At 34.2% G+C, this 144,179-nt stretch overlaps 1 protein-coding gene across 1 annotated transcript; it reads left to right on the top strand.

Annotated features, from left to right (window-relative positions):
• Positions 1 to 49,682: 49,682 nt before the first annotated feature.
• On the top strand, positions 49,683 to 134,727 carry LOC118272771 (collagen alpha-1(XVIII) chain). Its single transcript, XM_035589439.2, has 23 exons — positions 49,683 to 49,915; positions 79,839 to 80,154; positions 102,501 to 102,549; positions 103,648 to 103,682; positions 104,991 to 105,128; positions 107,177 to 107,371; positions 110,828 to 110,977; positions 112,374 to 112,491; positions 112,963 to 113,046; positions 119,444 to 119,496; positions 120,043 to 120,249; positions 121,350 to 121,493; positions 122,266 to 122,355; positions 123,232 to 123,466; positions 123,706 to 123,777; positions 123,973 to 124,085; positions 124,162 to 124,254; positions 125,595 to 125,717; positions 126,265 to 126,395; positions 126,808 to 126,987; positions 131,084 to 131,227; positions 131,685 to 131,765; positions 132,153 to 134,727. The coding sequence occupies exons 2-23, from the start codon at positions 79,966 to 79,968 to the stop codon at positions 132,226 to 132,228; spliced, it is 2,700 nt and encodes an 899-aa protein (XP_035445332.1). The 5' UTR covers positions 49,683 to 49,915; positions 79,839 to 79,965; the 3' UTR covers positions 132,229 to 134,727.
• The last annotated feature ends 9,452 nt before the right edge of the window (positions 134,728 to 144,179 follow it).

Genomic DNA, 144,179 nt, shown 5'->3' with positions numbered 1-144,179 from the left:
GAAATAAAATTAAAACAACGTTCATTATCTGAATATTATTTTCCGTTCCATACACTATCGTTAAGTTAGCTTTAATCTTTGCACAATATTTAATGCATGCATGCAACCAACGGAAAACGTACGATCCGTTTTAATGTTATTCCTACCATTAAATTAAGATTTTTATTACTCCATAAATTATCAAAGTTCGTATCCATTCGAACGTAAAAATAACGGAGCTTATTTTTTCCGCAAGTTTTTTTCCTTTTTTATATAAATATTTTTTTCTTCTTCGCTCATGAGACTGTATTTTTTGTAATTAGAAAAGTACGAGCAATTAAAACTTTTATAATTGTCGGGGATGGGGGGGAATTGTAAAATTTACTTGGTCGTGAACAATGGCCGACCGGCAATAGACAATAAAAAAGGCGAGGATATTAAAAACTTTCCTAATTAGAAGTGGAAATAGAGTGACGTGAGTTCAATGCATCGTTTTGAACTCGCTTTTGATGTATGGGTCAATTAGAGGGGAGTTGTCGTTTGTGATTTTTAATTTGTTTCACTGAAAATTGAACCCTATGACTGAACTCATGTCGTGCATTTTCTACAGTTCTACTAACAACTGATGAAATGTTAAATCAACAATTATGTTTTTCGGCTTGCTCACGTAATAATTTTACGAGGAACTAGACTAGTTTCAAGCCATGCTAAAGGCTCATATTCATAAGCAGCATTTTGCGACACATGACAAGTCGATGTCTTCGTGAAATAATTACGTACAAAACATTAGACATCTACTACAAAAACACCAAGATATTCACAGATATAAAATCCTTAAACACAATCAACACAAAGTTAATACTAATTGTATATAACTCCCAGAAGAGCCGAAAAAGTTCCTTAAAAAATATTACCATAATAATTATTAAAAATTTTGTTCAAAGGCCGTAATTCGCGACGTCATTATTTTTACCCTCCATACGCGGGTATCAGATGGCTTCATTAACTTTTCTTACCCACATTTTTTTACCTTAATCTCAATGAGAGAACGTTTCTCGGAAATCGTAAAATTGAGTGATATCGTGTATAAATCAAACAGGTAAATGAGAATGGAGGTGAAAAAATCAGCCATTAGGCCAGTCAGTTGGAAGATCAAGACAGTCGGTTGATGCATGGGATTCATTTGTTCTTTTTTTTTTGCAATAGATTCAATTAGTTTGTGTTTGAGATATTAAAAAAAGTTTTGTTTGTTGTAAAATATAAAATGTGCGAACTTTTAAAGATACTTAAGGGTTAATTTCATTCTCCACTTCACGGCTTCGCTCCAGTCGTCTCAGCTCAACTCCGCTCGTCTCAGCACCACTCAACTCCGCTCGGTTCCACCCAGCAGCTTCATAGGTCAGCCCTGCATCAGCCAGCTGCTCTGCTGAAACATCTGCCTATTTACACGACTCTGCTCGCTGAACTCTGCGCAGCTTATTTTCTATAGAAAACTCAGCCTAATATTGTAGCAAACTTTCAATATTCACTTGAGTAAAACTGTAATCATTATGTTGCTAATTGCATAATTTAATATTCCCACTTCAGTATTTTTAGTGATTTGTTTGGTTGTTTACGGAAAAAGGCAAACTGACAGAAATAAAAAAAGTAAAGAACAGATGTAACATACAATATTTCAGTGTTGGTTTTTTGCTAAAATATCTCCCAGTTACAAAACATAGTTCCTTTTTTCATTGAATCAAAATCCACACAGGCTCCTATATGAATTTTATTAAATAAACACGTACTTATGTAAATTATACACATTATAAGCTAACAAACCATCTAATTTCAAAGCTAAGCCATTGGAATTTCTTATTAAATCCTAAAAAAATGAGGCACTCAAGCTGCCACCGCTCTCCTTTCACTTACGGTAACCTTTTGATAATACGAATTTCCTACACAATTTCCTTTCCCTTAAATTTACATAATTGTTTAAATAACACATTTAATTACTTTGTTCTCAGTACAAGGAGACAAATCCTTGTGTTTACCTGTTTCAAAGGTAAATACAAAATTAGAAATTGTTGAATGAAAATTCATTGTTGTGAATGGATTTGTAAGAGGAAATTTAAGGTACGTATACGCCAACTTTCTAGTAGCGTGGGGTATTATTTTAGGAACTAAATGGACTGGAGTTGTTTCTTATTTTAGACTAAAGGTTTCTAAAATAAATACAAAGGTGCAAAAGACCCTTGTCAACAACACAAACTGAGACCAGATAGAATTCTATTATGTAACAACTAGCTATTATTGTGACAAATATATTTGTAGATTCTCATTATTGCTTAATATTCCTTAATTATTTATAGTCATCGTTGCCCTGAGGTTTAAGACGGCCGTTTCTGATGCATGAGAGGGCTTCGAAACCTACCAACGACGGCAAGTACCAATGTGACTTTTCCCGAGTTATAATATAACTTTCTAAGGTTATGTTATTTTCTAAGATTATCTAGGCGCCACTGGCAAACGGCGAAGGAAAACATAGTGAGGAAACCTGGGCTTATAATTTCTGGTTATAAGTTTGAAATCGCCGACCAGACCGACAGACCTTTAGTAGAAAAACAGTCGTGATACCATTACTCCAGATACGGAACTGTAAATAATTCCGCGGCACAATTACAAACCGCAATAAAGCCTATAGGGCAGTAGAAACATCGTTCATCTTGTTTCTTTTCAACTGAGAAAAACCTAGAATAAAAAACGACTTCTTTCGGTCGACCCCAAAACAAAGAATTTCTTTCATTTGCAGCCCACTTCTTACACGGTAGGACAATGCCGCTTTGTTCGCCTCGTGATTATTAACATGAAAATACTACGATATTACGCCCAGTTCCGCTTGTGTGATTATTAATGCGATACATTTTGCTTTTATTCTTTACTTTTGTCTTAGTTTTTGTTAGAAAATATTTTTAAAATATTGGTGTTGATTTTTTTTCTGACGACATGATCATGTATGTGAGGCTGCAATCTTTATTGAGGACAAGGACTATCTTTTTGATTGCAATAGTAATATTACGACTGTTTTAGTGAAAAACTATTACTATTTTGAAATTATATGAAGAATTATTTTATGTTTAACGGATAACATGCAGCTATTTCTACATTAAACTGATATATACTTATTCATTTCCTTAAAAATAACAATTATATCGTCACGCCTTTTATGTCAGAAAAGGTAGGCAAAGGTGCACATTACGACACTAATGCCATTGTACAATGTAGACCTCCTTTTCACCATTTATGTTATAAGCCCCCATATAATACGGGACATCAGTACCCTTTGGCCGGCTCGAATGAACCAACTAATCAGAGCGCCGAACGCGCACTCTTATCAATTACTTTAAATTTAAAGCAAACTCGTATTAAGGGTACAGCTTTACCTTTTTAATGTAATTTTATTCTATAAATAATTTAATAGGTCTTTAAACGATAAAGAAGTGCAGGTATTGTATGCAAATATCTATCCACACAAGGAAAACGCTTCTTTGCACGTAACTATAAAGGTAGGATAATATTATGTAGCAATTTTCAATTTCTTTCCATTTTCTAGACAAACCTACTCCTCTGTAGTATAAAGATAAGCATGCAGCAAATTACGCGTGAGCCTTACAGCGTATTGTTTCGAACAATAGTTGATGGCTAAACCAACGTTACTTGGATAATAAACTTTATTTATTTGCGTTTAAAGTTAAATTTTCAAATACACTAGTCTATGTTTTGAGTGCATACAAAGAGTACAGAACAATTCTTTCTCTAGTCTTTAATGAACATTATCTCTTCTATAAGCATAGATTTATACGATACTTAAACAAACAGAAGTAATGTTAGGAGAAGAAGAATGGCACCCACAGTATAATGAAAACTTTAGGAAATAAAACGATGCATTAAAATAATATGTTTTTTAAGGGGGGAAAATCATCCAATGACTTGAGTGAGGCGACAGGGAGTTTCAGACTCTTATTGACTAAAAAGCACCCCGTTCCTACGTTTTTCCTGCTATTCGAGCTGGAGCCCCGGTAACCTGCTAGGCAGACTACAGCTCCAGAAAGCAGTCCGCAGCTCGGGGAAAAGAATAATTGTACTAGCGTCTAATAATAATATATTTTATATTATTTTATACAACTAACAGTAACAGCCTTCTCAGACTTTTTCTAATAGTCAACCATGATGATGCCAGAAGGTGCCTCTAGTTTTTTAATACCTTGAGTTCATTGACCAGTGGAGATTAGGTTTAATAGTTGGTATTTTCTCTTTTTAAACACTAAATAAACCAGAAAAAAGAAACAGTTATCATAGTTTTCTTTATATAATATAGAACTGTGTTATGAAAAGATGTCTGGATTTATGGATAACTGGAAGTTTCACGTCTGCTGAACAAGGAAAATCAGGCATGAAATACCGTGAAAGAAAACCACATCAACAACAACATATCGTAATGATATTATAAGGCTTTTCCCGTTAAAGCGATGGCTTTTTTGGGAGTTGTATGTCTATAAAAATAGCATTCATAATAATAATGGTGAACTTCGACCATGCTAGTGTGGGAAAGCCATGCTTTGGCATGACTGGGCCGGTTCGACCAGAGTAATACTATGGCCTCACAGAAAACCGACGTGAAACAACGCTAGCGTTATATTTCGTTGCCCCCTTCCCCATTTTCGTTTCCCAACAACGACAACGCAATTGTAACGCCTCTGGTGGTGGTGTTTTAGGTGTCTATGGGTGGCGGCAATTGCTTAGCATCAGGTGATGTACCGTCTGCTTGTTTACCATAAAAAAGCTAAATTATAATGCATGTATTTATAGTCTTATTATCGTTAGAAATCTGATAACAATTTATATGTACCTTTAACCAGCATGGATGCTGGTCGCTTCCAACCAGCCCATTTATTTTAAGGTTCATGATGGTGACCTTTTTACCAAACACATAACAATTTTTTAAAATCAATAGTGCAATAATTCTTCAACCGTTCGCTTATGACTGCTCGACAGACGAATCAATAAAGAAATAAAATACATAATAATTATGATGATTGAGCAATGATTTTAAATGAAAATTATATTTTAAACATACAGTAAAATGAAAAGGTTCACACAGCGTACGTACAGCAAACATATCGATTCATTACCATCGATAAACAACAATGTAAAACCGCGGGTCGCTTCCTTCCCAACATCAATATTAAAACGAACCGGTTCGCTCCGGAAATCAGTGCAGTTTACATTGATTGTTGTGTGAATGGAGTGCTAAGTTAAACTTCTATTAAGTTTATTGCTATATATTTGAAACGTGACTGTGATCTCATCTGATGATAAGTGATGATGCAATGGAAAATGAAACAGCGTATTCAATCATTACATCCAAGCTATAATTTACATTTAGTTTTAATGAAAAGTAATTCATAATATACAGTCCAATTCATTTATATGCAGAATAATCATAAGATACTGGACGACTGTATATATTTTTTGCTTTTTTAGAAGTACTGTACTGTATTTCAGATCCAGAAATAAAATAACTTATAGCTAGCCTCATAGGAAATTAATTTTCGATGGAAAACAAAATTATAAGCTTTAAATTAAGACTCCATTTTTTCATTACTCTATAACATTTATAAAATTACAAACAATATTCATACAGGCTTCGTTCTAGGAATTACCAAAAACTATCATATTGGTATATCTAGTTTATTTTGTTAAAATCTCATTTGAATTTTTATTATTATTAATTCTACTAAAAATAGTGTCTACTAAAAACGACCTACCCATTTTTTTATTTTAAAAGTATATAACTCTTTCATCAATATTTTATTTCTAAAAATAAATACCTATCAGAAACGCATACCAATATTAAAATTTTAAACCACAATCAACAAAGTAACCCATATTTAATTCACCCAATCAAATAAAAGTCCCCAAAAACCCCGAATTCAATTGAATTACACTGAAATACGCTATCAGACAAGATAAAACTGCGCGCAACCAATAATCCACCAACACGCCATCAAAATGAGCAATCCAAGAGGATTTACAAATTGCCGAATATCGAATTTTTAATCGTTGTACCCATACAATTCAGTTGAAAAGGGGACTCGTTTAATCATGAAAAAATGATTTCGTAAAAGAGTGCGAGGGATCACCCACACAATAAATGCTTAATGGAAGAGGATTATGGACTTTCATCACTTTATTCCCCAAAAATGTCACTTGAATAATATAGGGATGTGCCCCAATACGTCCATTTAGATTGTCGTCTGATAAAATGGACTGCAATGCATGCGACTGATGCATTTGGTTTCATTTATCGGAAATTCTTTTTGTAACTTTGTTTTGGATGAAATATGTCTGATTTTATGGACATTTTGAAGATTTTATTCGTGCAATGAATCGAAGGTACCTAAGTTTTTGGCAGATCTAACTCTAATTTCTATTCATGAAAACCTGGAGAGGGTTTTGCTAACCATTTGCTGAACTGTCTTCTCCCGTCTTGAGTGAAGCTAGAGGTAGTGTCAGACTCTTACTTACTAAAACCATCCCGTTCCTTCTCCTGCTTCTGCTGCTGAGCCGAAGTTCCTGTTACGCGCGCTGTTCCTGAGCGCATTCACTTGGATCTGGTTCTGGTCAGGTGGCAAGCTACCCTTTCCTCGCCGTCTGTAGACCCGCACGAATCTTAAAACCTACGAAGTAGTTTTTAAAAGAGTTAACCTAGAAAAGTACTGAGATATCTTATTATCTCAATACCCACGATACATGTCTAAACTCTGTAACCACTTAGCAACTAAAAAGACTTATCCAATAAACCGGTCTTCAGACAATCAATACTTAAACCGTATTACAAATTAGTAGCTCCCGTTCAGTAACTAGGGAACTGGCTACTTTATGCTTTGCGCTGACAATGCTATTTTGCAATTCAATGGGGTGATAGCTGGTGCTCGTATTTATTAGATCCTTTTGCTATTTCTTTGCGTCTAAGAAGATTAGTTCTAGTTTTACATACTTAATCTAAGCAGTACCTAAGTTTAGTGAGAGGTTAAACATAAAAAACTAAAGGTATAGTTTCAAATAAAATCGCTTTTAGTGTGATAACATATCTGTAGTTTCTTAATGTGTGAAAATTCACATTCTTTTGCCATTGTAGTTGAGATTGTGAATTGGCATATGTACAGATTTTTTTTTCTGAAAAGAGATTTTCTCATACCCTGACCTTTGATAAAGAGAGAGGGAAAAGAAACACGTCTACACCTAAAAAAGTTGTTATAAATACCGATTTTATCCTTAAAATTCTCATTGAACACAGGTAATAAAAGCCAATACTACGACGCTAGGCTCATTTCCTCAATTCAAATGGAAAAAAATTACGAAGGTAAAGTGCTTAAGCGTAATCGTAAAAGTGTTCTAGCCATAAAATTCCCGTCAGTTAATTTGTACCATCGAAGTAACAACTCGAGATACCTTCGTTTTGTCAGCAGTGTGGTCTAAGTTATAAGTGCAAGACGTATGATTAATTACTTTATAATATTGTCAAAATAATATAATAATTTTGATATTAAATGTTGATTATCTATTTAAAAAAAAGAATCCAGTATGATATATATAACTACAAAGCCTACAGGATTGTAATGATGATCCGCCCGGAGGATACGGTGGCGGTGTGCCCTGCATGGGCTGAACACCGTCGTCTCCTAAGGTATGTGGCGACTTTTTGCGTCCGGCATTGGTTCAGACCATGGTGTGGAGTAAGCGGGACTGGGATGCCGTCTCCTCCTTCTGCGAAGCACTCATGCAAGCTAAGGTGGAAGCGGGGCGCGTAAGGGAACGAACCTCCTTACGCCCCAGCCGTCTTGCGAGACACTTCACGTTGGGGATCTGCAAGGCGAGCAAGGATAGACCTGACCAGAACCAATGGATGTTTTTACCCAGAACTCAAAAAACGAACTGTAATTATTTTAGCAATTTTGTTGATAATCAATGTTTTGTATACTTATATTTCAGAAGTAAGCCAAAAAAGTTGCTTTAAAAAATTATATGAGTAATACTTATCGAAGATACTTCTCAGTAGATCTTAGCTAAGTAACAGCGTTCCTAGAAATAAGTAAATAGGTACCGTACATATATACCTAACGATTACTAAACCAAAAAATACTTTATAACTAAATGCGACACATTTTCCAGATAATGGATATACCATTTGTATAGGTAACCTCCATGATAAACATGAAATACGTATTTGTATTTTATATATATTTTACATATTTTTTATTACTTGGAAATAACAAATACGTGTATTTTTTTTAATCTAGTATTTATTTATATATTTTTTTAAAACGTCGCATACGTGCGTTTATACACATACAAGTTCACATGACACTCAGACCCGAAACAACAATTTGTGGATCACACAATGAGTTGCTCCGTGCGGGAATCGAACCCGCTACACGTTGCACGGCAGCCGGTTGCCCAGCCACCTCGCTAACCATGCAGTCAAAAACCTAGTGTAGTCAAGTGTTACAATAGAATTGGGCTCACTGTCATTTGGGCTCGCTGTCATTGCAGCGGTAAGTCCCCTCTTTGAGGAGTGGCTAGAGAGGCGCCACGGCGTCCTCACCTACCGCCTGACGCAGGTGCTTACCGGACATGGGAGTTTCGGTAGGTTCCTGTTCCTTATTGGGCGGGAGGAAACGCCCGGGTGTCATCACTGTGAGGACCGCCCGGAGGACACTAGCTAGAACATACAGTGGCGGTGTGCCCTGCGTGGGCTGAGCACCGCCAAGTCCTCAGGGATGTGGTCGGCGACGGCGACCTACTCGCGCCCGGCACTGGTTCAAGCCATGGTGCGGAGCAAGAGGGATTGGGATGCCGTCTCCTCCTTTGCGAAGCAGTCATGCTAGCTAAGGAGGAGGCGGGGCGCGTGAGGTCCTCACGCCCCAGCCGTCGCGAGAGACACTCTGGGCGTCGGGGATCGCGGGACGATCTCCGGCCACCGTAAGTGCGGGCCTGTACGGCGAGCAAGGGTAGCTCATCGCCCGAACAGAACCAGTCCCGTGCGTGCGGCGCGTCGCGTTCCGCAAGGGCCTCAAAGAGCCATCAGACCACCACAGATGGGGCCCAGTAGGGCTGATGCCTGATCCGGAGCTGCAAACTACCTAGCGGGTTTACCGGGGCTCCGGCTCGAAAAGCAGGAGTAGGAACGGGGTGGTTTTAAGTCAGTAAGAGTCTGACACTCCTACTCGCCTCGCCCAAGGCGGAAGAAGTCATTGGATGATTTTTCCCCCTTAAAAAAAAAAAAATACCTGTGTTACAATAGAAATAATAATAACGAATACGTGTAAAATGCTCACTTAAAGCGCTAATCGTTTTTCACTTGCACCCTCCCTCTATGGAGGAGGAAAACAACCGTCACTCCCGTTTCCTATCCCGAAACGAGATGACACCTTGAGTAATAGTCCCAGTATTCGTGTCACATCAGACCTCTACATAATTTTTCTTTTAAAAATATTATTTATACGACGGCTGCGCAATTTTCGCTGTATTTTATCCAATTCGACTCATATTTCCCGTGTCTATCACTTTAATTCGATTTTTGATTGGTACTCGTTTTTTTTTTAATCTTGTTTATTTGATATTGGTAACTAGCTTTTGAAATAAACTTTAGAATTCTAATTTAAATTTTCTTAACTACTTAGTACCTACAGTGAATTGGAAAAGGGGAAAAGGTGCCCAGTAATGTGGTGCTAGAAGAAGTTGCTTGGCGTATCGTGGACTGAGTTCCGCACCAACGTATCGGCATCTTCGAGAATTCGGCATCACAAAGCGTCTACCAGCCATAGTACAGACACGCATACTACGCTCCTTTGGTCATGTCTCCAGGCGTAATAGCAACTCCATCAAGGGGTTGGTTGTGTAGGGGAAAATAGAGGAAACCAGATTACAAGGCAGATCACCTATGTGCTAGACTGATAAAATCAAATCAACTACGGGAAACCCTGTGTCAGACTGCACCAGATAGTCTACAAACAGGGAGAAATGACGGGAGATTGTAAGGAAAGTAACATCCACCTCCAATACAAATACCCACATGCTAAGAGCGAAAAAACTGAGAAGAATACCTAGTATAATATACTTATGAACATAATGTATAAAAAAGAAGGAAAAATACTTAACCGACTTTCTCACAGGTCACTAGACTTTGAATTCCAGACCTAATTTAAAATTATTGGAAATTCAAAAAGCCAACGAAGTTTACATTTCATACGGTTAGAGGTTCTGAACTAAAGCTGTGGTTTCACTTGCGCAAAAAAATTGTTCTAAGTAATTTGTGTAGGATTTAAGAATATTAATTTTTACAGCATCATCAGCCTATCAGTGAGTGGTCTATGCTGACCAAATGCCTCTGGCGGGTTGGCGATTTCAAACTTATAAGCCCAGGTTTCCTCACGATTTTTTCCTTGATTGTTTGTCAGTGGTGTCTAAATAATCTTAGAAAGTACATATAACTCGGAAAAAGTCACATTAGTACTTACCGTTGGAAGGTTCCAAACCCACCCATTCATGCATAAGAGGCGGGCGTATTCAACCATCGGGCCAAGTACGCATTCATTTTTCTATTTAAAAACATTGCTGATTAGCTAAGTCCATTTTCATCCATGTTAAGCTATGTGTACCAATAAATATGATTGGTGGATACCAAACGTATCCACAGCAACGTAATCACCAGCACGATGTTTAGGAGAGCACCCTTATCATGAGGTGACTTTCGCTAAATCAATTCCTAGTTCCTAAGTCTTAAGACATTTATTGTACTCATACTAATAGTAGTTAGTACGGTGCATTGTCTGCCACTAAATCAATTTGAGGTAAACAATAGGATTAACTGTTTCTATAGGAACACAATTGAGAATATTGTATTATGATATACGTTTAGCCGCTTTATTAGGTACCTAAGGGTCATTTAAGGGTGTCTGTGTATGATAGTTTTACGTTTTCTTTTACTTAAGATTAAAGATGGGTATCTAAAATTATTCTGGAGCTGCGGACAACGATGATTTTCCCCCTCAAAAAAAGGTATCTACAATTATAAAACGTTTTCGAACCGCCCTCAATTTCTGTTACTGCATCATTTTTTTTGAGTCGGGTAATATCCCTTCAACCTTTTCCTAAGTCTGAAAAAATATTATACTGAAAACAGCATCAAAATCACTTTAGCTAAACACGCGCACATACATACATACACGCAGGTCAAACTGAGAACTTCCTTTATAACCTTAGGTTTTCTCACGATTTTATTTTTAACCGTTTGTCAGTTCTGTCTAAATAACCTTAAATAGTACATATAACTTGGAAAATGTCACTTTAGTACTTGTTGTTGGTCTACCAACGAAATCTATTTCGAACCCTTACCCTCGTGCATGACATGGGGGCGTCTTAAACCTATGAGCCACCAAGACCCCATTGATATCTTCTTCCAATCAAAAGACTGATATGAAAAAGGACTTCACACTAAGAACGAATACATTCGCTCGTGGCAACGCGGCTTATGAAAACTCTGAACTAATTTTACGGTCCACTGGTGCTATTTGCGCGCATCTAACTTCATTGCAAAGTGATTTTATGTTTTCCTACACACGATGGCGCTGGTACCGAATACGTGACGACACGGTGTTCGGAAATTAAAAACTTATTGTTTCGTCCTCATAGAATGTGTACGTGTGTGCACTGTGTTATGTAGTTGGAAAATGCAGGCAGAATAGCAGCAATTCTGTAGTATTGTGTTGCTTCTATGTGTGTTCTGATAAGTGGGAAATAGAAAAAGGAGTTTTAATGGTTTTGTAGTTGGCCTCAATCTTGACTGACATGACATTGAGGGAGTGTCAGACTCTTACTGACTAAAAACTACCCCGTTTTCTCTCCTGCATTGAGCCGGAGCCCCGGTAACCTGTTACGTTGTCCGCAGCCCGGTCATTCTTTGGGTTGCATGGTTGATTTTATTGGGTCTTGTAGGTTTTTACGAAATATTTAACAATATCTCAAAGTAAGTACTTTAGGTGACGACTTAGCAGTAGAAATTCTAGTCCAGAAAATATAACTTACACCGTGTTATAGATGTACTAGTAGTCCGAGCTGACTTTTCGTCTACTTTTATTTTTCAGAAAAATAAAATAAAGCTGTGACTCTGTCTTTTGCTTCCTACCTCAAACATTTATATAGAAATATGACTGAAGAAATCAACGAAGAAAGGGGAAAAGAAATATAAACTAAGCTTATCTCCCATAGCAGTCGTAAGCATGGACTTGAGGAAATAATCTTCATACATTAGTGGACGGGCTCCTGACACGTTGCAGTACGAAGATTGCAACACTGCTATTTTATTTATTTCACGCTACGGAGTCCACTAGAAAATGCAGTAGGGGATAGAATGTCGTAGATAGAATATGAGTAAGCGAAAAAGAATGAGTGATTCAAGTTATAAAATTAAATGTATGTATTATCGAAATTAAAGGTTTAACTGTATACAGGAAAAAATATAATTCGACATATTCCTCTAGGGAGGTGATAATAGAACAAATTTCCTACAAAATGAGCCGTAAACACCTTGGTCTGAAAGTGGCTAATATCTCAGATATTTAACATTTCTGGTTTTAATTAAAAATTAAAATCCCGAACCGACCACAAAAGCAACAATAAAAGAAATACTGGTTTGATTTAAGTCATTTTAGTTTTCATCAGTTGCCAATACATAAATAAACATTTATTAATAGCTCCCGAGAGGAATATTTCGAATTACAAGTCACACTGTATATTGTAATGAGAACTGACGAGATTATAAACCCTATCTATTGAACCGACGATTGGATGCATTAAATACAAACTATTTTGTACTGTAGAGTAACTAGAGTAGAGTATATAATTAAGTACCTACATATGTATGTGTGTGTACATATTTTAGTAAGAAGTTTACCAACAAAACTAGACTTTCGACTTACTTACAAAATCGTGGAATAAACAGTTCGAAGTTAAGGAGAAATTATAGACGGGGAAAGTTTAAACTATAATTATGGGCGCTTATACGGAATTTTCAAACAGCCAATTTGCCGCTATTTAGAACATCATAATAGCATAAAATGCCTTAATAAAACGCCATAGTTTGGTTTGTTTGCGTTTGTTAACTAGTGTACTGTTGACAAGGGATTTAATTTGGGGCCTACGAACTTTTGGCAAATCAAGTTTGTATTTTAATGTGCTAGAAATAGCCGAGTGCCTACTTAAGTTTGTAAAATGTACCACTGGGTATTACATTGTTTTGTTTTCAATACAAGTAATGTAAATAACGTGTTCTACTTAGCTTTATATATTTTTAGGTCGAATGAAACAGGCTGAACTGGTCTATTATAGGGTATCTTAGGCTCAGTTACCCTCCATCTCAATCTTCCTAATCCATGGCAACAACTCTTAAATTCCTAACTCCCAAAAGGCCAACAATGAACTTGTAATTTACTTTTGGTGTTTTGGGGGTCCATAGGCGGCGGCGATTGCTTACCATCAGGTGAGCCGTCTGTTCATTACCGTCGCTCGAAAGTCAGATTTCCATAAAGAGTTTTAGGAACTTTTCTGACCCACTTTGTACCACCTCACAACCAATTACAAAGAATTTAAATTTAATCAAAATGTGTTAGTGTTACAGATATCGTTCCCTTTTTCCCCTTAACTAGACAACATACAAATAATTACGTATAAAAATGGCCAGGAAAGTAATTAAAACCAGCCTGCTTTATATTCAAGTCGGGTAGAGCGCTTTTTGTCCGCAAATTGCAAAGATCTCTTGGTTTATTCAGAATGTGCCATGCGCTCCCTGGCCCGGTTCGCTAGTCTAATTTATAATTTCCACGATTAGACTTTAAGGTTTTTTTTATTAATTTTTTCCACTCACATGACACCGTTTTTAATAGAAACGAGACGTTACACTGACAAATTTAATGAAAAACGTTTTTATTAAAAATCTTGATATTTTTTATTAGGAATGAATTTACGATTTTTAATATTTCGTCTTAGATTTTAATTATTTCAGTTCTATTTTTTGGTAATATAATGTTGAAATGTATTCGTATAGGTTTATTTCAAATTTGTAGTGAGATATTTAAAAAAATAGTTCGCCTATTATACTTATTAATATATTAATATTTCACTAGAAACTATATTTTGTAAAGCTAGGAATATATCCTTGTTTTATTACAAAAAAATGATGTAGTGTCATCTACTGAAACAGTTCTTAAAGTTTTAAATCTCAACAAAACCTATATTTATTTATTTATTTCTTCATCACAAATGCAGTGAATGGCGGACTTAATGCCTTAAGGCATTCTCTTACAGTCAACCATAGGGTAGTGCAGAGAAATGAAGCGGATCGATGCGAAGCCAAAACACAGGCACAAAAGAATAAATATAAAAATACAATGTACAATACATAATAATATAAGAATACAATACAATATATAATACATATATATACATATATAATACATACAATACATGTAATACACATTACATACATATACATACACATAATGGAGAAATAAGTTTCCTCAATTTCCTCAATTGTCTTGAGTCTGCCAATCTTTCATTATATGCTCGCGGACTTTAAATTTAAAGGAACTGCGATTTTTTGCCGATTTTCTGCTATATAGAGTTATAAGTTAACAAAACCAAAGATATTAAAGAGAGGGATTTCAAAAACCAAAAAAAAACGAAATGTTACAGTATTTAAACAGCATCCTCATAAACACGTTATAAAACGAAACAATACAAACAAACATAAACAAAAATCGGTTTTTAGATAATTTCTCAGTAGTGGCATGAAATTGTGCCTAGTAAATGGCAATAGGCTCACCCTCTATTACATTGGACCTATTATGAAAAGTGGGTGTACATTGTATAATGGCATTACGTGTCGTAATGTACACCTCTGCCTACCCCTTCAGGAATAAAAGGCGTGACGCTACTACAAACATACACTCGAAAAAATTTCAAACGCAACACACAACATTGCGAAAAATGTCGGAAATCTTAAGAACTTTGATGTTCGCCAAATCAAAAGGCCGAAACTAAATTGGTTCGCTGATGACTCTTTTGCTCACATCTTTGTTAAACCTTTTCCGACTGTTGACACACATTCACTCCACAGTAATCGTTTCTCAGTTTCAACTCTGTTTATAAGGCTGAGGTTGCATTAGTTGCGTTGCAATGGTATTAAAATGTACATACTCTCTTTTTTAGAGGAGAGAAAATCATCCATTACTCTCTCCTGCTTTGACCGAGGTGAGAGGGGTTGTCAGACTCGTACCGGGTAAAACCCACAGCAAGACCACAGCACTCAAATATGACTGAAATAGGGACAGGTAGCATCATTATTTGAATTTTCCAAGACGACATGTCTTCGTGGGGTACTATGGTGAACTACCTTTTTACAGGCTGTATTTAAGTAATGGCCAATTTCGGAATCAGACTGATCAAGTAATCAATGTATAAGCGTCCACGACACAGGAGAATATCCTATTATAAAAATATATCTTCTCAGTATTCTAAATACTATCTTTTACATATGATATTCTTTTTTATGCCAATTTATTTCCAAGTCTCCTTATTAAATAGTAACACAGTTACTCACATGCATATTTCATCTTTTCATCCTCATCTCCTACCATTCATGTGAACGCACTCTGAGAGGAAATTGACCCAAGTTCCAAGCTCCGTGACAGTACGTGCTCTCCATTTTGATATAACTAGAATAGATTCACGAGTATAATGGCCACGTCGAATAATTTGTGCTGTGATTGACTGGACTATGAATGCTGTATTTTTAGAGCTGCCATTTTGGGAAAGTCTACGTGTTGTTTACTTGTTGGTTCGAATCGATATCGGTATCGGTTCGTATTATTTGGCTTATGTTTATTTTGGTTTAGTCGATTTTTTGCCGATTACGTCATTGATAGACGTGAAATGTTGAGTTAGGCTTAAATTAAGCTAATATCAGTTGATAGAAATTATACTGATGCAAATGGTTGCAATTATATTGAAGCCATGCAAATGTTTTGGTAAAAAAATTAAGGAATATCTTAAGTTTAAGTAAAATAACCTTACATATTTTTTTAATGAATAATATCTACACGTGGTGTGAGATCAAAACGCTTTATAATCGATTTGTAACCCACAGTAAAAAAAATAACACCCTATAAGCAATAGAGACTGACAGCAGCCGCATGAGATTTCACGGAGCTTGATCTTAACGTACACGAGGTAGGAAACACGTGTAGCTATTACGCAAGAATATAATCAGAAAAGTTAGAATAACTACTACAATGTAGAACTGTATCAACCTAAGCGAATTTGAAGCTTTGTCTTTTAATGTAGCTGAAAATTGTTAAGTCACTTTTAATGAGGTCCTTTTTGTATCATATAAAACTGTAAGTTAGTCTAGTCTGAGAAATCACCCAAGGTGGGAGAAATCATAGGAATGACCAAAGCTCATAAAAAGTGTGAGAAATAAATTAAAAGCAAAACTCGAGTATAAGAATAACAGAAGAGTAAACCAATATTTCATATCAATTCTAGGGGTGATAACTCTAATATTTTTGGTGGAAATTCATAGTCTCTAATATTTTTGGTAGTCCGCAGGTTCGGAATTTTAATGCTTACAAGTTGTCCATACAATCATCCTATAAAGATAATCTTAAAAATTAGACACAGCTATTGAATACTGAATATTTGCTACCACCAAGAATACGACCCACTTAACCAAAATAATATATACGAGTAAAAATCGAAATACAAAACAGCCAAACATATGTATGTATAACTTAAAAAACAAAGTCAAAAGAAACGGAACGCATACGTAGACGAAAAAATATACTTCCTTTTACTAAGTTATATTGGAAGAAACTCGAAAACTTATAAAATATGGGAGAAGTTGGTGATACGACGGGTGAAGGTGTAATGTATTGCGGAAACCAGAAATGGCAAAGAAAGTTGAATATATTATAATCTGTTGGGATATGGTAGGATGATTTTAAATATATTCGACAGTATTCTTGAAGGGTTATTGCAAAATAAAAACTACCTACTCTTTGGAAAATATCATAAAGTGTTGTGATGTGGCACGTATTTTTTTATTATAATGGTGCCTTAAGGACTAATAAATTAGCTTTACTGACGGACAGACTGACAGACTATTATTTATTTATTTATTGACATTTCAAAAGTACCTATTTATAGTTTAATTGGAATAAATGACTTGACTTTGATTTTGATCGTTTTCGACAATTAAAGGACTAAATGAATCCATAGTTATTGGCAATGGAAAAAATAATAGGATAATTAAATCAAAAACAAGAACATAACCTTACTTAAGAAAATTATCTTTTTGTGTTTTCAAAAGTATTTTGAAACCAAGTAATGGACACAATAGTTGAAGGCCAACAATCCAAACAGTATATTACAGCGAAGGAAACCGCTACATCCCCTAAAGAGATTTACCGCCAATATAATCATAAGACCTCTTATTTTTCCCAATAATTGTTGCATCAGCGTTCCGTCCTTCATTAACCAATCCGCCGACTAAACATCTTCCCTACCTTAAAAGAACAAAGGAAATACCATGTGATATGGTCCATTTGTGTTTCGGCTATCATCGTCACAGATCGGCAATTGTCCCGAAAGACCCAGGGGACTGGTTGGCTGAATCGCGGCAAATGCAAGAATTGCTTCGATAATGGTCCCTATAAATTGTGACCTCTATCAGCGGTGTTTTGTTCAATGTCATTTTTAGAATGTTTAACATGTGGTGGTAATGGTTTCGGGTGTAATTGAATGGAATTGAGTATGCGGGGAACGATCAGTGATTTTTTTCCGGTGCGGCGATGATGTACTGTCTGATTTTATCTGTTACTATTAAAAAATTGTTAAGCATAGTTGGTGAAGGTATGGAAACAGTATTTTTTTATTATTATGTTGTTGACTTACTCAGGTAACTTTTTGACGAGGAAATAGACTAGTTTCAAGCCTTGCTAGAGACTCATATTCATGAGCAGCATTCCGTGACACACGACGTGGCGATTGTCGCGCTGCTACTGGCTAGGCTACTCACCTTGAATATGAGCCTCTGACAGGTTGAGTTCCTCGTCAAACAGTTAAGTGAGTAAGCCGATAACATAATAGTTAATTTAGTATGTCTCACGAATGTTACAATATATTTTTTTAAATAAATATATGACTGCATCCACTCATTGATGAAATCCTTTTAGAATCCAATAAAGCAGTCATCAATCTTCAATCTTTCTTTACTAACTTCTTAAAGTTATCCTAAAATCTGTTCTGACATAACACCAAAGGATAAGTACAGTACGCAGCTCAAAATACGTATAATTACTTGCGAAGAAGCTTCTAGCAGATGGTGCGCCAACTTTCTTATGCAGCTCGTGGCTTCCAAACGAAAAACTTCGGTGTTCAGATGAGAGTCATAGAATAATGAGTTCAAATCTTCCGGGCTTTTGACTTTGTGTCTAAAATTTTGAATGGATTTATGACGTTGTGTCCAAATTTTCAGGATAATAATATTAATTGGAGGATAATAATATATTTATTCCGTTACAAGATATTGCGGTGTGACGCGGTGGTTGGGCAACTGGTTGCCGTATGACGGGTAGCGGATTCGATTCCCACATGGAGCAACTCAAATTGTTACTTCGAGTCTAGGTGTGATGTGTATGTGAATTTGTATGTTTGTAAACGCACCCACGACGGAGGAAACAAACCTAGTGTGGGGCAACGATTAAAAAAATAGTGTATAATAAATAGTTGAATAGATTGTAATGAACACATGGAGATGGGTATAATCTAAAAACTTAACCCAAAATCGAAGGATATTAATTAGCAATGATGCAAAAAAAATTATCAGTGATTATGGTTTACTTATCAAAGAGCCTACAATACAGTAACACACACACATACACAAATAAGATTTAGATTTCAGCCATGATCGGTCTCACTGCAGGACAAAGGCCTCTACAAATAAGCCTCAATTAAAAAAAAAAACAGTAATACATTGGAGGCTCTCTTTTCACCATTTATAATGGTCATGTCAGGTACGCATTCGCTGCCACGCTTTTGTTTTTTTAAACGAACCGGCGGCGACAGTCAGTATGTATCGCGGATGCAACGGGTGTTGGTGTTGGTCTCAACTGTTTTTGTTACGGTTTTATCTGTCGTATGTCAGTGACAGAAGGACTATTTTTGAATGCTGAAGTAATTGTAATGGATGTGGCTTTTTTCGAGACGTGAATTTGCTTAATTGTGGAAAGGTTGATGAGAAAGTGTTGGAAAAAGTTGATATTTGATGATGACTCGGCTAAAGATTTCGTTTTTATCTGTTGAATTAACTCATGATTAAAATAAAAAATTTACTAAGAAAAATGTAATAATTAAAAAGAAAAACTAAATGTGTATAAACAATTTTCAATATAGTAGTGGTGGCCCGGAGGTTTAAGACTCCGCTCCTCATGTATGAAGATGCGGGTTCGAAACATGCCAACGGCAAGTATCGGAGTGACTTTTTCCGAGTTATACGTACTTTCTAAGATTATTTAGACACCACTAACAAAACGGTCAAAGAAAACATCGTGAGGAAACTTGAGATAATAATTTCTAATTTTATAAGTTCGCCAACCCGCATTGAGCAAGCGTGGTGATTAATGCTCAAACCTCCATGAGAGAAGAGGCCTCTGGTCAGCAGTGGTCATATAATATAGGCTGTTGATGTGATGAAGTGAAACAATTTTACTTACCAATTTCCTAGTAGACGAAGAAATTTTTATATAAACGTTTTTAGTTCTATTTGACTAACGTGAATATAATTATGTATGTTGATATAAGCTACTTTGAAACTCGTACACGTGTTCGAATTTACTACAACATACAAATATGAAACTAATAATTTTTCCTACAATATTATTCAAAAACGAAAATTTAATGTACCCACAAACTTGCTTGGCGCCAACTTTCCTTATAAACTCGGTAACAATAAAGCTTCGTAACCGGGTATTATATCAAAAATACAACGTGGTTTAGTCGGAAATACTACAACATTACCGGGTTGTATGAAACACGGATTTATTCAAAATTGCTTCATTACCTCGCTACAGGATTATAAGCTTTCAAAACTAAGCATTAAGACCACAATCGGTATGCGAATAAAATGTTTCACAACAAGAATACGAGTTATGAAATAATAATTCATAACTTATCCATTGCTTGTAAAATTTGTTAGGAACTAAAGAGGTTTTATTGAAAATCCGCAATGGAAGGAGAAAATTAAATTTGAAATTTTCGAACGCTCGTCTCGGGGTACGAGAGCAAACACTCGTTCCTAGACTGTTTATTTTTAAGCTATTACATAAGATTTATAACCAGTAGTACCTACTATTATCTCCGTTGAAACAACCAAGTTTGGTTGTGTAAAAGAATGTACGAGTAACAAAAGCACTGGCCATTTGTACGCTGAGATCCTTTCTCAGTAAATACTACTTGAATGCTGACTGGATTTTTCACTGTGAAATAAATAAACTTTTAAGTTTTAAAAGTTCTGCTTGAAGTCTGGTGTTGACTTTAATACGTTATTTTTACTCTTGATGGTTGCTCGTGTTAGTTCCTTGAAACCTTGTGGAGTATGTACTAAAGTTTCCTTTGTGAACTATAGATGGCGTTAGTGGTAGCTCAGTAGCTAGCTTAGGTACTTAGGTACAGGGTGTAAGCTTTTCATTAAGTCTCTACAGGAATGTGTGTGATGCAATTGATGGAATTGAACATAACATTATGCCAAAATGACTTCTAGGTATGTTCATGCAGCACTCATAGGTGGCCCTAGGTTCAACAATTCGAGGCTTTGTAATACTTTTAAGATTTTGGAAACGATTGTTTCCTACCTCAAAGAGGAACAGCCAGGTATCTGTGTGTATATCTAAGAATTTCAAACTAAAACAAAATCATAAAAACCGCTACCAAGCTAAATCAGTTTCCTTTACGTGAGCTATACATACAGCTCCATAGAAGTACATACCGGAACATGACACAGCAACACCACATAACTAACACATTAACAGTATCGTGATGTACACTCGACAAAGGATTTAATTCACAACCCTCTTTCCTAGGCACACTGTCTAATTACGAGTCTGTCGCCCGCACACGGCTTCCACCCTAAACTTTTGCTTTTGCTCTAACACTCTGCCCAGTTGTGGTACATACACACAAGAACCTATACAAAACCATTATAAACTGATCTCTGAATACACACAAAAATCATTCAAAGCGAGACCAAAATAAACCGGTCCTGTATAGTTCGACATGTACCCGTGTTTACTATACAGACCAAATTTACTTGAAATTCAAACCCAAAAGCATATACCTCTCCTTCTCTTTTACATACAGGTGGAAAAGGACAGGTGGTTTAAGAATCGGTACGAAGTGCAGGGAAACAGTTTAAATTGAAAATGCTCCCCACTGCACCGGTCGACATGATTGGTTTGTTACGCAAATTGTTTTTGTTTATACGTTCTTTAGTAATTGTGCGCAATTTACCTTGCTTCCATTTTCTTGGTGTTCATTGAAATTGAGAGTGCTTTTCTGAAATTGGTTTCGTGATTTTGAGCTCTACTGTTATACTTTAGAAACTGTTTTGTGAAAGTTTTTGAATGAAATTTACAATTTAAGTAAAGAGAAGGCTAGTTTTATGTTAACCTGCATAGAAGTCCTCACTAATAAGTACTTTTTTTGCAGGGGGGAAATCATTCAATTACTTCTTGGGTGAGGTGAGAGAGAGTGTCAGACTTTTACTGACTAGAAACCACCCACTTCGTTCCTACTCCTGCTTTTCAAGCCGGAGCCCCCGTAACTCGCTAGGCAGTTCGCAGCACCGTGCACTAATAAGTGTTTGGAAAACACGAAACTACCAGTTAAGTTGAACCAGTAAAGCGACTGTTGTTAACTAAAACCTGTTGAAATCGGTTGATATAATTATCATCTCCATATACAAATATATTATGTCAAAGGATATCCATCCAGCCTTAAAGCACTAAATCAGCAATCCGAAATTATACTGTTTCTATAAATCACACACATTTCAAATACACCAAAGCAACAAACAACTGCAAAAAATAATCTTCAAAGAAAACACAAATTCCAAGCACTTTCAAGTGAGCGAAGTAACACAGTAATTTTTAAGTTGCATAAGTAAAAACGGGCAACTTGTTAACATTGGAGAGGCTGAAGTTCCATACATGCTGGCTACCAGTACTAATTAGCAAACTTACTATCTAGGTCGTAGTGGACAAAGCGAATGAGTTTTAAGGAGTAACTTTTTAATTTTTTTTTTTTCGCTTCACTAGTGACGAGACTTTGCAACAGAATCGTATATTCGCATTATGAATTATTACATATTATGGAGTCGTACTTGTGTGCGGCAGTTAGGAATTGTTGAAGGTTTTTTTTTTTGTATACAGCCAGTTTTGTTTTGAAAATAGAATGTCGTGATTTTTATTTCTTAAAGGAACTAACTCATTTCTGTTCGGAATCGTCAATTTTATTTAGAACTTTAACGAACTGTTTTTATGATTTATTTTTCTTAATCATTTGTGAATATCTTCTTACGCACTAAGGCAATAAGCACTAATCATGCTTGAGGCGGATGGACAATTTTAAACCAATAATTTAAAATTAAAACTTCAGATTTCCTCACGATGTTTTTCTTCACCGCAAGATATAAGAAGTCCCAGCACTTTAAAATTACTTTTAAAATGGTTTATAGGATCGTAAAACTAGTGAAAGCCATTTTCTGCTAAGTGACTCTGAACACCTTACTGCTCTATCTCTAAGGAAAGTAAATATAACATTAAAGTTACTATCATTACTTACCATCGTTTATATGTAGGTCACATAGTTGGTATTATTTAAGGACAGTGTGTTACAATTCTTAATAATAATTATGTTTCATTTCCACTACAATACAACCCGAATAACTTTGCCTAAACACGAATAAATCTTGAAAACTTATTTTAATTGACTGCCTCAACTTGCCCAAAACAGTAGTCTGAGGAATGCAAAGCAAGTTTTCGGATCAGACACGATTAACATTGGAAAAATGCATTCGCACGACCCGTGCACCGAGTCATGGATCCCTTGCTTAGTGGTCCTACTTGCGACGCCTCGATCACTCAATCATGCCACAAAACAAATTAACGATATTTAAATAAATACATATTAATATAAAAAACTGAGCCGCGGATCACCTGTTAGTAAAAAATTGCTGCCGCTTATGGACATCCGAAACACCAGAGGCACAAGTTGCGTTGCGTGCGTTGCCAGCATTTTGGGAATTAGGAATTTAAGAGTTTTTGGGGAATCAGGGTTTGGGAAAAATTGGAAGGGGGGTAATTGGGCCTCCAGTAACCTCACACAATGCAAGCGTTGTTTCACGTCGGTTTTCTGTGAGGCCGTGGTATCACCTCGGTCGAACCGGCTCACACTGAATCCCATTTGTTACTCACTCCATGCTATAAGCATATCTCTTCAACATTTCTATAAAACATAGGAACATATTATGAAATGTGTGACCTTTGTAAAACCTTTGGGAAATCAACTTTGCGCAGTATAATGTTGCGTCAACGCTGACATCTGACGTTCGTGATGAAGATCTGCTTGGTACGTTGGAAAGTACGTGTGTGTACTAGGTAATTATTGTAATTGATATTTCTTGTATTTGTGACATCTAAGGTTAATATTTAATTATAGATACCTAGATTAAATAGGTGTAACTATATGCGCGCTTATGAGCTATTACCTTCATCATCAATATATTCAGTTAGTGACAGTCCACTGCTGGTTTTGCCTCCTCTAAATAAGGACAAGAAGGAGGGGTTTCCACAATGTCCGCTATAAATAGGCCGGTTGAAAGACGCAGCTATAAAAGTTATTTTAAATTGTATAATACCCTATTATGACACTTTTTTATGGGGGCAAATCACCAATGACTTTTTCTATCTTGGGTGAGGTGAGAGGGATTGTCAGACTCTTACTGACTTACTTACCGTTCCTACTGCTGCCCCTCCTCTTCCTCCTGCTTTTCGAACCGGAGCCCCGGTAACCCGCTATGACACTTGCAAATGTTTTGTTTTATCAATTAATAAATAATTTAAAAGTAATAGATATGGAACCCATTTGGGACCCGTGGTGTGCACACTCAACACTCTACTACATTACTTAAAAATCAATTTACAAGTCGACTTGTACTCATAAACAGTACGTTACGAAAAACAGTTTTTCAAATTTCATAAATACTAGTGGTCGCCTAGTGGTTGAAATTCAACCATATACGATTTAATTTACAATACCACTTAACATACGTTCAAGGATAATTTTTATTTAACTCAAACTTAAACAAACTCTTTTATAAAACTCTAATTATGAGACGTCAATATCATCGCAATGTCTATCGATTTTGACGTTTTGTCAAATACGATCAGATGTGAGCATGTGTGTGTAATGTTTTATTTATTGATTTAATGTACTTTAAAAGCATTATTTTTGAAAAATATTAGCGTTCTTCACTTCTCCTACACATAAACTATAAGTGTACCAAATTTTATGCTCCTACGTCCGCGCAATTTTCGTAAATAGCGGTCCAAAGTTTTTGCATCACGTATTAATATATAGATGCATTATGTATGCCCCTACAATAAAAGTATAATTCCGTTCTAAAACACAGACACGCTTCAACGTCGTACACCTTAAAACTTCCCCTTTTTATGTTTGTGTAGAAAGACAAATCCAGTTCAGCTCATAAAATGAAGTGAAATATAAAATGTACAGTTTTAGGGCCAGCACTTAAAGCTGGTCATGATTTACTTTTATGACACCGAAACGAAGAATTTAAAATAGTCTTTTCATTTATTTTTAAGTATAGATAAAATGGGAAACAAATTAAAAACGAGGACTTTTTTGTGTCAGATTCAATATCATTCCTACAACGATGACGCTACTTTACGACTATGACTTTCTAGCCACAAAATATAAGTTATACATAGCCACGTTATACACGTAATTAGTACTAATTAAGTTTTCATTTCACTTAAAATCGTGATATTGAACAACATGACTGAAATCAATAAAAACATTGATAAATTATTTTATACATAATTATACCTTTGCCTACAAGCATAAATTACTCCAAAAAAACGATCGATACAAATACTCCCTTAAAACACAATCCGAAATCACTAAACACAACTCCATTACAACAGCCAACTAAATAATAAATAAGCCAACCATAAAACACTTAAACAGCGACTGAAACAACGAAACTATTTCAAATTCACTAAAACTTGTGCATAATTGAATAAAATGGAATTACAAACGCATGTATTACTTCAAATAATTAGTAACGTATTAGAATATTCAATAAACCCCACAATGGCACCGTTCCAATGCTTCTGATAACTCAGCTGGTCCTAATCTGTAAACCAGAACACGATTTTCTCATCACAACTATAGATAAACCTTGGGATAGAATAATCTGGCTGTGGTGGAAGCTTATAGTTAGTTCCTGTTTGAATAGTATGCTCCACTTTGATCTCGGTATAAGCCCTCTATTTTTTATTCAGTTGTTTGCAATAGTAGGTTTTGTATGAATGTAAAAGGTGACAGAGAAATTGACGTCGACCGTAGGGAGTTTTTTGTATATCTGGTACTGTGAACTACCTAGCGAGTTTACCGAGCCTTCTCCTCGAAGATCAGGATTAGGAACCGGGTGGTTTTTAGTCAGTAAGAGTCAGACACTCCCTCTCACCTCGCCTAAGGCGAGAAAAGTCATTGGATGATTTTCCCCCCATAAAAAAGGAACTATTTGTATGCATGTCTCTCCGCACCGACTTTTATTTCTTTCTTTTGATCTGGGAGACCTAAGTTCTGTTGTGGACGTCTTTTGGTTGATTAGATGATGTATGTATATTATAGCGAGTGAAGACAATCAATGTCTTTTATTTCTGCAAGTTACTTTCGTCATACACAAAAAAGTTTTATTCTGAAAGGGTCTCTCAAAAAAACAAAAGTTAAATATTCAACATTAAAAAAGTTGAAGAATTCTCGCATTGCAAACATTTTTTGTATATGTTAAAAGGTTTCTTTTTCACAATATTTTTACTCTGCACAATATTCATGAAGCAGTAGTTACTATTTCTAGTTCTACTCCATTAAGTAGGTACTGAGGTGAGAATGTATCATCAATAAAACGGGATTACAATAAATTACTAACAAAAATGTGATGGATAACCTTTCTTATAGTTCGTAAGTCAGAAGGGTAAAGCGCTAACATAGAGTGCCTTTACACTCAGCGGTATCGGTAGCGTAAAGAAAACTATCCGGTGCCGGGATGAATAAAAATTTGCTTGAGCAATAGTAGTTAGATATATTAATATTTAGAAATAAATGCTGTGATATCACACTAATATTATTAATGTGAAAGTTTGTTTGGATGTTTGTCCGTCAATCACGCTGAAACTACTGAACGGATTTTGGTGAAATTTGGTATACAGACAGGGTATAAGCTGACTTGGGTGATAGGATTTGGTGATAGTTTTTATCCCATTGGAACGCAGGCGAACCCGTTGGCAGAAGCTAGTAATATGTTTATCTCGGTTTTTAATTATTCTTTATATTATTATGTTTTCTTTTCTAACCTCAAGTTAGATACAATCTTAGAACCGAATTCTAAACAGCAAATCGATAGAACAACGAAGTCAGACAGTGAGTTGCTTACCAAGCTAGAATGTAACTAATAACACAATGTAACAAACAAAAAGTGAGTGTACTTTATGTTTCACCTTCCAACTCCTTCGGGACTTAAAGACGTGATGATGTTATGTAACCGTACCGAATCGTCTCGTTGACGTGTCGTTACTGACTAGTGTAAAAACATCCACTTGAAAGTGTTAGACCCCTTAGGGATCCTTAGTTCAAAAAAAGGGAAAAAACAGTACCTCGCGGAGCTATTATTCTTTTAGACTGTCAGTCGCCTTTCGTTTTATATTCCCGAAGGTAAAAAGGTAAAGTTTTCAAATAAAAGTACGTAGTACAACTTAAGAAACGTGTATACTCGACATGTACTTGAAAACTTAATGTTTCTTGTTAGAAAACGATAAGTTTACTGCTTTGTGGGACTTTAATATTACTATACTTTGTTCTGCTTTGTTTTGAGCGCTGCATTTTGTTTTGAAGTTTTTAGCGTTCTTTACAAAAATGATTATAAAATTTTCGTAGCAAACAATTTTTTTTCCTTAGCAAATTCTTGAGCAATTTATAAGTTTTTAAACTGAAATGGTCGCTAGTAATATCATTAGAACTTAAAACCACTTTTTCACCACTTGTGTTATAAGCCCCATGTTATAGGGGAAGAGCCCATTGTCATATACTGGCCACAATTTCAGACTCCGAGCTACCACTGAGAAATTTTCGAAAAACTGAAAAAACAATATTAATTAATAAGCCATAGAAGGAACACACCATCTGAATTCGTATCGCAAGTAAACAGTTTGACAGTTGAACGTAAACGTTGAACAGTTAGAAACTGTACAGTTTTGAACAAAAACGTAACTGGATGTAACTGGATTCTGATTCTGTTAATAGGCGATTCGTTAGATAATTTTCTGACCTATTTTTATTGAGATATGATTTAGTATTGGCTGACTGCATTGGTTTATTGATCGCTTAAGACTGAAAAGGTTTTATTTTAGGAACAATTTGTTTTTTTTATTTGATCAATAAAACATACTCCACTTTAGGATGTCTTCTTCATAAGTCATCTTTGTCATAATCGCCAGGCTTATTGCTGGTATGTCACTCAAAAAGTTTTAGTTTATTAGAGGGCGCTGCGGCCCGATTTTTGTCATTAAATTTTTTTATTCGATTCCCGCTCGAAGAGTAAAGTTTTAGGGTGGTGACGAGTTAAAAACTACTTTTTTATGGTATAAGACCGTAAACGAGCATACGTATTACCTGATGGTAAACAATCGCCGCCGATGGACACCCGAAATACTAAACTCATTACAAGTGTGTTGCTAGCCTTTTGAGGGTTAGGAATCAAATGGTTGTTATGGAATCGGGGTTTGGGAAGATTCGGAAGTGGGTTAATTGGACCTCTCTGTACTGTAGAATAAAGATGCACATCTTAACTTCCCTGCACCTAAACACAACCATCTAATGTAATGTCAAACGACTCCTTTTAAATTCTTATTACCTTCTGTAGTGGACTGTGTGACACAGTAATAAAGTTGTTCACAGCGTTGTGTTAGTAACGCGGTAGGTAAACACTAAAGTATGCTACTCCGACATTCTAGACGTCCTGTCGCGTGACAATGCAGCTGTTTAGTAAGACAATTTGGTATATTGCAGTTTGCTGCTAAAATTGTACCTTTTTTAAAGTTTGCAATGTTAGAGTCTTATTAGCACTTGGTGTAGATTGTCACTAAATTACTCATGCATGAGATAGAAAGGTTCAATTCAAAATATCCTTTATTGTTGCAATTTATTACCAGGTACATTGAGTGATAGAGTTTCAGGACTTCTTTTAAAATTCAAAAGGTGTTAGGAGACCCCCGATGTAGTTGGTTAATACGTTGACAAAATTGTACCCGTAATAGTAAAGCCACTTTTTTGCTAGTCCTGCCGTGAACTGCGAGTCTATGTTTCCCCTTTTGTAATTTGATGCAATGGTAAACCAATATATTGATCGCAAGACTGTATACAGAACAAATGGCTTACATATATGTAGCTACTTAATTGTATGACAACAATATTTGACTACGCGGTTTGGTGCGGTAACTGGGCAACCGGCTGCCGCGCAACGTATATCAGATTCAATTTCCGCATGGAGCAACTCATAGTGTGCTTCACAGATTCTTTTTTCCAGGTATGGGTGTGATGTATGTGAAATTGTATGTTTATAATGCACAGGAGAAAATTCTAGTGTAGGGCAACGTTTTATTTAAAACATTTCTAACTTAAAATATTTTGGGAATTAGATGCAGTAAGGGTTCATCGACCCTTGATTCTTGTAGTATAGTATGTTTTCGATAGATTTTAAATTACTTAAAATGTTTAAAGAATTTAACAAATTTAGAAACATAATATGGTTTACATTCAGCTACACAACAACTAGACAACCAACCCCTACAACAGAACTTAGAACGGTAAAAGGTAAGGCAAACGCTAAGAGCAGTTAGCTGTAAGACACGTAACTCAAGCTACAATGTATATTGAAGTCACATACTTAAACAACAGTAGTTAGTGAGGCTTAAACCGAGATTAACAGTTCCTTGGATTGCAAACAAACTGCCTTGCAGTTCACCAGTTTAATTTACAACTTCATACATGTGTTGCTTTGTATGGAGTTGCTTGTTTGAATGTTATATTAATGGCGCAATGTACTTGTTTACTTGCGATTGTAACGTGGTTGTGTAGTTGATTTTTCTTTTGTTTTTGGGTTATGTTTTTTTAACTGTGATAGATCGTTTCTTTTTTAATACAAAAATGAAAATCGATTTCGAAAGAAAATGATTCGAAAGAATTTCATCAAACAAGCAATTGTACATACAGAGATACGCCTGTTTCCTATAGGGGTAGGCAGAGAATATGGATCGCCAATAGCTACAATAGATTTATACAGATTTATACGTACCACTTTTGATTCATCTTCGATCATCAGTATTGTCTTGCATGCTCGTCGGTTTAGGGTATAAAGTAATTGTATAATCTTTTTTTATAAATGACAGTTCACTGATCAATGACTTAAATAAATTGTATCGACTCATTCACTACCATATGAATATCTGTCAGTATTTTCTCCATGCAATTTTCCTTCACACATTCACTTTCATTCTCAACAAAACATCTCCTCATACTTCAAATCTCGGTACGCACTTTCATATTTCTCCTAAACCTGAGCACACTGCAAGCGAGAACGAGACAAAACATCACATATAAACAAAATACCATAGGAAAGAAAAGGATAGCCTATACTTATGACTACCGTGATTGATGCTATCATTTTTATAGAGCACATAAAATGTATCAGGTGCTTCCATGGGTATGTATAGGGCGTTTGAAAAAGATACGTGAGGTCGGAAACACATCAAAAAATGCTTACCGGGCCGGTATTGTAGGTATTCTATCCATTTCATTTATAAACTAACCGGGCCTCTGTTTATCTTTTTTGATATGTAGTCTCGGATAAGTTATATCAACTCCAATATGTATTAGAAGAGATTGGTTTGTCTTAAATTGAAGATTTGTTTTCAGATCAAATATGAGCTATTTTTCAAAGTAAGAGCAGTATTGATAGTACCTACATGTGTACCTATATGGATAATTTGCCAGCCAAAATACAAGATTCAATACCCTTTATAACTATATGTAGAGCACTAGAATGGTTTATAATACCAAATACATACATAACGACTGTCTCCCAATTTTTGAAGGGAGAAAATATTAAATGTCTTCTCCCACCTTGGCTGAGAAAGAGAGAGAGAGAGTATCAGACGCTTACTGACCAAATACCACCCCGTTTCTACTCATGCTTTTCGAACCGGATCCGCGGTAAATCCGCTAGATAGGCCGCAGCTCTGGATCAGACATCAGTCCTACTGGGCCCCATTTATATCTGATAGGACTTTGAAGCGAATGGAACGGAACGCGGAACGCGATGTGCCGTACGCAGGGTTTGGTCAGGCGGCGAGCTACTCTTGCTCGCCGTCCGTACTTACGTTGGCCGGAGATAGAGTCTATACCTATACGTCCCGCGATCCCATAGGCATAGAGACATAATAACATAAAGGTACAACCGCGTTTAAATAGCAAAATAAAACTAAAATATTCAAATTGCTAATCACAAAACACAGAAAAAAACAAGATAATCACTTTTGCATTTCTTATTCAGTCGTCTTTTGTCTTCGCTCTCGAGCCGCCATCTTTGTATGTGTTAACACATGATCATAACCCCATATCTGACATGTTCCCTTTCTTTACGATTACAACGAGTGTTAAACTCAATCGTAGGTGTTACCGTGTTATGATTTTGTTTAGACGACATCAACGTTTTTTGTAACGGTTGTTTTTAAGTGTAAGTACGATTTGAAAAGGAATTTATTTTATTGGTTAGGGAATTTCTACGACTTTTGCTATTGGTGTATAAATGTTTTGTTGTTATTATGCTACGTGGAATATTGTTTGCGCAGGGTATACATAAATGCAATGCAATAGCCACATTATACCACATATGTTATGAGTAGCATATTTCAATTAAGGAAAGTAACCTATTAAAGTATTTTTTAGGCTATCCTGTTACTAAAAATTTAGAAACGAAACTTCAATAAAATTGATTTGTTTTCGGTGATTCTAAATAGGTATATAAATATATATCACAAAAAATTGTCGCTTATATCACTTTGCCTTTCAACTATCGATATGAAATTCATGTGTTTACGATAAAATAGAAATAAAAAAAGTAATTTAAAAAACTAAAAAACCCGACTGCGTTTCTTTATAATATTAAAATGAAAAAACCGCTAAAACAAGAAAGTAATCGTATGTTTAAGCAGTCGGGACCCATTCTAAATATAAAGACTTTGTGAGGGCACATACGGCTTGCTTTCTAGAATGGGTCCCGACTGCTTATGATTTTACGATTACGTTTTTTTTAACGGTTTTTTCATTTTAATATTATTTGAAACGCAGTTTTTTTAGTTTTTAAATTACTTTTTTTATTTATTTATTTTTAGATTTATTATTTTTTCATTTTGATATATCTAGTGTCACTCTGACAGTAAATACGAATCAAACGACCCCTATAAAGCGGAAATCCATCGAGTCGTTCAGGCTAGAGAGTGAGCAATATTCGAATTTGGCGCCAAAAATCCGAAATTTTGTTTTTATATTATTTTTATATATCCAGTGTCACTCTCACAGTAAATACGAATCTAACGACACCTCTCAAGTCAAAATCCGTCAAGCCGTTTAGGCTAGAGAGTGAGAAATATTCGAATTTGGCGCCAAAAATCCGCCATTTTGTTTTTATTTTAATTTTGATATATCCAGTGTCACTCTCACAGTAAATACGAATCTAACGACACCTCTCAAGTCAAAATCCATCAAGCCGTTTAGGCTGCAGAGCGTGCCAAACAATTATACATACATACATACATACATACATACATACATACACTCGAAAAACATAACCCTCCTTCTGGCGCAGTCGGGTAAAAACCCTTTGATACGCATAACACAATCAATTTTGGTAGTCAAGTGTATAATCTATACATAACTAATTAACTGTATACTCAAATATTTCTACATAGAAAACTAGTTAACTACTTCCGCGCGGTTTCACCCGCTCTGCTCGGTTCCTATTAATCGTGATGAGATGTTTTATACTCTACAACCTTTCAATTGGAATCGGACCAATAACTCCAGAGTTTAGCGCGTTCAATTAAACAAACTCCTCAGTTTTATATCAAAAAAATATTATAAGATAAAATAAACAATTAAATACATACAAAATTCAATCCATTCAAAGAAGACAATCAACCAACAACGAAAACACCCAAACTGCATAACCAACAAACATATTTACAACACAAACCAAATATAAATGTAAATCAAATTACACAGGAACCTATAAATTATAATTAACACCTGTCACAGCACAATGGAGAATTGACAGCTCGCTACAATATTGTCTGCCTATGAAGCAATCCGTCCTTTGAGACACGCGGTTATGTCCCTTGCTGTTTGAGATGAGAATTGTTAGTTACTAAGATAATTTCAATAATGGAAGTGCAATAGATACAAGTATATAAGGGCTATTTTTCTTTGAATACACAAAAAAATTTGTGAATGTGTTGGTTTTTGTAATAGGTTCTATCACACTTTACTATTAGTCAGTGAGAGTCTGATACTATATCTCGATTCGCCCAAGGCAAGAAGGCATTGGATGAGTTTCTCTTTCAAAAAAATTCTAATAGCAGCACAATTCCGACTGTACAGTTAAGAACTGCACAGATTAAATCTGAAAGTTGTGTAGCGTCGTGCCAAAAAAAACAAAGGCATATAATATTTACTTATATATAAATAGAAACTGGTACATAACAACGCATACACTAATATATGAACATATATACCGAGAATTTTGGAATGCCAATACTGAAAGACAATAGAAAAAAAAAAACAAAAGCATATTTACTTATCTATAAATAGAAACTAATACATAACAACGCATACACTATCTATATATATCTGAATATGTTATCTACCATTTATAATTTAGGCTATATACGAAGGAAGACACACATACATACAAATTTCGAGTAATTAGAGATCGACCCAGCTAACGACGTCACCGCTTATTTGATTGCGTTGCTAAATATTATCTTGTCTTAGTTATGTTTCTCCCCTTTGAGACTTCGCGTACCATCCTTATCAACTCTCGTTTAATTGATATACGTATATTATTGGTATGAAGAGAAATTTCTCGTTGAATCAAAGATTGAATTTTAGTCTATAATTTCTAGTGCATAGAGTGCAAAATGTTCTTGATGTATGGCAATTAGTTTGTTATGTAACATGTTTTTTTATTTATATTTCATGTGTCGACGGTGACATGTATTGGAAAAATGCTATGCATATAAGTTTTTAAACTGACATGGTCACTAACACTATTATTAGAACTTATAACGGGATTTTTACCATGTTTATTCATTTTAGCGAGTTTCCGATATTTCGGCAATGTTGCAAGCGCCATGATCACGGATTAACTGATGCTATGCATACTTTCATACACCAGGGGTTTTACTCTGGTATTCAATTCCGATAGATCCTAGAGTGAAATTTCGTACTCTTCAGTTGCTACACTAGCGCTTATTGCATCCGTATTGCGTGGCTATTTAATGAAGTAAATGGTATTGAGTTTAGTTCTATATTTCGTACTCTGAAATTCTGAATGCTATTTTAATAAATAGCAACGATTGGGCTTATATATTTTTGACATTGAATAATTATTGAGATTTTATTGGATTGAAATTGCACCGACGTTGAGATTAGTTTCAAGAGTAAGCACCCAGCTTTATCAATAAGACTTAATTGCATTAGATAGCGAGTAACATATGCTAATGAATTTTGTAAAAACTATATATAAATAAGTAATTAAAATAATCGTTTCACTTTATTATGTATAAAGCACCTTACACAAAATGATGTCATTATCAACGACTCGTTCATTCATGTTTCTAGTCAAGAAGTAAATAAAAAAAGAGTTACAAAAATCAACCTTACAGCTAAAGAAATAAAAACCTCCATAGTCCAACACGAGTTTTAATTACACCAAAAGAAAACTCGTCCAATAGAAAATCAAGGGAATCCAACGCCTAATTACATCAACCGTCATTACACACAATTAGACGACCTAATCATGGACTTTGATAAATTACCAAAAAATAATTTAGACGTTAATTTCACACCTATGTCAGACATCCATCTCAATTTTGTATCCCTCGTAACGCGACATGAATACAACATAATTATATGAACAAAACCGGGTTATCTTTACTAGCTTTCGGCCCCGGAGATGGTCGGGTTGGCTATTTTGTTTTGTGTTTTATGTCGACCCAAAATTTGAATATGCTTCGTAAAAGGTAGCTCTTGTTATGAGAATGTTTGGTCACGTCCCCTGGTTTGGAGAGGAACAGAACAGTAAAGTAATAAATAAAAAAGTAAAAAAATCTGCAAACAAACGTCATACAAGATTTTGAGAAAAATAAATTGTAATTGATATCAAAAATTTATACCTCATTAAATACTTTCACAACTGTCAAGTCTCACTAATATTATAAATGCGAAAGTTTGTGAGTGTATGTGTGTACATTTATTACTCAATCACGACAAAACGGCCAGTTTGGAAAAGGGGTCGACTATGGTCTGGAATAACACATAGGATATTTTTCATCCCAGGGGAACGCGGGCGAAGGCGCTGGCAGAAGCTAGTTCTGATATATATTAATGCTACATAGTAATGCTTTTTTGGATTCAGGTGATTTGCGATTACGTGTAAATAAAACTCCTGTTAACTTAACCCTAAAGAAAACCGGAGCTGCGGACTACCTAGCGGGTTTACCGGGGTTCCGGTTCAAAAAGCAGGAGTAGGAAGGCGAAAAAAGTCATTGGATGATTTTCCTCCGTCAAAAAAAAACCCTAAAGAAAAATACTATCATCAAACGAAACCCTGTATAACCTGTACCATAATTATTGTTTTCTTTACATAAAACAAACAGACGGACATACAAACAACTCTACCATATGCAAAGGTTAATTTATCCCGGGGCATCCCTTCACCGTGGCCCGGACGTTAATTTTAATATATACGTCTTGTACGATGGTACCATTTCCGTCATTATATCGTTATTGCGCGATAAATTTTGAATGTAGTAATTGCGCATGTGAAATATGCTTTGGTGTACGTTACATGTTTCCGTTAGGCTGTTAACAAATTATTGGGTAGTGATGTGGAATTTACAGTTGCTATTTTAAAGTTGATGAAGTTACTCATGATTAAGAGTCCCCATGTGACTCAAAACTAGTAGAGCTTTACTCGAAATATATACGTGAGTAAACCGTTGTTTTTAGTTAATATAATGTGTATATCTCATTATGGTTATTATATTTTTATGTATTTATTTCGGGATACTTACGAAAAATACATGTTGTCCACTATAAAGCAATTATTCGTTATGATAATGATGACTGGCACTGATACTTAACGCATTTTATCAATCGCCTATGTACATCTTAAAGTAGCGATACAAAGTGATGATAAAACATTGCAGGGCAATAGTTCTAAAACAATCCAAAATTATTTAAAAAGGAAACAATCCTGAATTTTATTTCTTTAGTTGCCGAAAACTTACATACAGACTTAGTGCTTTCCTGTTGGTTGACCACTTTTTCCAATGATAAATAATTTAATAAATCAGTAAAAATTTGGAAAATTATTATTCAAAGTCAAAGTCAAATCATTTATTCCAATTAATCCAGAAAAAGGGACCTCTGAAATGTCGACATATAAAGAAATAAATATTAGTCAGTCAGTCTGTCCGTCAGTGAAGACAGGTGCTCATACCGTTAAAGTTTTAGAGAAAAATATGACCGATATATCTGCCAGATATGTAAAATAATATACATACATGTTTTATAATATAAGTTACATTGCATTCAAAAACAGATTTGCGACTCCTTGCCCGATAAAAAATTCATAGCGTACACCCGTTTTATGGACCTTAATATATTTTTTATTTTATCTCACTATACATTCATCGTTTTCTAGTCAGGTTCTGTTTTAATGTCAAAGTTTTGGTTTAAGAATATAAATTGTTAATCATATCTATTTGTAAGTCTTAAAAAATAAGCGATTCTCATTATGCAACGTCACGCCTTTTATCCCCGAAGGGGTAGGCAGAGGTTCACATTATGGCGCTTAATGCCGCTCTACAATGTACACCCACTTTTCACCATTTATTTTATAACTCCCATGTAATAGTGTTTGTGTGGTGAGTCTATTGCCATATACTGGATACATTTCCAGACTCCGTGCCACTACTGAGATATTTTCGAGAAGCCGAAAAAAGCCCAGCAATACTTTGCTCGACCTGGGAATCGAACCCGAGGCCTCCTGTTCAGCAGTCGCACTTGCGACCACTTGACCAACGAAGCAATAAGAAGGCAATAATAATAATAGTAATTAATCTCTAATTCATGGATAAGTCTCATTCAAAAACAGATTACAAAGACTTATCAAGTCAAAAAACGAAGACCTTAAAGAACATCCACACGGCAACAATCTCTTCCATCATTTACAATACAAGTGACATTTTCAATTCAATCGAAACATTAATCATTGTTTCAAGAGACAAGTCCTTTAAATATATGGAAAACGTTCACCTATTTGTCAATGATTTTTCCTTCAATCATACAACCGGCTCTTTTGATTGATATACTTCCAAAAGTTTCTTTGAGAGTATAAATTGATAAAACATTTAGACTTGTTTTGTATCATGGTTCTGAGATGATGATGATCGGAACGAAATCATAAAAAAATCCATCAGATTTTATCTAAAGAGATGAATTAGGTATAATATAGGTATATTGTGTGTAGGTATAATATTCATCTGAATTGTTTGTAAATGCAAAATGCAAGGATAACAGAGGGTTTATTGCCAGTTTATTTTACGTTTTCGTAGAGTGCATTTAGTTCTCTGATTGGCCCAATCCAATGACCTAACCGACCAACCAATCACAGCACCGAATGCGCTCTCGTTTTGATCTCGTTAAACGTAAAGCAAACTTTGTACTAATGCTCCTGAGTATAAAACACAACGCAAAATTCTTGGACTGAATCAGTTAAGGATGGTAAAAAAAGTCGTATTGTGTTTGTCATCTCAGTAAGCGGTAGTGTCTTGCTTGTTGGACTAACCACGTTATTTTCTTTATATCAAAAATACAGTGAAAAAACCAGATAAAATAATTCAAGAGATAAAAGATAATTACCAGAAAATTTCAAAGTATTCCCAAAACCCTTTCATCGAAACCAAAACAGAGAATTTAACAAAAAATCTGGACGAATATTTAACGAAAAAAATCAGAATGATGGATACAGAAATAATTCGCGAAATTAGGCAGTTACTTATACTGCTTAAAATTCATTTGTAGCTGAAAAAAGTTCAGTACGAACGAGGAAAAAGATGTACAAGTTCACGGGTTTCGAGAACTCGAAATGCTTATAACAAATTTAATAAGACGGCTCTTAAAGAGGATTTTCTTTAAATATTTCAGTCAAATATGCAAATGACTAAAAGGAAGTTATAATCTTTTTCTAGAATAATGAAATTTTAATTAATTCGCCGTTCAATAAGGAGAAAGAATGTGGTTTGTGGGGAGCATCGATGTTGCCCTAACGAATTGGTTTCGGAGCGTCTTGATTGAAAAAATATTTTTGTAAATAAGATGTTTCATTTTTTGGAATATTTTTTGTTACATTTGCATTATGGATTGTCTTTTGTTATGCACGCTACACACCTTCAGTTTTACTGAACTGTACATTTCAACTTCAAACTTCGCAGTTGAACGGTACGGTTAAATCATAGGTCCATGCAGCCTACTCACTATAATTTTGAGTTATTGAATTTTGTTCATCGTACATACATGCAGTAATGTATTTTGTCTATTTCATTAATTATAAGATAGAATTTAAGTCATTAATTCTTATTGATTCTTAATCCAGTTTTTGTCCCCAGTCATCCTTAAATTACAAGTGTAACAAAAAGTAGACAGAATTCCACGTAATAGACCTACATAGTAAGACTAACAGTAATCTAGATATCTCGTTAAGTAACGTTTGTCATTTCAGAATCACACGCTCTTTTAATTACATTTACTTTGGGATTAATACATTTCTTAGATTAAGTACCTTTAGACTGTGTGGCGTAGCTTGTATCGTGAAAACTGTGTGTTTAAAATATGATCTTGAAAGTTGATGAACAAAATTGTATTAATCATCAGCATCATCATGTTTAACTCAAAACGTCCACTGCTAAACAGAGACATTTTCCAACGACTTAGAAATAGCTTATTTGAAAGTGATCAATAGATGCTTTGATAGATTCTGAGCTACTTTTAACTCGTATTAATTACACAAAAAATCATATTGTAATTACTATGATAAAGGGTTTTTTTAGGAAATATAAGAGGATCGGAATGCATAAAATCGGAGAGCCAAAAAGTCCACCCCTCACCATTTTGAGGGGGGGATATTCATCCAATGACTACTCCCGCCATCAGTAAGGCGAGATATCTTATTTGTTAAAAACTATCTCTGTTTCTACTCCTGATTCGAGCCGAAGCACCGATAACCCGTTACATTGTCAGCCTAAAAATAAAACAATATCAGCCAACTTCAAATAATTTCCTAAACAATACCCGTTCATTTCACTCATTTAATCTCCATACAAACATCTTAACTATTCAGTAGGCTTCTTATTTGTCGTTAATTATAAAGGGGACCGCCACCAGATTAACCGAAGGAGCATCGCAGCCAAGATAAACGAAATTATTAAAATTAACAGCTGTTCCTTAGCCGCCTGTTAAGCCGAAATATTGTTTAAAGTCTTCGAAATTGTAATTTGTTTTGGATATTGTAATTTAATGGGTATTTGATCTGAGGATTTAAAATTTTGGAATGTTTATGGTGTTTTTTTTTTTCTTCGCAATTAATAAATCAGATTATTCGCAAAGTATATATTTTTTTTTAACTTCACGAGCTCTACATTTATACGTCTTCTAACAAAATATTACTTATGTTCTCTTAGGCATTTACTTAGAACAAGACGTCTATACTTTCTTTAAAGGTTGATAGCCGAAGAAAACAAACCATACACTAGTTTAACACCTAGTCCAAAACCTATTCATAGTACATAGTACCGTACCTATTAATGTTCCAACCATATTTAGTACATAGTACCTATTCTACCTATTCATGTTTCCACCAGATTCACAAGGATTGACTTGCAACACCCTCACCGCGTTAACTGCCTTGCATCCAGAACTTTCCCAGCGAAGTTACTAATAAACAGACGCACTTGGAAACCTAGCAATGGTTTCTAACTAATTACATAATACTTGTAGGAGTGAGTACGTAAGTGGGGCTTATTTACTGAAGTTTTGCTTTCATTTCGCTTTACGCCAACTACTTTAGGGGTGAGGGTGTAAGGGTGTAAAGTGCGTTCTTGGCTCAGCTTGACGCAAGATTTCAAGGATTTTCTGACACTTTATTGTGTGCTGTTAGCTTTGGTTGTGTTGTTTATTGTGTTCCTGCTTTATTTTTTGTGTGGTGTTGGTTTAAGAGAGGATCCTTTTTGTTGAAACGAAATAAGAAGATTTTTATTAGTGATTAGATTATATGTTATCGATATAATGATTTTTAGGGATATGATAGCGCGTGTTTTAATACCTATACACATTTACGCAATAATACATATTAAATTCTAGTTATTCACGCACGGTTTAACCTGCTGCTCGGCCGCTATTTATAAAAGTGTGATATTTTATAGCCTTCTATTCCTCGATAAATGGACTATCTAACACAAAAATAATTACTTATTCAAGTAAAATTAGTACCGTAAAACATGGCAACTTTACCATATTTTGGAACAAAAATCGAAATATATTTTTAACCATAAGACGCATAGAAACCAAAACTATATATTTAGAATTGTAGTCTATCTGGCTCACTTTACCGTAATCGTCATTATATACAAACGCTTACTTTAGCCGTAGTAAAGAAAAAACAACATGGGTAAAGATACCAAATTTTTGGCAACTTTACCTACGCGCCGTATTCATCGTGTATTGCATATTAAAGAGTTGTTGAGGTACAGAGGGCTTCATCTAGGACCTCTTCGTATTATAATGCAAACAATATGAGGAAATCTATAAAGATAACGGCTACACAGACAGTAGGTAAAGTTACCACGGGTTTCATCGTAATTTACATACAAATAATTTGTTACGCTCGGAGTTGTCAAAAAATGAGAAATTTTTTTTTGACATGTATATTTAAAAAAAAATAATAAACCTTAAACCTAAAGTAAAAAAAAACATAAATTTCTGACATAAATATTGTTCCCTTTTAAACTAAATTAAGTTCTAAAATTTTAAGTATTTATGTTTAAAATTGTAAAAAAAGGCTACAAAATAATGTTTAATCTTTTGACTTTTAAATTTTTTGACTTCACTATCTCCATAGCTAATTTTAACATTACTTTCGTATACTTTTTATATTGTCTAGCTCCGAGTTTTCTGCGGTTTTGTTTCATGTGAGCCATTTTGGCTCTAAAACAAAAGGTATTATTAAATACATTATAACTTATCATCCAGGATATTCACTATTATGCTGGGAAATTTAGGTATTCGAAAATGGTTACAGACACACAAACAAGAAAAAAACATTTATTGCCAACCCTAACTGTAGGTAAAGTTGCCACGAAGCAGGCCGTGGCAACTTTACCTAACCTGTGTCAACATTACCGAAGCGATTATTTATCAATAAATTAAAGAAAAAGCAATTGCTGACATTACAACAGTAATCCCAACTATATTATACATACAAGATCAAAATTTCACTCACCTGTGACAAATAATTAAGGCTCTGTGAGCACAATTTAGGAACTACTAACTTTTAGCACATTTTCACGCACTACACTGTGACGGCCATTACTGGCATAATAGCAGTCTTGCGTCTACGCAAAATATAGTAAATATTTCCTTTTAATGTCTAAAAAATACTACTATTACAAAACAGAATTCTAGTGCGTAGATTTTTAGATAAATGAGTTTATACCGAATACCTATAGTATGGTAAAGTTGCCAAGGGTCTGGTAAAGTTGCCATAGTTTACCGGTAGGTCTGGAGAATAACGCATACAACCTTTTTTTATTAGATAAAATTTATTTTTAGTTATATTAAAAGGAAATCCTCCCACAACATACTTCGCAAATGATTGCTAGTATTCTTCAATTTAAAAACCAGTAAAAACAGTACCACACTCATAAAACCCCTGAACCCTGGTGTTGGGAGCAAACGCGGGAAATTCCAGTTGTACAATACGTCGAACTGATTCAATTATGCAGAAGATCAAAGCCGGAACTTAATTGGTGGCGGTCTGTGGTCTCGTTAAGTCTTCATTAACAGCTTGAATCCGCCGGCTGTCACCGTAAAAGATACTGCTACGGTTTTTATTGAAGATCTTGCTGCTGATTATGCTGTTGTTGCTGCTTTGAGAGTGACAGAGATATCTAAGTTGAATTGTTGTATGATGGTTGAGGGTATCGTTAAAGGGCTTAGCCGATATTAATTTTCAAACAACAGTGACTTATAGTTTTCGTGACTTATTTACTATGTTAATACATTATTACACGAAAATTTCTCAGTAGCAGCACGGAGTTTGGAATCGTGACTAGAATATGGCAATAGGTTCACCCCTTATTACATGAGACTTATATCACAAATGGTGAAATGTGGGTGTACATTGTATATCGGCATTAGGTGCTGTAATGTGCACCTCTGCCTACCCCTTCGGGGATAAAAGGCGTGACGTTACACGTTACATTATCACACACACAAACTTTACTGCAATATGACATCGGTAATATACTATGACGACTTGTGGACGTCTAGGCGTTAGGCTGAATAAAATGTATATAGTTGTAAAGTATTCATAAGCACACGTTATCCCAATGCACAGTCAACGCCTGCCATGCGAACCCGCCATGTATAAGAAAAGTAAAATAGTAAAGAACTAAAAGTTTCTTTCAAAACTTTATTAATAGGTCCTATATAAAAATTATTACAATGATTTAATAATGCATGCATGAGCTAATATAATTCATTGAAATCTAAACGTTCACAAACATTTACAGCTCGATTTAACCGAATCTAAACAAACCCTACACACTGCCCCAGTTTATTCTTATCTTTTACAAATATTACAGAAAGCCTCTCTCAATATTATTCTAAAGTTGCAAGACCGCTATGAAAATAGAACTGACTTCAAAACGCGAATGTAAACGACGAAGCGGAGCCCACAGATATTGTTTTTATTCAATACATCATTCCCTTGTACAAGTTATTAAAGCTCAAATATATTATTTGTCGAGAAAAGACTTTCTGTTATTTTGGAATAATGTTTATGATATTAAATTCTGTCCCTCGGGAGGAAAGGCAATTCGCTACTCGGTCTAACCCTCTCCCTCTAATGCATGTGGATGTAAATATGTTTGTCCTTATCACACGTGTTTGTTGGAAGTGATTTCATGGACCAAGAGGAACAATTTATCGAAGACTTATATAGTATTGAAATAAAAATATCGTTCTGTGTAAGTATGTTAGGAGTGGGAGTTCATTATGCAGGTTATTTTTACTTGACTTTTATAATTATTGTACTGATCTCGAGTAGGGACTGTTCCAATCCATTAGTTCAATATTGAATACGAGTACGTGAGATTTAAAACATACAAAATACCATGCATTTACGTTTTCGTAAACAATGCCCCAATGTTGTCTTGCTGATTATTTTAAAACATTAGCCACGTGTTTTTCATTTTCTAACAGAAACAAACACAAAAACAGACGTCACTTCTAGGTATACGAAGAAATAGCGTATTTTCTCCCACTCTTAAACTTTGATTCATTTTTTTATCTTAGTATTGTTATCTTACATAACAAAATATAATAAAACATGTGTCTAATAATTTTTCGTTACCTAAGTGACGGACTGTATAGATTTTCAGTTTTCATACCCCGTCATCATCCCAATTCCGATATTACCAAATTCCAGTTAAAATAAAACACAATAGATCAACGTTTTCATTTACAAACTGTTCCTAAACAACCAGCACTAGACCAACACCAATCACCCAGCTAACCATCTTCACAAACACGTATCGATCTACTTACATTAGCAACTCAAATGCATTACATTATCAGTGCAATCATTATCATTAATTTACCTATGCACTCTGTCCCGGTATGTTTACTTCGCTGTCGTGTGTCCATGCATCAATGTGTCAGCAAGACTGCTCTGTCAACATGCTGCTTGAATTGTAATTGAATGACATTCAATGCGATTGGGAGACTTGGCTTTTGTGTGTTGTAGCAACAATCTGTTAAGGTGAGTAGGTAATAGAGTTCGGTTTTGTGTGAAATTGAATTTTACATGATTTTAATTACATGGTTTAATTACAAAAATTGCATGTGTAAAAACATTATTTTGTATTATGTGAGAAATTCTGTTTTGAAAAGAATAACGGTGTGCTGTCCAACTCTTACCGCGTCAATTGTCGTATACTATGTTGCCCATGATTAAGGGTTCCTGTCGTGGCTTGTTACTAGTCGAGTGAGTTAAGGTAGTAAATCATGAAATCGAATTAGTTTAAAATAAAATCTAGTGTTCATTATAAACACTTTCTAGGGAATGTGAACTTTTCAAAATATATCCATTGGTTTTTAAACAAATTGCCTATATCTCTCCACCACTGTTACTCCCCAGCACTGCCTAATAACTCGTAATTAAAGATTACTTCCAAAATCTTATTTAACAATTATGTTATTGCTCCCAACCAACACTTGTACTATCAGATGAAATCTTTCTCATCTCCTAATTCCCAGTTACAATCATTACCGAAGCGGTTACGTTTATTAAACTTCCAGTTGGGAAACTTGAAGATCACGTTTTATTACGTAGGTACATATTATTCTTTCGAAACATTTACCTTTATAAGCATTATTGTATGACAGTTTCGTAATTTTACTCTTATTTTAAAAAATAAAATATTAGCAAACTTATTATAACCATAAAAATCTGAACTATGCGATTTAGGATTCTAATTAATCAATAATATATCACTTCTATTTGAATAACAAGTAACGTCACGCCTTTTATCTCCGAAGGGGTAAGTAGAAGTGCACATTACGGCTTGTAGTACCACAGTACAATGTTCACTTTTTATCATTTGTTTTATAAAGTCCCTTGTAATGGGAGGTGAACTTATTCCGGTATACTGGTCACAATTGCAGACTCCGTGCTGCTACTAAGAAATTTTCGAAAAATGTACTAGCGTTCTTGCTTCTATTGGAATACCAACATTATAAAATGTACCATAATCCCCAACCCTTCAACCAGTCACGAAGGTAACAAAAGAACACCTTAATCCTTTCAGCCTAGCGAGATACAAAGTCCGTAACTATGTCTAGATAGGGACGAACCATTAGCCAATCTGCTACAAGTGCCTGATAAACTTTTACGCTCAAGCGAATTTAACGATACGCCTCCAGATAAGACATTGATATGTTCCGTATTTTTCTTACAAAGAAACTGAGATGGATTACCTAGTTTATCTATAAAACTAAAAATCAATTGCCCTGTGTACCGGAGGTCAGCTTGAGAAAAATTGTTGGCGTACGTTTGGGAATGTACTAGAGTTAGGGTTTCAGAATTTTTGGGTCTGCAAAATATGTATATTGGTATGGTCGGCACGTAAAATAAAATTGTGTGCCTACAAACTGCTGGGCGATTACTCTTGATACTAATTTCAATGTCAATACTATTTCAATCTAATAAAAAATCTATAATTATTCAATGTCAAAACTATACAACCCCATGCGGAGTTGCTAAAATGACACTCAGAGTACGGAATATAAAGGCAAACTCAATACCATTTAGTTCATTGAATATCATCACAAGACGGTTGCAGTGGGCGTTTAGTGTTGCAATTCAAGAGTACGAAATTTTACATTATCAATGTCGATGGATCACATTTCGATTCAAAAGTCTACGTCATACTTTTTCTTACACTGGAAGAAATTTTGAAAGATAAATACAAATAGTACAATAATAAACTTGAGCCACCGCAAGCAAGACAATGTATTTTATTGTGTCTCATATAGCAAGAATCAAGAGGTTAAGTGCAAATTCAGTAGTTGCAATTCGTATTACTTGACCAAACAAACCAACATATGACACGTGAAGATATAAAGTTCTTACTTTCAAATTGAGCTTCATTCGAAAGTCTATCTTTATGCTTTAGAATAAAGACAGATTCAGACTGGATGATAATGCCAATGGACAGCCATAAGTCCGCCAAATATACGATTGTGCATGAAGCTTAAATAAACAAAAAATATAAGTTTTGTTTTTCTATGCAAATTCTATTTTTCTCCAACTATCTATTACTTTATGTTAAGTGGGTGTTCAAACAAAATACAGACTAGAAAGTAGAGACTGTAAGTTTATTTTAAATTCTCTGAACCAACTATAGATAATGTTTTTTTTGAAGACACTTCTAAAAGGTTACATTTGAATTGAATAAACATAAATTACTCAAACTTTACTGTTCACCAGACTGAATTGTGAGTTAGTTTCTATTAAGAATCGTTTGCTTTTGTGGAGTTTCTGTTTTGTTTTACTGAAGCTGACCAAGACGTTCCGAGAACGAACCGAGCCACTGACTACATTTGCTAACTTCATGTTGCTACACGGTATTGTTTAACTACGGTACAATGGACGTTGAACTTATAGTATTGATGAGAAAGCCAACAGCAATAAATAATCTCATCTCATAAGAAACGCTCATCATAAACTTCAAAATATAACAAGGAAAAAAGTTCCAAACAATCTCGACCAACTCGTTAAAATTTACGTTTAAAATCTTACCATTAAACAATGAATATAATTCTTAAGCGTTGCAAAACTTTACTGAAACGGATTTCGCTTAAATAGCCACCGAAACCTATTTTGAATCGTCGGTACCAAAACTTGGGACCGTTTTAAAGTTTGATGCAGTCGCTTCGCATTTAGCGGCAAAGCTCTAATTGTTTTTGGGAGCCGATTTTACTGTACAACTTCCATCTAGAAGTTTATCCTGGTATTATTATGTTATAGGTAGCTGCTTTGGATATCACTGATGCTGTTGGGCTCCAAGTGGTAGGATAAAAACTTCATTAACTGACTACTTGTGCAACGTGCAGCCAGCAATATAATACCTACTTTTTTCCAGCTACGTTTAAAGTTGTCACTGGTTAAATCTAGTAAAAGTGTTTACTACACACGTAACGAGCTTTTTTTTTGAGGAGGGAAAATCATCCTGTTTCTTCTCCTGCCTTAGGTGAGGTAAGAGGCAGAGTCAGACTCTTACTGATTAAAAACTACCCCGTTATTTCTTCTGCTTTTAGCCGGTGCCCTTGGGACGTGTTACGTAGCTCCAGGTTTTGGTTTTAATAAAAAAAAAACATAATTATATAATATTGAACTTTATTTACATAGCTTACAGAATTTTATTTACTCACATTAACTGTCAACTATCATTTAATGTAACGTTTTTTTATTAGAGTATGAGTATGTAGAGACATACTCATACTCTAATAAAAACAATAAGAGTATTGTTAGATTTTCCAGCGTACTGGCGTAGCAACAGTCGTAAATGTTTTGTATGACAACCGAGGTCAAGGGATTCATGTGTTCTCCGAAGTATGTTATTAGGCTTATTGTAATAAAATACACATGAATCTGTATTCTGATACTCTGTATATACCTCACTGTCCATACTTACTTACTAATATTATAAATGGAAAAGTGTGTTTGTTTGTTTGTCTTTTCTTCCGTCGCATCGGAACTAATTTATGACATGATTTTTTTGTGTGAACTTAGTTGGGGCTGGATAATGATATAGGCTACTGTTTGTCTCTTTCTAACCCCCTACTTACCTAAAATGGAGGTGAAATTTATGTGAAAGATTCCGTAATTTTCAAGATAGAAAGCTAAAAATAGGTATGTGGACTGTTTGTGACTAACGAGAAAGTCGTGTATTATGTTTTCTTGGAAATCTGTCCCAATCCCTTAAAAAATCTTAAAAAAGCCGCGGGTGGAAAGATAGTCTCTAATATAAGCTTTACTTTGCCAGGTCTGGTCTGTGCAATGAAGCAGTTTCATAATAATTATTTAACGGAGGAAACTGGACAAAGAAACCTTTATCAAAAAGTATAAAATAAACTATTTTATATTTAACATTCAGTAAAACCTAAACCACAAAATGGAAAAGCCGTGCATCAACGAAAAAAATAAATCTTCAGTCGAGTCAACTCGCAAATTGGAGGTGAAAAAAAATGGGTTTAAAAAAATAATTTTACAGGAAACGCGAGGCGGAACGGTCAACCGTAGCAAATTGTTTGCCAATAGGTATACCAGAAATTGGCAGAAACCGCCAGTAACTGGTAGGAATCGAATTCTTCTAATTGTTTTTTTTTTTTATAAAATTCCTTTTTGTTACCCTTTCAGTATGAAAGTAAAACATCATATATTTATAATTTTACTTCAAGTAAAGGTGAAAGTGTATACAAATATTTTATTTATATAAAAAACAGCTCTCAGAATAAAGATCGCTAGGCGAGACGAATATTTATTCCGCGGGGTGATTGAACTTTGTATACTACTCCGTTATTCAGTTGCTATAGGTACCAGGTACCGTATATTGAAATATGAAAAAGAAGTTTGATATTCTTAAATAAAACATAACAACTTTTGATATTGATACACAGCAACTTATATAAAAGAATACCAATCGAATATATTTTATTAAATAAATTCTTGATTACCGTTTCAAGACCTGAATATGTTATAGTATTTTTTATTATGGTACAATAAGTTAGTCTCTACACTCTTCTCCCAATTGTTAAGGTGATACACATTTCATACAAATAGTGAACAGCAGCGATCTCTAAATAACCCAAATCTTATGATATGTGATCACCCATCTACCAAGTGAAAATACTATGGCAAACCTATTTTATGTGGAGAATACCAGTACCAGTAGTCAACCATCATGAGCGTATTGATAGTACGTTTTAAATATGGAATAAAGGGTTTTTTTACACGTTGCTCCACAGTAGGTTTTACTCCTGTGTCGTTAGTGCATTTCGAAACATAAAATTAAACAAACATACATCTAGATACAGACAATTTGTGGATCATACAAGAGTTGCATCGTACGGGAATTGAAAACACTACCCGTTGCAAGGCAGCCGGTTGCCCAGACACTGCGTCAACCATGCAGTCATTATTTTTTAACAACCCTTAAATACCTAATCCCTAAATGGCAATGCAAAGCAATGCACTTGTAACGCCTCTGGTGTTTCGAGTGTCTATAGGTGGCGGCAATCATCTGAATATCAATGTATGTCAGTCAATCTGCTAGATGTCTGAAAATGTACGTAGAAGATAGTTTACAATTGGAATTTCTAAAAATAATTTATAGGAACCTTATTCAAAGAGTTAATAAGATAATTAGTTAGAGGGTGCAAAAAATACAACTTGTTTTGATTGTTTTTATATAATTATTTTTTTGTGACCTAAGGATATTTTTACTTTCTTCTGTATATTGCTTCCAGCAAAAACATGAAGCAATTATAAACCCAAGAGATCTTAAACACTTTTAATGAATTTTCTACAATTTTATTTTTTGTTTTAGACTTGAGAAGAGCTGCCTTGAGAGGTCATTCACAGACCATTCAAAGATTTCACAAAGAAATTTTAAATTCATTTATAACTAACTAACTAACTTCATTTATTTTACAAAACTTATTCCATTGAAAGTTACACAAAAGTATAATACAAAAAAAAGTAACTTAATTGCTACCCATTCTGTATTCCTCCACTTCATAAATGATTTAGTAAACCCTTAAAAGCGTCAATAGCCAATTAACACTCATTCAATTACCAACAAAAAATATCATCTATTTGAATAAAATCAAGCATTCATTCGCATTTTACCTTATGAAAGCGATATTAGTGAACAAGCCAACAAAATGCAAAATATAATAAAAATTCAGAGCTGGATTCCAAAGAATTTTGTTGAAAATTAATATACACTATTTTATCTAAAGCTATTGATTGTAGAATCTGTGCTACGAACGATAATCCGAACTGTAACTCGAGGATTGTAGCGCGCCCGCGTAGCCGCGTAGCCAGTGCCGCCGCGACGTCGTACAGCGTCAGACGTGTAGCGCTACGCCGCTACGCCGCTACTACGAGCCAGCCATACATTCGGGCCAAGTCGGAACCGGCTCGCTCCGACTTAGTGTTGTGACTAAACTGTGACCGTGTCTGTGTTTTATTCTCGTGTTCCGTTAATGTTTTCCCAATAATTGATTTGTTTTACAGGTAAAATCTTTTACGTGATAATAAAATAGGTTTAAGTTGTACCACTTTTCGTAGTAGATTTTATTATTTTCAGAGGAACGTTAAACGTTAAGCGTCGGTAACTAATGGACCGTTGAGATAAGAAAGCTTTGTGGAAGTACAGTTATTAGCCGTTTTAAAGAGCCGGTCATTGATAACAGTTGTAAGGGCTTTTCCCCTTTTAGCCGTTACTTATTATCTTGGAAATGAGTATCGTTATTACTAAAATGATATTGTATAATATTCATTCGTTTATGCCATTTCTTTTTTGATAAAAACGTGTTTCTATTTTAGAACTGATATTTTATAAATATGGTTTGTAAATACGTGGACATTTTGTTCTAGTTTTTTGAGCCATATTTTTATGCAAAGTTCTTTTATTTGTTATTTACGGTTTTTAGTTTGGGAAAAATGTTAGTAATTTTTTTCGCAGTTTGAAATTATGTATGCAGTTATGATGAAATTCACTCGCGTTTAAAAAATGTATGAATAAAAGGATTTGTTATGTGCAAATATTTTCAAATCATCGTTTTCTGTTGTATTTCCAGTTATAAAATGTACCGTATTTTCAATTAAAAAAATCATCCGATGATTATAAAAAACAGATTATTATATTATCATCATTTTTAAATGAAATTCAACATCATTCTAGTCCTTAGTTTTTACATTTTTAGATGCAACGTGTTTGTATGCATTTACCAAATGTCAAAGTCGATGCCAGAAAAATATTCAATAAAGTAAGGGAAATTCGGTCCAAAATAATAATGCACGAAATATAATAATATATACTTAGATTTAGATATTTTTCTCTCGACTGTTATATTTAAAATTACGATATATGTATCACAAAAAATGTCCTCTACAATACATATTTTCAGTAGACCTGTTCTTACTTAGTAAGAAACGCGTTTGGCAATTCTTATTCATCACAACTGGGTTACGAAGTTAACAGCATTGAATAGAATTATTTCCTCAGTTCATATTTTTTTCAAACATAATACCCAAAAAATCTTTTAAAAATGTATAGCTGTCGCATTCGTGTCTCATATTGACCTAGTCTGTCTAAGTAAATTTTTGAGGGATCTACGCCCTTTGGCATTAGAATACTAAATAAGCAACATTAGAATGGAATTACCTACCCTATTATTAGAGCTAGACGAATCTAATTTGATTATCAACATGATTATTGGTTACTTCAGTAGCTTAAACGAAATGACCTTGGTTTTGAATTCTTTAGAACCAGAGACTTTAGGTACACATATACTGAAAACTAAGCTGTTATATTATTTAAAGAAGAGATTGGAAGGTGTGTCTTATTTTTCTTACCTCTCAACATGTAATGGTTCTTAACCCAGTCCTTAACAATAGTTTTCGAAACAAAATCATTTCTAAAGAATAGTTTAAGTAATCATTAATGTCTCTGAGTGTGGCAGAAAAAAAAAATATCATATAATTATAATACACTGACTTGTAAAGGATGAAGCGACATACTGAAATATTGGACTAGTCCTATTTTTCTACATTTTCTACATGTTACAATTGAATACGCATCAAAAATCGACTGCACAGTTGACGCGGTGGCTGGGCCACAAACAGTTTTTTCGAGTCTAGGTGTCTTGTACATGTGATCTTGTATATTTGTAAACGCACACACGACACAGGTGAAAATCTAAGTGAGAGATAACGATTAAAAAAAAACATTACCTTTATCTATAAGAACCGTCAGAATACACATAGTTTTACGTGAGATCCTAGACTAGAACGCGACCAAGTTCTAGATTTCCTACTTACTTATTGCAAGGAAAATCCTGTAGCAATTTTTTACTCTTGACTCAGTAATCGACCGTCGTGATTTGATACCAAACAGCTAGATCAATAAAGTCGTTATTTGAGGTGACGATATCGTCGTGATTAATCTCAAATTTGCTGAGCTTAGGATTTTGGTTTAAATTAAACTGAGAAGCGATCCGATTTATTAATAAGACTATTACATATATAGTAGTGTATCTACATGTTTAATATTCTCTAAAGGGATAAGCAAAAGTGTACTGAAAGTGTTACCGTTCCAACCAATATCTTTTACCCGTGCCTTAAATTTTTATGAGTGACACTTATTTTATTGTAAAGTTCTTTAAGTCTTTGACTACCAGAAAACTGTTGAAGATAAATCCTCCGCTTATGTCGGTCACCGGTGACCAACACGGCGTTCAATGTGTTAAACCATTTTTTGACTGTACACCATGCACTTAACATTTAAGTTACATGGGACTTACAGCACAAATGGTGAAAAAATTAGTGTATATTATATAGCGGCATTGCGTGCCGTAATGTGCACCTCTGCCTACCTTTTCGGAGACGTTGCATTTAAGTAGTACAATTGAATATATTTTGTCTAAAAACGTTTCTTTTTACTTAATCAGTCTTCGAACTATAACTGAAATTACGCTTGAAAACCACTATTTACCAAAGAAATACAGACTAGTTAGCGAATATTATCTAGAAATCGAAACAGTTAACTCAAAAATTTAATTAATATACCTAGGTGAATTTAAGGGTACGTACTAAAAATAATCCTTATTATTTTGCTTAAAGCTACTGGACATAAACAGTAATGTGTAAAATAGGTTTATTACATTGTTTACTATACAATGACGTCACGACACAGTAAGTGGGTTAATAGAATTATATTGTCAGGCTATTTTAAACGTAATTTATTCCTAGTAAAGTGTCGAAAGTTGTTATTACACGTAATAAGTAGATTCATAGTCATTTAGATTACTTTTTTATGAGATTTTTTTATTGTAGGGTTTTGAGGTCGTCCAATGTGAAGTTTGTAGAGGAAATGCCGTTGTTTGCCCGTTGCTATCGCTTAGGTGTTACAATAGGCTGTTTCAAACTTTCAACTAGATAATAATACCAACATAAGGTAACATAGTGGACGTAATGTGGCATTAAGCCCGTTGGTGGACCTAGGTTAAGTTGTACATATTTTTTCATAAAGTTACAATAAATAGATAAAGATAAAAATGTAACATCTACTTTATGCATATAACGTTATAAGTTTCACCATTCAGAATAACAAATTAATTTTATAACCAGAAATTGAGAGCATCGGCTTTATCTGTGTATATGTATATGCACATAAAAAGTAAATTGAATATGGCAAAAGGCTCACCCCCTATTACATGGGATTTATATCACTAATGGTGAAAACTGGGTGTACATTGTACAATGGCATCACGTGCCGGAAAGTGTACCTCTGTTTACCGTGTTTGGGCTAAAACGTGTGATAATATAGCAAAATTGTCATTTATCATATTTAATTTGAATGAAAATACACAGATATGTTCATCACTTTTTATTACAAGTTCATAACATAAGACAGTAATATTTTCCCGAACACGCATCCGTCATAATATTTTTACCGAACGTGAAAAATAGAGGAATAAAAAAAAGTTACACAATTGCCCAGTGATTTACGCACTGAGCTTACAAAGTTATTTTTATGGCTGAAAAATTCACTCGCTGAAGCTTATTTTAATTTGGGTAACTGCTATCTTGGGTATAATGTCGGCCTATAGAAAGCATACATTAAAAATTCGTGTTTTCAGCTTACATCTTTACAGTTTTATGTTCGTATTTTTTCAGTGTCATTGCGGATTTGTTTCATGAGACTGATATTTATACTTCGATGGACATTTTATTTTGTGCATTAATATTAAAAATGTTTATTCATTTTTTTTGTTATATTACGTGAGATAACTTCGTATTTTATATTCTTTAACGGATTAGTATGTGGTGTTATTATTATATGACTAGTAAAAGGTCCACTACACTCAATTTCTGGTCCCTAATTTTGAAATTGAATTTAAATAAATTATTTTCTCCCAAGGGATTTGATTAAAAAACTAATCGCTAACTTTAGCTAATAAGATAATGACTAATATTTCTTATATTTCTGTCCTATATAGAAAATATTAATATATATCTCTATAATATACATTTTAATATGTAGGTATTTTAATATCAGAATTAATCACCAACCAAGAATAAACCAACAACAATGAAGACATTTTTCCATTAACAAACGATCAATATTCGAGCAACTAACTCGAAACAAACCAAAATTCAATCACTTACAATCAATAAAATTGATAATATGTATACGCACACAGAGTTCACAAAACAGAACCGAAACAAACATTCCCTTTATTTACCTTCTGTCAATTAAATATACTGAGATCTGGTTATACAAAGCAAATACCACGATGTTTCTTCAAGTTAACAACTTGTGTTTGATATGTCAAAAGCATTGTTATTGTATTATATTTTCCCTTTCCTCTGTGGGGATTCGATTATGTAGGCACAATTAATATTTATTGGGTACGCTTGCTCTTTGGTTGTTGGCGTATTCGTATTCGTAATTTAAATGGTAAAAATTGTTTGCGTTGAATAATCGAAATCATGTCCCATTTTGGATATAAAGTTCAGTGATATATAAAAGAAAAAATAACATAACAATTGATTCTCCTTTTATAAGAATCATATAGGTAGAAGAACGAAGGGACGGGTTCTAAGAAATAGGGTCCATTCTCTTATATTTATACCTGTCATTCATTTCTCGAGTTCTCATTCATTTGTTGGGTTACGTATCATCTCGTAATCCTATTATTTTAAAGGAATATGAATACCACATATCGATGCCTTCCAGCGAAAAAAGGGTAAGCCATAATTTTTCACGATTTTGAGTTAGGTATATACATATTTTGATACAGGATTTTTTTTATCGAATGTTGTGTATAACTCAATATCACAAAAAAGCTTGTTACCCTCTTTTGGATGGTCTGATGGCTCGACCTCCACAGATGGGGCCCAGTAGGACTGATGTCTGATCCGGAGCTGCGGACTACCTAGCGGGTTTACCGGGGCTCCGGCTCGATAAGCAGGAGTAGGAACGGGGTGGTTTTATTCAGTAAGAGTCTGACACTCCCTCTCGCCTCGCCCAAGGTGGGAGAAGTCATTGGATCTTGAGACGGGATATTTACCATGTTTATTTGTCGATGAGTTTCCGATATTTCGGCAATGATGTGTAGTGACCATGTCAGTTTAAAAACTTATAAGTTCATGGATGATTTACCCCCTCAAAAAAAAAAACTCTGTTTTGGATGGAACGCAACGATATGCTTTTATTAATTCAAGCAGACGTTAGATTTACCACACTTACCTACCACCTCGCTTTCGGGGTTACTGGTGAAAGAAATAAAACCTAGTTTTGATTCTAAATCTAGGACCGAGGTCAGTGCTCCAAACGACATGTATGAGTGACGCGGCATGCATAATGTTTGGATTTCACCCAACCGACTGTTTGCGAAGAGACTGAAAATACAGGTTTTAATTTATACCTACCAGTGTCTGTGAGGTTTCCGAGAAATCATTTCAACTATGATATTATTTGAAAATTTAGTATTCGCATTGGTATGATTTCCAAAATGCATAAAACATAGTGTAAAATTATAAGAATTACTTTGGTTTATTGGGTTTTGGCGAAATTATTTTTTGATATCAGTTAAAAAGTTCCGTATTTCCTTTGCGTATTAGCGCTTAGCTTAGCGTTCTTTTCTTCGGACGTAAAAAAACCAATGATATTTAAATAAAGAAAATGGTCTGCAATTGACCGTAATGTCTGAATTTGAAAAACAATTAAGTTGAACCTTAAAGGATAAAGAGTCAAGTTTTGTCTGGATATTAAATCGAATTTAAATCAAAACATTTATATTATTTATGTGTAAGGAGAAAACACAGGTTCAACCACACTTTAGAGTTCAAATTGCATTGGGCAGTCTTAGATGGAGCGTGACCTTTCTAGAGAGAATATCGAGTTGAGTTTTAAACAAGAATATTTTTTTCATTACAGTTATGGATAAGTCAAATCTAATCTAATAATTTTATTAAATAGATTAAGTAAAAAATAAATCAATAGCATTTGATTTTAGAACAGCAAAATTATTTATTTAAATTGAGTTGTGAACTGTAAAATTCGATTTTAGAATTTAGACAAGATAAAATACGGTCTATTTTTGCTTTAATCTTGTCTGATTGATAGGTCATCCACATGTGGCTTTCAAAAAAGAACCTAATACCAAACACGTTAAAGGTTTTTCAACTATTTGAAAGAAATATTTGAATAAGTTTGGATCAAAGGACTAAAAGGCCTTTGGGAGAAATTGAGATAATAGTGTAAGGCCATTGATATAAAGCTTTATACTAAGAAGAGTCTAGTTTGTCTGCGGTATAAACTACGATAAGCTTAGTAGAAGTCTTTTTGAAGTAGGTAAATCCAAGGATGATGTGGTTTGATACTAATATTAGGTTTTACACGAATTTAGAACTTGATTCTAATATATTAAGAGCTAGAATATTAAACACAGTTTTGTAGAACTTAGTAAACCTTTTTAAGTAACTTCAAAGAATCGAATTTTTTATTTGGAATATTTCGTGACATCATTTCTAGGTACATTTCATACGCAGAAATGTCGTATTTGCTCCTATTCCTAAACTCGGTTATTTTAAGTATTGTTTGAAAAAATAAAAAAATACGTGGCTAAAATTTTTCAATACTAAACTGACAGACTAAATAGAATTTTATCTTCATACCCCGTCATCATCCCTATTTTGCTATTTATAATTACACTCACTTATGTCACAGAATAAGTAAAACTGACGACAAAAAACACAAACATACATTCCCTACTCTAAAAGCTATGATCAGCATTCACAACAGCAAGATCAACGACGTACTAACAGACAAAAAAACCACCAGATATTTTACACCATTTTAGTTCGAAGCAACATTTCTTACCCTCCAAGTACCAACCTACTTAGTCTATCTCCCCAATTTAAGTACTAGCAATTTATCCTGAACAAAAATGGTTACAAGAAACAGCTTCGACGAAATAGTGCTGACATTTGAGGACAGAATTTTATTGGCCTGCTTGGGGCCTTAGCATTTGAAATACGAGTCCAAAGCTAACAATGTCTGTTTAGCTAGAACGAGCATGCGGTACTTTTGGTCTAAGTAGAATTAAAGCGCTGAAGTGCTGTCCCATTTGTAAAGTAGTTCGCTGCGTTGTTCGTTTGAATATTTTCTTGTGTTTTAGTTGTAGAGTTAAATGGTATATGTTTATGGTAGCAACACTCTTGATGGCCTAGTGGTTTGGGACGCCCGTTTCTCATGCACAAGAGTGCGGGTTCGAAACCTACCAACGGCAAGTTCACTGTGACATTTTTCAGAGTTATGTACTTTCTAAAATAATTTAGACACCACTGATAAACGGTGAAAGAAATCATCGTGAGGAAACCTTTTTTGAAGGGGGAATCGTAAGGAAACCTTATAATTTCTAATTATAAGTTTGAAATCGATGACCCGCATTGAGCAAGCGTAGTGATTAATGCTCAAACATTTTCTATATGAGAAGAGGCTTTTGGTCAGCAGTGGCCACTTATAGGATGATGATGAATACAAACAAAACATTTTTGAATCATGTGGATCCATATTGTCCAGTTCTCTCGATTAAAGTTAAATATTTAATTTATAAAATATCACTCTCTATCAAATATAATCAAACACCACGCCCTAAGTCTCCCAAGGTGACACATTACTTATCGCTATTAGCCTCGTTCAGTTTAGTCTAACTACCTTACAAGGTGAGTGACAGAATATTCAATAAACCCAAAATAGTAACTTTCTATTCTACGTTAAAAGAAACGGCAAAGATTTCAGTTCTTTATAAAAAATACTGATTCTATTCAGATGTATCAGAAATTTGGAGTCCTTAAAATAACGGCTTTCTAACGTAAATATAACAACTGAATCAAAATGAGACCGCGTTCAGCGCTTTTACATCACCATATCTAGTCACAGTACTAGCTGCGCGATGTCATGATGAAGAGTTCTTCTGTGACTTGAAATTTTATTAGTAGAGCTTTTCTCAGTGTATGTACCGTACATAAGTAAACCGTCATAATTAGTTAATTTAGTATGTCTCACGGTAATTATTATAAAAAACAGTCTAAATTTAACCAATACCAAAATCATACTTACTCAACACGAGAGGTCTTGCCTCTTGCTCATAATTAGTCATCAAATGATATCAAAAGAGTTAATCCAACACTTAATACCTTCTAAATAATAAGTACCATTGCAACAATGTAACCTTTTATACCACTCTTCTAAATTTCCAAATGTGGACAAGACCAGTCCAACAGTGATAGTTATCGAACTAAATTATGCCACCTGTAAAATTAGGAGTACTGTACCGCGGTACATTGTACACAGTTTAGTTGCCAAGAACTTAGCATGTCCACCGGCACTTGATTTAGGGTGTATGTTACTTTGTATCGGATGTTCTGTACATACAAATTGTTTAATATAAGGAAATCAAAGGAAACAGTTGCAATGCTGGTTGGCGATATATTAGAAAATTTGGTAATGATATTTTGAGTGTTGTATTCCCATTTGCTTGGTAAAGAATTGCAACTATGCAACTTCACGCCTTTTATTACCGAAGGAATAGGCAGAGTGGCACATTACGGCACGTAAAGGATAGGCAGAGTTGCACATTACGGCTTGTTTAAGAATTGTAGAACTTAAAGTGAAGTATATAGTGAATAATTTAGAGACACAGTCGGCAAGAGATCTATTTAAAGACACTGAAACAAGAGATTGCTTCCTATTCTAAAAATGGTACTGAAATACTAATAATAGCATACTCAACTTCTTCCGTTCAACATAATTGCAAATTCTGGCCTAACGATCTAATTGCACGACTACTGCGTCTATTAACAAAGCTATTACTAACCGACAATGTAAACTAATTGCTAAAGCATAAACATTTATGGAAGCCTCTAGAAGCAAAATTCAGTATTTTAAAGTAAAACAAAACTCTCGTTCTTGCGTAACCGATTCAAAACAATGTTCTTTCGAATCTTGGGTATAAATGAGGAGTAAATCGATGCTGGATAAAGAATTTAGAATCAGTTTGTTACTTTTCACCTTTTGCGCATTGTAATAAGGTCGATATTGGAAAGTCTTTGCACATGCTTTCCATAATCTAGAGGCTTCCTTGATGAGAAATTATGAGAAGATTTTAGAACTAAATGGTCATAGATTAAAAAAACAGTAATGGTTTTGAAACCTTAAGTTTTTAACTGCCAATAGAAAACTTTTGAAAGCAAATCCCCCGCTAACGTCGGTGACCAATCACCACCACGGCCTTCAAAGTGTTAAACATTTTAGATCCCACAGATCCATCACAAACTAAGACGCCTTTTCACCATCTCATCCAAAATACGACCAAAATATTTGCATTAACCGATCCCTTTCCGAATCTTATATCTAGAAATGGTGCTATATCCTCGATGCAGGATAGCAGAACACGATAGGATTTGACTCAGCGGATCGGGCATTCGATAAGAAACTAAATTATTGCCCAATGTTGACCGTAACGATAGCTGACGACAATCGATTTGTGCCCGTATGTTGTAAATCGGACTTACGAATGCAAGATTTCGTGTAGTCAGACTCGCATTTGTTTGAAAGGCTCGGGAATGTTGCTGGGATTGTAGTGCGCGGTATTGTTAGCTTTAACTTTCTAATGCATCGCTATATAGCGATTGCAGCTAATTTTTCAATCTGAAATGACGTTCCAAGATGACATATACAAGGCGGATATGAACGGTGCTGTTGGGCGCCATAGATGTACATATAGCGACCAGATTGACGATATATTAAAAAAGCCAAATTAAAAATATATTTAAACGACAAGCATGTGTGAAAATACTGATGACTGTTTATGAAGCGAAAGAGGTGTGTAAGAATCGTAGCAATTGGCGTTCCATTGACACTGCCTATCCCCACGGGATACAGGCGTATGTATGTATGTAATGACGTTTCGTGGACTATTTTAGCTACCGTAATTTCTAATATTTTAAGGTTTTCGGGAAATAATTCTTTGACAATGACTGGCAGAAGTCTTATCACATAATCTGATGAAAGTCTCATGAGAAAAACAACGGAATTTCTCAATAAACGAACAAGAAGAAAATAAGGAAATAATGCTATGTTGATTCCTTTTAACTTAATGTCGGAAAGAATCAACAAAACGTATGTAGAAACGTGCGTTCAATTCGAACACTCGTTTATCCGTAAAATAGCTGCAAGAGAATTCAGCCAGAATATTCGGATAAATTCTTGTGTTTAATGATAAATAAATGGATAGATTCCACTATCCTGTGTTCATTATAATGTATTGGGATATTACGTCCTATATTGTCACTAATTTAAATTCGCATCATTATTATAAATACATGTAAATGGCAACGTCGCATTAGTAGCAGTTAATCGTAAAACCAACAATGTCAAATTAGGTCAACAATTTCGAACGTTGTTGCCGTTTTGTGTAATACTTGTTGAGTATTAAAAGCAATTTATTGAAATGTCCTGTGTATCCTATGTATGTTGTAGGCTTGTTTTGGTTTTATCTTTATGATTTCACAACGTCACGCCTTTTGTCCTCGAAGGGATAGGCAGAGGTGCACAGTACAGGCACGTAATGCCACTATACAATGTACACCCATTTTTTACCATTTGTGTTATAAGTCCCATGTAATAGCGGGTGAGCCTATTGCCATATGTCTACATATTTCCTTATTTTCTCCCTGTTCGTTTATTATCTTGATGATGTGATGGCATTAACTATCAGAATCATAAGAGCCAGTCGTGTTATGTATCTATTCATCCTCTAAAAGTCCTTGCTAAAATTCGTATATATTTGCATCACAATTTCTAAAAATACCTAAGTAAAATATCAAGCAGAGAATTGTTAGTAGTCTATTTTTGTGAAGTCTAAAGAAAAATACTCTTAAAAGAATCTATTTATAAGAATGCTAGTCAATTACGTTTAACTAAAAATAGTAAACAAGAAAGCTTGTAAAAAGAACTGAATATTAGTTAAGTACCTAACGTTCTTCTAAGTTGCATCTAAGTAACTTATGTTATTTCAATTCAAGATACTCAACAGAGTACATTTTCTCTTCGAAGAAAACAACATCACATTTTGGGGCAATTAACCGTTTTCTTGAACAGACAATTGCGGAGAAACGCATCGCAATTAGGTTTTTCAAGCTGCCTCAGTGAAAGAAAGCCTATTAGGGCTGTCACTCTGTCTGTCACAGTGTACATTTTGAGAAAATAGGAGAACCGAGAACGTTTTCCCTGAGAAATGTTTTCGTTAAAAGGAATCGTAATTAAAAATGTAAAGAGGATTACATTAGAAACGGTTGTTGGAGTACACTTATGTGTGTAGTGTGTCTTTCGGGTATAAATTGCGATGAAATTTTAATCAGTTTACTTAGTAGTTTGGTTTCGATTTCTATCGTGATTTTAGCGTGTTTTGCGCTAATACAAGGTAGAAAATTTTATTAGAGGTTCATACATGCCAGTACAATTTTTGTAATAACTGAGAAAAGGTACTTATTTAGTAACTACTACTCTACTACTTATTCATTTATAACAAACGAAAGGTAAGTTTACCTTTCGTTTGTTATAAATAAATAAAATTATATCGAAACGGAAGATTTTTTTCTACAATTAATTCCCACCTTAATTAATTTAAGTCGTAGAATGGAGATGGAGATGGTAATATCCTCATCCCCTATTACATAGGATTTATAAGACAAATAATGGTGAAAACCGTAATGTAAAATTACACTTCTGCGTACCCCTTCTGGGAAAAAATAGTTTACGAGAAAAAATTACAGCACCGGTAAATAAATGTTGTATATAATGAGCAATAAAATCTGATAAAATGTTATATTCTTAATTTAGTAAATAAAAAATACCGGTACATACATACATACATACACGTAAAATACATATTTACTAACTGACTACGGATGTTAAACAAATAGAGAATCGGCAAATACATCCAAACTGTTGGGATAAAACAAAAAGGGTTTTTCCAACCCCAGCCTTATTGGGAACGTGTCGAACCGTCGGAAAAAATCGCTACACTCTCTAACTTTGACAAATCGGTCCATACTCTTTGTTTGCCATTCTGAAAGATATTTTAGTGAGCAAATAATAGATATCAAAATTAGTTTTTCGTAGTTGGTAATAAATGTCCCGGCTCGGTTATTAATGAATGCTTTATGGAAAATTTGATGTCACTTTGTTGATTATTATTTGGTCTACATGGGCAGACTACAGTTTGGTATTAATTCTATAAACCAGTAGTAGGGTGCTTTTTCACCAGAAATGTGCTATGCTACGTTGCTGTGGATGCTTTTAGCTTTCACCAAACATATTCATTGGTACACGTAGCTTAGCACTGGTAGAAACGGACTTAGCTAAGCTATGTTTTTTTTTTATATGGAAAATGGATGGCGACGAAGAACGACACTGCCTTAAAAAAATTCATCACAATTTACGTCTACGGCGATTAATCAACTAATAAAAATTGTTACCAACTACCTATAAAGAGAATACTGATCAAAACTGAATCACAATTATTTTGATATTTATTAAATTTCACTTGCATTAACCGTATATCTTACTATACAACCGCAATTACCATACAAATACCTCCTACCTAACCTTTAAGCAAAGAACTAACAACACATTACCACAGAACAAAAAACAAAATGGCCGCCTCATCACTTCCAGTAGTTAGCTACAAATAAACCGTGTCAGCTGTTTATGATCCGGGGTAGCAAGTCAGTGATGAAACAAGGGTTGCATCGCCCGCAATGGAGGGTACATATTGTTTTCACTTTGAGTATCGCTTGCAGCTTAGTGGCGAAGCGAAGTAGGTTGTTTATACGAGTAAATGGATGAGATCATTCTCATTTTGTATGTATTTTTTTGTCGGTGTTACCGTTTTTTTTTTGGAAGATTTGTGTAATTTCAAGGTTTTTCAGGACTTAAGGTAGGTGTTAAATTATTGTAGTGATTATAAAACTGACTTCAATTTAATTCACTTCATAAATTTTATTTGTAATGAAAACAGTAGTTTTTTTCGTATTTGTTCTTGTAATTCTTTTATATTGGTTTAATAAAAAGAATGTATTCCAGTCACATTCCTTTCAGGGATCTAAAGAAAAAGTCGATCGACATAACATGAGATAAACCGGAAAAGTTTTAACATCGTACAAAGCCAGAAACGAAAAATTCGCAACCTTTTTCTATATCCTAATAAACACTTACGATATCAAAGTTATGGAACATAAAAATTGAATCGTACCATCCCACTTTCAGTTTAAAATCCTTCCCAACAAAGAGCAAACAAGAAATATATGTGAGAGAAATAAAAAAAAGGGAGTCGACAAAACACACAGTCGTTGTATACGCTATAAAAGAACAAAGTTCCGTAAGTGGGTTCCGTAAAAAGAAAGCAAACGGTTCTCTCGCCCCTTCAAATATTGCCATCGCCAGCAATCGGAATCTTCGAGGGCTATACTTGGCTATATTTGAGCTTTCACACAACATAGTCCCTTCCTTTTTTTAGACAAAAATTATGCAAACCTCGCCCAAAATGTGTGACAGTCGCTTTGAAATTTAAATGTTGTATACATACTTCTCGGACCCAATTTTTTGAGAGTCGTTTTCTTCTGTGAAAAATGATAATGCGTGTGTCGTTTTTGTTAAGTCCAAGGATTTTTCCTGTACATTATTTTAAGTCTTCACGCGTAAAAAATCTTGGTGGTTTTTTGCGGAAAACTTTATAGGGTTTAAGCATTTGATATAAAATCTACTAGACTTGTATTCAATTGGATCTGTTGCAGTCGATATTATGTTACTGCACTACATATTTATAAACCATGACCAAATTGATTCAACATAATATATCATCGACTACTATAGTGATTAGATTGATAATTAAAGAAAGTGCTCTGAACACAGAAAAACAATTAGAAACTTTGTAATCAGCAATCTATATTATAATCACGGCTACAAATCAGCCCTCAATGAACTGCCTAAAACAAAGCTATTTCTGGATTCATTCGTTTTTCTACGTACTTACTTCATTAATTCAAATAATGTTTCCAAATGAAATGGAGTTCCCTAATTTTCTTTCAAAACTTATAATGTTCGTTTAACATTTCCTATTTGGGACCTACCAAGGCAAACGCAATTATCTTACCTTAAACTTTTGATAGCTTCACTTAATTTTACTTTAGGAAATCGTCTTTTGAACGAATCAACTTAGAGAAAATTGTTTATTAGCCTCGTCGTGAACGAATTTCTGACAGTCGGTTGAATTGAAATTAAAATAGAATGGAATTTATTACTTATATTTTTTTGATTCCATCGTACCTATTGTGGTGATTTTATTTTGATTCTAATCTTATTACTCAATTACGTGTCCTTGTTGGCAACTGCAGAATGATAATAACAGCCATGATACTTATTAAAATTAGCTATTTTAAAATTATCAACACTATTAAATTTGGCTTCAAATTCACAAATAAGTACAGTCAACTTTGAGTCACTACTGAGATTATCTGATGCAAAAATAGTAGGTAGTACTTTATTTTTGTCGCTAGTTCTCAGGCACTTCCACGCTGCCGCGTCGCTGTTGTAGCAATTCTTATGATGTATAAAAAGGTGTGAATAGATAAGTACCGAAACTGTGGATGAAATCTTTATAAAATGACAATGAATTCTATACAAACTCAGTGCAGTGTCTTGGAATATGTAGCCATTTTTTATATGTATTTAGTCGGCATTTGGCACCTATCTTACCTTGTGGTAGGTGATGATGCGACCTATGATGGATTACGCATGCCTATTAGGAACCTATGCACTATTAACTTATGCCTCTTATTACAACAAGACTATATGAGGACTACCTGGAGTTGCCGACTACCTAGCGAGTTACCGGGTCTCCGGCTCGAAGAGCAGGAGCACAGGGTGAGTTTTTAATCAGTAAGAAGGCCGGCAACGCACCTGTGACTCCACTGGTGTTACGAGTGTCCATGGGCGGCGCTGATTGCTTACCATTAGGTTACCCGTTAGCACCCTATTCTGTAACAAAATACTCTGACACTCTTTCTCGCCTCAACATAGGTGGGATTCCCCTTCGAAAAAAAAACTACATTAGACTTATATCTATAGAAGAGTGGAAACTACATTTAACACCCACTTCAATGAATCCGTTAAAAATGCGAAACGCAACGATGATAATATACCGACTCCAAAATAGAGAAAACCAAAACTAATTTCCGTTTGCTTAGCAATCTTATTAAATCTATGAATTATAATATTTATTTTGCTTTTCGGACCTGGATTCAGGATCCGCATGTAGAAGTGGGTTCTGGCCAGGAAATTCTCTTGTTTACCTTATGTAAGCAAACTTACCGGCTGCTCAAACATTTTGAAGCACGTACACAAACGTTTTAACACTATTTCCAGTTTTTATAACGTATTTTTGTTTTAAAACGTATCTACATTTTTATTCGAACGGAATTTGTTCTAGGTTTAAATTAATCTAAAAAGTTTTAGAATAAAAATAAAAGAATATCGTGAGTTTTGTGGATCTATAGTCGATTCACTATCTATACTTAATATTATAAAGCTGAAGAGTTTGTTTGATTGTTTGTTTGTTTGTTTGAACGCGCTAATCTCCGGAACTACTGGTCCGATTTGAATAATTCTTTTTGTGTTGGATAGTCCATTTATCGAGGAAGGCTATAGGCTATAAAACATCACGCTATAACTATTAGGAGCGAAGAAATAAAGGAAAATGTGGACAAAACGGGGGAAATTATTAATTCTTGAGGGCTTCCGTTGCGTGCGCTGCGAAAATGGTTCAAGATACGAAAATTATATGTATGAAAGAATTATTCCTCTTAAAATGATCTAAAAAAAGTCCGCGACAGTATATGTCTATCTTTTAGGATTAACTTACTAGAATCGTTTTTATGGTAATCAGACTGGGTCGAAATTAATGCATTATTTGTTAAGAGTTGTTAACGAAAAAATATTAATCTTTATCGAAATAAATGTGTTGTTCATTAAGAGTATTTAATTGTGAACAAAATTGTCTTTGACATCACTAAACTTCAATAAACATCTTAGAAGATATTACAATTTTAAAATAACTCCGATATAAAATTCACGCGCGCCGCATGATGTGCGAAACACGACGCTGCCAGGAGGAGAGGCATTGTTTGCGAACGACGCGGAATGTGGTGTAACTATACTCAAAAAAATTATAGTCTTACTAACGAAGTAAAACATTTTTTGATCATTGACCATCGAAAGCGTTTGTTTACAGCGTAGAATGGCAAAAAGCGGTTTACCACACGCCCACATTTTATTGTGGCTGTCTAACAAAGTACAACCAGATTCTACGTATAGTACAATAATATCGGCTGAAATATTTGACAAACAAAAAAATCCAATTCTTCAATTTATTGTCATAAAAATATGATAGGGTATAAAAATATGGTTCTTAAGGATTTCATAACCTTGCATCACCATGTATGAAAGAAAACATTTGTTCTAGAAAGTACTCTTTCTTTTTTTTTGAGGGGGGAAAATCATCCGTTGATGAGTATCGTTCCCTCACGCGCTCCGCCTCCTCCTTAGCTAGGATGACTACTTCGCAGAAGGGGGAGACGGCGTCCCTTTCCCCCTCGCTCCGCACCTTGGCCTGAACTAAAGCCGGACGTGAGAGGTTACCGTCGCCATTCACATCCCTAAGGACATGGCGATGCTCAGCACATGCAATGCACACTGCCACTGTATGCTCCACCATATCTTCCGGGCGGTCCTCGGCCGTTTGGCCAAAACTTCCGTGTCCGGTAAGTAGGTACCTGCGTCAGGCGGTAGGTGAGGACGCCGTGACGCCTCTCAAGCCACTCTTCAAAGAGGGGACTTATCACTGCTATAACGCGTACGTAGCGAGCCCATCTAAAAAGTACCCTAGGAATTTTATTTCTGAAACACAAACCGGGGTGGTGGTTACCCAACCTATAGGCGCAGGTTTCCGGAAAATAATGGAAACACATATAGTATAGAAATGAGTGTGGATTGTTCCTTATAATCATAATCCAGTACTATCACTAATTTTCAATGCACAAATTAACCGTGGGTAACAGCTATAATTTGTGAAGCTGAGAAAGTTGTTTGCAAAAATAAATATAATGCCTAAAATAACTATTCCACGCGGACGAAGTCGCGGGCACAGCTAGTTGATTATAAAGTTAGAGTGAAATTTCTTGTTCCTTCTTTTACTTTTTGCTTTAGTAAATCATAGTTTCGAGCTTTTCCAGTATAGGTTTCACTCATTGTCATCTAAATTTTAAGTATAGAACCTTTGAGAATAGGAAATATATCACAAACATCTTTATTTACATACTAGCTGTGCCCGCGACTTCGTCCGCGTGGAATAGTTATTTTAGGCATGATTATAGCGTGATGTTTTATAGCCTATAACCTTCCTCGATAAATGGACTATCCAACACAAAAAGAATTATTCAAATCGGACCAGTAGTTCCGGAGATTAGCGCGTTCAAACAAACAAACAAACAATCAAACAAACTCTTCAGCTTTATAATATTAGTATAGATGTATAACATAATCAACGTCATGCAAAGCACTAAATATCTACAAAAGAATACACGCAAAATAACCCGCCCCCACTAACCCATACATTCTCGTACCGTGTAGCCACTCCAACGAAACCTCTGACCTGTGCCAGATTACACATGTCGTTTGACAAGATAGGGTTACTTGAGTGATAACTTATCCGCCTCAATTCAAGCAACGTTGCCAACATTCCCGAGATAATACAAACAAGGAGTTCGTATACGAAATAGATTTTTTTCTGTTTCGTTTTTTTTTACTTTTCTTCTTTTTTTTCGGGCGTTCCTTTTTTGAACTATCTATCATTCACGCACGTACGATTGACATTTTCATGGATTACGTTGATTGATGGCCGAAGGATTGACTTAGCTGTTTTTTTAGTATCGTGTCTATAGTTTTTGTAAGTATTTTTTGTTGAATTTGATCGTTTCATATTGATAATGATGTTTGTTTTATTGATATGTGATATAATAGTCGTATAGGTATACACGCATAGCGAAATACAGCGTAAGCGTTGTATCAAGTCGTTATTGTACGCCGTGAACACCGGGCCTTTCATGCCGAACCATGGCTCACCCACGTAAAAAAGAGTTCCTATTTGTCATAAGTGAGTGGGTGTTATTCCAACACTGTTGGACTAAAATGATATTGCCATAATATTTTTATCACATACTTAACTGCATTAAATAATAACATTTCTTCCTTATAAAAGCAGCTACATTCCTTTATATAAAATGGCTAAAAGCTATCAGTGAAATGGAGAAATAGTTTCACTGTAATCGACTCAGTGTGCCATTACGAATCGATTTTCCGCATTCGATTCTTATAATTCACTCGGAATAGACAGTTGTTTGATACTTTATGAAAATTGTATTGATTTTTTTACTCATGGCCGTTTATATGAAATCTCATGACTTCACAAGTTTTGCCAAAGAACTAACGCTTAAATATGTAGTTCAAAATGTATCATATTTGCTGCATCATTGATTGACACATAGTAAGTCCGACCAACGGTTAACAACTTTGCGGTCTAAGCACGGAGACTTGAATTGTGCCCAGCGTATTATAAAAGATACTTTTTTTGAGGGAGAAAAATCATTCAATAACTTCGACCGCCTTGGGCGAGGCGAAAGAGAGTTTTAGACACTTACTGACTAAAAACCAATCTGTTCCTACTCCTGCTTTTTGAGCCGGAGGCCCAGTAAGTCCAGTAGCTAGCCTGTATCTCCGGATTAGGATTCAGCCCTACTGGGCCCCATCTCTGCACACGGAACACACCTTAATACTAGGAACTCATAATATAACTGAAGAAAAGTAGGCGTTTCATTGTAACGATGTGCCTATTCCTTTGGTGATACTAATACTTAGAACAAAAGGTTTACTGAAATCCACATAAAATCCAGCCTAAGGCTGAACTTTAATTAAGCATCGGAAAACATTGCTAAAGAAAATTATTTACCGACAAATTTTTCCTATACACGATAATTAGTATTTCTTACAAAGAAATTAAATAATGTTTTGTGTTCCGAATGTTCCAATATAAAACTGGAACAACATTTCTTTCCATACGTTCCTTTGAAACAAGTAATTTAGTTTTGCTACAAACAATTTTAATTATCTTCTATAAACAAAGAGGAAGCTATTAAAATAAAGTATAAACAACGGTTTATGAAGCCTCTGATACTTCTTGTACATAATTTTAGCTAAATACTAGTTTTTGTCCGCAGTTTTGTTCCCATTTATGTGAGGAGTTACGACTACAAAAACAAAAGGACAGTATTGCGTTGTTTCTCTCCTAATAGTAGGCGAAAAGTTTTTTGTGCGAACGTAAAATATACATAACATAATGTAGCGGAGAATGTACTTGGAAGGGATAGGCAGAGAGATACCTATTGCAGATGTACATATTTTTTGCCACGTAGTAATGTAATAGAGAATACATTTATCAGCATATTTACAATATAACACGTTTGTTTTTTATGGTATAAGTTGGTAAACGAGCAGACGGATCACTTGATGGTAAGCAATCGCCGCCACCCAAGGACTCCCGAAACACAAGAGGCGTTACAAGTACGTTTTAGGTCTTTTGGGGGTTAAATTAGTAATTTAAGGATTGTTGGGGGGAATCGGGGATTGTGAAGTAATCTCACTCACACCACGAAACACAGCGCAAGATTTATTTCACGTCGGTTTTCTGTGAAGCCGTGGTATCACTCCGGTCGAATCCGCCTATTTGTGTCCAAGCATGGCTCTCCCACACTTAATTTGATAGACGTAACGTAAAAGCGTTCTCTGATGCATCTGAACCATTTCAGTTGCGATGCTAGCCAAGCATGGAGGTGATGGAAACTTTTCTTATCCATTTCTCTATACGTATAATATGGTAGTCGACTTTCATAGCTATAGAAGACGAAATCCTAAAGTAAATTTTACAAAACATAAGATCAAAATAAACGTTTACCATCTTTTCCTCAAAAAATAGTGCTTATAACCAACATCCCATTGATGGTGGATTGAATGTTTCATTTCTATTTATAAACCTCTTTAATATAATAACTTTGCACATACAATAGCTTGTATATAAATTAATTTTACTTCCCTCTTTATCACGTGGCGTACACAGCTGGGGGTTCCACGCACGTGACCTTTGCAAAGGACTTCGTACATGGGGTCAGCGTTTGTCCTTCCAAGGCGCCCTCTGTCGGCATTTCCAATAACATTTATCTTATGAAAACCTTTTTATTTTCTTTTCCTTTTCATTCTCCTCTCAATATAGGCAATCGATGTGTTTTGGACATTCAAAGCTATGTAATCTAAATACACACAACGTTTTATTATTCAATTATTTAAAACTATTAGGTTGAAACAAGGGATTTGTTATAAAGTCTTAAAAGTATAGAATATACGTAAATTTTGAACTGTTGTACTAATATGGTATGTAGGTTATAAAAATGTACGTAGAATGTTCTAAACGGATTTAAGTAAAATTGTTCATTGATGTTAATTATAGTCGGGAATAAGAACTAGGCTACTATTGATCCTTCTAAAGGAAAGCAAAGCCATAGGTAAAAATTAGTCCTGAATTAAGAGGTAAGTTTGTAATGAAATAATAATTGATGCCCAGTAATATTTATATTATAATTTCGTGAGACATACTCAATAAGTTATTATGTTATCGGCTTACTCACGTAACTATTTGACGAGGAACTCGACTAGTTTCAAGCCATTGTAGAAGCTCATATCTATGAGCAGCATTCCATGACACACGACGCGGCGACTGTCGCGCTGCTACGAATCGAATTGTCGTCATATTAGTTAGACAGTTACGTGAGTAAGCCGATAAATATAATAATTGATTGATTGAAAAGTTGAATAACAAACATTATTTGGTATACCTAGAAATGTCAAAAGTATTGTATGACTAGCTTTGTTAAGATACATACCTAGGTAAACCATTTATTTTGTCTAGACAGTTAAATAAATTGGATTAGGTCATACTTAATTCATAATATGACACATCAGTTGACGTTTCAAATGTACCTTAGTATTTATGGTTTAATTTAAATAAATGATTTGACTTTGACTACAGACTAGTTTATTTATGTAGATACGTTAAATATTCACTAGCTAGTAGATGTTTGAGGTCATTTATAATATTTTAGTTTTAAAAAAGTGTAACACGCTTGTAAATTGCACAAACGCTGTGCTTAATACTTGTTGCAGAAACTGATTACAACAGTTGTTATTAGAAGTAATATAAAGATAGCTTTGCTAATCGTTCACAAATGTAAAATAGTGACAAAACAAATTACTAAGTGCTATGGGTGCTTTTCCGCCAGAGATGTGCTATGCTACGCTAGCTTTGCTACGAAGATAGATAGATAGATAGCTAAGTTGTTGTGAAACTATGTGACCGTTACCACTCATACTAAGCTATGTAGCTGTGCGAGGAAGATCTGCAGCATGCAGCCATTCATAACATACTTCCATAGTACGTATCTTTACATATAAAAAAACATAGTTTAGCTGAGTTCCTTTCCACCAGTATCAAGCTATGTGTACCAATAAACATGATTGGTGGAAGCCAAATGCATCCACAGCAACGTAGCATAGCATAACTCTAATGAAAAAACACCCTATATCTTTAAAAAAATGAACACACTGCAAAACAGTTCGTAGCAAAATGACTAGCGTGAGCCAACCGCTATTAAGATTAGGCCACGCTCACTACAACCTAGGATCCTTGCTTCAGAGAGCGAGTAAATCCGTATAAGGCTGGATTGTCATTCAAACGTCTATCACAGACAGTGCACGAATTAAAATGTAAAGATTTGCAATTCTAGACCTTAAGTATCGTACAATAGAGTGTAAATCCCATTGTGTTGACAATGATAGATGACAGAATCTAATCTATTGAACTGTGGAAATTACTAGGTACTTCTTTAGGAGAAACTTGACTGTGAATTAGAAGACAGTTGACTTCATCCAGTATAAACAATATGGACGTTGAGTACTACCGACCTTAATTTATTTAGAAGGACTCCAAACATTCGGCAACTTGACAAACAAAGAACAAAACATAGAAACAAAAAAGCAAACCATTCCATTTCATTTTATGATGCCATCTTAATTCTACTCTTTAAATTACCACCACTTATAAACATAGCGTCGTTTCTGCTATTGTCTTTTTACAGCTCAGTATAAAAAAGACACAAAAATGTTTCATTACACAAAATACTTCATACTCATAAACGGGTAACTCATTTTATGCTCATTACGTCATCCGCGGCGGTACTTACGGCATATTGTGTTACATTGACGGAATACATAATTAGGCCTTTCGATTTAATGTCGAAATATTCGTTGGCTTTTCAGTATTTTTTGGTTAAGTGTTTTAGACTTGGCGGTATCGAAATAAATTAAATAGAGTTGAGGAAATTGAGTTCAACGTTTGCTGAAAAATATGCTCATTTTTGTCTCGTAACCGTTTTTAATCCAAATCGCTTTAAGAAAAACATTTTACATTTATCTTTTCGTTTGGTAAAGTTCTGTCTCTCCTACAAAAACGCGCATCAAAAATAGGTTGTAAAAGTACCCTATGACTTCACACGTACACGTTTAATGGAATTTTGACCCAAAAGCTTTGTTTTAGGTTATAAATTCCTTCTGTTTTCTCCCGGGTTTTTACAACTATGTAGGTTGAGGTCGACACTGAGTCTTTTACGCAATGCGACTGCTGTTTCCCTCCGTATAATATGGTTACTACATTTTTGAAAGGCCTCTAGAACAATAACTACGCATGTTTGTATACCTATTTATAAATAAAAATAATATAAAAGATTTCATAGAAATAGTAATGATGTATTCTTCTTGGAATTGGAAATTTATCATGAATTGAGAATAAATCTGTGACATGTCGGTGTCTAATTCAGTAATAACATCATGACAAAGACTAAAAAGACAGGTAACACTTATATAATAAAAACAACGTATCGAAAATAAAACATATCACTCGCTGTACGATCTTATCGCCGACTGTAGGAAGTAGAAAGAACAATAAATTATTCAGTAACAAGCCACAAATGTAATATATGTAAAACGAGAATCAATATGTAGTTAGAATAAAAGTACATACGAACAAAAAAGAGGTCGGTACGCGAACGCTTTTTGTCAATGTTCGCACATAAGATATGCATGAAAATGCTTATACCGAAAGGGTAGGAAAACAAACAACGAACGTAATATAAATGGTCAATACTGAATGAGTTTGCATGTTTAATATTAAAACTGTTAATGTTGGCACGTGCCAGAATCTGAATGTTTTTTGGAAGATTCGTTCGAAAAAAAATATTCATGATTGTATTAAAGGTTGAAGATGATTAACTTTTCTAGGAAAATTTACTAGTTACTTTATTTATTTGTTTGTAAATAAGTGCTTTTCAGGGGGGGGTATTTTTTTTTGAGGGGGAATATCCAATGACTTCTCCCGCTTTGTGCAAGACGAGAGGGTGTGTCAAACTCTTACTGACTTAAAACCACCCCATTCCTATTCCTGCTTATCGAGGTGGGTCCCCCGGCAATCCCGGTAGATAGTCGGCAGCTCCGGATGGAAATAAGTAATGATTCGGTATTTTTAATACTTAGTAGTGTGTGCTAATAGCTAGTTAAATGTCAGTTTGATTACAATAAAGTAGACATTATTACTCGAACTAAAATAAGGAGGGTGTTTTATTCAGCTTCATACTTAGATGAGGTTCCACTCAAGCTTTCCCCTACCTTAGATGAGTATTTGAAAGTAAAACCTCTTTATCATTCCGAAGAACCAGTCGGAATTAAAACTACAAAAGGATCTTTAACAAATCAAGCCTTAAAAATGTTCACAGAATTTAAAAAGAAAAGAAGCAAAAATTAAGCATGTAAGTAAAGGGAATATTCTAAATATAGAACACCTTATAACAAGGAACTTCAAAAAGACTATCGTTTATATAAAAGTGGAACTATATTGTAAAAATTCCATTACCTCACTTTCATACAATGACCTAGTAAAAGTACGCTCGCTATTTGATACAGCAAAATGAAGATATATGCGTCGTCATGAGCTCGACCCCTTCGACCTTACTGCGCTACCACAAATATACACAACTAAATATTTTTCACTAAAATATTGCATAGAGATTTGATTTATTGAACGTTTTTATGCACGCACACATAAAAATGTTTTATTTTCGTAATGTATTGGATTCGTTAGTGGAAAAGTTGCAAGGTTGGACTCCCATGGTAGATAAATATGGCAGTTTATTTATTGTTATACAAATGCTTCTATTTGAAATAATGCATTGAATAATGTTGGAAGACTTCGCATTTTGCACCTCGAGGTTCTAAAATTTAATTACAGATTTGATTTTGTAGAATGAGAAGACTATGTCCGTTGCTTGATATTTCTTTTACTGCTACGATAGATTACAGAATAATTACGTATTCCAGATATTCCGAAAATACCGAAAAAGATATACAATAAAATGTTGTATTTTAGTCCCCTCTACCAGATTAAAATTGAATATTATCTCTCGTAATAATACCGTTAACAGAGAAATCAATGTCAAAGCGACACCTCAGGGTGTATAATGTGTCTAGAGCTCCTGCCAGTCTAAAGTGTCAACGTGAAGTGTCAGACACGCAGCAACCCCCCTCTTATTTGTAGGGTGTACACAATTCAAGAGGATCGAAGGCACCCTAGTCAGTTCTTTTTTTTAATTGAAGTTTTTTTGATGTTTCTTTTGCGAGTGCTGTTGAGATCCTTTTTTCTTTTTTTTTTACGTCTGTTTCGTTTTATTGTGTATTCTGGCTTTATTTTAGGAATGTAGACGTTTGATCGGAAGTTTTAATTGGATAATACGGGTTCTTCTAACTATAATGCTGTAGGGATTTTTTGGGACTTCAAAGGGAAGACGAATTTATATTAAAAGGTATAAAGATGTGTATTGGTACGTTTTTTGTTTTAAGAAACATGTTTTTAGTCTTATATAATGAGGGACTGAGGGAAATGATTGTAAAATTCGTTTGTTGTTAAATTTGCCTCATGTTTTATCGAGAGTATAGGAGTAAAGGATATCACACTACTAAAACATAACGACTGGAATCTCCAGGTCAGATTTTATAAACAATTAGACTGACCTCATATCTCGCAAGTCTTAAGATACAAATTTAAAATGCGAAGCTGTGTGTGTTTTATTAGAAAACGGATAAACACAAAAATAAAACTAGGTTTTTATGATTCAACTCATCTATTTATAAGTTTATATTTTAAGATTTCTATAAGGTTCTACATGTATTGTTTACAATAAACTAACGAAGGCTGGGTTAATTTTTTTTTAGTTTTTCACGAATTTCAGTAATAATGTAAAAGCTGGAATGCTCAGCGGTCGCACTGCTATTAGAATGGCAATGGGCTCACCACCAGATACATGGGATACAAAACGTATTCATAGCCAAAGACTTTACGACTGCATAGCTATTTTTCCTGTTTACAGTAAAAATATATTACCCAGGTTATTCCTCGTAACTGCAGTGATAAATAATGGCACTATCAAATAAATGCATCTTTACTTTTAAAACAGTACACTCACAATCAGAATTCCCCCACGGAAACGGCCGCCCGCAGGCTTATTACGTAATGCGCAACTGCTACTAATTGCGTAACAGTTTGTCAAAGCGTCCGTTCACACGGCACGGTTGTAATTACGAAGCGAGCAACATCGCACTTTGCATTTCAATTTTGTTAGAACATTATGCTGAACACATGACGATTATCATTTTTGCACAATGTTATTGATAGGTGTTGCGGGTGCTTGGATTGTGTAATTGAATTGGTTCGTGAAAGCAACTACTTGTTAAATGACAACGACAGTCGTTTAGTTGCTGTTTCGTGATTAGGTTTCTTAAAAATATGAATGTGTATGTACTATACTAGTTAATAAGGTACAATTTCTGTATACATAAGGTCATGCTGTTCAATCTTCGAGGGGATAAGCAGAGGTATACAATGTAAGACCATAACAATTATTGTACGGATAATTTGACTTTGTAATTACCTAGCCACAATTCTATACACAATCCTAAATATTCACGGATTACTCACGTGCATTAGATGGAGAAAAGTAGGCTGCAACGTCGTTGCGTCTCCACACGCTAATAAACAGTCCCTCTGTAACCCGAAACTGGTAGAGCTTTTTTCCAATTCATGTACGTGTGTAAACCGTAATTTTTAGTTGATTCAGAATAAGTCTGTTTTATTTATTTTAATCATAATATTTTCCACAATACATTCAAAGGTCACACACGGTTTCATAACGATTTACTGGTTGAGCGACATAGTACATAACACACACATATACATAGATACAATACATAGCACCTACGCTAAGTCTCTCTCGACTCATTTTTGTCACGGACAGTAAACGGTAACAACGTTCCAAATTACACATGGGCTTTGCGACGCTGTTATGTTGGCCGTTCTGAAATTGAAGCATGTTGCTCTTATATTTACATGAAATTTAAAGGAGGATACGGGGAACGAACGACCAGTTTACGTTTATAAATTAGTATGTGCCATATACGTGCTTTTTCTAGATTTTATACGAGGATATAAAGAATTAAGTTAGAGATTTTCAGTGTTTTGGTTTAGTGTCCATATCAAAAGATTTTTAGTTATAAATTTATAGATTTTTTTATGAGATAGAACAGAGAACATCCCATATATTCATGTTATGGAACAATTTCACCCTTATTGCAAAGCAATAACAGTATACCAAGCGAAAACTGGGTTAACTACGGAACTGAACCAACCAACCGGCGAAGAATTGCCATGATTTTATAACTAATCTGATTTCATAATTCGCTATATTAAGGAACTCTAGGCATACCTCATTATGAACCTAAATGAAATTCGCAGCGACAATCAATTACGTTAGGATATTAAATTGACTGTCAACAGAGTTGCTACGTGGTGGCTACGAACCGTACTACGACGACTACGACGTAGCAAACACGATAATGTCACGGCTACGGGAGCTACATCACCGTAGCTAATTTACAGTCAAGTTTTTCCTCGACATAACTTTATTGACGTGTTTTTATAGTAATACTGTTTTAATTTTAGTTTAGGTATGTATGTAGTAGTTAAAACTAATTCATTTTGGATGTCGAGTTAGTTATAAAGTGAGAGCAATACATACATTGTTAGGTTTACATTTAACATTTTCAGCCGAAATTCTAACTTTATGCTTCCAATTCTACAACTATTCACTAGAGGGCAAACTGAAATGATTCATGGAAATTCCTAATATTATTAAATACCTTCAAAACTTAGCGTTATACAACGTTATTGCTCAGAAATTAATTTCACTAAAATATTAATAACAACAAGTAGGTAAGTACCTACGCAGTGTGGGTTTTTATTATACGGTTTTTTGTTAAAGTAAATGAATGGGATAATTTTAATAAGTTTCCTGTACGTGGCATTTTAATTGTAGGTTTTGTTCTCTGAGTAACATTTCAAGGTTCTTTTAACAATATTTTGTTAAAAGAAAGTCATGTTCGTTCTAAGGGCGTTAACCCTCGGAAGTGTGACTTGCGAACAATTGGAAAAAATTGCGTATCACTCTTCTAGGTAATCTGTCGAGTTTCGCCTTGGATCCGCGTTCGTCACGCTATTGCAAGACTATAACATTATTGTTTTCATCATGGAAAAAAGTGAAAATATTAATTTTTATGTCAAAGTCAATGGCACGAGTTTTTGTGAGTTTTTGACTGGCCATATTTTTTTTTGTAATAGAATGAAGTCTGAAAGCGGCAGCACAGGCTGAACCCCAGTTATATGTGACTATAATAGGTAAAGAGAGAGATTTCTGTTTTTATTTAAAAAAAAAAAACATTTATGTCCCACACTAGGTTTTTCTCCTGTGTGAGCGCGTTTACGTTTGTAAATACAATACAATACAAGTTTACATGCTCATGACACCCAGGCCCGAAACAAGAAATTGTGGATCACACAAATATTGCACGGCAGTTAGTTGACCATTACGTTACAAATGTGCGTATCTACTATTATGGATTAAAAAAGCATGAAATTAAATTAAATTTTATTGTGTCCCCTCGAGTAACTACTTTCTAATTTCGAATCTAAATTCTATTCTACAGACAAACATCAATTATAGCGCATCCCACGTTTCAAGTCCATTTAATGTAAAACCAAAAGATAGAAAGTAACGCAACATTTCCCACAATAGTTCCCTAGTATTGCAGTACCAACGTGTTGGAAAAGATCACAGGCGACAGGTTTCTAGGCCGTCGCACGCGAACAACACAATAACGCCGCAGTTGACTTTTACTACTTAAGTTGACAAGCGCGCTTTACGCTTTCCTTCATTCTGTACGTTATTATAATAAGGTGTACGTTTTGTTTTTGAAAAACTAGAAATGTTTATTTTAATACCTGTATATCGAACACATGTTTATAATAGAATATAAAGGATATTGAAATTGATTCATATGTAGGGTTACAAAAAATTGCAAACGTTGGTTTAATTTAGTCATTTTGTTGTTTAAGAGGACAGTCATTTGAGGACAGTATGTTAAATATATTAAAAAACCACACTAGCTAATAAATCTGTCCGTTGAAGTGTGAAAGTAATTCAACATTTTATTCAACGATTCCCTTAGACGAAAATATTTTTTTGTACAAAACAACATTAAGAATCATTTTATAACACATCAAGTAAAAAAAACATAACAAAACCCGACTAAAATACCTACAGATAACCAGTAATAAGTCACGCGTTCTATTCACAAACTTTTCTAACTTCGACACGAGAATATTTTTTTTTATACAAAATTGCGCCACCTTTACACACGATTAGGTGCTAGCCGAACCCAACAACGACCCATATCATTTGTATTACATAAACACACAATTACTGGTACATTTTCTTTGTTGCGGAGCTACTATTTACTTCTCTATCTAGGTTATCGAGTTCCTTGCATACAATACAACGTCAGACTGTCCCTCCCTTCCGATCCCGTACCTTTGTATTGACAACAGGTACATTGAATATTATGTTCAGACACAATTTGCATAAAGCAATTTATAGTAGCATTGTATAGCTTGCGATTAATATCGGTCGTGTAGTGTAACGATTTATTAGATTCTCTTTGTATATAATATATCAGTTATATGTATTTACGTTCGTCTCCTTGGAATTTATTTGGTCGTCCCGCCGACATTTTTTCCGTCAGAATTCTGCAGTAACTGTATTGATTGGTCATATAACAGTATTTTTAGTGCCGTATACGCGGAGAGGATTGACAATCAATGTTGTTTTACAGCATCGATAAAATTTCTTGTTGAATAAAACGTTACTTGCTATACGTTTGATGATAAATCTCTTTGTACGATGTTTCAAGTGTACTCTAGAATATTTCTTTTTCTTGTAGGTCATGTAAAAAAAATATATTATATTATATGAATGAAGTCCGGCAAACTTCGAGCTCAAACATATTTTTCTTACCTTTTAAACCTACTCTGAACTTCCACAAATAATTCAAGACCAACATTTACCGAATCTGTCCAGCCGTTCTTGAGTTTTAGCGAGTCTACCGAACAACAATTGATGTTTATACTCGTAAATATAGAGATTACTATAAATCAACCTTTCAATAAAGTGATAAGATTATCTAAAATTCAACTTTCCCTTGTTACAGATATCAATCTACGTCAACAAAATGCAGTGAAACAATGTACCATCAGTCTACAGAAACACATTCAAAGCGGACTGAATGACGTCATCGTAACAGAGTATGAGGTGATAGTACAAGTGACATTTCCAAGATGGCGATGGTAATTTCGCAGACGACGAAAGCTGCTATTGGTGGGTTCCTGGCTCTGATGATTCTGGGGGCAGTTCTTGTTGTTGGTGCTGCTGTTGGGTGGTTTGATCCTAGAAGAGAAGATGAGGATACTCCTGCTAAAGTCAGTGCTAGACTTCAAGGGAGAACTTCTTTTGTTACACATCGTGCTGTGAGTAGTAATTTTTTTATGTATTATATGGTTAAGTTGTTTGATATCAAAATCATTTATTTCAAATAGACCAGGAAGGCACTTTTGAACGTCAAGGCAAATATTAAAAACGCATGTCTGTCGGTCAGTCGTCAGCTATTTGCTCGTTCCAAAGTATATATTGCTATGAAGAGAAACAAGCAAGAAATCCTTAGGTTACTCTTTTTCAATCAGATTCACAATACAATTCTTGGTTACATTGTTTCAATTGCTTCAACTATGTGAGAACAATGTAAGACTATGTAATATTTAGTTTTTATGGTAGATAAATATATTATTAACTAATGCGAATAAGTAATTTATTACTAGTGCTAAGCAAAGTAATAATAAAAAAAACACCATAAAATGTTCATTACATAAAGTCAGAGAATTAATACATAAAAAATTCCGAATTCCTATTTCAACATTCACATCATCATTATTTTAGTTTACTAAATCCACTACCGCCATCTATGTTACCATTACAAACTAAAATTTCTGACAATTTGCGTTGCACTGGGAGTTATCCAAAACTTTTCCAATTATCTCAGTTTTCCATTTATTTAGATAAAAGGTTTCGTTTCATGAATGTTGATTTGGCAAAATAATATTAATTCTATTTCATAAGTATTGGGATTCAACTAAAAAAAACGAGCAAAGTTTTTCATTAAAATTTTATATTCATTGCTTTCAACTAAAAAAAAATATAATAATAACAACAATTAGAACGTTATATATAATAATATTTTAGGTTAAAGACTTAATATTAATTAAAGGTTCTTTTTCATCGTATAAGCTGGTAATCGTGCAGACGGATCACCTGGTGGTAAGCAATTGCCGCCGCCTATTGACACCCGAAACACCAGAGGCGTTACAAGTGCATTCCCGGCCTTATGGGGGTTAGGAATTTAAGGATTGTTAGGGAATCGGGCCTATTTGGACCTCCAAAGACCTAACTCAGACTACGGGAACATTGTTTTACGTCAGTTGTTCGTGACGCCGAGGTATCAATCCGGTCGATCCGGCCCATTCCTACCTAATCATGGCTCTCCCACACATCCCACAAATTTTAAAAGAATATTTACTTTTCAAAACTATTACATTTGATTGTTTTGATGTATTTAAGATGCGATGACGAGGTACTTAAGGTACACCGCAAACTTTAGTACTACCAATACAAATACAAAAAAAAAATGGTAATTTTTTAGCAAACCGCAAAAAACAAAAGAATAACACGAAAAAAGGCAAAAATAGACGCAAAAAGGGTATGACGAATATACAGTCGTTTACTAGTAAGCCCCTAGGATCCTCAAACAAAAACATGTTAGAACATTCCCCAGATTTTTTTCAAAACAACATTATGATACCTTTGAGTTTTTTGTTTTTTCACTTATAGCTGTTTTGTTCTTAGGCTGTTTGGCCACCTGGTGTAAAAGTACTTTGGATTTTAATTTATTGTTAATTTGGCCCATCCTCAAAGTTCTATTTTTATTTTGTACATTAATTGAAAGATATCAGAAGAATTTACGAATTTATGTATTAACGGAATAGGAATGATGACGGGGTATGAAATTTAAAAATCTATTTAGTCTGTCAGTTACGTTATGAAAAAATATTTGACACGTATTTTTTTATTTTGTCATATTTAAGAACAATACTTAGATAAAACGAGTCAAAGTTTAGGAGTTGCAGCAAATACTTCATTTCTACGTACAATAAATGCCATCACACGATATTTCAAATCAATATAACTTCAAAAGAATTTGTTTCCGTAAGAAAATAAAAAAAAGTGTCTAATATTTTAAAATTAACTACAAGACAGGTATTAAAATAAAAACTAGTTATCTACTCAATTATACTAGTGTATCATAATAATATAGGTATATTGAATGAGGTCTCGCACTTGCTTATGACCATTAAACTAATGTAGCAAAACGTTAGTCAAGCAGCGTATTAACCTACAGAAAAAAGAAATGAAGACGATTGTCAGAACAAAATGCCACTGTCCTTCAAATTAGATTTCCGAAGAGCTTTAATAGGTCATTAACCCTCTTGTCCACAATATGGCTATGAATAGAGTGAACTTAATTTCACACAAAAACACTCGACTAAGCCTTTTGGTCCAGACATCGCCTAATTACAAGCACACAAAATTCATTAAAATTGCTCTTGTACTCGGCAAACATTACGAACCCTTACGTAAGTGCGAGCTCACTCCTACGGAGGTCGACCAATTTCATAGATTATAAAGAAGATAGCGCAAGCGAAACCCCTTCGCCTCGCTCACGATTTAAAAAGTTTACATTTTACCCAGCACCCGCAAAATGGCGGAACGTTTTCAAATAAAAACAAACGTTAATTAACATAAAACACAGGAGGTTTTAAATTTTCGTACCACAACACGTATTGACGATGTTATAATTTGATTTTATTTTTGTTTAATCAGAGATTTGAGGTGCTCGATTCGGGAGTTGAAACATTGGACTGGGATTAACGTGTCAGAAAACATTATTACAGGCTTTTTTATTTCAACAGGACAACGACCTCATGATTCTGTTATTCCTCATTGTTATACAACGATAAAATGCTCAGAAATCGTTTTACGAAGCTCCGATGTAAGTAATCGTTGATTCCATTAATGTTTCACGATAATATCAATGACATACACGTTACGCAACTCCATAACATTGATCCAACACAAATGTTGGTAATTTCTATTCTAATAAACTAAAAATTGTTGTTTGAAATGTTCGAACGGATTCCTTTATGAGCATTTAAGGCATAACACTTTCCATATAATTTTATAGTTTGATCCGGCTTCATTTTGCAAAGCATTCCGCTTGCTTATAAAATAACTGGGTTGTGTTCTGGCGGATTCTACATACGCGTGTTTTAAATAATATACGAGTATGTATGTATCGCTCAGCCTATTTTCCTTAAGGGCACGCTTTCCTTGATTTATCGAAAATTTCTTTGAAGTAAGGCACTTGAAGCATCTTCACCTAAAATGCAAAAACGCTCTCATTTCTCATGATCCCAAATAGAAGTTGGGAAACAAACATTTTATCCCGTATCCCGTACGCTGTATCTCGATAGAGCTACGACTGAAAAGCTGATACAACTCAAAACTCATACAAATTGTATCGAAATGAGATCTTTAAGAGTATATATTATACGAAAAGGTTTAGCTGATAAAACAGCGGGTATATTGGTATTGTCCGTCAGAGGTCTGAGTTTGGAGCCCACTCAATAGATTTCACAAGAAACCCTTCTGTAGAAGAGTCAAGTCACGCCCAGGAGCACTCGGATCGAGCATAGTAAGGTACAGTCGCAACGATACATATAAATAATTCATACGAGTCGATATTGAAACAATCCGCTTTCGTATATACGAGTAGGTAGTGTTTAGAAGGCATTTCTTAAGGCCAAGCTCGGATAGTGTATCGTTCGTAATCATGCAAATAGGATTTGGGTGGATTTAAAAATTATGTTGCTTTTATCCGTAAATGGTTTCGGTACGAGTAATAGAGCAGAGTAAATTGCCCGCAGCCTAATCCGGGTACTAAATAAAAACATGTAGATTTTGTACTTGTTATCCTCGGTTATTTTAGTGTTATTGAGTTTGTAACCTTTCTTGTAATCGAGGAAACAGGTTCAGTTTTATTCTTTGCTCTGGGTTTATAGTAAAATGTTATTGCTTGTTTTTGTATTGTGATCAGCAAATTGCTTTCTTTCAAAGACATTTTGGATTTCATTGAAGTACTTGACATTTTGTCTATATTTAGTTGGGTTTGCTAAACCGGTACGGTTCCAGGGTAGTGGGTGGGGGTCAGTAGGTATATGGCAAAGTTCGATGATCTATTGATAGGATTTTATTCGACAGTGGCGCCACCTAATGAGCGCAAAAATGTTATTTCTCGTTTTTATACTTTAAGTGATCTCTAGTGATTATCACTGAGGTTTTGTTTAATTTTAGTATAGTAGTTCTGGTATTAATACAATAAGTATATAAAGTAAATGAAAGTATGTAGCCATAATTGATAGTACAAAAAAATCAATACATAATACAACGTATAAAAGGTTCTTTAATTTTTACACGTGGAAAACTCATTACAAGCTAATAATTACCGAGCTTGTAAGAGAGCGATGTTTTTTCCTGTATACATAAAGGAAAACTTATTTATAAACTTATATATTAAGCTCGCAATAATGAAAAATCATTATCATTAATCATGATTGGATTTTTATCGCACTTGAGTTGAGAAAAATGTTTTTCAACTTAGTAAATTTTATCCCCGTGGATTTTTATTGTCACGCCTTTCATCTCCGAAAGGGTAGGCAGAGATTTATATTTCGGCATGCAATGCCACTTTTTGACTATCCTATATTCACCAGGGGGTGAGCCTGCTGCCATATATTGGACGTAATTCCAGATTCCGTGCCATTATTGAGAAAGTTTCCAAAAACCGAAAAAAGCCCCACTTGAGCCGAATTGAACTCACTTGACTAACGAGATAGTCTTTATCCCCGTAGTTTGGAAGTAAAAAAGGTTTAATTTCTAGAATTTTCTCAAATCACACCATACTGCTTACTACAACGGATTATTACATAATTAAAAACGGTAATCCCAAAAAAGTAATACGAAAATATCAGAAACACGTTTTATTTACAAAAAGTAAAACAAAATACTCGTCAATCAACGGTTACAGCAAAAAATCAAAACCCAATTACCGTATCGTCGGATATTGCAAGATAATCTACAATAAACAACAGCGAAATTGACCCCAAGCCCACCCTAAAACTGGAATTACGATTATTATTGAAACAAAGAGCAAACATCTGCCAAGCAAAAAACGACCGTAACCCCTTTAATTAAAAATGACCAACGGGATATTAGCATTCCGATTAAATTTTACAACAAACCACTTTGATAACTTTTCATTCAATAATTATTACGCACATTTTGTTTACAAAATAAATGTGCGTTGCCATTATCATTATAATTTATTAGTTCGCATTTATTTTGTAGAAACATTGTGCCCGCATATACCTACTGTTTAGAAATAAAAAGATGTTGCATTTTTTTTATTTGGCAATTAGTATCACCACGGCATCCCATTTTGAAGAATTCAAGTTTATTAAAGCTGATAGTAAGCAAAAACATGAACAACCGAAACACCAGAGACGTTACAAGTGCGATGCCGGCCTTTTGGTGGGTTAGTAATATAAAGGTTGTTGGGGAATCGGGAATTGGGCCTCCAGGATCCTCACTCCCATAACGCAAGCGTAATTTCACGTCGGTTTTCGTGATTTAACTATATTTATCAAAGATATCTAATCTAGTACATGATAAAATCGTATAGAATACTCTATATTTAGTCCACAGTTTAGTCAATCCCATTGTTTACAAGGCAATCAAGAACTTTTACTTATATTTGCTACGAAAAACTATAAAACAAAATTACAACAACCATGTATTTACTTTTTGTTAATACAAATTGCTTTATTTATAGCCGTGCTATTGAACGGAGGTGCGAAAGAAATTAAAAACGTTTGCTTTGTACACGCGATTTGATAATTAAGACAATATAACGATCTGAGCTTGTAACTCTGACGTGATTATTAGATTGTTACTTGTAGTCGAGTACAAAGAAAATGTGCCTATAGATAGGTGAATAATTAGACAAGGGAATCGGAAAAACCATTGTTATAGAACTGCGTATAATAAAACAATCGCCGCCACCCATGGACACCCGAAACACCAGAGGCATATTACAAGTATGTTGCAGGTCTTTTAGACGATAAGAATTTAAGGGTTGTAGAATCTGGAATTTAATCATTCTCAACGAAACACAACGCAAGCGTTGTATCACGTCGGTTTTCTGTGAGGCCGTTGTTCCAGTCGACCCGTCCTATTCGTGCCAAAGAATGAGTCTCCATAAATCAATTAGTAAATAATCTTAAAAAGGAAAAATCCATGTCCTCGAGGGTAGAAGTTGTGTAGCTCGTCCAGTGGAAGTTTTGATTATGATGAGGAAAGATTCTTAATTTAGACAAACCAAGAAAAGGATCTATTTTACACATTTTACGTACATTCAAATCACGTTTAAGATTAATTATTACGTTATCGACTTATTCACGTAACTGTTAGTTGCTACTGACAGTAGAAATGTTGCTTATAAATATGAGCCTCTAGCATGGCTTGAAGCTAGTAGTTACTCCTTGAACAGTAACGTGAGTAAGTTTATAGCATAATTATTAATTTGTATGTCTCAGAAAAGTTATAAAAAAATCATGTTAAAAATTTCATATTGACTATAAACATTTATTTAAAAACCGTCATATAACCCAAATGCAAAATGAAAATACAAACTGCCAACTCCATATTCATACCCAGCTTTACTTGCTATTCCATTAGAAGGTGTATACAAGTGCAAATATGCAAACATCGCTTGACTATCATTACATTTCCGTCGTACGTACTAAACTGGGACCTCCCACTCCCCCTTAACACGCATCCTTGAAAACCAGACAGGATTTAACAAACACATTCGCACGTTTTCTCCTCCAACTTCGCACTGGAATTACATTATCCAACGTGGAACTAGAAACGCCCAGTATATCAAGACCTCTCATCGTGTCTACTCGTCGCATAGTTAGAGTTCTTTTTATACTAGAACTGTACAGTCTGATATGCCACCATCTGTACATTGTTACTTTTTTCTAGAACGTTCTCGCTTTTTCAAGAATGTATCTCGTTTTTTGCTTACAAGAAAGATCTGAAAGCTTTTCTAGCTAAAAGGCGGGTAGTGCCTTAATGACTTAACTGATGCATGGTACAGTCGTATCGTGGAATGTGTGTAGAGACTTATTACTTCATTCGAATTTTTATGAATATGCATTTTTTGTAAGCCTAAAAGGTTTTACTCATTACTCTGAATGAAAGATGCAAGAAAAAATATATAATATAACATCTGTCAAAATATTTTTTACGTGATCTACTTTAATATTTATGATTGTATAGAAGTTTATTTTGTAGTTTTCTAAATTTCTTAACAAATATACAAAAACACTCGTCTTCTCAAGAATTCTTAAGAATGTGATAGTCAGCAAAATGAATTACTATTACTGAGAAGGGTCCTATTTGCTATCCGACAAAAACATTAAGAGTTTAAAATTGGTTTTTGTTTTAAATTGATAAACTATAAGGTGTTACTCACTCAATAACAGGTCAGTCTTCATAATTTACCTTCTATGGATCGAGTTTGGACATGGGGCTCATATGAAATATCCCAGAATTATCTCTAACTCTAGAAAGTTTATCGACTGATATGTTATTGAAACTAGCCATAAATAAACACAATCTTAAAACTCATCACACAATTTCACAACTAATTTCCACAAAACTATTTATTCAGACGCTAAGCCAAATGATAATATTTCGGCCTCATGTCCTTGACCCAACTTGCCTCCCTCGGGCATCGAGTTACGTATCCAATCAATTATTGAGCAGGTTCTACACTGTTTGTATTCTAACTTGTAATTTACATAGGAATATTATTGTCATTTACATATATCAAGAATTTGGTACGACACTGTTTAGTCGGGGTCACAAGGGCTTCAAACAGTGTTTTGTTAGGCTTCGTGTGTGCCAAGCTGATTTGTGATTTATTTATTAACGTTAAACCTGTAACCTCCAAAAAGATTTAGTTATATAAATATTTATCGTACATTACGTAGATTATGTTTAACGTGTCTGTAGATAGACACATTGGTAACTTCAAGTAGAAATTTCTAGAAATATCCGAACCTTAAATAATATACACTGTGACAACTTACTGTCAAGCAAGTGCTATGTTTACTTTAGCACGTTTACATTAAGTATAATAACATAGGTATCTATCTAAATAAAATAACGTCAAACCTTTTAATCCTAAATAGAGAAGGCAGAAGCTCACATAATACAATGTATCGCCAATGTTTTTATCAGTAAGAAAAACTTGGATAAAAATAAAAATGGCTTATTTGTAAAAATAAAATTATGGTACTTATAAAATGTGATTGGAGCCCTTTTTTTAAGCAACATGTGCCTGTGGTTAGAGACTCCGCTTCTTCGCAACAACATCTGTCTAGTAATAGTTTTTTACGATCTGAAACCAATTTTTTTATCTATTACTCACATGAAGTATGTATAAAAACAAGTTTCGTAAGATGTCGTTAATATTCTACCACACCCATCCATATTAATCCGAATTACGCGATAGAAGTTATAAAAATATTTCCTTGAACATAAAACAATCATCTTTATAGATATTTTTATTATTTACCCAGTTTATAAAAAGTATAGGGTATCAAGTTAACGGGAAGAGCGAAAACTTCCCAATTTGTGTTTTTTACAAAAAGGGAGAGATGCTAATAAGTTGGCTACGAGCTTCTAAAAAATTATTTTGCTTATAATTTTTTTCTTTCGTTTCCCACCCAGTAATTGCGAGGGCTTACTTATTTAAATATTCAAACCAGAAGGCAATTTTAATCCATAAATAATGAAGTGATTAATTTAAGTGTATTTTTCATACAGATTCTAAAAGGTTTTTAGAATATTCTAGCCAATTAACCTAGACTATAGGATTTTTCTTTATAACACAGTAGTCTTTTTTTATAAACGTATGCCTTTTTTCTTATTATATTTAAACTGATACTAGCTTCTGCTAGCGTCTTCGTCCACGATCGCGTGGGATGAAAAATAACCTATATGTTATTCCAGACTTTAATCTACCCCTTTTCCAAATGTCATCATGATCCCTTCAGCTGTTTTGACGTGAAAGAGTAACAAACATGTTAATATTGTGAATGTGGTGCTTGTCTATAATTGTCTTAAGTACAATGACTTTGTATCTTCATCTTGTTTTTTATTAATGTTGGTGTTTATTCTGTTGATGTGCCTTAATAGTAATAAATAAACTTTAGCATTTATACTATTAGTAGGGTAGGTCTAGTTATTTGCAACCACAAAACCAATTCGGCAGTTAACAAAACCAAAAATGGTCGGATACTGAAACTCCTTTATAAACACGTCTTGGCATGCATTTTGATAATAACTTATAGTTGGTTACTGTCTAATCTTGACAGAGGGCCATTCATCATGGAAAATAAACCACATGTCTTCGTTCTACCGACTTCGCGACAATACTAGTAGTATAGTCGTGTCGTCACGACTTTTATTCCCGAAGAGGTAGGCAGAGGTGCACACTATGGTACGCAATGCCACTGGACAATGTACACTCGCTTTTCACCATTTTTGTTATAAGTTCCATGTAATAGGGGTGAGCCTATAGCCATAGGCTTTTACAATATACCGGGCATAATTCCAGACTCCGTGCTACTACTGAGAAATTTTCGATAATCCGAAAAAAGATCTGTAATACTCTGCCATACCAGAGAATCAAACCCAAGACCCCTAGCCAAGTCGCACTTGTGACCACTCGACCAACGAGGCAGTTGAAAATATTATTAGGGAATTAAATAGTCCTCTCCATTTGTGAATTCTATCGCGTTACAAGTACTTATGTGTCGGTATCCACTTACCATTAGACAGGCCATAATATGCTTTGTTGCCAATACCAAATAATAGTACAAAAAATTCAAACCTAAATGTTGCCTGTTTGCACAATATTAATTTACAAATTAATTAATTGTAAACACTTTTTTACCAAGATCCGAAATTAAAAGGTCGTCAGAAATATTATTATTACACCCATCGAGCCTAACAAGGTATTTTTAAATAACGCTACCAAGTATCCAATTACAAATTTATATTAAACGACATGACAACGTGTCCGTGAACGTCCTTGGCCAATTTACGCGAAAAACTCATCTCAGAAAAAAAAGGAATATACAATATTTTATTTCAGTAGAAATTCATTATTCATCACTATGACGACCGCTTTCAGCGGAAAGCGTTCGTGACTGAAATCATTAATTTTTCATGCATTTTGATAATATAACTGTGGGCGAAAGTCACGGGTCATTCTTAACGAATATTTTATGTAGTTTATTTATACATAGTTGTTTTAACTTAGTCACCTGCGATGACAGTTCGGATTTTCTTCGGTAAAATTGGAGTGAACCGGTCATTTATTATTTAGGTGATAAAGGCAACTCTCTCTCAAAGCAAAAAGCATTCTAAATATATCCACACTCATAACTAAATCGTATGCATTGTGAACCTTGGTATGTTGGTCTTGTGTAAAGGGTAAGTAAATCCAACTTATTTATAAATACAAAAGGTTGAGTGGATGTATGTGTGTTACTTTTTACTTAAACACTACTGTAATCTATCAAAATGATTTTGACACAGATACAGATAATAGTATACGTAACCTCACGCCTCACCTCCCTTGGGGATAGGCAGAGCCAATGGAACGCCAATTGCCACGGTCTTTACACACTTCTTTCGTTTCATCTACACGAGTAATAATCTGCTGGCAAAAGTAGTTTTGTGTATATTAATTAATTTATAAATTAGTTAATTTTGATTTGCCTTCAATCGCTACTTTGAAGACGAATTTAAACTCTATTTTAATAGAGAGATAGCATAAAAAATCCAAAGCACCACAATTTACTGTACTTTTATATTACATTTTTTATCCAAAAATATTATAGTTTTGCAACAATGTGTACCAAAATAAAGTATGTATTTAAGTGATTGATTGAAATGATACGGGCAATTTGAGTGATTCCAAGTAAAATACATTACATTAAAGTCTAGGTAAAGGTCGAATGCGTCACTTTCGGTTGTTTGTGGATAACTTAGGGTAATAGCGCTTCAATATTAAGCTTTTAGAGCATAAAATGTACATTAATACGTTTGTGGCGATGTACAGTCATGATTCGACAGTAAGATCAACAGAAATATGACGTCAGAAGTTCTACATCGCAAAAGTAAAGTTTGCAAGCGAGATCACAATAGTATGTCATGGAAACTTCCAACATTTTTTTCTGTTATTCAACTATTGTAGTCATATGAGACATGATCATCCATGGATGGAGGACACTTTCTTTTTCTAACCTAAACCTAAATAATATATAATATCATCACATCAACAGCCCGTTTGGTGGCCATAGCTGACCAAAGCCTGTTCTCGTATGGAAAAGGTTTGAGCATTAATCACCACACTCGTTCAATGCGGGATGGCAACACACTTAATGAATATCACACCTAATTTCCTAAACATTATTCAATAAAAATGTGAAGCTAAAATAAAAATGTTTGCTAGCATTGTATCATTATTCCTCTGGTGATGCGCGTAACAGCACTGATAATTTACCATTATGTGCCCAAACTCTCCTATGAAAAACCAAAAACAGGGTGAAACCATAAAAAGAGGGAGTATTATATTAATTCAAACACATATGTTTGAATAATTGATTTATTTAACAACTTATGATTAATTTTATTATTTGATATAGTAATTTAGTTTTTGACAGTTAATTTGATATGGGTACAAGGCTGTTACATCATACCATGTAGTATGAGCCAGACGGTCAGTTTATGTAAATTATTTTCTGACTAACCTTGGTCTTAAAACGTTAGTAAAAAGTTTCAGTTACGTAACACCTTGTAATCCCTGAGTAGGTAGGCAGAGGTGCACATACATAATTAAAATCGATTTTTCTATTTGGGAGTGAACTCAAGCATCATATAATTAAAGACTCAATGCTATTAGTAAGATTTCTGAAAGAATAAACCGAACAACTCTTTGCCCGACCCGAGAAATATTAGACCAACAAAGTAGTGAGCCAACAATGATGTACAAAAACAAATTTCATCATGGATAATTCGTTAAATTCAAACTACAACATTCTTTAAAAAATAAACGAAATATGGCATTATACAAAGATAGCATGAAGTTAAATAAAGGCAAATGATACGGTTTGATGTAATGCCTAGACTGCCAGACTGCTAGACTGGTAGACTGGTACACTGCACCGATATAAAGCGGTCACGATAGACGCCGTTTTTCGCGAAATGTTTCTCAGTCATGAACAACGGTTTATGGTTTTAGAACTTTCCGAAATTGTATCAGCAATTAAACTTTTGATTGTGGCTCGGTTTTATTTATTGTTCCCCATTATTTTGTATGGCTTCAAGTTAAGAATTATTTGATAAATCGGCCGAGTTTTAAACGCTCTTTAAGCATGGGAGTTTGTAAGGAATTATGTTTGTACCAATTTTTGTTTATTATTTTACGGTATGTAACAATATTTTATCGTATGGTTCTTTATACTTAACGTGCATTGTACGCACGATTTTTATTGATTGAAAATTATACTTATTCTAATTAACCAGTTGGTTTGTATTATTCAAAAGATTTATAGCAAAAGGAATGATGACGGAGTATGAAAATAAAAGATGTATTTTATTTTTACGTTCAAAATAAATTTGTCATATAAGAGAACAATACGTAGATAAAAAGAATCAAAGTTTAAGAGTAGGAGCGATTACGTCATTTCTACGTATAAAACGTACCTAGTAGTGACGACACGCGATATTTCAAATCGATATTCGAAAGGTTTTGTTTCCGTAAAAAAATAAAAAATATGTCTCTAATGTTTTAAAATAATGTACAAGACAAACATGAAAATAAAAAAAATAGTAATCTACCCTATTTTCATAGATCAGAATATGGAAACAACATACAACATTTTCATCAAATGGAAGGTTAATTATTTCTCCATTAAATCCTGTTTTAATGGAAAAATGCCAGGTAAGTCGGATTTAAATTTTGATCTGCACTGCAAACAAAAAAAGATGCTGATCCGAACTTTTCACCTCGTGTAGAATATTAAAAAATGGCTTGCAGCCAAAAATTATATTTCTTTAGGAAATTCTTCTGCAAATGGCATAAAGGATAAAATATTCTATAACACCCGACAAAAAGAGTCAGGTGAAAACCTGAATTTCTAAATCAGCAGAATTTTATAAACTAGATCAAGACTGGCTCGTTGGTCAAGTGATCACAAGTGCGACTGCCGGAAAGAGGGTCTCGGGTATTACTGGGTTTTTTTCGGTTTATTCAAAAATTTCTTAGTAATAGTATGGCAATAGGCTCACCCCCTAATACATGGTACGTATAACACAAATGGTGAAAAATTAGTGTAAATTGTACAGTGGCAAAATTGCCGTAATGTGCACCTCCGCCCATCAAACATCAAGTAATTGGAAATAGCAACAAAAACAAGATCATTAGACGTCTTTTTAAAACTAAGACAGAATAAAATAAAGAAGTTATAAAAAAAATATAAGACAGAACATTCTTAAACAAACATCATTTTTAATCTAATTCATAATTCCAGAAACAAAATAACTGAAATGCGCGTACAGTATTAAATTTTCTCCCACAATCACACAACGTTTACTGGTTTAAGTTACGACTGAACTACATATTATGTATACTAGACTACACATCGACCTAAACAAAACCAGTTTACCATGGTCTCGCTTTGTATCATACTTCCACATATTTGAGGATCAGTTTATACTGGCTATGCATAACTTGATATGTACTCGTATGTACAAGCCATCAAGTTGTGGCCACAACTGCAGCGAGCCGCGGGTTTACCAACTTTTATAAAATAAAAATAAAATGCTTGTAACATTTCGAATTTATGTTACAGAACGATCCCGTTCCTTTTTTTTAAAGTATTCAAATGTGAATTGTTTTTGTTTTCATTTCGTTCCAGTTTTATTTTTAGCGTTCAAGTTCAATCTTAACTTTGTTTTTATTTAATTTGATATTCTTTAGAAGTAGTGTAGGAGTAAAACGTTGTTTATCAACGAACTTATAACTATTGCTATTTTAATCGGATAGATTGTTTGAAACCCTATTTTTAGAATTTGAAATAAGATTAGGTATTCTTAAAATTGAATTATTTGTTTTTTTCTAAAACGATCAGTGGGTATACATTGTACAGTGGCATTACATACCGTAATGTACACGTCTGCCTACCGTTTCAGGGAAAAAAGGCGTAACAATATGTTCATTTCTTTCCAATTTCTTTGTTAAAAGCGGATTTATTCGTAAAATATAAATGTGGCATAGATTTTAATTTTATAAAAAGTATTTCATATGTATAAGAATAATAAAACAAAATCACTAACCTAATTCATCACCACTGCCAAATGCTTTCATTACTGTAAACAAAACATAAACACACACAAATAAATATTAACATACAATTACCGCTTACTTTATGGCCCAGAACCTAAATCTATGGATAATATTCTGTTAGCATGACATTAATGCGTAGTCTACTCGAATCAAATGGTACAAATGTCAATAAACTAACTATTACAATTTCTATTGCCTATAAAATGTTGTTCAGGTATATTATATATTTAGTAGCTAATGCTCGCTGCTTTATTCGCTTGTATTACGAAATGTGTGAGTAATCAAAGTAGCTCAAGTTACTCTTTAGTACATCAGCTACCTGCCAATAAAGTCCCGTCAATATCGGTCCATTCATTTCAGAGATTAGCCAGAACATACAGACAGATAGATAAAAATTATTAACATATTATTTTGATATAAGTATCGTAACGTTCCCCTGACACCATGTTATGTTGTTATTTATAATTGCAAAACCTTGTAGTTATTGACACTGATATTTATTTTACTATTTGTACACAATTTTGATACTTAATAAATATGAAGTGACAGTCCGCGCTCCACACTCCCATGTATGACAGTGCGGCTATCTTTTCCTAGAGCTGGGACACATCCAACTTACTATTTAGTGATGTAACACTTTTTACACAGCTATTAAGGTATACTTACTAGAAAAGTGTGATTTTTATGGCAATCAAGTTTAAAAAATAAAAATAAATAATTAAATAAAACAATACTATTAAATTTGTGGCTAATGTTTGATAAATAGTAGGAGTTCTTATAAATTATTTAACAACCTCTTCATAGAAAAAGATGCGTGGCGTAAACTTATTTTTCATTTATAACACGACAAACAATATTGTTTACTTACAGTTCATTCAAACAATTTCAGTTCCGTTATTGATGTAACAAACAGTTTACCCGAATGAATGAACTGACTAAATGTTTTACACGTAAATAAAAGCGTACACAATCAAACACTTCCGCGTATTCAAATATTCACGATGAAAAATAGATTCAGTGCAAATAACATCGCTTTATCGTTCAGTTTGAATATCACTTAAAAAAAATGTGTATTTTTTTTTTAGAATACAGTTATTTTATGTTTATACTGTAGTCGGGTTTCGTATTTTTTATTTTTTTTAGTTAGATACCATGTGTATTTTTTGTAGTCATAGTTATGGAACTTATAATTATAATCTGTTTTTAAATGTATGCTGATACTGTCAACTGCTTAAAATAACTATTTTGATGCTTTTCCACCTGAGATGTGCTATGCTACGTTGCTGTGGATGCGTTTGTCTTCCACCAATCAAATTCATTGGTTTGATTGGACTCAGTCAAGCTATGTTTTTATCGAATGACGAGTGCTAAGGATATGTGTTTACAAATGAATTTTATACATCACATATTGATATACTATCATAAATCGATGCATCGATTTATAAAACACTATTCAATACAATCTTAAGCACAATATTGAAGTTGTTTTACCAAAAATTTTACGTAAAAATAAATAACTACAGGTAACCACGAAATCTGACTGCTTTGGGACACGGAAAGTAGTCATTAGTAGACGATGTTGGCTACGAATTTGATTGGAAATTAAAAGACCCTTTGATTATGATTTATTGTTATGGAAAATTATAGTTTGTCTTTAGAAATTATAATAGATAATCGCTCTAATGTTGCTTTTGAGGGCTTTGTTTACGTGTTATTGTAGTTTATAATTACACCTATTTTTGTAGGAGACATTATTCGTAACAAACGTTTCTAAATGATTTTATAATGCCGCACCTTTAGAATGAAAGTGACCGAATCCAAAAACTGCAAGTTGTGGTAAATGAGCCAGAAAGTCTCATAAAATTATAGTATTGAATAAATTTTAGTATATATTATCTTCCGTAGTCCATAACATACGATTGAATTTAACTAGTTTTATGGATTAGTTCTTTGGTTGCGCAGTAAATTTTATAACGCCAGTTTATGATAAAATCGAATTTTACAGACATTTTGAGTTAAGTCACTCTCATTCTAAGGATGCGATGTGTAGTGCACAAAATTTTTTCTACTCAACGAATCTTTCACAATCTGTTTTGTTCTACATCAGACCTATTCTCATCTAATCATGTAAAACGACTCACCTCTCTTGACAACGACTAACAAGCTACAAAATTATTCGTGCTCTCATCATGATAAAAACCGAACCACAAAATGATTCAAAATAAATCCACTCTCATTTCTCCCAGTATTTTCCAAGCCAGTGCGAATTGAAGCCAGTTTTTTTTTTCTGTAAAAGCTGAATACCAAACAAACAAAATCCGGCGTCCATTAGTAAAGATTAGGCGCAGCGGTGACAGGTTGGCCAGCCTTGCTTATAAGCACCATTTAGTTTTGTTTTTTGTAATGTAACTTAAAGTGGGACACGCCCGTAGATATCCAAAGCGTCTAATAGTATGGTGTAGATGTATATCAGAAGGTCATTGATTGATGGAAAGCTTTGATAACGAAAAAGTACTTATGATAATTAAATACTACATACGTTTGGGTAGTGGGTACATGATATAGATTACGGTAGGTAGTATTAAAATACCGTAACTTTCAGTATTCGGTCAACTTTAGACTGTTCTACTTACTTTCTACCTCTAATATGTAGGTAATTTATAAATAAGAATAACCTTTCTTAATAATAAATAACGTTAGAATTCTAAATTACCTAGCGAAGGCATTGTCAACCTTATAAAACACAACATAAAATCACTTTTCAATCAACAGAAAGTTGGAAATATTTTTCAAGTAACTCAGATTTTTTCGAAGAAAATATACCATTTTATCGTGTCCTTTCGCCTGTAATCGCTAAACGCGTTAGCAATTAAGACAGGTGTACTAAATGGAGTCTTAATGTCAAAGGAAGTAAAGCCGCTGATACTTATCGGACGAAATTCTAATCTGGATTAATGGGGAACTTTTTATAGCAAAAAAAAGGATGATCGATAGCTGTGAGATTTCTGAGCTTAAAGAAGTCATTCATTTGTTGATTGAGATTTAATCACAAGTTGTAACGTATATGATACTAATGATTACTTTGGTAGTTTAAACTTCAGTACCTGTATGTAAAGGCTAAGATGACATATGGATAACGAAACGGTGCCTACGGAAATATTAAATCAAAAATCTTTCAAGGCTAAGTGTGTCATTCCACCTAAGATGTGCTATGCTACGTTGCTTTTTTCATTGGTACACATAGCTTAGCACTAGTGGAAACGGAATCAGCTTAGCTATGTTTTTTATACGCAATGGCGCGTGCTATGAATGGCTTCCCTACTATCGATACATCGCATACTCGAGCTGCGCATCTTCTTTGCAAAGCTTAGTATCAGTAAAAACGGTCACATCTTCAAAGTATAGCTACATCGGCCTACATGCATATGCCTTGTAAAACAGCACCGTAATTCCACTACAAAAACAATTATTAAAACCGTAATCTCAGATCATGAGTAACGATATTGCTTTTAAATTGCCCACATGAAAACTAGTCCACAATTTGATCAAATTCCATTACTTAGATTACATACAAACAGTTGTTTTCTGATATACCAGATTACGATTTGACTTAGCCGAGTATTATGACGTAATACAAATCGATTTATTTTCTTCCACTAGCAATATTCGTGTGTATGCTGATTTTTGGATAAAAGAAAATATCTGTGTCAGCTGTTTGCCGTTCTTTAGTTCCAGACATATTGTTTGTGCCAGCTGAACGGATATATTTCTTAGTTCGATTCTAGGATATTGGAATCAATAAATCTATGGATTGAATAGGTGTTACAGCTTGAACATACGATGGGGCATCGTGTGCTGTGGAATGCAAATGCTTGAATCGTGCTTATTTGTAGATTTTTTATGTAACGTTATACTATCAACTTTATAAAAAAATACATTATTTAAAAACTATCGCGAGATATACAAAATAACTTAAAATCACGGTTTACATACGTATCTTAATAGAGAAAAGCTCTACTAGTTTCGAGTCACACGCCGCATCTACGCACGTTGATCATGATGAAGAGTCCCTCTGTAACTTGAAACTAATAGAGCTTTTCTCCATTAATACATGTGATTATGTTATTTTATAGACATTTAAAAACATTCCATTTTATCTGTTTCGATTGGAATTATAAATCCATCTACCAATAACCAAAACACGAGCTCACCAATTAGTGTACTAAATCAGAAATCCTCTCAATTCTTTAAGCAGGGCAGAACCAAAATAAGGCAGATAATGATTCCCGATCAGCGAAACAGAACAAATAATATAATTAATAACAGAATTCCGTTCCGTACTGGATCAAAGCTTACTACATTCATTTACAAAATACAATTTATTCGTCGTTCCTGGAGGCCTACTCCGGTTCTCGAATCCGAAGTTTCGTTAAATTTTCGGCCGTAGGTTTTATTGATTTACTAATAGAATTATTTGAAATAACGTTTTATTTTTAATTTCATATGAAAAGTTATTTATTTATCTTCATTTCATTTGTTCATTTTTGTTCACGAAAGTTCGCAATAAATAGAATTGTAGTATGTATACAATCTGCGAAGTTTCGTCCGAAACTTCGTTTTTCGTTGAATTAGAGTAGGCCCCCTGTACCTACGTAATTACTGTTACCCGTGGTAGAGAAATTTTGTTTTGAAATAAATTCGAATTGTAATGATGAAATTTTAGCTTTAACAAATGATGTAAATTATACATTTTGATTAAGAATTCGGTTAGAAATTAGAGCAATTAAAATAACATAACGTAACCTAATTTTTTTCTATGAGGGTTGGTACTTGGTAAGTTATAGGTACCTATGTGATCTTAAGGTTTTTTTAAGATTACGTACAGTTTCTATTTTGTTGGGTACGTGTCTGTACGGTTGGCGCGGTGGTTGGGCAATCGGCTGCAACGTGTGGCGAATTAGTGAAAAAATGTGAATTTTTAAACGAATTCTATGTTTGAAAACGAATTCACGCTACAAGACAAAATTAAAGTGTGGAGCAATGTTTGTTTAAAAAAATGTAATTACGGTAATTTAAAACCAATAAATAGTGCTTTGTTTAATATTGTTGTGCTTACAACAAACACTTAAATAAATTGTACAAATATTATTAATATTTTTGTGTGGCCATTATTAATTGGGGTTCATTCTATAGTACTATGTTTTCCGATGATACTGCGAATATCCACGTTAAATACTTATCTATAAACCACGAATTTAATACCTATACAATATCCCATCCTCACACAATTTATTATTACATCATCAAAATTAAATTGACAGATAGTCACGCTATTAAATTCACAATGTTAACAAAAGCTCGTAAAACTAAATAGATACCATATTATTACAGACATTAAATTCATAATTCTATGAACTATTTCAGGAATGAGCACGAACCACAATAGTCAATGATCGTAATAAACTTGAATGGACTAAACATAGTTTTAATGTTATACAATGTCGTTAATGTTGACCCATTGTCCCATGTGGGCACCAATAGTGATATGAAACCACGCGACGTGTAATTTCAGGTATCTTTCATTATATAAGTCAATATAACTCGTTAAGTATGAAATTGTCTACAAAAATTGTAGAAAACGACTGTTTGAGTGTCTTTTTAAACGATTTTATTTAGCCTGCCCCCTTTGTTTGTTGATGTCAAATTTAGTCATTGAAATTTTACTCCCAACCTGACGACAGATCGATCTGATATTTGATACACACTCTTAACACATTGAACGCCGTGGTGGTCACAGGTGACCGACGTTAGCAGAGGATTTGCTTTCAACAATTTTTTATTGGTAGTTAAGGACTTAATATTGGTGACCATACAATAATAATCTATTTTATTTCACAACTGATTCCGTTCAGGATAAAAAAATGCTTGATTAAATTTGATTACTGAAGTACCTACGCTGCGCGACGTCGTCGCGTCTACGCACGCTGCTTATGGTGAAGAGTCCCTCTGTGACTCGAAACTAATACAGCTTTTCTCAATTAAAATACGTGAGTCAAATGTTTTTAGGTAATTTAGTATGTCTCACGACAGTTATTATAAGAATGCTTGATTGATAGGATTCAGCTACATGTTAGGAGTAATATAAACTCGCCAAATGAGATAGTATTATATTTTAATGTAAGTTTATACGTCTGGTACATTTTTATACGTCTAGAAGTTCTATGTATAAAACTGCGGGTAGACTAGTTCAGTAACTTGATAGTACATTCACAGTTAACCTGACCTTATTACCGCTCGCTGTAAAAACTTAACGCAGTAACCCGATTACGTGTTAATGTTCGTATTTATTTCGCAAACTTTCAAACTCGTGCGGTTTCCAAGCAAAGACTTGTAGGTAACGCTCGATAGCAATCGCTCACGATTTTTTATACGCGTCCTAACAAAATGCAAAGCAATCTCATTATATACAGCGGTGTTTCTTCACGAAAAAATAAATGTTAACGTGACCCAAACAGAGGTGCAAAAACTTCATCTTTTTAAGAGACCTTTTAAGATCATTCTTGTACACAATGAAAAACCATTTTTATGATTACAAAAAAAAAAAACTGAAATCTCATACTTTTGTTGTCATATCAAGTTTCAAAAGTAAGCGATTATTATATTCGTTGCGTAATTTCTGTAAACCAATTGCCTTATAATATGAAATTAGATAGGAATCGCTTCAGGGAGCTACGCAATAAGATTTAAGTGGTTTTCCAAAGCCGCAATTACGTCACTGGCCCAAAAATGTAATTAACACTCACACTATGTTCCTATAGAATACGGGCACAATAGATGTCCAAACGATCATGGACCCTTTGTCTAAGCGTATAAAACGCAATTCTCGATGGCTAACCATTTTCGCATCAATCAAGGAACTTTTTTTGCGTATAAGCCATCGATATTAAGCTGCGATGATTAATCTATATTTTGTCAAAAAATATCCACTAGCTATTATTCTGGTGTTTCGAATATGTTCTAGTTATTTATTTTGTACGGTATACTGTAATTTTTAAGCCTAAACTAGTGCTTGCAAATTGGTACATTTCGGTACTAAGTGGACTGTGAGCCATGTAGTTAACCCGACCTCTTTTTGTGTGAACATTTGTATTCTAATCTCGTATAAGCTTTTCGACAAAAACACATTAGGTTGTCTATTGACTGAAAGGCCTTCGCATTTTGACTGTGTACCTCCTACACACAGATTTAAGGTTCAGGTTTGAGCTAATTCGGAAAATTCGAGATCGTGACTCCACTTTCTGTTTGTCAAACAGACAGGTTTTCACGGATTGGCATTTTCAGACGAAAAGTGTGGCTAACTAACCAACACAACGTATGTATTTGAACAGATTGTGTATATTCAACAAAGTATATATAATTTTCTATGTGAACTTGTATGTTTGTAAATTCAGCACCGGAAACAGGAGAAAATCCTAATGTGAGCAACATTTTTATTGATAAAGAGAAAAAGATATAAAATGAAAAATATATTTCTGACAAACTGCCTGTTTTCTTTCTTGATTTCATCATACAATGCGACAAATATTACACAAATCTTAAAAATCTTTTTCAACAAACATAACGTAAAAATTGAAAACATGAAAACACCACTCTCGCGAACAGCCAAGTTAATGACTCTCCACACCATCAATCTCCATTGCGATCTGAGTGATTGTCTTTTAAATATCCCTAATCTATCACCGGCCTCTTACTTTCTTCCGATAAATCACGGCTTAACAACAGCCAACTTACCAGAACTCATAAAACCGCTGCAGTACACAATCTGTTCAGTTGTGGACTAATCTGCAAACATAGCCTTTATTATCTCTTCTTTAGAGTATAGAGGAATAATAGAGAAGGAGGAAATTAGGTCACTAGGCACTGCCCTAGTCTTCCTTTATTCCCTGATTGTGTTCCCAGACCTATAACAGTTACAAATACGTTTATTGATACCGTACCTCATCTTGCTTTTATACTTAGCTTCAAAGGAAATCATAAACATACAATTTGTAGTCTATAAAATCTGTCATTCTGCCTTTGATGTTCAAAAGAAAATAAATCCCTATGAAAGTATAAGTGGGCTTATTCAGTATATAAATAAACGTTTCTTTTTTACAGGTAAACCCAGATGAGAACAGACTGGCTGTCGTGTCACACACATCGCCGTGTAAGTGTATTTTATTTCCCACAATACATCAATCACACTTGACATATTTTTCGTAAATCCGCGTTGGCTTCGGAGGCGATAGGTTGATTTTCTTTCGTATTATATTTACTTCATATACAGTTATTTGAAAAGAAGTTTTAGGTACTCTTTGTTACAGTTTTTCTATTACGTTTTAGTTTTTGTGACATGGTTTATTAGGTTTATTTCTGAAATCTAAAACTGGTAGGTTCCTTTCTTTGTTTGATATTTATTTTTTATACATATATTTTTTAAATTCAAGCACACAACAATCTAAAAACATTATAATTAGTTTTGGAATAATACCTAAATTAAGCTTAAAAATAAACAAAAAGTAATCGAAAGGTCGTTGTACAATCGCATGAAGATTAAATTTTACGACTTATTGCTTCTGTTATCTAATAAAGAGCATCACGTCCTTTATGAAGCTAAGCTTTAAGTACTCTCACTGTGATATTTATCTGAGAAAAGAAGTAAAAGTCTTTTGAAAGCATCAAATGCAAAATTTTGAGAGAGACAAAATATCATACTTTTCCTAAAAGCAGATTAGCTAGATTAGATTAGCAGTTATTATGAACAAAATTCCAAACTTTAACTAGTTATGTTATTAATCCATTAATTATAAAAAGCATCAGGTATAGTCAAGAACTGGGTATGATTTCAGCTAAGCTATTCTGTAATTTTCAAATCGAAAGATCTACTTCTCCGGTCGAGTCAGCCCATTCATGCCAAGCAGGGCTCTCCCACAATTAAATATACATAGAATCATCTGATCAACAAAACCATATTTAGATATGGATATAAACAAAACCTACTATATAAACAATATGCTTCCGTAGCTTAATTAGACAGTTACTGTATTTAAGCCTTCAAGCGTAATTTTATGTGTATAAAATTATGATATGCTTCGCGGGACTGTAACGTTGTACTCCCGTTTAATTAATGTAAGTAGATCAAAATTTAGATAATGAAACATTAATCCTCATTGTGTAACCTCATTGTTTTGCTTTGTTAAATATAGGTACTAACTTTTCAGCACATTTCTCGCTACCTATAATGACCTAACTTTTTCCTATTTAGTTTTCACTGGCGATAAAGGAGAGAAAGGAGATAATGTAAGTACTTTCTGTAATGATTGCGGTAAAAATATATTGTTGTTGTCGTAATAAACTTTGATATCTTCTCAAGGTCAATCACCTCTTCATTTTTAGAACAGTGCCGATATTATTTTAAAGCTTACTATAGTCACTATTAGGTATATTTCTTGTCTAACTGTCATGTTATGATTTATAAAAACCAACTTGTCTCATAAGTCTTATTTCTGAGAACTTATTCTATGAAACTACAATCCATCACGTTTCCTAACAACATAAAAATACCAAAAACAAAACAAGCCAACGAATTAAGTACTCACTTGAAAGGCGAAACAAACATTTTTGTTCCGGACAATCCGAAGACTTTCCGAGTTTTCGGTACAAGTCTTGCTAAACTTGGCGAAGATTTCATTAATCCAAGGGATCTCTGTCACCCTACCTTCCTCAACTTTGACGAAAGTTATAACTCAGGTCACGTACCTCGTTACATCGATATGTAGTAAAATTCGCGTGTTTTGCACAATCGTGAACAGAAATTGTTAGTGGAATTGGCTGAATAAACGAGAAAGATGCTATTTAGCATTACAACAAACTGTAATGCTTAAATGGGGTTCGTATTTCTGTAGACAGCGTGAATGATGTACCTTTCCGGCAAAGGAGCAGGTCTTTATTTCATTTAAAGCGTATTGTTGAATATTTTGCATGATAAAAACGATACTATAAAAAAACGCTTTTAGAATACGTAATGTCGACTAGGACCGTCCCATTTGATAGGCTATAGCAATCCTATTAGATTAACCCTTTACCGACGACGAATATTGGAAAAAAATCTCATATACCTCAATCGAAAATTCCCTTTAAACCACAAAACAGTTTTGGAGACTTAATAAAAGTTTTGCCATTAGTAAATACTAGTGGAAATGGAGATACTAAAAGACGGCAAAGAAGTTTAAAGATGGCGTCAATAAAATTAAGCCGTCAACTGACTAGAATTTCGAAGACTTTGTTCAATAAAAACTCTAGCAAAGTATATACCTCTGACCTAGTTGTTGACACGCACTGACGATCGTTAGCGCGCGTTTTTATTAAGTACGGTTAACAGACCTACTATTCAAATCGAGCGTTAACGCGCTTATTATTTGACGGTGGCTTATGAAAGGTTCCATTGGCGCGTTACAACAGCTTTATTGATGGAAATACCCACTATTTATTTTCTCTATTATGTTCTAACATATTTTGCACGCTTTTATTTAGGAAATAAATTGATATTTGAAGGTTTCGCTCCATTTTTTTTATCAATAGACTTGAAAATAAATTTGTTTTTGACAGACATTGGGGCCAGGACAATGCAGATGTAGTTTGAATGACATCTCTCAGATTTTGGAAGTGATGCCAGAACTAAAAGGTCCACCAGGTCCGCAGGGAGCTACTGGAGCTGACGGAACCACTGGTGCTCCTGGGAAAACGGTAAGAATGTGTACAATTATCATTTACACACTATTATTAGAACGGTTTATAGACACGTAATTCAAATCTGATGATATCACTGTCCAAATGATTTAATACAGTTGAATAGAATCCTTTTTCAAATATTTAATTGCGGCATACTACTAATCAAATGTAAAATACTCCCATTAATGATAGTCTTATAAATGTAAAACAAAAAGCTATACAATTTTACAAAACTAATTGCTATATCTACATCATATTATGTAAAACAGGTAGGTAAGAAAGTATAGGATTAGTAAAATTATATGCAAAAGACTGGTTACTTCACTCTCGGAGCTATTTATTGGCTGACATTAACGTTCGAGATTATCAAGGGAAATCTAGCTCTCTAAGACGTCTTGGGATCTTCGTGGATTAAAATATGAGGTTAATAAAAGATATGATTACACTCAAGGCGCAGAATTGTAAGGCAGCGAGCTTAGCTAAAGCGGCAGCGGATTTCACGATTCAACAGTATACCAAAATTGTGAATAGGCTAATTATCTTGTAATCTGGATGGGCTTATCTTTTGTGAATTATTATAAAACTTAAAATAATTGCAATGTTAAGTCCCCACATAACTATCTTAAAAAACAATAAACACAATTTTTTGTAACAAAAACAACAAAAAAAACTTAAAAAAGGAAAGTACTGAAAAGAGTAAAGTTAGGAGTAAAACCACCATTTTTTTTTCACCGCCTCCATTTTTTAAGTCAGGTAATATGCCTAAATCTTCTTCGAAGTCTGAATATTATGGTGAAAACCGCATCAAAATTGGTTCAGCTAAACGCGAGAAAATCACGTACTAACATAGATAAATACAGGTAAAACTGAAAATCTCCTTTTAAAAAAGAAATTAGCTTTTTGTTTCTTGGAATACATGAAAACCACTACCAAGAATTGAAATACACAAAAAGCGGATTATAAAAATGTCAATAGAAAAACAAATATAATCAACATTTTTCATAAAGATAGACGGCATTGTTACGTCAAACAAAATTAATATAGATTTTCATGACTCTCATTTATCTTTTAGTATATTATATTTTTATTAGGTAACAGATGATACACAGAAGAGTCAAAATGAGAGTCATAATTTGTGAGCGTGTCCCCTATATGAATGTGTGAGGCTTATATTTTAATCTACTAAATCGATTACACTAAGCTGAATTTAGGATGAAAATAATTTTTTTCAGTTATTTTGTCTTTCACGTATTTTTTATATAAACTTTGCTCACACGTTCTATGAAACAAATGATCTTGTCATCATCGAAAATTGGACCTAAAATGCACCCTTGGGAAATGCCATTTGAATCACCAAAGTAACAATAGAAAGCTTGGAGTCTGTGGTTCAAGTTTTAAAAGCCTGTCAGTTCTTATTTTTCTGGTCGATCGGCTATTCAATAAGTTCAGAAATGAGAGAAAATATTGTATAAAGTAAATTGGAAAGCTCAGTTTACTGTATCAAACGCGACTTACAGATCTCTACAATTTAATACTTATTAATTCTAGTTTGAAATATTGATGTGAAATATTCCGCTGCCGCCATTCGCTACTCCTTTATCTTTCATGTGAGCTTTAATCTTCTAAGTCTCGACGGTAACGAATGTAATCATTATACAAATATTACATATGTAATTAAGATTCAGTTATATGCTACGTTGTTATCATTAATGATGTAAATTACTCTGTTTCAGCAAAATTAATAAGTCCGTTACCTTTAGAGATTTAGTGGGTAGGGCAAAGTATTAATTTTCATATTCAAATTGGTAATAGTGCTATTTTAGTTACTAAACTAATATTGGATTTATAGAACTTTATTACATAAAAGAGTAATATAATGGCAAAACTCATTAAATTACCCAACAAATCAGCATTAACTTGTCACGGATATCTTCATCAGACCTCGCAGTTTTTCAGTGCCTTACAACAAATTGTAGTGATTTATAAACATGATGTTATTATCTGATCCTCATTAATTAGATTCTAACTTCGTTTTCGTGGAATTCACTATTTTGCCGTCTCAGGGACAAATGGGTGAGTCGGGCCCGCCTGGGCCTGTGGGGCCAAAAGGAGATAGAGGAGAGAGGGGCGAGACTGGTGCACCAGGTCCTGAAGGGCTAACGGGGCCTAAAGGGGATCCTGGTTCAGATGGAGCACCTGGTCTACAAGGACCACCTGGCCCACCGGGCCCACCTGCACCTATAACGTCAGCATTAATAGTGAGTACAATTTTATGTTAAGTAAAAGTTGAATAATTAAATTAAACACATTTTAATCATTATCACTTCGCAATTTAATTCTAAGTTCGGATTAAAAGAAGTTAGATCATGTAGTTGTAATAAACTCCTTAGGTCTTTCATCCTACATTTTTTACGGTTTACATTTTAGAAAATATTATTGGCAAAAGGGTTGTGTAGATTTCCTCAAAAGATTAATTACATCATTACCTAAATAAATTGGCTTCGCTCAGATAGAATTTTTCTTGTTACCAAGCTGAAATCTTCTGTGATCTTGTATTAAACAACAACAAGGTTTAAAGCCATATTAATTACAGTTCGCTTAATATCAAACAGGATATTAAGTATCTGAAATCTCAATTTTTGTATTTAAGTATCATAAATATAAGATAAAGTAGACTTTACGGTAGGTAGGTTTAAGGTAGTAAATATTAAGGAAATTAGATTGGAGTATGTGTCTCTGAAGTTTCTACACTTAATTTTTGCATTTCAATGTATTAAATCCTTGGACATGTTGAATAGGAGTTCGGAGAATCACAATGCATCGAGTGCAAATCCAGTGATAGGATTCATGCATGTGTGTTTCCTGATGTCGCCCAAAATGTTGATATTGGCAAATTTCATATACATAACTTCAAACCTTTAATTCTCCAAGATGGTAGGCAGAGATGCATATACTTTATGTAGCACCCATTTATCACAAATTAGGTTATGAGTCAAATTTAATTAGGAGTGAGTATATTGTTATATACCAGACACAATTCCTATTTTCCTGAAACAATTTTGTCACGAGACCGAGCTAGCAAAAACAAATTAAATTATCACAATCAATTACTTAGCATTAGATTCAAAGGTTTCATTCTATTTACGTAGAATTAAACAGGTATAAATGACTGCAGCAAACTATCTACGGACTTGCGGAGTTGCGTGTTGAATGTGGGTAGAATTTACCCACAGAAATTAGTTCAAACTGACCTTATGCTTTTAACTCGTATTGCTTCGTCTTACCACATTTTCTTTAGAGTAGCAGTGTTTCTTGCAAGCGTAGGGTAGGTTTTTATTAAAGTTAATGGTTGAAGAAAGGCGTGCTAAGCTTGCTAATTTATTTGTAGTATCGTTTCGTTATAGTATGGTGCTTGAAGTTAGATTTATTTTATAACGGTACAAGTTGTGTTACGTTCATTACTTTTATGAATATGAATTTTGGAGAAAACTTTGAAGACACGATTCATACGATAATATATACTGTATTGGTATTGATGGTTATTTTTTTATTTTTGCCCATGGCTTTGAGATAATTCAACTCAGTTATTTTAATGTTATTTAGTAACTGTTATAATAATACAGTCGTTCGAAACCTATGATTTAATCGAAAAAGTTACTTTTGAAGTAAATATATATATGAATAATTTTCGATTCTTAACTCAGTTTGAAGTCTCACAGTACTGTTATAGCTTCTTTTCCAATCGCCCTTATTATAAGGGTTCCAAATATGTACTATCATATTACTGCAATTTCACCCCTAACTACCCTTGAAATCAACAAACAACACACAACATTGTATCTAAGTTATTTTATGTAAATAGCCTATCTATTTATCAGGGTTCCAATATATCAACTTCAATTTCTGATATGTAATTAGAATCTCTCGTAGCGTCGATAAATTATTGTTGTTTCAGTACAAGATTCATGTAAATTGATATGATGGTTAGGTTATATACAATCTAAGTTGGTTAGGTACCCGTTTAGTCCAGGCTTTGTTTAAAATGGAACATCGTAAGTGTAGGTGATGATCACTAATTTCTTCTCTATTATATTTAAAAAAGAAAAACGAATTTTTGTTCACTGTCACATTGAATACAAGGTGTAAACGGAACGCTCTCGAACGCCAGAAACAGGTAATGTAAAAAACTAATTTTATCTCCAAAAGATTAAGGACTTCAATGTTAATTTTATGTAATAATATAGATGTCATCAACTTAAGGTTATGTTGCATAAATAACATGAAAACAAAAACGGTTAAATTATAAAAACAAAAGATTTTTGTAGCGTTCCGTTTACTGTAAATCTAACTTTATAATTATTCTTATAAACATACCTAAAATATATTAGAAAGAACTATATTTAGATATAAACAGCTATTCTTATAACATTGAACGAAAGCTACATAGCAAAACGACATTCATCCTTCTGGATCTGATCTCATTACCGCTAACAAAGAGGTCATTGACCCTCTCCAACATTACATCACGCATCTTCGTAAACTTATTTCAACCTACAAGAATAGGGATGATGACGGGGTATGAAAATTAAAGATCTATTTAGTCCGTCAGTTGGGTAATGAAAAAATATTAGACACTTATTTTTTTAAGATAAAATGAATACTTAGATAAAACGAATCAAAGTTTAGGATTGGAAGCAATTTAGACATTCCTACATATAAAACGTACCGTAAAACATGGCAACTTTACCATATTTTAGAACAAAACACGAAATATATTTTTAACCATAAGACGCATAGAAACCAAAACTATATATTTAGAATTGTAGTCTATCTGGCTCACTTTACCGTAATCGTCATTAAATACAAACACTTATTTTAGCCGTAGTAAAGAAAAAACAACATGGGTAAAGATACCAAATTTTTGGCAACTTTACCTACGCGCCGTATTCATCGTGTATTGCATATTGAACAGTTGTTGAGGTACAGAGGGCTTCATCTAGGACTACTTCGTATTAAAATGCAAACAGTATGAGGAAATCTATAAAGATAACGGCTACACAGACATTAGGGAAAGTTGCCACGGGTTTCATCGTAATTTACATACAAATAATTTGTTACGCTCGGGGTTGTCAAAAAAGGAGGAACTTTTTTATGACATGTATATTTAAAAAAAAATTAATAAACCTTAAACCTAAAGTAAAAAAACGCACAAATTTCTAACATAAATATTATTCCTTTTTAAACTAAATTAAGTTCTAAAATTTTAAGTATTTATGTTTAAAATTGTAAAAAAGGCTACAAAATAATGTTTAATCCTTGACTTTTTAATTTTATGACTTATTTCAACCTACAAGAATAGGGATGATGACGGTGTATGAAAATTAAATATCTATTTATCCCGTCAGTTAGGTAATGACAAAAATATTAGACACGTATTTTTTTATTTTACACTGAGATAAATACGTCAGACATACGGAGTAATAAATACGTCATTTCTACGTATAAAACGTACCTAGAAATGACGTTAGGTGATATTTTAAATCAAATCATATCTTCGAAAGTATTTTATTTCCGTGAGAAAATTTAAAAAAATATGTGTCTAATATTTTAAAATATAATCTACAAGACGGATATAAAAATAAAAATTTGTCATCTATCCTATTATTTGTTCTTGCAACTTCTGTATTCATATCTAATCACCATGTCTTACGCAGGAATCAACGGGATTATACGGGTCCAGTAATCCAGGGATACTTGGAGAGAGGGGTCCAATGGGCCTCCCGGGTCCTCAAGGAGAAAGAGGATATCAAGGGAATAAGGGCGAGAGAGGATTACATGGCCCTAAGGGCGACAAAGGAGAAAGGGTAAGTGTTATCTGAATATGATATTGTTACTTATGTGAACTAAAGTATTATTTATACTTCACGATTATGGATATACATGGAAGTTTAAGACGCCCGCTTCTCATGCATGAGGATGCGGGTTCTAAACCTATCAACAGCAAGTATTAATGTGACGTTTTTCAAGTGATATGTACTTTCTAACAGTATTTAAACACCATTGACAATCGGTGAAGGAAAACATCTTGAAGGAACCTGGTCTTATTATAAGTTTGAAATCGCCAGCCCGTATTGAGTAGGCGGGATGATTAATACTCAAACGTTTTCTGTGCGAGAGGAGACATTTGGTCAGCAGTGATAATAATTTTATGGGAAAGAAAATCTAAAAATAATCTAAATCTAATAAAATGTATATTATGAATGATACATTTTAATTTACGAACGTTTAAATTTAAATGGAATAGTTGTATACAATTTTTTTGAATGAGAATATTCGATCAATTAATCAGTTAGTTGAAAAATTAATATCAATTTGCATGTTATAATACTCGTATTACTGGGTTAATTAAATTAACTACTGAATACGATGTAGTACTACAAAATAAACATGAAAATATGTAATAAAAATTATGAGTAATTAATACGATACGATTTATCGTAGTCGTACGGTAAAAGAAACCTTATTTTATGAAGAACTATTTTAGTTGATACATGGAATTGAGGGCGCGAATACAGAGTAGATATTAATAATCGGATTATCGGATTAGGACGGTTTATTGATTCTGATAAATCAATTATGCAATGTACCCTTTACTTAGGCTCCGACAATGTGGGCTTTGAGATAATAAATTTACTAAACATTGTATACTAGGAACATGGCCAAAATAAGAGTACGTGCAGACTATAGTTCATTTCATTGCCTCTACGTTACCATGAATATAGGTTATTAGCCTAGCTAAACTTCCCCCGACCATCCATCAAAACTTCTGCGGTTTACACAAAACTCTGTATACCCGAATAAGTCTGATATTTATGTCAAACTGAAACCACCTGAGCTCGCCGAGTTACTAAAACGTAACAGAAAATTTCCACTCCGTTACCTGTTACTCGAATAATATTGTTCTGCCTTCCGTGTTCACCAAATATTGTGTGTTACACACAACTAGCCTTATAGTTTCTACTTCCTCAATATTAATTTAGTAGAGGCCTGCTTTACGTCATGTTACTAAAGAGAACAGCTCGGAAACAACCATAGAACTTTATGAGAGCAACTAAATCAAAATAAAATCACACGGACCCCGTCGCCAAATTAGTAGGTATTCGGATAATAAACTTGGGACTAACGCAATAAGTGACGGTTTGACCCTCGTAACGCCATGTTATGTTACCTTCGACCCCTAAGCTCATAACTGCGTTACAGGGCTACGTCGGCCTGAGAGGGCCACATGGCGCGAAGGGAGAGCGAGGCCAACCCGGGCGCGATGGCACGCCGGGCCTGCCGGGCCCTCACGGGCGCCCTGCCGAAAAAGGCGAAAAAGGTACAAACTAACTCAACCATCAAATTTTATGTTACTCTATGACCCATATTTATACGCGGGTAAAGCGTTCGCGAGATTTTTAGGGGTTTATAGTAACGATTTGGAAAATCTTTATTTCTTCGCGCAGTGAACCCTTTGGATTGGTTTTCGAGTGCTTGCACGCAGTTTATTTATTATTGTTGTTACTTTTTACGATCGTCTTGAGAGTTTTTGTTTTATTTCTGTATCGGATGTTTTGGGGTAGCGTACGTATTATATTTTGGGTTTGTACGTAAAGTTAAAGTTAACATATTGAAATAAATGTTTACGAAATTGGACAGATGTGTTTTATGATGTCCATTTGTATAATCCGAACATTTTGAAGTGGTTTATCGCAAAAGCTTTTATTTTTAGTTTTATCCTAGAAGTTTCTTTCAGAAGATACCCTTTTAGGTAACATTAGCTTGTATCTAATATTTAATCTAAATGTAGGTGCTCGCGGTCTCCCCGGCCCGCCAGGACCAGCCGTCCCAGTTCTATCTGAAAACGCTATATCAACTGACGTCACGCGCACAGGTAAGTCATATTTCAACTCAATATATTTTCTTTGTAGGTTATCTAGGTAACATCCGTGTTAATTTTCCTAAAATTTTGCTGACAATTTTAGAAAACTATAAAGTTTACCTAAAAATACCTTATGTATATAAAATGAGGAGAGGGACGATATCTTCATGAGGATATCTACCTCTTTATTATGTTACTCTTTGATCTATAGATAATTTAATAAAACACCATCATAGTTGGTATTAAACCACTAATACATTTTGAGGCTCTTCCAATAATACATCTTACGTCAACATTAATTTCTAAAATTTGGCATACAATCTCAGTAAAACCAATTAGTTGATTATAGTTATTATTATTCAATATATTTATTACATAAGCACTGAACAGAATTACTACCACGATAACGTAATTGTATAGTTCATTATTATTAAGTTAGTCTTCACTTAATTCTGACTACATTTTCTTACTGGCAAATTTTATTATGACACTAGCTTTTGCCCGCGACTTCGTTCGCGTGGAATAGTGACTTCCGGCAAATTTTTGGTTTTAACCACATAGTTCCCAATCTCACGGAATCTCTTCAAAAATGAGACGTAGAAGATATTCCAGGGAACTCTTCAAAAATCAACATAATGAGCTCTGCGTTTGAATTTAATAGATGTATACTCACTTATGGCATTGAAAAAATTTTTTAAAAACGGACTTAAACTAAAGAATTATTATAATCTTTCCGAACTTAAGATGAAAACTAACTTAAAACTAAAGAAAGCTACGAATTACGAATTTATAACATTTAAAAAAGAAATTATATTACAACCTATCCTCTATGCTATAATAACCAAGCTTAAACTAAATAATTTAAAAGAAACGACTTAAATCTAATCTATCTAATTAATTAATAAATTAGACTTACAATTTTATTAAAAAACTAACTACAGTAACTACTAATAATCGATATCAAACTAAACCTACGTTAAATAATTTAACCAGAAAACCAGAAAAACCCAACAAATAAACTTATTAATTGACAAATACAACGAAACCAATTTATTTAGAATAATATACGAAACAGCAGGACCACTACAGACAAATAATCATACGACTGATAATACACTTTTTCTACGATAGTACCGAAGCGCTCGGCCGATACCCAACCAAATGAATGTAACGAAACCATAGCGCGATCTATTTCAATTTTTATTTTTTGATTTTTGAAATAAAACTATCCTATGTCCTTTCTAAGGTTCTAAACTATATCTGTACCAAATTTCAACTAAATCCGTCAAATAGTGGCGGAGATTAATGGTTTAAGCATAGAATAGTGTTCGACGTGATTCTTTAATTTGACATAACTTTTTTATTTATGAACCGATTGACATGAAACAAACACTAAATGTAAATTGAAGCATACCACAATATATTCGTGAAAACCGCATCCAACTCGGATCAGCCGTTTCTGAGATTAGCGCGCATAGACACACAGACAAACAGACAAACAGATAAACAGACAAACAGACAAACAGACAAAAAAAAGTTAATTACATTTTTGGGTTCGACATCGACATAACAATAACCCCTGCTATTTTTTTTATTTTTATTTTCAATGTACAGACAGCACTTTTCTACGATTTTATTATATGTATAGATTAGCCACTAAATGAGCCGAAGGATCATCTGATGGTAAGCATTTGCCGCCGCGTATGGACACCCGAAACACCAGAGGCATTACAAGTGTGATGCCAGCTTTTTGGAGGTTACTAATTTAAGAATTGTTGGGGAATCTGGCATTGGGAAGATTGGGAGGGGGTTATTGGGCCTCCAGTTTCCCTACACACATAACAAAACGCAACGCAAGCGTTGCAAGTAAGTTTCACGATGATTTTCTATGAAGCCGTGGCATTACTCTGGTCGAGCCGGTCCATTTGTGCTAAAGCATGCCTCTCCCACATTTAAAAGCTTAGGTTGAAGCCAATTCACGTTTTAATGGACTAAAATATTGATAAATCGGATTGTTCGGTCTAAGATTTCTATGTTTGTGTCACTCGTATTATATCAGGAACATCGTACGTATTTAATGAATTCATGGCATATTTTCTTTTATAAAAATCGTTCTATTAATAACAAAAACACCAAGAATAAATATTGTTCTATTTTCCCACATGTTGTTCAGAATTAATAATGGATTCGTATAATATTATTATTGTCGGTGTACGGTGTCTAAACACATTCCCACATTCTCAAAATAAAACCAAAACAGAATGAAACACACAAAACAAAACACAACGCAATGTTCGAAGGTAATAATTATACATACAACTAATTACATACTAACAAAATAATAGCCTGTAGTACTGAGAATACTTCCTAAATACTTCAAGTACAGTCACCAGCACGTCAACCTAACCCTTTTCATCCAATTTCTTCATTAGATTTTCAACTATCTAGTTTTGTTATAAAGTAGAAATTAGATTGTCGCTATACCCAAACTGTTCACTTGTGTCTGTTTAGACTGATTAATAGTTAACACGACACTAGACAATTATCAATCAATCTATCAACTGATTAGTACCATTAAATTAATTATTCGGTTGTCCTTCCAAACATTGGACGAATGTTTTATGTCAATATGTTTAGTAAGAATGTTTGTTTTCGTAGGCTACTTTATTAGGCTACTAGCTTTCCTCCGTGGCATCGAACACGCCGTTTTAGAGGTTGGAAATATGTTCCAGAAAAAATATATGAACGATTTTTTTTCTCAGTCACAAATAGTTTACATACCAATTTTTAGTTTTCTGTCTTGAAAATTGCGAAATATTCCATACAAACTTCCACCCTTCATTTTAGAAAACTGGCGGATTAGAAAGAGACAAAAAGTAGCCCTTGTCACTCTCATGTTCTCCAACTAACTTCACACCAAAAAAAAAAACATGTCATAAACTTACTCCATCGCGTGTATTATAACATTGTGTTTAATATTTTTTCATTATCTAACTGACAGACTAATTACATTTAAAACTTTCCTGTCAACTAACCTATTATATCGCAATTAGCACAACTACAAATTAATAAACGGGTTCGTTGACCTAAATTCAATTGATATCGTAAAATGAGCGCGCCTGTATCACTGGGATAAGGCCATCCATTATCTATTGCCATCGTCACATTAATCATCTTCATATGAACATCAGTTTATACTGAATGGTCCGTATTAGCTCATTTATAATACTGGTCGAACCATTTCTATATACTGGGGCTTGAAGAGCTTAGTTATCTATTTCTAGTTTTAGAACGTTTCGTTGATAAATATGTGGTAGTATGAACTATTTATTTATTCTTTTGGTAAAGGTATTTGAACTAACAGATTTAATTTTGATGTAGGTTGAGTAAATAACTTCGTATTAAATGTACTTCTTAACCAATGTTTCATCTATTTCAGCTTAAAGAAAGAAATATTACTTAAAAAAGATTCTACTTTTACTAAATATGACAGTTTTGTCATAATTTTCACACTTTTATAAACATTAAATATTTTACTTTTGAAACATGGAAAAACGCTACGAAATCAAAAAATACTACTGCCACAATATTTTATGATGAAAAATAAAATTTTAGTAACAATTCGACTCTCAAGATCCCAACGAATCTTAGCTAAATAATTTATTGTCTGTCTTGAGGGAATCGACAGAACTAGGACTGTGTAAATCCAAGTCGAATTTAAACAATTTCAAATCAAGACAAGACTATACATTGGAAACTGTCTTAGTACTACATTTTAATCAACATAAATACTGCTTGCTGACATTCTTATTGGTTTTAGTTACATTTAGTTAATATAGAATGAATTTAAACGGGGCGTGACATCTGGTTCGGTGTATCGAGAAAGTCTGAGATATTTAAAATTAAACGCAATTTTTATTAAAAATTTTTGATTTTGTATTTGATTTTAAACATGAATGACAGTTAAGCAGATATAAGAACAGTACAATTTACAGAAAAGTGCGACTACCAGACAAGGGTTCTCGGTTTCGATTTCCGAGTCGGGTATAGCATTGGGATCTTTTTTGGTTTTTCAAATTTTCTCAGTAGTATCAGGAGTCTGGTAGTGTTTCTAGTATATGGCAATAGACTATCCCCTATTACCTGCAACCTATAACACAAATGGTGAAAAGAGATCATACATTGTATAATGGCTTTAAGTGCCGTAATATGGCATCTCTGCCTACCCATTCGGAGATAGGTATGACGAAATGTTTCTTTTTGTCTGACTAACTAACCTAATCAACAACGAAGAGTTGTTTATTGTTTTTGTACCGTTGTTTCCATAGGGGATATGCTCACCACTTTTTTCATCAGAGCAAACAATTTCCATGAAGTCCCTCTGCATTAGGGTTGAGCAAAATGGACTTCTAAACTTCTTCAACTAATAACCACTCGGCGTCTCTTCTAGCTTGTATGAAGAGTAAAAGAGCCATTGGAGATTGTTCCGTGCGGCAATCGGACCAGTTACACGTTGGGTGGCAGCCGGTTGCCCAACCACCGCACCAATTGTACAGTCGATTTTAAACTTACAATTAATAAACCTCCGGGCAACCACGACATTTGTCATGTAAATTACATTAAGCGCCTGCTTCACTACCTTCATATAAGTGCCCAATGAACTTATGTGACAGAGCATGCAAATTACATTCTTAATTCAACGTTATCTGATACAAAGCGGCTATACGGACATTGTGAAATAAGTACTTTTTTATATGTAAATTATAAGAATCGCATCATACGCACTGCACGCAACGGATTTTAGTTTGTCTTTTATAGAAACTCATACAACTGCGTCCATTGATCCGTATCGTACGGACCGCATACATGCGATGCGTGCTGATGACGTCATACTATAAACCTCTTTCGTCGTCCTTGAATTCTAATACCTTCCGTAAATCACATATAAAAGAATACAAGTCAATGACACACATTTTGAACCATTGACATTCACCCATAATTATGTGAAACAAACGATATTTTAGTCTATTACAACTTTGTATGAAGGACGCGGAAAATAATTACTGTTGAAAACTCGTACAGGCAGACAAAACGTTTAAAACATTAATTTCTAAGTCACTAATTAAGTTCCATTCTAATGGAGCGCCTCTCTCTCAAATGGGGGGAGTTTTGAGAGGGAATTTGGAAGGAACAGCCTTTTGCTAAGTACATCAATTCTTGGATTATTTATTTTATTAATTAAGTAGGTGTTACAACATGTAGCTGTAGGTAAAGACGTACTTATGAGCTGATAGCATGATGGATAAAAATAACTGTCAATTTATTTCTTTACACTTCTGTATATAACATAATTATGATGGTGGACTTATTGCCAGGTGGCATTCTTTACAGTTAACCATTGGTTGATACAGAGATGTGCAAACGTAGGTGTACAAAATATTAGTGTGATCGATTGTGATGCAATATATACGTAAATTAAATTATTTCCTAACTTAAATCTATGTGTAATGTTGAATTATGTTTAAGAATAATTGAAAAATTAAACATCTCATCTCAGTCCAATTATTAGGTACTTTTTATTCTTAACAACTTTTTAATCACTGATGCTACCAATTTCACATTAAATAAATAAATAGGTATTTATTTACATTACTATTTCATATTAACACAACAATAATTTAATCACATGTAAACAGCAAACAAATCAAAATCATAATATCCTGTTTTAACAAGGGAATATAAATATTAAACGCAGCCGTAATAATAACAAATATTAATGCTGGCACAATAAATGAATAGGTGTCATATGTATGTGGATTTGTATGTTTGTAAACGCACCCACGATACAGGAGAAAATACTAGTGTTTCTTTTAAGGGTGGAAAATCATCCAATGTCTTCTCCCGCCCTGGGCGAGGCGTTTGGGAGTGTCAGACTCTTACTGAGTAAAAACCACCCCGTTTCTGCTCCTGGTTTTCGAGCCGGAGCTACGCGGTAAACTCGCTAGGTTGTCCGCAGTTCCGGATCAGGCAGCAGCCCTACTGGGCCCCATCTGTAGTGGTCTGATGGCTCTTTGAGCCGTACGCACGGATCTGGTATAATTGGATACTAAAATCCATATTGTATCCAATATTTTTTCTAAACAAAATTGCCTAATTACAAGTTGCTAGGCAAATCCTAAAACATAATATTAAAGATCTAAAACTGCGAGCCCAGTATGACACAAACACACATACATTGTATAGATATAACATGGTGACTAGGTAATATTTTCTGACAAAGAAGAAAACCGTAAACACTCATAAACAAGATTTAACGCAATTAAAAATAAACCTACTCTGTCATGAGAATAAGCTCCTATTTCATATGTTTCGTTACATACTGGGAATAAATCAAATTATATTTCCACAGAAGCGGCGCTCTTGAAAGGCGGAAAGGGCGATAGAGGGGAGAAAGGAGACAAGGTAATTACACAAGCAAATAAAAACGAATTTTCGTCTAAAACACAATAATCAGAAGTAACGAAATAATGTTTAACGAAATAAAACAGATATTTCGTTCGCAGAAATTATTTTAATTATGCCTTGTCAAGGATTTGCGCACGTAAATTCTTTTTAAACGGCATTTGATAAATAACAATAACTACCTTATGTAAAGGAATTATTAATGTAACTGTGAATGTTACGAAGCTTTCTAGAAAACATGATTTACTTTCGCAGTACTAGCTGAGCCTGCGGTTTCGCTTGCGCGGAAATAAAACGTTATTGTTACAGAATTTATTTGACGTTTTCTTATACTAACTTTACTTTTATATTAGAAACAGAATTTACAAAACCTTTTCTTAAAAATTCCAATAACAGTTCGCAAGGAATGCTTTCCGAGTTCTATATTTTCACGACTCCCTTATTGTCAGAAATCTTTAAATTACCAGATTCCTTCAAAATTGTTTTATTTAGAGGCCAAAAATGTTTTTCGCCGTATCCATCAATTAACCGAAATACTTAATTTAGGGTGAAAAAGGTCTTCGAGGGATGGAAGGTCCCCAAGGCTTTCCGGGGACAGATGGCAAGCCAGGGGAACGTGGTGATATTGGACCATCTGGTTTACCTGGAACACAAGGTCCTCAGGGTCTTAATGGGCCAAAAGGAGACAAAGGAGACGCTGGTCCACCAGGACCTGTTGCGATATCAAGAGATGAAGCGTTGGTACTGACGAAGGTAAAGTACATTTTTATATTATAAAATACATTTTTATATTATTGGCTTACTCACTTAACTGTTTGACAAGGAATTCGACTAGTTTCAAGCTAAACTTTAATTTAAAAAAGGGAATCGCCTACGATTTTCTGACATCGCTTCCCATTTTGGGTCCCGAAGTGATTATACGATATATCACTAAACCTTTCTCCTAAGTTTGAAAATACTATGTTGAAAACCGAATCCAAATCGGTTTAGCCCAACGCAACGTCGCGCACGTCTCAAGGTCAAACTGAAAATCGCCCTTTTTATGTCGATGAAAAGTCACACCTATTTAATGGCAGTCGTGCTTGGGCTACTCAACAAACTCACAAATTATACCCGAATAATATTTGTTCATTAAACAATACCACCGAAATCTCATATCGACTTCCATTCCAACAAACAGCAGAACCTCTTTACATATTTCCGGTAAACCGTAACATGGTATTGTTTCAAAATATTAATTAGAATATACACAGCAGATGATTAATGTTCAAAGCTAAGAGCAAAGTCTTGTATGTGTTGTATATGTACAGTACATAGAACACACATTACAAGATTTATAAGTTAGATACTAGCTTTTACCCGTGATTTTGTACCTGTATAATAACGTGTTTCCATTTTCGTGAATTTTTCTCTTAGTGTTTCGCTACACCCACTTTGAACTATCTATACATTTAGAGACATGTTTGTTTTGAGAGTGGGAAAATCAACCATTGACATCTCCTGCTTTCGGCGAAGCGAAAGGGTCTATCAGACTCCTACTGACTAAAAACCACCCCGTTTCTACTCCTGCTTCTCAAGCCAGAACCCCGGAAAACCCGCTAGATTGTCTTCAGCTCTCGATAGAAATATGTTAAATTTCAAATTCTTCTGCTAATAGCTGTTGTGCATCTTGTCAATTAAAAATTAAAAAAAAAACTAAATTAAAATTATTTATTTCATCCACTTATTTCAATAAATGTACAGTTTTAGGAATTGCCTTTAAAGAAAGTTTTTGCTTGTGATAGTGATAATCAGTCCCGTACTTACCCAGTAACAAAATAATTTGATTAAAGTTAAATTTCATTCTTACACAGGGAGATAAAGGTGATACAGGACCGAGAGGTAAACGTGGACATCCAGGTCCACCTGGGCCTAGGGGACCACCTGGTCTTCCAGGGCCACCAGGGACCCCAGGCAGTAATGGAAGACTTGGAGATATAGGGCTGCCAGGATGGACGGTAAGAGACATTTTTTTAAAGATAAGACAACTTTAATGCTAAGTAAAAAACTAAAGAATAACTTTTCTTCTTTAATATAAGTAATTTCACAGAGAACTATAGCTTTTTTCTTCTCCTCTATGATTTCTTTCGGTTTATATCGTCGTGGGATCCAAAACAGTTATTTATGTTCCTGGAGCTTCAGTGTTCCGGTGTTTTCATGGTTGTATCTACTGTGGGTCCTGGCTTACTGGAGATACAGCTGTTTTAGGAGGTTGTGGCAGACTTGTCCCATTAAAATAAATAATGTCAACAGTCTCACTGCAGTTTATGGAATTTCAATTTTAATTCCTGATTGTTATATGACTGCTAAATTAATTCAGGAATTGTTTGCCTGACCATAGTAGAAAACCATCTATATTCCCTTTCGGTAACAAAGCGATTTTGTTTGCCAAAAATAGAACGAAAACCTGTGCTTTTACGAAATATTTTTGGATAGAACGACTAACTCTTTGCGTGCATGCATGTCTCCGGTACTTTTGACAATATATCGAAAATAGAAGAAGTTATTTCGTTTTTTTTTCGGTTATATACCTTTGGAACAGATGAAAATACCGTTTATTACAGCCGTTTATTGCAAAGTCTCCCTTAAATTCTAGTTCCCCTTGATATTTTTATTGAATTTGGAACCCACTTGAGTAACTTCAATTCTTCAGGTAGCTAAACGTTGGGTAGGAATTCCCTTGAGGCCCAAATTTCGGATAAACCATAATTACAGTTATACATATGACAGGGCGCGCCCGGGGCCGTCGGCCAGCCAGGCGCACCCGGCCCGAAAGGTGAAAAAGGAGACCCTGGCGGAACCCCACTTGACTTAGAAAAGGTAATTCCATATATCAGGTTAATTGGACAGTTGAGTATGTATGTTATTCTCCTTCTTTACGAATGAAGGTAAACGTTACATTATAAGCCCAGGGAATAGCTTCCAAGGAGTAAACTTATCTATTGCTCGCTCACACATAAACTGTTTTATATTTACTGAATAGAAAGCCAACATGATACTGAAAGAATAAATAAAACTGCTCCGTACAAAGCTAAAGAATGGCTTATACACGTGTACGACGCTTTTACAAAGCCTCAATACACTATGTCAGATTTTTTAGGCAATTTATTATTCGGTTTACTAGTTCGAGCAAATTCCGAATCAAAAATATCCGACCCAAAAACTACATAGGGGCTAGAATATGCAGTGTAAACTGCACCCGTATGTGGCCAACAATCCGCTTTTGTTCCGTATTGACTAATACGAGCCTTTGGCTCTGGTTCCGAACAACCATAGCCACTTAGTCTTTTATAGCGGATGAGGAGAATGGAGCGCTAAAATACCGATACAGCCTACGCTGCATTTCTCTAGCAAATGCCCCATATCAATAACGATACCTTATAAATATGAGTTTATAATTCACATCAAACATCTCAAGATACGTGGTTGTACTTTTATTTTTCTACTTAACTAAAAAGAACTGAGCTAAGAGCAGCTTTTTAATATTTTACAAACATCCCAGAAAACGCCGAAGTTTCTATAAACAAAACAGAAAAGCTAAAATGTTGAGTAAGTTTGTTCATGATTCTTGGAATAGCATTTTTGTGTTGCGCATACTCTTCAAACTAAATATTGAGGGTAAACAAAATTGAAATAGTTTTTAAAATGAAGTTGGTTCTTGCAGAGAGATAGGTATGAAATTATTTTTATATTTAGGTGAAAGGTGAGAAAGGTGATCGAGGGTATGATGGGGCGCCTGGTCCGCCGGGAAAGGAGGGGCCCAGAGGTCCACCAGGGCCGCCAGGGGCCCCGGCAACTAATATCCAATACATGACCGTCCCTGGCCCCCCGGGACCTCCGGGGCCACCGGGACCGCCCGGCGTGTATCCAAATGAAATGCCAGATACATTGACCGATAGCCCTGGAATTAATCGTCACGAACCTTCCGGAGGTGAGTAACATTTTTCACAACACTGCCTACCTGTATATTTCGCGATTTCCTATCTTTATTATAATAGCCGTAAGGGTGCTTTTCCACCAGATATGCACCCTAAGAATGGCGTCCCTCAAGCTAAAAAATACTCGTCACAAAAACTTTTTGTTCGATCCTTTCAATATCTTCGAAAAATAAAACAACTATCCACCGCAAAACTAGACCGTATTAAAATGATTTTGTTTGTTTATGAACAGGAAAACAACGGGATCCTCTACAAATTATAAGAAACTTGAACCATCTGGTACAATACCGCCAGGAGCAATACGGTACGCAATAGTTTTTCTCAAACACTTTTACCGGGAACTAAGTCCGGATTGTTTTTCTTATTTCAACTTTGAAAACTCGCTGAGTTGAAAAATTCTTATTTACATTTTAATGTTGCAAAAAATTGGTTCGAAGTTAAACCCAGTCAAGTACGGCGCTACTTCGGATAGTTTATGAAAACAAATTGTTTTTTGTAGCGTTCAGAGATCCGTTGGACCCTCTAGGAGATTCGGGGGATTTTGAGGATGATGAAGATGGAAGAGCCATAGTTGGAACTATTTTGTTCAAGACTACAGATTCTTTGATTCGGGTAAATTTGCATTTCATCAAGATATACCATTGTATAATACATTTTAGAATAAATAAATTAAAATATTTTCCATTAGCTCGGAACAAGCAGCCCACTAGGCACTTTGGCGTATGTCATTCAAGAGCAAGCGTTGCTAGTCCGGGTCAACAACGGCTGGCAGTATGTAGCGGTGAGTATAATTTTATAGTTTCAGTTTTTAAACCGATGCCTTATGTTGGTATAGAATTGTATTTTAACAATTTTTTGTGGTTTATCATCAGAGCACCGATAAAAGTAATTATTAATCATTTACCTACTAATGTGTCTCTCTGCATCACCCCATATTAACTGTTAGAAAAAGCCAATAGGCAATAAGTTCATCATGTACAAGAGGTGTAAAATAAATAAAAAAGGACAAATTATGCCTTGTAAAAACAAAAATAGATTCAGTGCCTATGATATTTTAGTTGACCTAAATAATATAAATTACCAAAACATATTGGCTATTGGGACCGAGATACTAAACTGTTACCATATACACTGTTTACAATATTCCATCATCTGGTCGAAAGGGTATTTCAATACTATTTATTTTAGTAAATAAAAAGTATGTAAAATAGGGTTAATTTTAGTAATTTCCTCTGCCAATACACTGAAGTGGTATGCGTGGTAGTTAATATATGGTTGCGGTCTAATTTGAAACACCCGGTTTTAACACGACACGTAATGGAATATGAAATGAAATATGGAATTATTAACAAGCTAGAATAATTTACTTTGTACCCATTAGAATGTTTAAGTAATTGAAGAGAAGACTGCAATTATGAATAATTAAAAACTGATTAGAGAGCCCCAAAACCTCTAGGGTGTTAAGAATTTTATGATTAATCAGTTTCGTTATTATAAGCCGAAGTTTTATTAGTCTCAGATTAATAAAATCTAAATCTAACTCGTACTTAGTTTATTGGAAAACAAGCTTTCAATATTCAATGAAATTGTTCAATCATTTTAAGACTTGACCTTGTAATCTCTGTAGCTGTTTCTTTGAATTAATACATTCTTTATCATTGACAAAAGTAAATTTGATTTCTAAATATTATAACCGCGAGATTTGAGATCATAAATATTCATGAATAATAAAGAAAATTTTCTTTTCCTTAACCTGTTGGGAATAAGAAACTCCTCCTTTATTCGGGTCTTGTTATTTGAAAGAAACTTATTCCCATTCCCGCTGGATATACATCTGAATGAGTTAACAATTTCATAAAATTTAAATTTGGATCTTAAAACCAGAGAGTAAAGTTCATAATTAATCGCTGAAAAGTTCTCAGGGGAATGTTTGTTTTCCCTCTTTGTGTGGGGGAGTCTAAGCGTTATCTATACTTGAAGCGCATTCATCAATGTTTGGTGCCAGACTCTAATTTCTCCTTTTCCTCATTTTCCTTAGCTGACAAAATTAATGAGGGCAAAAAATCAGTGAATTAGCGAAGACATTTAAGAAAGTTCTGAGAAATGTTTGTTTTTGTTTAGATGGGGTCTTTGTTGGCTATACATACCCCGCCAGCTGGAGGACCCACTCGATCGCCTTTGCAGAACATTCTAGAGACTTCGAGTTTAGTACATCATAAGAATCCTGCTATAGAGGGGCCTGTGGTAAGTTATTCTTATAGAATGAAACAGCTAACTGACAATAAATAAAATAAATCTATTATCTATTCAAAATTGATCAAAAGAGCTCTTTTCAAATTCCTGTCTTCGCTAAACTGCAAAGATAAGATAAAGTCATCTTCAAAACTGTTGCACTGAAAGTAAACGTCGTACAAACAAAACACTTTACAACACAAAAGCTTCAACAAAATCATGACTCAGCGTTTCACCAACCGTGAGTCCGTGACCTTCCCTGACGTTACGTAATAGTTACTTCACTAAAAACATCCCCAGCTTTAAATAAATAATATTTGAGCAATTTGCGAAACCATTCTTTGTTCAGGTAGCATTAATAATTTTCGTCCTCTTGACAAGATTTATTCTATGAATACTAGATTCCTTTGAGCCTAATGGAATCGCTTTTTATTCGGGCACGAGAATCAGGGAAAATAAAGTTGACACCTTTTTTTGATGACAAATCTATTCTGTGTTTTAATGTGATGTCTGAAAGACTTAAAATAGTTTGCTCTGAATATTGTCTTTGTTTGTATAGTTACGCCTGGCTGCTCTGAATGAGCCTCATACAGGGGATATGCATGGAGTTAGCAGTAGTAATTATGAGTGCAGAAGACAATCCTTAAGGGCCAACATGGATGGCACTTTTAGAGCCTTTATATCGTCTAGGTAAGTGGTTTCTGATAGTTATACCATTAATTTTATAGTAATATTAGTTTCATTGTAAATTATTTTGTGAAATAATGAAATAAAGGATTTATTATTTATTTATTATTTATATTGTAAACGATTGATCGTTAACCATAAAGACAGTTAAGCATTTATATCCATCGACACTTTGTCAACTTATGTGGTACATTCACAAAAATATTTGAGTGTTACGGGCTGTTGCGTATAACAAAGTACGAGACAAAGAAGGCTTTGATCAACGAGCTGTACAAGTACTTTTATGTAACGATCAAGAAAATAAGAAAAAAGTAAATAAAAATATCTTCTGGTTTTGATGTCAACAGCCCTTTTGTAGTTCATACGTAATCATTATTGATAGAACATAATCAAATAACTGTTTCCTTGTTATCAGGGTTCAAACAATAGATTCTATCGTAAGTTGGGTAGATAGAGAGATCCCAGTAGTGAATACGAGAGGCGATGTGCTGTTCAATTCTTGGGGCGAGATGTTTGATGGGTCAGGAGCCCTCTTCGCCCACGCTCCCAGGATCTACAGCTTTAGTGGGCAGAATGTGCTGATGGATCCTGGATGGTGAGTACATGAACATTAAATCATCATCTTTTGTAACGTCTGTATTCTTTTTTTTTTGACAATAGCTTTGATGTATCTGTAGTTTAGTCGTTATCCCTGTTCCATAATTGAATGGTCATAATTATATCGGTAATGCTTTTAATTATTATGTTTTTCAGCTTACTCACTTAATTATTTGACGTAAATCTCGACTAGTTTCAAGCCATACAAGCTACAGGCTAGTGTTCATGAGCAGTATTCCGCGACAAACGACGCGAAGACTGTCCCGCTGCTTTTTCGTGTTCGTCGCTAGTATGGCTTGAAACTAGTTGAGAATCTTGTCAAATAAAAGCCGAAAAACAAGAATTAATTTAGTATGTCTCACAAAAGTAATAATATACACAAGTAATAGTTTTATTTCACGATTAATATTTCACATAGCAACTGTAAGCAGGTGATTTATATCTATAGAATAATTGCCAGGTTTTACTAACAAAGTTCGTCACAATTTCAGTAGAATGTAAAGTTCTTATTACAAAACTTGCTACTCAAAATTAGTTTCAAGTCATTTGATTAATTGAAAACTAATTTTGAGTAATGCTTAAGTTTTGAGTGAGGTTCTGTGTGCGGTGCTAACGCTTTAATATTGAAGTGGTACTCAATTTCAAACGAAAGTCGGCGTGTCAGTCACTTAGAGGTCTAACTTGCAAAGATATTTGAACATGTTATTATTATTTTGACTATAATAGTAAACTCTAATGTTAGAACTTAAGACAGAATATTTAGCACGTTTATTAGTTTTTCGAGTAATATTGAAACTACAAAAAACTAATAAACATGGTAAATATCTGGATATCTACCATGTTCATTAGTTTTTCTTAAGTTCTAATGTTAGTGTTAGTGACCATGTCAGTTTAAAACCTTATTATAATAGTAAAACTTTCAATATAGATATTTTTAATACGTCCTAAATTATTATGGATGGAAGAAACCTTAACTCTCAATCCTCAAATTCCAAAAAAAACTAGCAACACACTTGTGTCATCTCTGGTATTGCGGGTGTGGCGTTGATTGCTTATTATTAGGTGATCCATCTGTTTGTTTACCGGCTTGTACCATGAAAAACTTTAACATTCATATTAGCAGTGCTCGTTTTTCTCATAAAAAACATATCTGAATAATTGTACATTATCCAATATACCGTACCATGATTGTAAAAGCAAAAACAATGATTTCCGAGAATCCTTCACTGAACTCCCATCACGTAATTCAAAACAGAAAATAGAACGCCTGAAGATTTGATTAAACAAAACACTGCAGTAGTACCGTACTCGTTTACCAAATAAGCCGTTGACACAGATTCGGCGAAAAACACTATGACGAATTGGACATGAAAGAAAGAAAATTGCAGACTGAAAGGAATACAGGCTTCATGGAATCTGATGACCTAGAAATAAGCTGTTTTATTTTCTTTGGCGATTTAGGAACGACTTGCAGTATGACTACTTACTGTTACAATCTTTGAAAGCAATACGCTCAGAGTAGTCAAGCCTGGAATTATATTGTATTACTTTTCGTCGTGAAAATGAGAGTAACTTCATGCCTTTAGCCCCGAAGGGAAGGCAGAGGTGCTCATTAAGACACGTAATTATGCTATACAATGTTGTACACCCACTTTCACCATTTGTGTTACAAGTCGCATGTAGTAGGGGTCACCCCCTATTAAATGGCATGTCCAGTATATGGCATAGGATCACGCCTATTGCCATATACTGGACCCAATTCCAGACTCCGTGCTACTACTGAGAATTTTTTTAAAAACCGAAAAAACCCAGTAGTACTTTACCCGACCCGCGAATCGAACCCGAGACCCCTTGTCCGGCAGTCGCACTTGCGACAACTTGACCAACGAGGCAGAGGCAGTGAAAATAAGTGTGTAAATGTTAAAGGTTTCTTGGTATTGACAAGATATAGATTGGATTCGCATAGCATCTATATTGGTTCGTTTTGTGTGAATTTACTATTAGTTGTTTTTCTTAGAACTTCGTGATTAAAAGTGATGTACAGTACAGCTTCTCGACATTCGGAAAATGAAAATCTTCGGTTTCATTTAATTATTTATGTTGCTATAGCTTTTCTGAGTAGGTTAAATTCAATAATTACTTGTATCATTTTAAAGATTTAGTGGGGTTTCAAAAAATACACGTGATAATACCATTCCGTAATACATTGATCACAGTACTATTGTTATTTTTATAAATAAATATTTACCAAATAAATTGTATCTTTATCTCAAGATACAATAATAATAAATTGGCATCTTTATTTCACTTCTATTAAAGAAAAATAATAAATAATATCAAAAACCAACGTCTACGTTCATCAAAAATTCGGCGAATTTCCAATTAAAAATGGGAGCAAGTTTTGGGGAAGAACTCCTTATCAATTTATTCAATCCCAGTGAAGATAATCCTCGAAAGCCCGTAAAAAAATGTACTTAAAGGTTGGTGAATAGTGATTACTGGTTATTATACAGTGAAGATCACCACCTTTTCTTTTACCGCGGGTGTCGTATGGTCCGAAGGGACAAGACGTGTGTTTAACTGAAACTGGGCAGTTCTCTGATAAACCTGATACTTTGAAACCGAGATCACCAATTCCCCTGCTAAGACTAAAATATGTATGGCTTACCCCTTGTTTGTAGTATAAACACATATTCTAAAAGCTATATTGCACTGCGACACCATGGCGGCGCAACCAATCTCTTCGCAACTTGTCACTTCTGTGCTATTATGCTTAAGTTATTCTGTCTCCTGCTATACATATACACCGAGGGAAGTGTAAACTATCCTTCTCCTTTTTCTTTTCCTTTAATAATATCTTCTAATATTTTATTTCGTTGCGGAATTCAAGACAAGTTATTCATGTCCCTGTAACCAGACTTCATTGTTCCAGTATTTTGTTAGTTATATCTACTTACTCACGTAACTGTTTGACGAGGAACTCAACTAGTTTCAAGCCATACTATAGGCTCATATTCATGAGTAGCATTCCGCGACACACGACGCGGCGATTTTCGCGCTGGTAATTTAGTATGTCTCTCGAAAGTTACAATAAAAATATATCTACTGTGGATCCTGGCTTACAGGATCTGCAGTAGTTTTGGAAATTTATGGCAGAATCCGTCGCCATGGTGTCACGGTCAAAGCCCTAACAGTTGAATCTCACGGACCGTTGGCTATAGTGATTAGTGATATTAAATTTCAAACAAAAACAGTCATATAGTTGTATGGCACAAATTAATATTTAATTTGCTTTAAACATCAGGCCGTGGTATTTAGGCTACTTAAATAAAGACTGGAATTCAGGCCACAAGAGGTAATTAATAAAGTTTAGTGTATGAACTAATTGTCACCGTGTTTATGAATAAACTTTGTTATGAGTTCTGTTTTAATTATTGCTTGAAGGATTAATATGAAGAGTGTGGTTGTTGTGTTTGAACACTGATAATTATAAGAATGCCAATATTTTTCTTATGGTATAAGCTGGTAAACGAGCAGACAAAACACTTGATAGTACGCAATCGTCTTCGCCCACGGAACACCCAATGCGTTACAAATGCATTCCCCGGTTTTTGGAGGTTAAGAATTTAAGGGTTATTGGGGATTTGGGAATTAGGAAGATTAGATTAGGTACGAATGAATTGAGCCTCCGGTAACCTCACTCTCAAAAGCATGGCTCTCCCACACTTAAAATCTACAAAAAACCGACGTGAAACCACGTTTGCGTTGTGTTTCGTTACGTGAGTGAAGTTACCGGAGGCCCAATTCATTCGTACGTAACTTAAAATTAAGTACCATTTCAATACTGTAATTATACGTACTCCAATCTTTGGTTAAATAGAAATACTATTAACTTTAATGTACTACCAATAAATTTGTCATCACATCACATAAACTTTGCCTGTCTTATGAAATCTAAAGCATATCGAATTTATGTTCCATACTCATAATACGTTCATTTTACGTTGTAACAAAACCAACATAATCCGAAAAACATCCACGAAATTCTAATCTTTTGCGACTATTTACTAATGTTCAATATCCATTGCGTTTAGGCCTACTAAAGCGGTGTGGCATGGCGCTAACCCGAATGGTGAGCCAGCAATGGATGCGTACTGCGATGCTTGGCACAGCAGTAGTCCAGACAAGTTTGGGCTCGCATCTTCGCTTCGTTCCAATAAGCTTTTAGACCAAGAAACGTAAGTGGTTTTGATATTTTTTTTTAATATAAGGAATTATACTAATATAAAATCATCGATAATAATAAACATTTTAAAAGATGGAGGTATTAAACAGTTTAATCATTCACATTTTTAACATCACGTAACTACAATATTAGTCCTATTAAACTTCTTTCATCGAAATAATGTATATGGAAACAAATCTAAGGATTTGCCATTATTTTTAAGCACTTGCGACCACTAAATATGGGACCTATTTTTTTAACTTTAAGTTTACAAACAAGTTCACATGCAGTGTGACACTCACACACTCAACAAGTGCACGCTCAGACCCGAAACAACAATTTGTGGATCACACAAATAATTACTTTCTACGGGAATCAAACCGCCTACACGTTGCACGGCAGCCAGTTGCCCAGCTACCGCACTAACCGTGCAGTCGAAATGTATACTAATACATGTTTCTCTTCCACAGATATTCATGCAGTAGTAGATTAATAGTTTTATGCGTGGAAGCAACGCCTGTAGATACAGTAAGAAGAAAAAAACGATCGAAGTAAGTACAACAATAATAATAAATTAAAAACTTAAATTCTGTTTAGGTTTTGTTTACACAAAATCTACATAATTATTATTGCAGCAGTGGTTCTACATACTTCTAGTAAAGGCTAGCCTTTTAAAATACTAAAATAATACTCAGTCTGTATAAAGTCTCTAAACTTTAAATAAATTTCTTTGAAACACATTATAATATTGTTTTTAGGGTACAAATTCTGATATTATCTATAAAAAGTGAATAACTTATTGCATAATTTCTTTCAATAAAGTTCGTATATAAAATTCTGCTAAGACTATACCATGTTGGCTTAAAATAAAACTTTGCCCTAGAAAAACGCAGATAAATGGATTTACTTGCTTATGTTAAAAATATTTTATCCTACAGGTACCACAACGCCTCAGAGAAAATGCAATTTTTAAATGACATTGAAGAAAGAAACGAAACTAGGCGAAAGTTATAGACATTGAATAGCTATTGATATTAGAGTTTAAGTAAAAAAAAAATGTGAAGACTGTAAATAATTGTATGTAGATAAAACGTTCTCGTAAAGCAATGATTCCGGTGGAACATATCGACAATATTATCATCTCAAGTTAAATAAATGACGCATTTTCATTTATATTAAACTCTTCTTAAGCTGCAGCCACACTAGTGTGGAACCATGGCGATTTTTAACCGCGCAATTTTGTAACGAGAACCCGAGTACAAGTCATCGCACTTACTATTTTGTCACGGGCCTAATTGTCATACACTAAAATGTTCCGCGGTTAAAAACCGCCACAGTTCTGCTGTAGTACTACTAGGGCCTTATTTGTTGTATGATGAGTTATAAGCATGTAGTAAGTACAAAGAGACAGTGACACAAAACATCGGCCCTGTCCAATGACATTATAAGTAAAAAGGTGTAGATGAGTAGTTATAAGTGCTCAGAGAGTGGCACATAAATATGTAGACAAGTGGCAACATTTTTGTAACTAGTATCGGATTGCTAGATGGAAAATAGAGAGAGGCGCTCCCTGTAAAGTGTCTTGCATTATGTTAAAGGTAAATCGAGTTATGACATCTCCTCTTTGTATTTGCTTCGTGATTATAAGCCTTTTATAATTTAAAAATTGTAATATAGACTTTGTATTGTTTTTCTACGTGTAAACATATTTATTAGAATCCATTTTATAACATTAAATGATTTGAATCGCGACTCGGTTCTACTCTACACTGCCATTATACACCAACTAATAAATGGGACTTGTAGGTATTATTAGCCAGTTAGCTTTATCAGATTTTTGACTTGTGAAACTAGCCCTTAAGTTAACAATGAAATAAAGTAAAGAATAGCATATCAAGTGAAAGCAATTACATGATTGACAAACTATTTTGACAATCCGTTTAATTGACAGTTAATTTTTGTGTTGCCAGGATTGCTACTATAACTCAACTATTAGTTTTACCTGTGCCAAATTCATAAAATATTGTGTGAGATTTAATTAAAATAATTTTATTTTTATTCATATTAGTATTTTAAATTGTGCAATCTATGTTTCTGTTATATAAAAGCTTGGAATTAGTTTTGTGTTCAATGCAATTATTATTTAATGTGTTGTTTGAAAGAGACACATTTTATGTAAAATTCATCTATCTAGTATCATACGATGATTTAATTTGGAAACTCTAAAACGTAACTGTAAAATATTATTAAAACTCTGTTAAAGTTTTTATTAAAAAACAATATAATAAACATTGTATTATACGTAGTATGCTATAAAATATTATGTAACAATTTCTACACGAGGTTTTCGCTGAAGTAAAATTCTTAACAAAACTTTCAATAGCTCTGAAATTCTTTCTACAGAATCTACAGAAACTAAAAAAGGGTCTGTTTTTACTGAAGTCACATTTTCTTTATAGATTTTTATCGAAGTGAGAAAACAATCAAATTATGATTATATTCTAAGTTAACGAAGATTAAGTGACAATTTATTCATTGACTAAAAAATTTTTTTTAATATAATGGATTAAAAACTTCTGTGAATATTTTAAGTATTGTATTAACATTATTCGTTTTAAAAATAGTTGCGTCACTTTACTTGTAGTTTTCAAAAAAACATACTTTAGATTTGTAAATAACAGGCTATGTAAACAAATTCCTCCATAATAAATAAATAACTGTAAATAAATCATAATTTTTGTGAATTATTTTATTATTAAAATTACATTTCGATACTATATTATGTTATTGATTTAACTAAATTAGAGGTGAAACTGTATTCAATTAATAAATCAATTATTCAATGTTATTATAATTTCAAACCTAAATATTTGAATATCGGCCTCCTTAAAAGCCTAATTTATCAAATATTAATTATATGTAATTTAAATGAAATGTTAATATAATGAATAGCTAAAATTAGTGTTGTATCTTCTCTGTATATATTTTTTGTATATTAATGTTAGGGCTGTTCTCGTACTATGCAATTTGGAGATTTGTAAATATAATTATAGATAAATATAATCCCTAAGATCCGTCCGTCATTCCAATCGACATTGACGTGATAACACTATCCTAATATCTTCTTATAAATTCCTATAGTAGTAGATATTTACGAAACCAATATTGGACCTAAAAGGCATCCCTAAACCACATATCATTTCTATCCAATATTTTGTACAAATAAGGTTTATTTTTCTTTAGGATGCCATCGCCAACGATAAACGAACATAGTGCGAGAACAACCTTTCTGTGATAAGTCATTATAAATAAATGTCAACTCTATTATTTAGCTGATAAAGTTTCATTTACTTAATTTCATAGACGCATCAAATTGTAAGGTGTGAAGTAAATAACTAATATTATTAAGAACCTTGTAATTTTTCATTGTTAAAACGAACGAATGCTAGGTAAAGTTTTATTGTACTTAATAAGTACAGATTGTTTTGAAAATAAAAGGAAAAGTTTTTTATATTCTGTTGTTTTATTGTTAAACTAATCACCATTATAAGTATACTCAAGTGTGGGAAAGCTGTGCTTTGCTTTGCTCGACCGGAGTGATACCACGGTCTCACAGAAAACCGGCGCGAAACAACGCATGTGTTGTTTTTCGTTGTATGAGTGACGTTACTGGAGACCCAATAACTCTCCTTCTAAATTTTCCCAACCCTCGATTCCCCCAAAAGGCCGGCAACTCACTTGTAATGCCTTTGGTGTATCGGGTGTCCAAAGGCACCGATTGTTTATAACTTAAAATTGAAAAAACATAAGGATTTTTCTATTAGGTGTGATAGTTTCTTATACGAGCTTAAAACCTATGAAGAGTAAACTTAACAATTTATTAAGGTAGGTCGTTGTTTTATACTACATATTACCATATAACACGTCGAAAATCTTTTGTAGGAAGCAACATAAAGCATTTTATGAAAACGATTTTTAGCAAAAAGCACCTAAAGTAAAACTGGAACTTAAATTAAATATATTACAGTTCATTTTACTACGTAGCCAACACACACACACATAAAACAGTTACTCGAATCCATAAACAAATGCAATTTAAATTCATAATAATATATACACTCGAGGCATTTCACTAAGTAAAAGAAATATGAAACGTAGCGTAATTCACGTTGAGACCACTCAAACTATAATTCAAACTGGTGTAAAGTTTATTTCAATGTGTTTATGTAAATATTGTTCATACACGCATGAGTTTCTAGTTTAGTTGGGTCTAGCATGCGATAGTCAGCCTGGAAGGACTAACTCATTCATTTTGTTAGGATTTAAAAGTGCTTTTTTTAATTTAACAGTCATAAGTGAGTGCAGTTTTGAAGAAACACCTTTAACACATTACCCGTTATGGGGGGCAAAAATTACCGGCGCTAGCGAAGGATCAACAGATTTTTGTTGGCAGTCAAAGTACATATTGGTTTCAGACTAAGCTAATAAGTCGGTAGGTGTTTCAATGTTTGGCATTGTAAGCTTACTTTGAAGTAGTTGATTACTTTTATTTTGGTATAGGCTGGTAAACGAGGAGACGTATAGCCTGATGGTAAGCAATCGCCGTCGCCCATCCGAGGTGTGCATCAGAGCCGAATACCAGAGGCGTTACTAGTGCGCTACTGGCCTTTTGGGACCATTTTAGATTAGGTATATTAAAAAAAAAATCGAATTCCATTGCAACGTCTTCCCCGAAGGCATAGGCAGAGGTGCGCATTACGGCATACCACTTTACAATGTATACCCACTTTTCACCATTTATGTTAGTAGTCCGTTGTATTAGGGGGTGAGCCTATTGCCATATTATTATACTGGGCACATTTTTAGACTCCATGCTACTACTGAAATATTTTCCAAAAACCGAGAAATGCCCAGAAATTCTTTGCCTGATAAGATTTCCACTTGGACTAAAAATCAAGCCAAAGATTGCTTATTTGTTGGTTTTGTGACTCTTTTATCACTTTTTTTTTTGATGTTTAATACACAAGTATTGAAGATTACTACTCTTATATTCCATTCACAACAATTCCCACTTTACATAGATTTTACTGAAGTTTCAAAAAACTAACACGAATGCAGTAGCTGGCATGCGTTGCCTACCAAAGCGACCATTGGCCTCAATTGACTTTTTCTGCAACGAATTTGCATGTGATAGGGATTTTGTTTTGCATTCCTCTCTTGTTATTCTGGAATTTTCTATTTATATCTACAATTTGAATTAGAAACGTGGAACAAAATTGAACTCATGAACAGTTGAAATAGAAGAAGGTAACATTATCGATGTTCAGGAGATTCGATTAAATTAGAAAATACAATGGAGCGGTGGCGCTTCGCCGATCGTATTATGGTTCGATGATGGAAAGGACTAGGGAGAATCAAATAGTGCAATTACTCTCAGAAATGTACCCGGTAAAAAAAGGAAAAGTTTTCAACTTTGCGCCTGTGTTCGAGGCTTTGAAACCAAACGCATCATCATTGATGAGCTACTTAGCACGCTCTTGTTTACACTAGAAAACTTACAACACATTCACATAGAAAAGCATGAAAGACACTACTACATAGTAGCTGTATTAATTATAATTCTTTCAAGAAATTAAACAAAATATTCTATTCATTTGTAAGCTCGAACATTAACATGTTAATTACGCATTTTTCATATATACGAGCCCGCTTTCGCCAAAATCCTTTGTTTAGACTATCGATCGTCGCAAAAAGGCGTCACAACTCATTTATATGACGCAGCCAATGTAATAAATGGGTAAAAAAACAGAAGCGCCGTGTCACTGGCGAACCATTTATTAGGGAGAACCGCCAAACATAGCTAGTAATTTTGTAAAACAAATTATTGAGAATTAATTTTCAACGTTGACACCGTTTGGCGTAAAAGGTCGCCAAGGTGAAAAATAAATAGTCATAGCCCTTTAGTATCCACATTAAAACGAAATTCTGTTCGCGAGGTAAGTACTTAGTGTTCTTTTTTCTTGTTTGTAAAATTTTTAATGGGTTTTCAAGCGGACGTCTGGCATGAAGTGGGCGGAGGCAGGTAGGATGAGATTTTAAATGTTAAAACATGATGAGTGGTTGGAATAAAAACACGCAAGTAGTCCCTTCAACGTCTATTTTTACGCTCATCAAAAGTAAATATGTAATGAGAGAGTAGTATTAAACTTACTTTAATTAACATGTTTAAAGGAATAAGACTGAATTCCGTAAGTTTGGATGAATTACGTGACATTTTCTTATGTTTTAGTAGTATGTGTTGAATTTAAGTTACAATACCCAACTTATTTTTAAAACAAAATTCATCAAATTCAGTTCAGCGATTAATGTGTTACCGTGTAACAAACAAAGTTTTGTGCTATGGTGTAAATTACATAATAATTGTATTCATGGTACCTATATGCAGTTATACATAGAAGCACACCTTCCATCTTCTTTCTTATCCATCCCAGTAACCCATTTCATATCTTATAATTTCCCTATCTCCCCCACTTAATGCCGTAAACGATCCATGCATACACCCAGTCGAGCGAAATTGGGATCATAACGTCTGAATTTTGGTAAAATTTATGACTGGCATAGGGCATAACCCTAATCCGGAGTATGAATGAAAATGTTCAACTTTTATTTCATGTGTAGTCTAGGGAATAGAAGATTTTTATGGCAATAGATGGCAAATAAAAAGGTGGCTATTACCGTCATCTTTCATCAGTGACACAAAGTATTCCGAATTCTATAAATGGTTAGCATACGGCCCCTGAAAGGACTAAATTATTTTTCTACCTAGACTGTCTTACATACAGTTGGTTAGTATGGAAAAGAATGGAATGATTTAAAAGAGTATAAAAAAGTAATGTGTACAATATACAATGAGGACCTTTTTTTAGTGTTGATAAGTCTGCGTTTGGTCGCCAACCCGCTCACTCACTCACAGGCGAAGCGAAGATGTGGCCGAAGATGAAGCGCGCAGATTTAGATAGTACCTATTACCTCTGACCTTGAAAAGCTGTAAGAAATAAAATAACAATATTTAAGTCTTTGACTGCCAATACAAAACTGTTGAAGGCAAATCCTTCGCTAGCGGGGCCCACATGGTGTCTCCCATGGCGTTTAAAGTGTTAATTTTAAGACATACGAGTATTTACCGATAAGAATGTACACCGAACACCAGAAAAATAACAAAAATGCCATAAATAAAAAAGTACATCTTAATAACTTCCACCTTCAATGCACCTTTGAAAAGAGCTTAGCACAAAAATACGGAAAAACTTGATATAACAGGACACCTAGAACTCTAAATTAGGTCTGGGCTATTCATGCCAGTTCCGTAGGAACCTGAAACGGCTTAATCCAATTTCATTGCAGAAGTCAGGGTTCGTTTGAATGTAGTGAATATCAAGGTTTCAACTTGGTTTGATTTTTGTACTAAGTTTTAAACTAAAGGTTTTGATTCTCTGAATATAGTTCCTATATGTAGCTTTAAATAATACACTTCTCCTCAGAACAGTCTCAAATAATGTGAAATTGTAACGTATGAACCGACGTAAAACAACGCTTGCGTTGTGTTTGGTTGTGTGAGTGAGGTTAAGGAATACCCAATTATTTTAAACCCCGATCCCCAACAACCCTTAAATTCCCAACGCCAAAAGGTCCGCAACACATTTGTAACACCTCTGGTGTTTCGGGCGTTCATGGGCGGCGGCAATTGCTTACCATCAGGTGATCTGTCTCCGGTTTACAGACTTATACCATAAAAAACTCGAACGAGATTGTGATTATACATGTCTGAAACGTACCTTTTTACTTTATATAAAATTCTAGGAAGTAAAGCAGAATTGGTTAATCTCTTTCTAGTAGTCGAATTCAAAGCATTTTAATTCATAGAAGTAACCTTAATTCTGGTAAAGGATTTGATATTTGACAGTGGGATTATAAGAGATAATTGGGTAAAAGAGTTATATTCGGGGAATTCATTCTAATTCTTTGTTCTTCTATGTTGTGTATCCACCCCAGACAAAGACTTATTGGGAAAAAGTCGTTTATTTGGATCTTATACGAAATAAAAAAATATCATACGCTTTGGGTGCTAAGTATAAGCACATTTAATAATAAAATTGGTTGTGAATATTTATATTGAAATTAATTATACATATATTGAATTCAATCAAATCTTAAATTAATATTTAAGCAAGATAATCCAAATAACGAAGTCCTAAAACGTTCTAATATAAATGACAGTTTTTACACTATCCACAATAACACTGAGAAGAAATAGAATGCTAACTAAAAACACGCGTTTCCATCCAAACCCACACTAAACAAGATAAAAACGTCAGAACACATACGAGGCGTCTGCAACACCCATTGTGCAAACTTACATTTTTCCGACAGACAGACAAAATGAGATCTTATCGCCATTGTAATAAAACAGCACACACTAGTCGGATACAATGATAGCTTTGTGAATGAAACTTTAATATGACAGGAACAATGGAGCAGCTGGTTTGAAGTGAGGTAACGCTCATTATATCATTTCGAATAAAGTTGTCAGTTTTTGGGACGGGAGCATGTGTTAAAATAATCTGTCTAATAAAACGGGGTCATGGAAATGTATGAATGGGACGTGCCGTCCGTTAAATTAAAGGGGATTTGAAGTAAATTAAAGGTGTTAGATTTTCGTCCAAAGTGGTCAAAGGCAAGGGTTCACTCGAATTTCGTAATGGAAATGTGAATTTTAATATAGAGGAGAGGCTTTATATCGAATTGCTTATCCAAAGGTCTACTTTGCTTACGTCCGCATATTACCCTTTATGTACAATTTAAAATTACCATAAGTAACGGTAATGGTAGTACCTACGTTTTGTTAAATCCCGCTCCTAAAACGTTTGCTCTGCTTTAATGGGTTTTTCAATAATATTTGTTACCAATTTTCTCTCTTGTGATAAAGCCTACAAAAACAAGGTCTAGACCTATATATTAATATTGAAATCTCGTTCAAATAAAGATTATGAGGGTCTTGGATCGTTTTGGTTTTATTCTTTTGTTCAGTTTGGTGTTGATCTAGTGTTTTAAGCAGTGAAATATCCTACTAATTTATTTTTATTTAGCTCTTCAAACACATAAATGTGTACACATTTTCAATATGTAGGTTGAGAAAAAATTGGTTTGTACTTGAAAATTTTCATTTATAGCCTGGTGTCTGGAACCGTGCCAGTATGTGACAATAGCTATAATTCATGGAAACTGGTTGTATTTACTATTGGTACACTTTTACTTAATTTTTCGAACGATCATATGGAGTTTCTTGCTCGTTCTGCTCCATTCGAAGCTACACTTTAGAACGAGCACATAGCTTCACTGATAGACAGACTGACGGACAATTTAATTTGACGTTTCAAAAGTGCGTAATTGAGGATGAATTGAAATAAATGCTTTGACTTTGACTATTCTGCATAAGGTAAGTATTGAGAAAAAAATTTTTTTTTTTTTTTTTTACATTTAATGGGTCGACGTTTGGCCGCTATCTCACCTGATGGTAAGTGATGATACGGCCTACGGTGGAGCACGTCTGCCCATAAGCAACCTATTCACTCGGGCCTTGAAGACACCCAATTACGCAAGCAAAGATATAAAACACAATACAATATTATATCTTTGCGTAAAAAAGTTACAGAATATATAATTCTCTTTAGTTACTTTTGTATAAGGCAAATCAAATTTTGCTAATGCAAAATCAACCTTTGCAGTAAATAATGTACTGTACAGATTCTTTGCCTTTTTGATCTTCAATTTATTAAAAAAATTATACCCAAAGCCGTTGTTCGTTTTCTTTTCTTGGTAATATTATTTTAGTAAATCAATAAGTTTCTGTCTGTGTGTTGCTACCCAAGGTATATCCTAATCATTTATTTAATCATATTGTTTGGTATGGCTTTCTGTAAATTACATAATGTATTTTAGATGGTCGTAGCCAATTACTGAAATTGGTCTGTCAACATGAAGAACGATATGTTTGTCACGGGTAATAATGTCATTAGTTTCATTAAATTATAGTTTTTTTACTACATAAGTAAAGTAAAATTCATTGTTATTACTATGTAACTTCTTCTCCTAATTCTATATTTTCCCTTACTGCTTGTCTGTAAGAGATCGATTTATAGTGATAAGACTACGCATCATTACATAGTATAAACAGTCGTCCTTTCTCTGTCCCTATTTCCCTTTGTATCTTTAAAACTACACAATAGATTTTGATGCGGTTTTTTACTAGATAGAGTGATTCAAGAGAAAGGTTTATGTGTATATCACATGCATAATATGTTTGTATCATCATTGCACCCATGCGAAGCTAGGGCGGGTCGCTAGTTATAGGTACTATAAATTTCTAAATGTTTGTCTTTTGTGTTTTTATGGTGTACTATAAAAAGTTTTCTAATCTAAACTTTTTTTTTTGAGCGGGGTAAATCATCCTATGACTTCTCTCGCTCTGGGCGAGGCAAGAGGGAATGTCAGACTCTTACTGACTAAAAACCACCCCGTTTCTACTCCTGCCTTTCGAACCAGAGCCCCGGTAAACCCGCTAGGTAGTCCGCAGCTCCGGATCAGGCATCAGCCCTAGGTAGTCCGCAGCTCCGGATCAGGCATCAGCCCTACTGGGCCCCATCTGTGGCGGTCTGATGGCTCTTTGAGGCCCGCGCGGAACGCGACGCGCCGCACGCACGGGTCTAGATCTGGTCGGGCGGCGAGCATTCTAATCTAAACTAACTTTCAATAACATCCCCATTTATCTTTGTTTCAACCTCACTTTAATTTCAACAGCCGTTTTAACTAAAAGACGAACCTTCTCTCGCGGTATACCCACTACTAAACACGTACACAAAAAGGACTTTTATCCATCCCACTTCACATAATTATATTCATTCATTAAACTAAATGTCAACCTGTGACATTTCAAGCAAAGATACCGTGGCTTCCCAACCTTACAACTGTGTTGCGTAACTAAGAAAAACAAGTAATCTCACTGATAAAAAAATCAAAATCATTCCGTAAATAATCACGATATTTACTTTCATATTTATTCTCTTTGATGAGTAAAGGTATCGTTGTGGAATGAAAAAAAAAAGATACGCCAAACATTGATGTTGTTATTAAACGTAAAAATCGGATACCCACAGAAAAATGTAATATGAAAATGATCAACGAAATCATGAAAGTAATTCCTTACTTTGAAGAATGGTACAAAGTAATTTTGCAAATTCCAAGTGGTTTTTTTGCGGTAACTAGTAAGTAAGGGTATTTTGACGTATTATCTAAGATTGAATGTGTTCCTACCTAATATAAGTAAGTAAGACTAGATGTACATGTTCGATCTTCTTTTTTTACCTGCGTACATTCTGCCATGAATTCTTTCCAAATTAATCTAGACTAACTAACTAAAAATACTGGAATGTCTGTTTGTAATATTCAAATAACAACTTGGAATTCTGTTTTTAATATGCAAATAAATTTTTTGTCTGTCTGTTTATTTGTTCTCGCTAATCTCAGAAATGACTGGACTAATTTTGATGGGACTTATATTGGCAGATCACTAATGTATTAGGGAGTAACTTAACTCTACTTTTATTAGTCACAACGTCAGTAATCTACGCAAGAGCCGCGGGCATTAGCGGGTTAAATACAAAATTCACTGTATCAAAATAATTTCAATTAAACCAACCCCAAATCTACAAGAAAATTAATGTATTGCGTGTTTGAAACAGTAACTTCGATATGCACCTTTATGACAAAAATATTAGCTTAATAAACGTTTTTAATGTGTGAAAGCAAACGTTAATGAAGCCCTTTGTTAAACATTAAATGAAACTATTCATTATACCGTTGCCTGATAGAGTATTTTTCTTTTTTCATTTGTGGCGACGATAGTTGAAATGGGTCATATAGCAGATCATTAATCCTACTGGTTATTTACAAAATGAAATATTCAGGACATGTTGACGTGACTGGCGGGTACCTTTTTTTAAAGGGGGAAAATCATGCAATAACTTGTCTCGCCTTTTGCGAGGTGAGAAGGAGTAAGAACGGGATTGTTTTTAGTCAGACTTACCGACTAAAAACAATCCCGTTCCTACTACTGCTTTTCGAGCTGGAGCCCTTATAAACCCGCTAGGTAGTCCGCAGCTCCGGATCAGGCATCAACCTCAGTGGTGCTGGCGGTGGGCGGCCCACGCAGGGCACACCACCACCGTATACTCCACCGTGTCCTCCGGGCGGTCCGGTCCTCGCAGTCACTGGCGGGTACCTAACCGGCGGTAACCTTTAATGTATTCACTTCTGTCTATCCTGTTTTAGGAAATAAAAAGCGTAATATTAAAAATAATAAAAAAATGTTTTAAATACGTTTACAAAATTTAAATCTTAATACACTGAAAAAAATATTTATGAATTATTTTAGTACGTCCAATCTGTGTTAGGCAAAAAAAGCATTTACATAGCGATAAGATTTGCCCATAAAAAATATGTAATGCAAAATAATGTCCTTATAAAAACTAATGAGAGCATAATTTTCTTTGAAATAATGTTTATAGTCTTTGAAATAGACGAAATAAAAAAATAAATCTGGAGATTTTCAACCATAACTGTATGAGCAATATGGACATAAAATTTACTATCACAAACGTATACAAATGTTAGACTATTCCATGCATACTAATTTTATTGGTCGAAATTTACGATTCGACGCGGCATAGGTAAAACAATAATAATAATTCATATTCCTCGTAATGTCTGTCTGTCGTAAAATGTCTAGTCTTCGCTATATACTTAGGTAGATATAGAATTTATGTCATCGTTTTAATAGCCCGTGTAAAATTTACCCTTTGAGGTCAGAAGAATTTTTGTTTGTTTGCCGTATTATGAAACCAACCACG

Source organism: Spodoptera frugiperda, chromosome 4 (assembly GCF_023101765.2).
Source record: "Spodoptera frugiperda isolate SF20-4 chromosome 4, AGI-APGP_CSIRO_Sfru_2.0, whole genome shotgun sequence".
Lineage (NCBI taxonomy): Eukaryota > Metazoa > Arthropoda > Insecta > Lepidoptera > Noctuidae > Spodoptera > Spodoptera frugiperda.
Note: the sequence above shows the minus strand (reverse complement) of the source record. Positions and strands in the feature narration are given on the sequence as shown.

Bases quoted from the DNA above. Each gene is read 5' to 3' on its own strand.
- LOC118272771 (XM_035589439.2), top strand. From the start codon at position 79,966: ATGGCGATGGTAATTTCGCAGACGACGAAAGCTGCTATTGGTGGGTTC. The intron at 80,155-102,500 runs GTGAGTAGTAAT...TCTTTTTTACAG, and splicing joins CTTTTGTTACACATCGTGCT to GTAAACCCAGATGAGAACAG. The intron at 122,356-123,231 runs GTAATTCCATAT...TTTTATATTTAG, and splicing joins CCCCACTTGACTTAGAAAAG to GTGAAAGGTGAGAAAGGTGA.